This window comes from Nelusetta ayraudi, unplaced genomic scaffold (assembly GCF_046127955.1).
Source record: "Nelusetta ayraudi isolate G7.1 ecotype Tasmania unplaced genomic scaffold, CSIRO-AGI_Nayr_v1 ptg000089l, whole genome shotgun sequence".
NCBI classification, from domain to species: Eukaryota; Metazoa; Chordata; class Actinopteri; order Tetraodontiformes; family Monacanthidae; genus Nelusetta; species Nelusetta ayraudi.
The window spans coordinates 132,899-245,000 of record NW_027466139.1 but is presented as its reverse complement, the minus strand read 5'-3'; the positions used below and the strand labels follow the sequence as shown (position 1 = coordinate 245,000).

General features: G+C 45.5%; 7 protein-coding genes and 1 long non-coding RNA gene across 10 annotated transcripts; 3 read left to right on the top strand and 5 right to left on the bottom strand.

The window, feature by feature from the left end:
• Window positions 1-4,050: 4,050 nt before the first annotated feature.
• Window positions 4,051-10,229, bottom strand: kcnk18 (potassium channel, subfamily K, member 18). Its single transcript, XM_076046204.1, has 4 exons — window positions 9,988-10,229; window positions 9,610-9,613; window positions 8,821-8,961; window positions 4,051-4,877 (listed from the first exon to the last, which is right to left on the bottom strand). Exons 1-4 carry the CDS (start codon window positions 10,213-10,215, stop codon window positions 4,063-4,065), a joined length of 1,188 nt encoding a protein of 395 aa, XP_075902319.1. The 5' UTR covers window positions 10,216-10,229; the 3' UTR covers window positions 4,051-4,062.
• Window positions 10,230-13,418: 3,189 nt separating this feature from the next.
• Window positions 13,419-25,032, top strand: slc18a2 (solute carrier family 18 member 2). Its single transcript, XM_076046186.1, has 15 exons — window positions 13,419-13,672; window positions 17,883-18,201; window positions 18,331-18,389; window positions 18,476-18,559; window positions 18,835-18,927; window positions 19,344-19,433; window positions 19,546-19,589; window positions 20,019-20,079; window positions 20,290-20,385; window positions 20,880-20,958; window positions 21,868-21,919; window positions 22,203-22,266; window positions 22,348-22,467; window positions 23,053-23,186; window positions 24,707-25,032. The coding sequence occupies exons 1-15, from the start codon at window positions 13,540-13,542 to the stop codon at window positions 24,803-24,805; spliced, it is 1,527 nt and encodes a 508-aa protein (XP_075902301.1). The 5' UTR covers window positions 13,419-13,539; the 3' UTR covers window positions 24,806-25,032.
• A 3,135-nt stretch (window positions 25,033-28,167) lies between these two features.
• pdzd8 (PDZ domain containing 8) lies at window positions 28,168-43,524 on the bottom strand. Its single transcript, XM_076046070.1, has 5 exons — window positions 42,444-43,524; window positions 40,553-40,675; window positions 40,058-40,160; window positions 32,656-32,818; window positions 28,168-32,559 (listed from the first exon to the last, which is right to left on the bottom strand). Exons 1-5 carry the CDS (start codon window positions 43,337-43,339, stop codon window positions 30,239-30,241), a joined length of 3,606 nt encoding a protein of 1,201 aa, XP_075902185.1. The 5' UTR covers window positions 43,340-43,524; the 3' UTR covers window positions 28,168-30,238.
• Window positions 43,525-44,890: 1,366 nt separating this feature from the next.
• On the top strand, window positions 44,891-51,400 carry edaradd (EDAR-associated death domain). The gene is made up of 6 exons (XM_076046169.1): window positions 44,891-45,063; window positions 47,296-47,342; window positions 47,748-47,784; window positions 48,380-48,450; window positions 49,862-49,901; window positions 50,304-51,400. The coding sequence occupies exons 1-6, from the start codon at window positions 45,006-45,008 to the stop codon at window positions 50,690-50,692; spliced, it is 642 nt and encodes a 213-aa protein (XP_075902284.1). The 5' UTR covers window positions 44,891-45,005; the 3' UTR covers window positions 50,693-51,400.
• A 3,020-nt stretch (window positions 51,401-54,420) lies between these two features.
• On the bottom strand, window positions 54,421-60,621 carry LOC142901533 (uncharacterized). Its single transcript, XR_012928993.1, has 4 exons — window positions 60,466-60,621; window positions 58,604-58,724; window positions 58,197-58,372; window positions 54,421-57,769 (listed from the first exon to the last, which is right to left on the bottom strand). It is a non-coding gene; the product is annotated as an uncharacterized LOC142901533 (long non-coding RNA).
• Window positions 60,622-64,953: 4,332 nt separating this feature from the next.
• polr1c (RNA polymerase I and III subunit C) lies at window positions 64,954-71,011 on the bottom strand. Its single transcript, XM_076046145.1, has 9 exons — window positions 70,867-71,011; window positions 69,970-70,041; window positions 69,175-69,282; window positions 68,950-69,082; window positions 68,125-68,256; window positions 67,450-67,602; window positions 66,881-67,030; window positions 66,130-66,246; window positions 64,954-65,269 (listed from the first exon to the last, which is right to left on the bottom strand). Exons 1-9 carry the CDS (start codon window positions 70,936-70,938, stop codon window positions 65,151-65,153), a joined length of 1,056 nt encoding a protein of 351 aa, XP_075902260.1. The 5' UTR covers window positions 70,939-71,011; the 3' UTR covers window positions 64,954-65,150.
• Window positions 71,012-73,942: 2,931 nt separating this feature from the next.
• On the top strand, window positions 73,943-81,166 carry LOC142901667 (B-cadherin-like). Of its 2 annotated transcripts, XM_076046285.1 has the most exons (18): window positions 73,943-74,150; window positions 74,679-74,793; window positions 75,109-75,197; window positions 75,334-75,525; window positions 75,793-75,915; window positions 76,071-76,226; window positions 76,387-76,531; window positions 76,806-76,978; window positions 77,177-77,305; window positions 77,464-77,649; window positions 77,747-77,991; window positions 78,084-78,226; window positions 78,307-78,398; window positions 78,491-78,623; window positions 78,872-79,090; window positions 79,872-80,002; window positions 80,179-80,322; window positions 80,483-81,166. In XM_076046285.1, the coding sequence occupies exons 1-18, from the start codon at window positions 74,100-74,102 to the stop codon at window positions 80,693-80,695; spliced, it is 2,679 nt and encodes an 892-aa protein (XP_075902400.1). In that variant the 5' UTR covers window positions 73,943-74,099; the 3' UTR covers window positions 80,696-81,166. The 2 variants fall into 2 exon arrangements, with proteins under 2 accessions (XP_075902400.1, XP_075902401.1); XM_076046286.1 differs by lacking the exons at window positions 73,943-74,150; window positions 74,679-74,793 and adding an exon at window positions 74,842-74,983.
• A 492-nt stretch (window positions 81,167-81,658) lies between these two features.
• ltbp1 (latent transforming growth factor beta binding protein 1) lies at window positions 81,659-107,078 on the bottom strand. Of its 2 annotated transcripts, XM_076046283.1 has the most exons (26): window positions 106,145-107,078; window positions 103,608-103,678; window positions 101,531-101,852; window positions 100,735-100,877; window positions 97,836-98,003; window positions 93,983-94,201; window positions 93,385-93,692; window positions 92,793-92,895; window positions 92,502-92,561; window positions 91,958-92,080; window positions 91,218-91,385; window positions 89,204-89,353; window positions 88,983-89,069; window positions 88,443-88,568; window positions 88,243-88,365; window positions 87,904-88,032; window positions 87,190-87,318; window positions 86,772-86,906; window positions 86,321-86,482; window positions 85,933-86,022; window positions 85,673-85,801; window positions 84,737-84,877; window positions 84,386-84,562; window positions 83,844-83,996; window positions 83,261-83,410; window positions 81,659-82,741 (listed from the first exon to the last, which is right to left on the bottom strand). In XM_076046283.1, exons 1-26 carry the CDS (start codon window positions 106,459-106,461, stop codon window positions 82,569-82,571), a joined length of 4,056 nt encoding a protein of 1,351 aa, XP_075902398.1. In that variant the 5' UTR covers window positions 106,462-107,078; the 3' UTR covers window positions 81,659-82,568. The 2 variants fall into 2 exon arrangements, with proteins under 2 accessions (XP_075902398.1, XP_075902399.1); XM_076046284.1 differs by lacking the exon at window positions 91,218-91,385 and having other exon boundaries at window positions 106,145-107,077.
• Between the last annotated feature and the right edge of the window lie 5,024 nt (window positions 107,079-112,102).

Sequence of the window (112,102 nt, the reverse complement as noted above, 5' to 3'; positions counted from 1 at the left end):
CTTGGCACATAGCATCTAATTCAGGTCCTACTGTCTCTCCTCCTCAATCAGCCCAGGGGGGCGGGGACAGTGGCGCTGCTCTTGCACTTTCAGAATAAAAGCTCGCCGATTGAATATTTCAAAATCAAATCAATCTTTTTCTCCTCTGCAGCATTTTTTTGTTTGTTTGTTTGGGGGGTGGGGGGTGGGGGGGGTTGGGGGGGAGACACACACTTGCACCTGTTGCCTCTCTCTGGATTAAAGTGACAATGACGGCTCAATGGTCCCTTTGTACTCGTCAGGATTTGAATGGAATGTGTCCCAAACCGTGAGACCTGAAAAACAAATACAAACGCACAAAAACAAACAAACAAACAAAAATAAATAAATAAATAAATAAATAAATCACCAACCACAGTGATGTTAATAATCAAGTCTTAAAATGTGTACAAACCAACAGGCTAATCAAACACGCTTCATTATGCTCATTAGCATTGGCCTAGCTTAGCATCAGCATAGCTCCACTGTCATATCGAGCCTGATGAACGCGTTGAGCTCGAGACGGAGCAAAATACAAAATAAATCCTTATATGGGCAACACAAATGATGTGTGATCCGCCCCCCCCCCCCCCCCAAACTTTGATGACGTGCACGCGACGCTAAACTAAATTGTGTCTCATTTGTGTCATGAAACATGAAAACATGGAATGCCGAAGGAAGCGGTACGAAGTCCATACACAGTGCGTTGACACGGACGACTTGCCTTGCTTTAGAGACGGCATCCAGGGGACGTGACGCTGCTCCTCATGGCTCACCGCTGGGGCATGTTGCTGCCGCTGTTTACAGAAGAGGTCGGAGCGCTGTTACCTTCAGGCAGAGGTTTACTTTAACCAGGATAGCAGCCAAAATATTTAGAGCGCTGATGCACGAGGGACAAGAGCTGTTTGTGTGGCGCACTTACGCCGAGGGGCCAACATTCCAGGGTTCTCCGGCCGCCGCAGCTTCGCTTTCCCTCACCAGTTATGGACTTTTTTTTTTCCTCCTCCACCAGAATGAGAACATGAGGTCAGGGGACGCTGTCGCCGCTGCTGTTTGGTCAGTTTAACAGTTTTAGACACACTTCCAGTTTCATATTCAAGCAGCGCCCTTTAATGGGCATGGATCCATCCGTATACTCAGGCTGACATTATCCAAATACGATAATAACAATCAATATATCACTGTTTTCCCACTCATGGCACATCAAAACTTTGGAAACTTATTATTTCTCCAGTTTCTCCTTGTTTATAAGCAAATAAATGTCATCTTCTTATTGTCTTTACCTGAACATATTCAACCTGATGGTTGAGGAACTGACCTGACATGTAGCAGAACAGAAAAGAAGTATGACTCGTTGGGCATTCCCAAAAGATAAACACATTGCCACGATGCTAATGCTGCTTGGCGTGACCGTGGCGTGGAGAGGTTTGGGATCCCCTGTCTGTGACGTTGAACGTGATGTTGCGGATGTGACCTGACTGACCTTCCTCACAATGAGTGTGACCTTGAGACCCAGCCCCCATTTCCGCAAACGGGGGGGGGGGCAGCATTTTAAATGTTTTTGGCTGTTAGCATTGGTGTTTACGTTACATTGTTCCACTCCACTTTCTTTTTATTCTATTTTACTGTCACAGGGTACACATACGTAGACTCGTATATATTCTTTCATATTTAGGTATTTTTTAGGTATGTGTGCAAATTTAACGAATACTTGCATATATGTATGTATATATATATGTATATATATATATAAATATATATATATATATATTATTTATATATAATATGTAGACTTGTATATAGATCCTTATTTTACTCCACCAAGTTGCACGTTGTTGACTTGTTTACCCTTACTTTTTACTTTTTACTCATTCTGTAGTTTGTTTTTGTTTTTTAACCCAAGTAGTAGAATAGAGAGAAGAAAAAAAAAAAAAAACAGAGTCAAATTCCAAAAGTTTGGCCTGCACAAACTTGGTCAATAAAGCCGATTAAATCTGATTCTGATTCCGATTTGTGAGGAAGATGTAAAGCCAGGACTCACTTTTTCTTTCAGGTGCATCTTTAATCATGGTTGCAATTTCTGTCATGACTTCACACAAGCGCTGCAATTCATGGCCAAAAGAAAAAAAAAAAAAACATCACCCGTGACATAATTCCTGCGCTCGCAGTCATCACAGGGTCAGGTTGCAATTCTTATGATTCTCCTCGACAAATCAAAACGGTTTCTTTCTTCAACAGAATGCAGTCGAGCTGTTGGTGCTCGTACAGTTGCAGAACGAGTCACACCGATGGCTTTCGGTGCAAAACAGTGCCATGAGCAAAGCACAATGGTTTCTGACAGACCGCTTCCACCCAGATGCATGGTGCTTTGAAAAGGTTGCTCGCAAACAAAGCCCACAGCTGTTTTGCTTTGATTCCCATTTTTTTGGTTTCACTTTTTTTTTTTTTCACACCACTAGCTGTGAATGCAACAATAGCTTTGTATCTCAAGCGGTGCTAATGGCTTACAACGTCGGGCCGGACAAAGTTGATCAACAGCAGTTGCGTGCAATCAGACTAATTGCACGGCAGCAGAGATGTCGTTCTTTCAGTTTCGCAGTCTCAGTGCATTTATTCAAATGTGACTGTTGTTGCCACTCTCTCCCTAAAAGGGAAAAATCCAAGTCAGGAAACGTCTCTGTTGTGATGTTGTTGTTGTTTTTTTTTTTCTACCATCCTTGCCAATGGTACAGCTGCTTTTCACATCCACTGGTTGATGATCCAAGTCCAGTATAATAACAACATAGCTTCTTTTTTTTTTTGTCTTTTTTTTTTTTTTTTTTGTCTTTTGATGGACGAGCAAAATGAATCCGCTGAAGCAGTGTAACCAGATAAGGTTGGTCTCCAACACCCAGCTGTCCTTGTGGTTCCCAGTCAGTGCAGTCTTCATGCAGAAGCTCGCTGAGCGATTGATACTTGCTACTACAGCGGTTCAGTTCCTACAGCCAGCAGCCAATGTAAAGTGAGTTGATGGCAGCTTTAATAAATGCAGGTTTGTTCCCGTCCTGGCGTGGGCTGGGGGGGGGGGCGGGACTACTAATAACACAACAGTCTCCACCCTTGCCTCTCCACTCACAAGTGGAAAGTAATTGGGTTAATAAGCGAACGCTTTTAGCAGCGAGCCAAGCGTTAATATTTCATGAAGGATTTCGAAAGCATCGTCGCTACATCAACGCACGCTGGTAAATAATTTAAACACGGCGACAAACACATTTTATGGCCCCCGAGTCCGTCGCTCATAACTTGAACGGTGATGCATAATGAATGAGGCAATAATAGATGTGCTGACAAATCAAGTCTACGACAGACTGCAGTTATCAACTCTGAATTCTTTGACTTGGAAGGTCATTGGAAGGTCATTGGAAGGTCATCGGGACACCTGACTGAAATGACTCCACTGTCTGAAGTGGACGCTGCACAGCCGCAGTCTCCAACCTTTCTGGCTCCGAGAGCTCCTTCATGGGTCACAGGACACATGGGTGCGGGACACTTATCTAAGTTCATCAGTTCCCAGTAATTATCAACAGTGACTGAAGTTTCGGATCAAATGGACTTTTAGACGCAGCTCATCATGTGGTTGTTGGGGGCTCCCTGGTGCCCACCGGCACCACGTTAGCGACCCCTGCTGTATAGTTTATGAAAATCCCCCAATCACTTCTGTGTATACTCATGCGTTGACGTTGAGGAGCATCGGGTCTATCCAGGGAGTCATGGTTTCCAATACGTTTACACTCCTGTTAATGCATAACGACTGCGATAGTAACACAGTGCCGAGGATAAAGTGCTCACCGAGGTCATTGTAACGAGGACCGCTCTTCAATTTGGCACGTTCATAATACATTTTAAAAATAAAACAACAACAACAACAAAGAATGCAGTCGTACGGTTTTGACCCACCAAGGCTATAAACAGAAAAGATAAACAGCATAAAGATTTATTATTTTTTTTATATATATATATATATATATATATATATTTTTTGTTTTTGTTGGCCTTTCTTGGTTTTTAAGTCTTCACATTTCCTCTGCTGATAAACTTAATAAAATGACGATAGAAAAAAACGATTCGAGTCTGACTCAACTTGAAAGCCATGGACATGATGGCCATGCCGACGATGATAAAGAGCGAGGTCAGCATGAAATACTTGGGGTGGTTCGGAACGATGTCACCGAAGCCGATGGTGGTGAGCGTGATGAAGCAGAAGTAGTAAGAGTCGAAACCCTCGAACTCGGTCTCCCACAGTGGAAGAATGACGCCGACAAAGAAAATGTAGGCAAACACGATGAATATGATGACCACGAAAGGAACATCCAGCATTTCCATCCCGTCCCCCAAGCCCGAGAAGTCCCACATGCCACGTCCCCCAGGGGGCGCCGGCAGCCGCTCCAGTTCCGGACAGGACAGAGTCCGGAGCAGCGGACCTTTCCTCAGCAGCTTCTCCCTCGCCAGGATCTTGTCAAAGATCTCTTTGTTGTTTTGAAGCTGGATGGACTTTTGTCTGACGCCCGAGTGGTTGCGCACCACCTGTTGGATGTCCAGGAGATCACACGCCAGCGCGTCGCGGCTAAACACGACGGTACCGTCGTCCAGGGCCCGTTGGCTTGCGCTCCTCGACTTGCGGCCGGCCTTCCACGGCGGCCACTGCTGGGAGCACAGGCTTTTCCAAGAGGCGTGGATGCGAATGTAGGACCTTGACATCAACAGGGCGAGGAAGTCTCCGACATCCAGGATGACCAACAGCATGAGAGGAATGCCCACCATTGCATAGAAGACGCACACCACCTTGCCGAGCAGTGTGACTGGATAAATCTCACCGTAACCTGCAAGAGCAGAAGAGGACGTTGACTGCAGAACCGCAAGTTGTGTCATTGGGAGACACACAGTGCTGCTGGGAGACACACAGACACACAGTGCTGGGAGACACACAGTGCAGTGCTGGGAGACACACAGTGCTGCTGGGAGACACACAGACACACAGTGCTGGGAGACACACAGTGCAGTGCTGGGAGACACACAGTGCTGCTGGGAGACACACAGTGTTGGGAGACACACAGTGCTGTTGGGAGACACACAGTGCTGTTGGGAGACACACAGTGCTGCTGGGAGACACACAGTGCTGCTGGGAGACACACAGTGCTGGGAGACACACAGTGCTGCTGGGAGAGACACAGACACACAGTGCTGCTGGGAGACACACAGTGCTGCTGGGAGACACACAGTGCTGGGAGACACACAGTGCTGCTGGGAGAGACACAGACACACAGTGCTGCTGGGAGACACAGTGCAGTGCTGGGAGGCTCCCTCGTTGGAAACGCTGCTCAGATTCACTCATTCTTTGTAGGTCACAGCTTGGAGAAGACACCATTTAGAAAAACACACAGTGGTCAGTGGGCTGACGATGTGCTACTGATGCTCAACTTAATGCGATTCACATGGATTCCACTTGAAGGAAGTCGATTCTGCACTGATCACAAGGCACTGGGAGGGAAGTCAGAGTGCACAGAAGCACTGGGTTGAGAAGGATGGACTGAGGAGACGCAGCAGCAGACCCATTCACACGCACGCACAGATCGGATTATTGTGCGACTTCTGGTGTTGTTGTCGGACTTCTCCTGGACCAACATTGGATATCAAGACGCTGGCCTCCGTTGGTGTCGATTGCGCACTGAGATGCCTCTGGAAGTGATCCAGCACTTTCTAGAGAAAATGGATGGGCTGATTGAAGAAGCACACTTAACACACTGTGACTGCTGGTGGTGTCTGCAGCTGTGGAGACAGAAGGCCTCCCTCCAGTCCCATCCAGGCTAATATTAGCTTGCCTAAAATTAGCAAAGCTCGTTCACTCGGCGGTCACACACGCTTGTGGCGTGACTTGAAATGTAGAATTAAAAACTAGTATGTTGTGTCTCACTGAACCTGTTGAGATATTTTGTAAATTATTCATGTGACTTTGCAGTCAAAAAAAAAGAAGAAAAAAAAAAGCATACATCCAGTGTATGTCCGCCAGAAGAAGCTGGAAGATGTCAAGCAGGGTTTTATCCAACAACTGCACTTCCGAAGCGCACGTCACCACATCCAATCAGATTGTTAGTAATGCGCTTGCTCGCCGTTGTCAGACTGGAACGGCAACGCCGTTGGAGGTACAAAAGCAACGGTCAGTTCCTCTTTTATTTTGAAAGGGGATGTGTCCTCTGGTAATATCTCTCCGTTTCTTTCTGCATGGCGGTGTTTCACGGCCGCCGCTCACTGTCTTCACCCTGCGCAGCGCACGTACAGTGTCCTCCTCCTCTTTGTGCGCGCCACCGTCTTGCTGACTTTCTCCTCCTTTGTTCTCAGCCGTTGACAGCTCGAGCGAACCCTCGAGGTGCTCTTCCACCGCAGGGGGTATTCACCACAGCCGCAGACCATTACAGCTCTTTCCTCTCTCTCTCTCTCTCTCTCTCTCGCTCTCTCGCTCTCTCTTTTTGTTCAAGCAAAACCCTAAATTGAGTGGAAAGGCAGCGCTGCGAGATTGCTCGTCACTGAGTGCTTACAGTGTTTTGTTGCGCCGGCTGAGTTTATGTTGACAGCTGAAAGCCCAATTTGTATCGTAAAGCTCCCGAGTATTTACCTCTGGACAGCTTTTCAGCCCCCAGTGTGAAGGCGGGAACAGGAGGATATGATTGGTGGGGAAGCCACCGCGTGCGAGGTTCTTTGCAGCATTTGGTTCGGCGTCTTCGAGGATCGAACGCTGGCAGAAATGTGATGGTGCAGTCGGGGCGGTTGCACCCTGGAGATTGTTGACTGCTGGTAATATTAATATTCTCTGCTGGCTCATAATGCCTGAAGAGGGTGCTCCGCTTAGTTTTGCTGGGCAGAGTGTCGGCGCTTCATTCAATTCACTTGTGCCTGTTAAATGCTGCACGTTCATTGTTTTCATCCATTGATATTTTAATTGCTGCTTTTTATTGGCATTAATGTGTCAAATTGAGCCTCTCTTCCCAGTTTGCAGCCAAACGTTCCAACATAAAACCAAAGAGTTTGAAAAGAAGAACGGAGTTGAACTGAGTGTTTGCCTCCTTCTACATTTCAGCCTGACTGGTGGGAACAATCAGAAGCACCGCTCTTGTATTATCAGTGCTGAATGCTGCTCCAACCGGTCACACATTATTATACTGTATGACTGTTGCGTATGTTTATCTTAATGGTAAGCTGCTCCTTAAAAGTCAAAGTTGAACGAATAAAACACAAAGGCTGAACATGACGAAGGCGGGTGTGAATAAACGTCACTTTCTTAAACAATACAGGAAGAGGACCAGCAGAGCCGCCGGCCCATAAGAACACCAAACGAGCCTCTAACCCCTGAAAAACCTTTAATAATAAGTGCTCTGTGGTAATGTGAAAAGCTTTTTCCTCTGAGAGTGCTCAGTCGTTAGCGAGTTGAGGGTTTCCTGTTCCGACAAAGCAATTAGGCGTTTTACAACCGAGGAGCACTGAGCAGCATTCTTTGTGATGTGGCTTCACAGGACACACGAGTGTAAGCTACGTATTCCTGAGGCAAAAGCTACATGCTAACTTCAAGCATAAGATCACACGCTTCAGGTTATTAATATTTAAAGTCCTATCCCAGAGAGCTGTGCTGTCCAGCAGTTTATATCTTCCCGGGCTTGGGCATGCTTATTAAACCACAGCCCCACCTAGAAGATTGTTGGTGCAGGTGCAGTACTGAAGTCTCGCCGAGTTACAGGAATTGTCTGAGTGCAGCGATCGCTTCAAAAGGTTGCGCAACAAAACATTAAATCAAGGGCGCCATCATTTTTGTCCAGGTCAGTTTGATTATTTCCTTCTTTTTTTTTCTTTCAATGATGAGTTTGAACCACAACTCAAAAGCAATTTGATTGCCACGAGTTAATGTTCAGCAAATGTTGATTTATTACAACTTTAAAACACACATTGTAGATCTCAACTCGTTGCTTTGTCACTAGCGGCCGTTTGGAGTGGCAACCTTGTTGTGTGGTAAGAAAGGAGGAGGAGACCACAGGATGCCAGTAGCGTTACAGTTCAAGCCTTCCATTGGTTTACATGAGCATCACAACATAAAACGATTAGTTATGGAGTCCCTCAAGGGTCAGATCTTGGATCGGTTCTCTTCAATTTGTATGGCTATGCAGATGATACCCAGTTATATCTGCCGGTTTAATCTGACCAAAGCTGATCAACTGGTTCAAGGTATCATTGAGGTATCATTGAGGTCCAGGGGAGCTGAGAGACCTTCACACATCCAACCTTGGCCTGGTTTCATCTTTCATATGTGCAGAAAAAATATTTGTGCCTTTAAATGACTTCTAGATTACTGTAAGTCCATATATAGGTGTGTGTGTGTGTGTGTGTGTGTGTATAAACAGTAAAAAGTATAGATCACTGCATGTTTACATTACGCCCAGTGACTGTGGCTGGCCTGTCTGCACTCTGTCTCATTTGTAATTCCCCTTCACGCCAACTGGGGACAGTAGATGGCTGCTCTCCACCGCCCTGCACCAACATTCTGCCCACTGCAGAGCCATAGCTATTTACAGTGCATATCTCTTTGTGATGCTCATGTATGTTTCCCGGTCCTCATTATACAAAAGGTTAAAAATGTCAAAGATAAACAGCGCTGAAACACAAGGACGTACTTCATAGTTTGTGAGACAATTTAGCCAGGACAAACTGTATCTGGGTACCTCTGCTAGTTAGCCACGTTAGCGAGCCCTCCCGTCCCCACAGGCACACTTTCAAACTTACCGACAGTTGTGAAAACGGTGCAGCAAAAGAACATGGATCCAAAGAACGTCCATCTGTCAGGCCGCTGCAGCCATATGGACTTGAAGTGCAACATCCGTGTCTGCACTGCCAGCACAATGTCGTCATGATCAGAAGCATTCGCTGCAAGTGTGAAGGGAATGTTCAGGGTCCAGCACAATTCATTCGCTCACAGGAAATGAACAATGCAAATGTGAATGACTTTACCCTCAACTGCGCGCTGTTGCCTCAGGTGAGGAAACACTCTTTTTCTTTTCTTTTTTTTTTTCTTTTTTCAATGATTCAGCAACTCATACAAAGGTTGTTTTGCATTTTTGATTTTTGGTCTTGCTGAACAAGGAGTTGTTTAAATATGAGGCATCGTGTCAGAATGACTTGACTCTTAGTTTGTGTCGCAGTACAACGAGTGCTTATTGGTGAAAATAACTGAACTGAGGAATTGCAACGCTGTCACAGCTCGAATCGTCCGACATACGTTGGCATTTTCTTTTTGAAGAACTTGGAATGCAATCATGTTGATGTTTTTACTGTTCTGTTTTCAAAGCTGAGGGAAAAGTGCACGACGGCATATTTAATCGGTGGCGATTGCGTTGCTCGGTCTATTGGACCGCACGCAGCATCGCAGCACCAGGACGCTGTTGAAATGGCGCTGGGCACAGAACAGAACGAAAGGGCCGGCCGCCTCCTCAGAGCCACGCAGGCGTGTTTACCAACGGCCCTGGCACCGTGTTGTCTGCAGATCACTTGGATGAAGAGTCAATCATATCAAACTGGACTGGAGTTTAGAGCGGGCTGCTGAAAATGATGCCTTGCTCGAAGTAAAACACACTTTCACTCTAAAAAAAAAAACAAAAAAACAAAAACAACCTTTGGCTGTGATGTCACACTTTATAAATAAAAGTTGAAGTTGACGGATGGATGGATGGATGGACTGATGGATGTCAAACAATCATCACTTGAAGATGAAAGTAGCATGCTTTAAATGACTGACAAAATCCATCTCTCAATGTTAAAGCAAGAACAATAACACAACACAACAGCCATGACAACTATCCTGCACAAGTTCACCAACACACGGCAGAGTTCATCCAAAAGACCCCCCCACCCCCACCCCACCTCTCTCTCCGTCCTGTCAAATGACAATGAAACCAAATTACCGGTAGAATTCTGGACTTGGTCCACGATCTGGCCGAGGAAGCTGCGGTAGTCTGGCGGGCTGCTGGAGGAGGCGCTCCCTCCCTCGATGTGCATGAACAGGACGGCACCCAGAGCTGCGTAGGCCACCAGGGAGAGCGAGAGCAGCACGTGCGGGAAGAGTCTCCACAGTCGCTCCGTGCAACTTTGGGCCTGCGCTTTCAAAGCGGGCACCGGTGACATGTTGGTGCTTCTTGTCGCCGTTGTGCGCTGCTTGCTCGCCGGCTGCCTCCTCGGGCTTCGCACTCGACTAATGTGTGCGGGCGCAAACGGCGCAAAGTGCTGTGCGCGCTCCCAGGGGAGGTCCTCGCGGGCGGGCAGGGCGGTGGGTGAGGCTGAGCTCTGGACTGATTCGTGCCGGAGCGTCCGCTTGCTAAAGCAGCGGCAAGCTGGAAACACAAAGGGATTTATTTATTCATTTCAAACATGTCAAAAGGAAAGAGAAATTAAATAAATAAATAATAATAATAATAATAATAATAATAATAATAATAATAATAATAATAATAATAAAATAAATAAAACAGCAAGGTAAGAATAAATAAGCAAACACCAGAGAAAAATCCAAGAGAATAATATTGCTCATGTTCAAACAGGGGGAGGAGGAAGTATAAACTTATATACAGTACACCCACCCCTGAAACTGACGCTCATTCGTGTTGTGCTCGTTAGTTTGAGAGAGTTAAGAGGTGATTTTACTGTTAGTCAGCTATTATCATCATCATTATTATCATCATCATTATTGAGATGGACAACATTGTTGTTTTTTTTCTTACTTATTCATTAATGGTGATTTTGCAAAGTTTTTCTTTTTTTAAAAAAACCTTTTTGTAAAGTTGCATTAAAAACAATAAAAAAAAAATTAAAAAAAAACATGTCGTGAAGGATTTACAGCCTTTGCCATGACGCTCAAACTTGAGCTCCGATGCAGCCTGTTTCCAACTGAACACCGATGACTTCCTTGAAATGTTTCCTGGGCTGAATCAGACTCCATCCCTCCCTTCATCCCTCCCTCCCCCCATCCATCCATCCATCTTCTACCACTTTAGCTGGAGGAGGGTCACGGGGGCAACAGTCTCAGCAGAGATGTCCAGACTTCTCAGGAGTCCACCATGTCACCAATTCAGTTGATTGGACATCATTTGGAAATGCACTCACCGTCTCTCCAACGTCGCACAGTTGAAGGTCCATGTCAAAGGAACCGTCTGTAGAACTCTGACACATGACTGTCTTGGGGTACAAATCTGAAGAAGGGTGAATTCTGCTGCTTCGGTGGTGAAAAACCACCAGGCCTCCTCCTAGAGCCGGCCACCCATCTACAGTGAGCGATCGGGGGGTGGGGGCGGGGGGGGCCTCAATCCTGGAGGTGAGCATGCAGGAACCCGATGGTCAGTCTGCCAGCGCTCCAGAGCTTCTCTGCATTTAGTTCTGTTTATTTAACAGAACTAAATGAAGGGTGTCCACGCCACGGAGGGGAAAAACTCAAACAGGAGACTTCACAGAAAAAACAGACAAGCAAGCGAGACAGGGGGGGGGGGGGGGGGGGGGGGGGGGGGACACGACGAGAACCGAGAGAAAATATAAAAGTATCAAATCTGATTCCAGCAACACTCACAAACACCGTGAGCGAGCAGACAACGACCAGAACCATTCATCCAAGAGGCAACACAGCTGAGAACAATCAAGGGCAGGACTGACAACGAGACACAGGTGACAAAAATCAATAAAATAAAAAAAAAAAAAGGCAGGAAAACCAAAATAGGACGTCAAGCATGGAAAAACACGAGGGGGCGTCGAGACTTTCAAAATAAAAGAGGAAACACACAGAAGCAGATTGTGACATGCTGAGATCAGGCGTTGCGCTTGTTTAAAATGGCCATGGTGACTTAGAGAATGACTGTATTGATTGATGACAATTGAGCCACAGCAAGGTTTTTAAGGCGGGCGTCAAGCTGAGCGAGCTTCACTCCACTCCAGTGTACGGAAGCGTTCCAAACCATGAGAGGGAAGAGATTCATTTTTAGTTCGTTTCTGGGTCATTTCGAGAGAATGCATTACTTCACGGATTGAAGAGAGCAACTTTTCTTTCGTGTGGGCGACGGTGCACTCAGAGAAGAAGGCAGCTTGAGCCCACATCCAAAAATAGAATCCTAGTTAGTGACACACTTCACTGCTATGGTTTCTCAAATTGTGGAGGAAGACTTCAGTTTTGCTCGGTGTGATTGTGCTGCTTTCAGCCAGTAGATGGCAGTAGCACACTGGGTATGTGGATAAACTGTAATTCTATGGGGTTTTATCATATTTGTTTCAAGCTTATGTCACAAAGGTTGGAAGTTTACCTCAAATTCGATCTCCAAATTCCAACTTTTACCCTACATAATCACCGCAGTAACAGTAGCTCAGCGCACTTACATGCGAATGCATTGCATGATCACATGACCGCATCCAATTGCCATGACCGTACTCGTCCGCGTGAACTCAGAATTGATGCATTTATGTATTTCACTTCAAGGTTCATTTCAGTTTACATTATGGTTTTTCGAACTGCCTTACCACAAGTCAACCACCAGGTGGCAGAGTTGCAACGTATTATGATTTGAATGGTCTCGGTTTCCCCCTCGTTTTTTGTGCGACTCTATTGTTGTATTTGTCGATATTGACGATTTCAAAAAATAAAAATATGTACTATTGCAGTTTGCCACGCGCTGGAAACCCGCTGTCGATATCTCCATGCACGGCGGCAGAGGAGTCCAGCGTCAAGACTGCTGACTGCAAACACCTGTTGCGATGCAGGACACCGAGTCTCGTCTCCTGGTCGCAACAATAGCGGACATGGGCGGATCCAGGATTCTAGGAGATCAGGGCCCTAGCCCTGCGGGTGCAGCCCAAGTAGCCCCCCCCACCCCCACTCTAGATCCGCCACTGCCATCCGGGGCTTGAGCCCAAGTAGCCACCCCCCCTAGATCCGCCACTGACAGGGGACGATGGCGGTGTGAGTCTCCAACGATGGACGGCGAATTGACGTCATCAGCACACACACACACACACACACACACACACACACACACACACACACCTTTGACAAGAAAACAGTCACTGTCGTCTGATGTGAGGCTTTCACCTTGTTGCTCTTTACTGCTTCACACATTATTGACTTGGCCAACAGTTGTCCTTCCTCACCAAGAGAGAGAGAGAGAGAGAGAGAGAGAGAGAGAGAGAGAGAGAGAGAGAGAGAGCGTGTGTGTGTCTGTGTGAGTGAGTGAGAGAGAGAGAGAGAGAGAGCGTGTGTGTGTGTGTGTGTGTGTGTGTGTGTGTGTGTGTGTGTGTGAGTGAGTGAGAGAGAGAGAGAGAGAGAGAGAGAGAGCGTGTGTGTGTGTGTGTGTGAGTGAGTGAGAGAGAGAGAGAGAGAGAGAGAGAGAGCGAGAGAGCGAGCAAGCGCGCGACTGCCGTCGTCTTTTCCCTGGAAGCGTCCTTCATTGCCTGTCGGCTGGTCTGCAAGGAGCCACCATGGGGAAACTGGATGCGCTGTGGCAGTGCAATCTGTTGAAATGGCTGAGAGAGGAGAAGCAGTCAAGGAGACTGATACTTTTCATTGTTTTTGTCGCACTGCTTCTCGATAACATGCTGCTCACTGTTGTAGGTAAGATTCCCTCTCAGTGATTTATTTGTTCGTGTGTTTGTTTGGGTCATACATGTGACATACCAAGAAAGTTTTTTGTTTGTTTGTTTGTTTGTTTGTTTTTAAACCAAACATTTAGAAGCAATTCAAATTCTTTTTTTTTTTCCAAAGACATGTTCAATGAGCTGTTGTCTCAGTGTAGCAAGTCATTCTGTCTCCCTCGCTGCGCTCCGAGTGCTACATCTTCACTTGTGCTTCAATTGAAATCACATCTGTGACACTTTTATCCCTGCAATTGGAAAAAAATAAAATAAAATAAAGTGTACTGTATAAAGCCTGAGCAACACCGCATCTTCCTTCTGCATGGGCAGGATCCCTCCATCATGTTTCCAGTTGATACCCACTGGTCTGGAAAAACATCATGCTCATGCTCTTATCTTCATATCACTTCCACAATTCTGCTTTCCTTTCCAAAGTATCATTCAGCCGCGAGGTCCTCGCATCCCTTCATTACCAGCATGAGACCTGACTATTGGCCATCCCAGTCAGTTTTAACTGGACACGATTGATCAAACAATCGTTGCAATTACAAAAAGAATGTTATTATTATTATTATTATTATTATTATTATGTTCATAAAAATAGCTATACTGATTCAAATCTATTTACTTTATTTATCTATATACTGTTAGTATAGCGTCTTTACTTTACCTTCATCACCAAGTGCTTATTATTATTATTATTATTATTATTATTATTATTATTAATAATAATAATAATTATTATTATTATTATTATTATTATTATTATTATTTATTATTATTATTATTATTATTAATAATAACAATAATCTAAAAGGAATAAAAACTGCGGCTTCACTCTATTACATGAGTGAAAATATTAACTAAACTGCAGTGACAGAATTGCATAATCAGAGTTCTATTGAAAGGTTTTCTTCCTGTAATACAATACTCTTTTTATTTGACCTCATGCGTGTTTTTATTTCCCGTTGTTTACGGTGAATGCATTGCTGAATGCCCAGCTGGTGTACAAACCACAATTTCCTGTGAAGAATTATTAAAGGGTCTATCCATCCCATGGTCTGTGCAGCCATGTACACATAATTAACATAATTGAGCATGTTTGAGCAAAACATTTGTGTATTTTTTTTTTAGGTGTGGTTGATGAGCTCTTTTTGGCAGTGTCGCCACATCAAACAAACAGCCTGGAGCTAAAAACGTCTCTGTAGACACAAGTTCCATGATCGACGGAGTGGACAGTAATCCCATGAATAAGAAAATTAACTAAACTGTAATGAAGCTGAAACCGAGTCCTGTATTGAAATCCCTGTTATAATTAAAAAAAAAAATAAAAAAAATAAAAAAAAAGGCTTACAACTTTCAGTAATTTCCAAAAACTACCTGAACTACCTGTATTAGACTAAGTCCAAAACCCCTCTCCCAACCCAAACCTCAAGTTTCCATATGCATTGAAACATGAAAATCTTGCCTATAAAACTTTTAACATTAAAATGCATGCAGAAATGGAAGAAAAAAAAAAAACTGCCTAAATACAACAATGGAACAACGATTAAAGACAAAACTCTGTTTTCCTCAGGGGAAAATAACATGGTTCCAGACTTCTGGTAACAGAAGGTATCCTCTGAATTTGGGACAATATTTGTCGTATGCAGCATCCTTTTGGCTAAATGTTAGCATTCATGCAGTTGTGTTATCTGAAGTTGCTGCTTGTAACGGCAGAAGGGCAACTGTTGCAATGGGTGGGAGGAGTCTGAGACGAGTCGCTGTTGGCTGACAATGTGTCCAATGTCCATCACTAGTTTTGATGTTGTGTTCCATCAAGCCTCGTCTCCATCTTCTGTTGGATGTAAAGAAAAAGAGAAGATGGTGTCTTTGGTCTGCTCAACATATTCTCGGACAAAAGTGTGTTTTGCTTGTAGTTTCCTGCTCTGCAGCAATCCGGATTGGTCCATCGCCTCTCCTGACAACATTGACGCCGCTGGTCGACAGTCTTCTGACATTGCCTGACCTTTGCCTGGACTCATTGATGGTTATTGCTCTTCGTTCTTGGCCTGATCTTGGAGGCCCCAGGCTGTCACTTTCAGCTGTGGGCCCGCAGAGGTGGCGCTATACCTAACCTCCTTGTCTGCTGAGATGCACTACACCATTGTAAAGTAATAGTAGAGTAAACACAACAACAGCTACTATCCAAGATTGCGGATACAAGTGGCCGAAATGAGTTTCCTCCGCAGGGTGGCTGGGCTAGGGCACCCTTTGGGACAGGGTGAGGAGCTGGGTGAGGAGCTGGGTCATCCTCAGGGACAGGGTGAGGAGCTGGGTCATCCTCAGGGACTGGGTGAGGAACTGGGTCATCCTCAGGGACAGGGTGAGGAGCTGGGTCATCCTCAGGGACAGGGTGAGGAGCTGGGTCATCCTCAGGGACTGGGTGAGGAACTGGGTCATCCTCAGGGACAGGGTGAGGAGCTCAGTTACCTGGTAGGAGCTTGGAGTAGAGCTGCTGCTCCTCCACATGGAGAGGAGCCAGTTGAGGTGGCTCGGGCATCTGTTTGGGATGCCTCCTTGACCCCTCCCTGGAGAGGTGTTCCAGGCATGTCCCACTGGGAGGAGACCTTGAGGAAGACCCAGGACACGCTGGAGGGACCAGGTCTCTTGGCTGGCCTGGCAACGCTTTGGGGTCCAGCTGGATTAGCTTGGAGGAGGTGACTGGGTTCATGGAAGTCTGGACATCTCTGCTGAGACTGTTGCGCCCGCAACCGGACTCCGGATAAATGAATGAATGACTCCGGATGAACACAACTTCATGACTTGGGTTCAGACTTGGTTTCACCAGGTTGGTAGCAGACCATTGTCTGAACTCCTTCCTGCTGGCTGCAGCCCTCAGAACACCAGCACAGGTGGCACACAGGCCACAAGGCTGTCTTTATCTCTTGCTTCTAAAAGTTGCAGATGTTCAAATTACAAATGTCCTCTCCCATCATGGTTGCATTGTTCATTTCCTATATGAAGGACTTCATTTGTAATTCTGTTCTGTTGTGTTCCATGCTTGCCAACATTCTATTGTGCCCACTGATCCATCGAATTCCAGGTTAGTTTCTAAATTGACATTTATGTGCAGGTTTCTAGAGAACGTGGTTTTCACTGAGCTGCAATATTTATTGTTAGGTAACGACATTTCTGAGACGTGTGGTTGAAATTGAGTTGCGGTAGATCTGACAGCTTGGGTGAAATACTGATGCCCACATATCAGACGCCACCGGCTTGAAGCGCTGCTCGAAGGGCACGTTTGAAGTTGCAAGTGATACAGTAACACAGTAGAACTCACCCAAACAATAGAGTGAAGAACCATCAATGAGCGTGACAACTTTGTGGGGTGAGGATTGTGCATTCTGGGGAGAGAGCATTACGTCATCTGCATAGAGGACTGTTTTTTTACGATTGGATTTCAAAATCTATACTATACTTTGACATTCGTGCGTTGTCCAATGACAGCTGCCACTCTGTAACGATGGGGCCTAGTGGGCGGTCCTGTCTGGTGCCTCGCTGCGGGCTAAACCTCTGAGAAATCTGACGGTTGGTCCAAACTGAGGCGCAGAGTCGGCTGTACAACAATTATGTCCAGGGTATTAAAAATCATTTCCGAGTCCAAATTGTTGCCACGTCGTGAACAGGAATGTCCAATGGCCCCGTTGAAAGCTTCTTCTGCATCCAGCGAGACAAATTATGCTTGACAGATTGTGTGCAATCAGTGTTGTTGTCGTCTTCCTTTGATGAATCCTGTTGGGTCACAGTGAATTATACGCGCCGTAATGTTTTACAGACATCTAGCTCTGGCTTTCTAGAGCACTTTCACATCTGTGTTGATGAGTGATATTGGCCAATAGCTTGTCTTTATTTGGCACAAGGCCGGATGTCGTTATAGTTCACGTCTGAAGAAAGCAGACTGGCAATTTAGGATATATTTTTTGCCATCCTATTGTATACTATAGTCCACACACACACACACACACACACACACACACACACACACACACACACACACACACACATTTAAAGGCCTTGCTCCTTTTAACGGTAGTTTGCAGGCTGAAGCAGTGTCAGCCCTGTCTGAACATCACTGAGAGTGTCTGTAAACGATGAGCTTTCTCTCGTGTTGATTACAATAATCTCCTTCCGTCTCCCCTGCCTGCCAGTCCCCATCATTCCCAGCTACCTGTACAGCTTGGATGAGTCAGCAGCGTTGAAGAACAACACCCCGCACGAGCAAGGTCCTCAAGACAAAGTTCACAGCATCGTGTCCTTGTACGACAACAGCGTGAGGTCTTTCACCTCCAACACCACAGGAAGGTCGACCACAGCACCCAGTGCTGCACAGCTGCAGGCAAATTCCACCGACTGCCCCCAGTCGTCCAGTCTTCTTCTGAATGAGAACATCAAAGTGGGACTGCTGTTTGCCTCCAAGGCCACCGTCCAGCTCATTACCAACCCCTTTGTTGGCCCTCTCACCAACAGGTATGTGTTTTGTGCTTTCATTATCAAAGTCATTGCACTATTTGGCATCACCAAGGTAGGGAGTCAGCAGATCAAAGGTTGTCTATTGATTGTCTTTTCTCCCCCCCTGTACTCCCCCCCCCCCCCTAGAGTAGGATACCAACTTCCAATATTTGTTGGCTTCTGCATCATGTTTGCCTCCACTATCAGTAAGTTCCGCAAACACGCTCTATTTGAAAGTCAAATCGTGATTCAGTCATCCGTGATGACTGACTGATCTCTGACTCTCCCAAAGTGTTTGCCCTGTCATCGAGCTATGCACTGCTGTTTGTGGCCAGGGCTCTTCAAGGTGTGGGCTCTTCCTGCTCCTCCGTGGCTGGTAGGTCCCTCCCCCTCTCTTGGAGATCATTCTCACCATGTTGCATAGGAAGCCTTCAGTGATACTGCGTGTGAGTCACAATAAATGTAAAATAAATGCAGTCATCAATGGCTCACCCTCTCCTCACCTGCACAAGACATGCTGCGGTACATGAGGACGTTACTGATAAATGACGGATGCATCTCCAACACGGGGCTCTGAACTGTGACGGGGGGTAGCGGAGCAGCAGCAGGTGGATGGACGCTGGTATTATTTCATAAGGCCTTTGTCTTTAGGAATGGGATTGCTTGCCAGTGTGTACACGGATGATAAAGAGAGAGGTCATGCAATTGGAATCGCCTTGGGAGGTCTGGCGTTGGGGGTCTTGGGTAAGTGTACACACGGTGGAATCTTTTTTCTTTTTTTTTGACAGTGTTCTGTACATTTTAGTCACTTTGGTATAGATTCACTGTGTTATTGTAACTACTGTACCAGATAAGAATTTTCTTATTAATTATTTGGCTGTCATAACAGAAAACAAAAATCATCAATTCAAACTCTAATTCCAAACAATACACATAATAATCTACTGGGAAATCAGCTGCATGCTAATGCTAACACTAACAAAAAATTTTTTTTATAATTTCTAAACACATTTATACATGTTTAAATGGTATTTTAAGCAGGAAAATAATAATTCTATAACTTTTTCTGATATCGTCTTTTATCATTTTTCTATGATTATCTTCTTGTCATGTCATTTCTTTATACATGAGCCAATAAACAATTCCTTTGTCCTTTGCAGTTGGGCCCCCATTTGGTAGTGTGATGTATGAATATGTTGGGAAAACGGCTCCATTCCTGATCCTGGCTTTTCTAGCCTTGTTTGATGGAGGTACCGTCACAATCTCCCTGTTATCAATTATACTGCAATAACAATAATTCCATTACACAGTATGGCCTGCAAGTTGGTCCACCACAAGTTCATTACATGTTTGTCTTTACAGCATTGCAAATCTTAGTTCTCCAGCCCACAAAGGTGGAACCAGAGGTGAGTTTGGAGTCATTTCTTGCTTCTTCTTTTTTTATGATTATGGGGATAACATAGACACTTTGTCAGCTCTGAGGTTTGCTGCTGGATAAATGTGAAATTCAAATTCTACCTGGAGATAATCCATATCAGACTGGTCCATGATGGACGTGGAAAAATATTTCACAGTGTGAGATGTCAACAAATGCAGCAAATTGTATTGGAAATCTAAAATGATATCCAATTATTTTGACGATAGTGGTTCAAGATGGCTTCATTTTATTTTCAGGAGGTCTCTTGGCTTGGCTTTAAATGTGCTATGCGCCATGTCTTATCAAAAAGTGCTTTGTATTTTTTTTATTTTTTTTTTTTAGCAAAACTCCACCCCACCAACAGTCTTATTTTAATTGCAGAAATTAGAAGTCTTTTTTTTTTCTTGATCCATTTTAGAGTCAGAAGGGGACGCCTTTGTTGACGCTGATAAAGGATCCATACATCATAATTGCAGCTGGTAAGATTTAAAACAATAACAATAATAATAATAATAATAATAATAATAATAATAATAATAATATTAATAATATGAACTAAGAAAGTGAAACCATTCCTGAGGACGCGCGTGGTGAGACAGAGATGGAGAACTTGTTGCTCAGATTCAAGCCAGGCGTCACGTTTGGAGGGGGGAAAAGGCAACGTGTCTGCTCTGCATCTTCTTGCACAGGTGCCATTTGCTTTGGAAACATGGCCATAGCCATGATGGAGCCGACGCTGCCTATTTGGATGATGGAGACGATGTGCGCGGAGAAATGGCAGCTAGGTATTCACCCGCTCTTTCACCCAGTCCTTGCATGTCACGCACCTCATGCAGCGCCGAGCGAAGCCGTCGGTGTTCGTGCCCCAGTCTCACACTTTACTAACAGTAACTAACAAAACCAGGCCTTATTCCCTTGTGTGTGTGCATATACGTGCGCACAAATCACAGTGTTGTGATATGCACATCGCCTTCCTTCGTCTTTCATCATTTTTTTTTTTCATTACTCCAGACGGTGAAGGTAAGCCAGTAGCAATAAAGGGGGACAGGATATTAATGTGTCATAAAGTGCAAGTAAAATGACAAGTCTTCATTACAGACAGTGGAGGGTGTATTGTGATCATAGTGATAAGGAGTGATAGCAATCTCTTTATAATGAAAGACTGACCACACCTTCACTTGTCTTTTTATCTCTCTCCCGTGTGCGTGTGCGTGTGTGTGTGTGTGTGTGTGTGTGTGTGTGTGTGTGTGCGTGCGTACCCGTGTGCGTGCTTCTGCAGGCGTGGCCTTTTTACCAGCGTCTGTCTCTTATCTTATTGGAACCAACATCTTTGCTACACTGGCACACAGGATTGGACGGTAGGTCCAGGATTATTGTCCCGGTTCTTCTTCCCACACTGTGGATTTGTTGTTGTTGTTGTTGTCGTTGTTGTCGTTGTCGTTGTTGTTGTTTTTTGGCGCGAAATTAGATGTGATATTTTTCTCATTTCATTTGATTTATAAAACCCCAAAATATAACTGATAATAATAAAACACATAAACAAGCACAACAACAGCAACAGTGACATTTCTTGCAACATTTCCAAAAGGCATATATCCTATAGCGCATGATGAAAACTCAAAGCAGTGTGAACTCAGTGCATTTAAACACGGGCTTGGGTGCAGAGTGCAGCCTGTATACGCTCACTCATCTGGGAAAAGCAATTCCTGATAAAGACCATTAGTAGTTGTTGTTGTTGTTGTCGTCGTTGTTTTGAAGGTGTCTAGAAAAGCAGCAGACGTCCTGCGCCAAGTGACATTTGCTGACGTTATCAATACTTGAAAGGTCTTGCGTGTGTTATCTGCACATGATTGTTGTTCCTGGAAGCAACACTCTGGCTGCGCAGCAGGTGCTTCACGTTCATCTTCTGGAGTATTGGCACAATGTTGTGGGAGCCACAGTCACTTTGACAATGGAGAGGTTGTGTTTTTTGCTCTCGTCTCGAGGTGATTCTAAAATATGATAAACTGTATAACTCAGCAAACAAGGAGCGCCTGAATCCCATGATGATTAAACATCATTATCATTATTATTATTACTATTATAACATAGACTACACACATAAAACACGACGTGCATTTGATTTTTACAGCCCACATTTTTAACCGTAACATTGTTTTGAAATGATTATTGCAATAATAAATACAGGTCAATTTCAACCCCACCAATCAAACCTGTGTGTGAAGCGGTTGACCTGCAAGCACTCACGTCTCCTCTCTTCCTTGCAGGTGGCTTTGTGCCCTGATAGGAATCATGTTGGTCGGGGTCAGTGTGATTTGTGTAAGTATATAAACATGTGTTTCGTACAGCCCAATGAAACAGGCTGTCAGAACCTGGTCTTTTGGTTGTCATGTGTTGGAGTGCCATGTGATGGAGAGGTCATTAAGTGGAGAAATATGCGACGTTGATCGTTGTCATATATGAAGTAACAACCATGTTGTGGTGAGAAGCGACGGCGCTGTTGTTTCTCTCGGGGCCTGTTGATTTTCAACCTTCTCCAGCCTGTTGCTTCACAAAGGCTGACCTGCTTTGAACTTTACCAATCGTCTTTTTCCTGTCGTAGGTGCCATTTGCAACAAACATCTACGGTTTGATTCTTCCAAATTTCGGCATTGGATTTGCTATCGGTAGGTGTGCGAACTTGTATCTTCTCTGAAATAACCGCTGGGCGAACACCTGACGTCTCTCACTGTTGTGGTGCGTCGAAGGCATGGTGGACTCCTCAATGATGCCCATCATGGGCTACCTGGTGGACCTGCGCCACGTGTCTGTCTATGGAAGCGTGTATGCCATTGCTGATGTGGCTTTCTGCATGGGCTTTGCGTTGGGTAAGTCAAAGAATGTCATGAAGCAACACAATAAAAAACCAAAAAGTAAGACTGCACTACTTCAGGAAAAACAATGCAATAACACAATGTTGTTGCTTAATGTGTTTGACAACCGTCAGCCTTTCTCAGAAGGTCTCACGGCGGTGTCGTGTGCCAGTGGGCAGTGTTTTATCAGCGGCTGTCACAGAGCCCGACCGCTTGTTCTCCTCGCTGAGGACTCTGGTTTGATCCCAGTCCATGATACGGTTTCTGGCTTCTGCACTGATCTGTTACGGCTGCTTGTCTTCCGTCCTCGTCTACTGACCAGATCAATAAATAAAAAAAAACCCATCTTGCAACAAGAGACACGAGCAGAAATACAACAATCTGAGAGGAGAAACATGAGCGAGGCAGCACACAAAGAAGCTGCTGCTTGACAGATCAAGCAAGCAGAGTGCAAACAAGCTAACTGAAACTCAACTTAACATACACTTAACTTAACTTGACTTGGGACAAGGAAAATAAACACATCATTGTCATCACTGTGGCGTTCAAGCCAAACGCTACAAATGAAAGCAACGTGCACTCTGCTTCTGCCTGGTGTAGGGCCGTCGATAGGAGGATCCATCGCTGAAACCATCGGCTTCCCGTGGGTCATGACCATCATCGGAATTGTGGACATTTTATTTGCGCCCCTTTGTATTTTCCTGAGGAACCCCCCAGCACAAGAGGAGAAAATTGTAAGTTACAAAGATTGCAGCACGTAAAGTTAGTATATATAACTATCTATCCATCCATCCATCCATCCATCCGTCCATCCATCTATCCATCCATCCATCCATCCATCCGTCCATCCGTGCACCCACCCATCCATCCATCCGTCCATCCATCCATCCATCCGTCCATCCATCCATCCGTCTATCCATCCATCCATCCATCCGTCCGTACATCCATCCGTCTATCCATCCATCCATCCATCCGTCCATCCATCCATCCATCCACCCACCCATCCATCCATCCACCCACCCATCCATCCGTCCATCCATCCATCCATCCGTCTATCCACCCACCCATCCATCCATCCATCCATCCGTCCATCCATCCACCCACCCACCCATCCATCCATCCATCCACCCACCCATCCATCCATCCACCCACCCATCCATCCGTCTATCCACCCATCCATCCGTCCATCCATCCATCCATCCATCCATCCGTCCATCTATCCACCCACCCATCCATCCATCCATCCGTCCATCCATCTATCCACCCACCCATCCATCCATCCATCCGTCCATCCATCTATCCACCCACCCATCCATCCATCCATCCGTCCATCTATCCACCCACCCATCCATCCATCCATCCGTCCATCCATCTATCCACCCACCCATCCATCCATCCATCCGTCCATCCATCCATCCATCCGTCCATCCGTCCATTAATCCATCCGTCCATCCATCCATCCGTCCATCCATCCATCCATCCATCCATCCGTCCATCCATCCATCCATCCATCCATCCATTAATCCATCCATCCGTCCATCCGTCCATCCATCCATCCATCCATCCATCCATTAATCCATCCATCCGTCCATCCGTCCATCCATCCGTCCATCCATCCATCCATTAATCCATCCATCCGTCCATCTGTCCATCCATCCTCTACAGCCACTTCCTCCTGCACTCAGGGTTGCGGGGGTCTGCTGGAGCCTCTCCCAGCTGCCATAGACTGAAGGCTTTCTAAAACTAAGACTAAGACTAAGATGACAAGAATACAAGATGAGGAAACTAATAACCTTTCAGTATCATTAGGTTGACCGGCTTATTGAAGTTAGTCAACGTTATTTTAATGGTGAGTTTTGGACTGTTTAAATCTATATTTTTGTGGCCTTTACATTTTCCCCCAATCTTTGCACATGTTGATAATTTGCATCCTGCCACCCTGTCTCATCATAAGCTACGACAGGACGGTCCTTTTGGTGAGTTTCAGGCTGATTAAAGTATTTTCAGATTTTTAAAACAACAAACAACAAACAACAACAACAACAACAACAACACGATAATAAAAGCAATCACTGTCTCTGCTCAGACTTTAAGTGGCAACCCTGTTGTTCAAAGCCCGTGTGAGCCAATGGCCGCGGTTCTGAACTCACAAATGGAAGCGCCACGCTGGACTGGAATCCATCACGAAACGACCGCTCTTTGTTGTAGGAACTGAGAGAAATAATGGTGTTTGCTTTAATTTCCTGTCTTCCAGGCTATTTTAATGGACTCCAATTGCTCGAGGTCTTACTCCACACAGAGGACAAACAGCTTGTCTGAACACATGGATCAGATGCACGAGGAATACAACTAACGGATCGTCAGCCATTCAGGTCAAGCCCTCACGTCAACCATTTTGCCGTACAATAAAGGCAAAAATGAAAGCTAAACATTGTAACACAAAGATGTGGTTTGTCTATGTGAATGTCCCGCTTCAGTCTTGTGTCTCTCGGCAAATTTTTACTTGAGCAAAGCAAAGTTGTTCTCACTCTGTAGGTGCCAGTGCATTGTGTGAGAGCTATATTTTCAGTGGACAGCGTTATCCCATTGAAAGATGTGTCCTAGAATCTGGGTGGACGGTACGATGGTGCTGACACACGCGTGTGCGTCGGGGGATACTGGTCAGGTCCGGCGCTCTCCTCTTCTCTACATTTATTTTTTTAAAGGTTAAAGGGGCCTCACTTCCATCTGCTGTATCTTTCCACGTGATGATATTGCTGGATCTCAGTGTGCAAGTTGGTAATGTCCTGAACTAAGGCATCAAAAAAAAAAAAAAAACTTATTGCTGGTTACAATTTGTGTTCCATATCGTGTTTGCGATACAAACGTCTGGGATTTCCAGTGTGGGAACTCAGCCTTTAACAGGCGGTGGGACTGCTTTCAGGCATTTTCAGATTATTTGTTACTATTATTATCATTATTATTATTATTATTGTTATTTTTATTTGTTTTGAAAGATAATTGATGATAAATATTTCATGTGTACTCTTGGCAAGACGTGTAATTCCCCTGCACGGATGCTTCTTTGGACCAAATTCCACATTTTATTTTGTTAATATTTGGGAGCCGTCTAGCTGTGTTAATGAAAGGCTGATGAAAAAAAGATAAAATGCTATTGCATTTTAATTGGTTTAAGGCTGTGTGTGTGCGTGTGTGTGTGTATGTGTGTGTGTGTGTGCGTGTGTGCGTGCGTGTCTTCAAAACAGATCTCACACGCCTGATTGTCTTTGTCGAGATCTTTTTCAGCACCTCTCAAATCACGTTGGGTGGGAATGTGTGTGTGTGTGGGGTGGGGGGGGGATAAAAACAGACTGAGGTTGTCTCTTTTTAATCACTGCCATATAGAAACATTGACTGCTGCTCAGCTCACCGGTGTTCAAACTTGTTTATCGTCCAAACTGTGTTTCCCCTCCTTCAGTTTCTATCTCAGTGCTCACGCTGTCACTTCTCTGTGTCGGGGGGGCCGATGACCTCAGACCTTCTGTTAGTTTTGTAAAATATGTTTTCTGTATCAAGAGAATGTACAAGAAATGATAAAAAAAATAAATAAATAAAAAAAACATGGTAGCCAAACCCAGAGGGGCGGGCCGTGCGTGATGGCGATGGATGAATGTTGTGTTGAAACGCCGGCCGTGTGGCTCGAGCGGGTCAAGAGATCCACTCCACGGCTGCTGGACTGGGAGAGACGTCGCTGTTTCTTAGCAACCCCCCCCCCCCCCCCTCCTCTCTCGTCCCATATATTTGTGTATTGCCCTAAGCCGTCATTATGTTGTTACTCACACCTGTGATTTCCAGTCTGAAACACATCAAGATGCTGTTTGTGGAAGAGCTCTGTCGGATGATACCGCAGCCTCGGTGGCGTCGTTCTTTTTGTCCCTTCACAATAAATTCTTCAGATGTGACAGATTATCTTGTATGGATGACAGAATTGTGAGATTTTTTTTCTTTTTAATGGTGTCTTTTCCGTACGCTGTGTACCAATTTTAGGTTTTTAGAAATCAGCACAAATAATTAAAAAAAAACAAAAAAAACAACACCAACAGAAAAGAGATATTAAGATGAGAATAAATAAGTATTTCTAATCATTTGACCACAAATCAAAAATCATCAATACAATTTTTAAACATTTTGCATCTTTTCTCAATCTCTCTAAAGAAACTGGCCAACATAAGTGCTTTTTATTAAAAAAAAATATATATATATACATATATATATATATATATATATATATATATATATATATATATATATATATGGCCCCTTTATAATAAAATATTTTATCTTTATAATTTTACTTTATGTGGATGCCATCAGCTTATGACTGGGCATTATGTCAAACACAATGATAAAGTCCATCGTAGGATTTTCTAAATCTCAGCCAATTCATCTTCTACACAACACATCCTGGTGGCCTGGGTCCAGTGCAGAGGCCCACCCAGCGCTGCGAGCTACGCAGGGCTGCGTGCTGGAGACCAACTGCGTTTGCACTGAAATACTGACGGTGTCTTGCTGGTCTGCTCATACAGATATAGATGATATAGATCATTAAAAAAAAAAAAAAAAGGATATTTAATCCTCTTCTTTTAATTGCAGAAAAAAGAAGCAAAATGTACTCGATGATCATCGGCATCATTTATTATTATTAATGTGGAGATGTCTGTGTTGGAGGAGAGACGATATCACATTGCTGCCTGTACATCGGACTAGAAAAATGATGTTGCAATGAGAATCACCGTGTTAACAGTTCAACATCTTTTTTTTTTATTTATTTTATTTTTTTTTAGAACTTTTCCTATTAAACGGAGGCAAACTCAGCGTTCATTGGGGGTTGGTTTTGATTGGTTTTGGCAAATTTGGTAAGAAGATCCAACAGTCGATCGTCGACTCTCCAAAGGCCAGTCACACAATTCACGAGTCACCCACACACAAACACCTGCCGCTCGCAGCTCGCAGCCGTCACCAGTGCACCCAACTGGTAGTGAGGTCATCTGATTGGACGGCTTTGAACGTGAGGGGCCGCTGCCTTTTTGTTCCGAAATGTCCTCCTCCTCCTCCTCCTCCTCCTCCTCCTCCTCCTCAGCTGTGACCAGGCGGGTCTTTCCTACATGAACATGTGAAATGAATCCAACACAGAAGCGGCAGCCGGAGCGGCGGTGGAGCGGAGCCGCGGGGCTTGGTGAAGGACAACAAAATGAGTTGCCAGTCGAGGAAACGTGGGAGAGAACACGCTATAATCTACGTGTCCATCTTCAAGCCGGGCTCGCACGACTCCTCTCCTCCTCTGGTGATGCACCAGGCTCACTGAGCCAAAAGGGAGATTGCAACAATTTCATTCCGTCCAATGCAGCCCGACTTCTTGAAATGAGTGAATCCACTGATGGGTCCGCTGATTGTGTGTGCCACCACCTTTTGCACTTACGGTGATGATTGATTGTGTTTATGTTGTCAGTTGAATTCTTCTATTTGGATGCCGGCTCATTATCCTGGGCACTGCTGATCGCCGGGTGCAATGTGTGTTTCCAAGGGAAGTGTGGAAGGAGCGCTCGTTTAGCCAGGAGATAATCCTTGAAATTACAAAGAAAAAAAAAAAAAAAAGGCGTCGTCATCACTTCAGAAAGTATTCAGCCAGAAAACTAAAACACGTTGCTTTTTTTTTTTTTTAAAGCATGTTTATTTGATTCTCAATAATGACGGTTTACAAACAAAGAGCCATGTACAATATCCATCATTGTCTATTATGAGTGGTCGTGGTGAATGAAGCGCTGGAAGCGGTCCGACTGTGGAACAGCGAGATGACGGGAGGACTCTGGCAGGGAACCGCTGGGTTGATGTGGAGGTGAAGTGCTTTCCCTGACGGGCCAAACTGAAGGAGTTCTCGAGGACCACTGATGGAGGACAGAGACGCAACCACGCGCAGCAGCTCCAGCGAACCGTGTGCTGCGCAGGCGCTGAGCAACTTCAACACGTTATCATGTTAAATTAGCCCACAGCTCAACACACAGCACTGGTGAACGACGACCGCTAGCCACACAACAGGCGTGAGCTTCCCGGACCTGCAGTCTGGTGCTCGAATGAAATGAATGAGTAACAACACACACAACCACATTAAGGAAAATACAAATTTGTTGTATTAAACTTGGATTATGCCCATTGCCTGCGTAACGCCAGTGCCCTGACTGATTCCAGGGTAGCTTATTGGAATCCCCATGGTTCAGTGAATATGGACTATTTCTGAAGTTACATTCAGTAATATTGTGGATTAATATTGTGGATGGTTTATCAGAACCGATTGTTCTCAGTGGTCAAACTGTGGGGAGTTCTGAACTGAAATAGGAAGCAGTGTTAACTAAAAGAGTTGTGAAATAAAGAGCTGCATGACAGAGTTGACTGCTTTATGAAGTCACCAAGACGCCGAGATACATTTATGAATGTTTACGCCTCTTATTACCAGCTGAGCACAAAGGTTTGGGGTGAAGCCCACTAGGACAGCCATCTGTCCCATACCTCCAGGACCCGACTGACTGACTGACTGACTGACTGACTGACACGGTGCACACTCAGCAGTCAGTGAAAGGTCAAAGGTTCACCATGTCCTGCTTGTACTTTGCAACAGTAGAAATAAAATAAATAAATAATCAAAGCAAAGGGTGAAGAAACGACAAAAGTGACATCGCAGTAAATCTGCAAGTCATATAAAAACACACAGCAACACAAGTGGGCGGACCTTCACCTGGACAGCACACATTAAAAGCAATATTACACAAACATACATTCGACTTTACAAATTGAAAAATCACTACATTTCTTTGATGGGGCAGTGGAGGGGGGGGGGGGACACAACATGTGACTTCTCTAATTGCCTTCATGGTAAACACACTTGGCAACGTAGTGACTGTGATAAAGTGTGCGACAGCGCCTTCTGACTGGACCGCAGCGCCAGTGTCTCACTGTTGTACCCACATCCAAAAGTAGGGGGCGCTAAGCTGCTTGCACGTGCTGACAGAGAGGCATGTGTCTTGTTGGCTTGCGTGATCTACCAAGACTGCGTGCGTAATTGCCAAACTCCGCACACGCACTCACGGACAAATTACGAGTAATGACGTCCGTGTCCGTTTTTCCACGCGCAAACTCTTAGTCGATCAGGCCGTTAATGTTTATTGTTTGCAAGATCATTTCAGCCAAAACGTGGTGACCTTAAGAACATTCTCAAAGACGCTGTGTGGGTCGGTGGAAACAAAGAGTAAATGGACAATAATTTAAATAAATAAAAATAAAAAACAGACAGTAAAATTAAGCGTCACAAACCTTAAAACAAGAACAAAATGTTTAATTTGACGATAAACAAATCTCTGAACAAAGGACCTACGATCACATTCAACGTAATTATTGCACACATACCCAGGACAAGAAACTCCTCCCATCTGCATATGAAACCAGAAAGTTGGGGATGACGGAGGGGAAGGAATGAAGCCTGCGTGTTGATATGTCATCACCCATGTGGACGTGCATCCCCGTCAAGGAAAACGGCTCTCTAGTGTTTTTTAGACAAAACATTTTCACAGACAGATTTCATCAATTCATCGACGAGTCTCTCTCGCTTACCATGAAAAGCAAAAGACAAAACAAGCACTCCACACACCCAGCATTTAAAATATAATGTTTCGAGTTTAATTTCAAAAACAATCAGAGAAAAGAGGCCTAAACCCGAGAGACGCGTCCCCCGTCCCCGTGGTTCTACCGATGATCTTCAGTGGAGTGCCTCCACGCAGATTTGCTCCTCTGTGATGTCATCCGGCAGTTGCCCCTCAACGGGGCTACAAATGTCACTGTCATACACCTCTGTCTCCATCAGCGTCTCCTCCTCCTGGATCTCCCCTTTGCCCTTGAAGCCTGGATGTTCTGAGGGAGACGTGCTCTCCACGGACTCGAGGTCCTCGATGCCCGCTCGGTAATGGATCATCAACAAAGTGAGAGCCTGGAGCCTCTCCCCAGACTTGACCAGGGCAGAACTGATGAGACCCTTTCGCCGGGCGTCTGTGGAACTCCTCTCTTCCAGCAACAGGGCGTTGTTGTGCTCCAGCTCGAGGTCAATTTCCTGCTGGAGTTTGTCCAGCATCAACTCCAGCTTCTGGGAGCGCTCGTCGGTGGGCAGTCCTCGGTACAGGTCGCGGCCGATTTCCTTCACAGCGATGAACACGCTGTCGTCCAGTCCGCCTTCTTTCCGTACCAGTTTCGTGCTGCCGCCGCCGCCAGCGGCTTGCTTTGAAGGGCTTGTGCCACTTGGGTATGTTTCTGTATCACTGCTTTCGTTGTCTGAAGTGTTGGGAGTGTGCTTGGGCGAGGGCTCCACAGCTCCGGGCAGCCCGTCCACTACCTGTTCCACCAACCGAGTCTTGGGCACCTGGCGTAGGTTTAGCAGTCGGGAACTCGTGTTGATGATGTGGCGGGTGATGCCACTGGTGGCCCGGTTGATGGTCGTTTTGGCTTCCAGGTCCACTCCGCGACGCTCAGTCGCTGCCACACAAAAGGGGTTTTCAGCCAGACACTTGTCCTGGCACTTCTTGTGGCAAACGTAAGCGCATACCATACACTGAGAGGCTGCCTTGGTCCAAACCTTCTTCTTGCAGTATTCGCACCAGATGGGATTCTGGAACTGAGTGTCCTGAAAGTTGTGACGCATCTCCACCAAATGCATGGCGCCGTAGGCTAAATCATCACGCGGTGCCGTCAGAATCTGCTCCCGCTCTCGGAGGTCGTCGTCTGGGAGACTTAGGTCCCGCTCCCTTTCTGGCACTCCGCCGGTATATTCCGTGTCACCCTCGGCCAAGTAACAGAAGTTTAAAGTGACATCACCGTAGCACAGCTTTTCGTTGAACCCTTTGTGCGTGCTTAGGTTCCGCAATGCAGTGCGGCTGACATTGGCTCTGGGCTCGGGAGGCCCCAACCTGAAGGTGCTCTGGTACTCTGCTGAAGATGTGGCCATACATTCCAGGGCTAAATGCTCCAGGTTCAGGCTCACGTGGCCGAGACACAACAAGCCACCGAGCTTGAAAGGATCTTTGCACCAAAGGGCCACATTGAGAAACTTGTGAACGCCTTCCACCTCCAACACGACGGACGCATTGAGCCAGGATGCCGTCTGGTTCCGGAACATACTTTCTGTCGATTCCCACAGAGAAAGGTCATCGAGGCTCTCCCGTGTGCTGCAATCCGTCTCTGAAGTTTTGTCCTTCACTGGTTCTGCTCTGCTACTGTTGGACCCAGTGCTCGTCAGGTCACTGTTAGATTCTACTGATCTGGTAAACTGCTTCACTTCAGCCTGTTTGGTGCACATCTTTTCTGTGCCAGCCTTGTCCTCAGCAGCTCCAGTCAGAAGAGCCTTCTCTCCAGATTTGTCCAAAGCACTGACAACCGGACTCATGGCAGGAGAAACATTTACACTACAACTTGAAACTGAATCAGAACTTTCCACAAGATTGGCTTCGAAGGAAGCGGGCGTCAACCTTATCTGAGGTCTCGGTGGCACCGGTGGCTTCGACTGCGAAGGTGGGAAAGGAACTGTGGGACAGTGAAGACTCTCACCAGCATCACCGACGCTCTTATGAGGCACTGGCTTTGGTGACTCCTTCAGCAGGGGCTTCAATGGTGACTGAACACCAACAAGGTTTAATTTGCGGGTCAGGATCGGGGATATCGTTCCCAAGGGCTTGGAGGCCAGGTTTGTCACAGTCCTTTTTGGACTTTGGTTCACTGAAAGTAAGGAATCGTCCTTACTTTCATTAGTAACTGCGGTACTGGGTTCGACGATCAACTCCTCAAACTCTGAGTCCATGTCTCTACTGTCAGAGATATCGGAGAGGGTGGTAATAGGTGCCGGGTCTTCCTCGTACCCTCCAGGATGGGAAACAAAACCCGTTTCCACCTGCTGCCCGTACGCCTCCGGAAGAGGTCCAAGACTTCCAAAAGGGGGCATTTGATGTCGAACCGGTCGCTCGAAAAGTACCACCACTCGATCTCCAGCCTGCTTCAAAAGTTTGGGAACTTGAACCGAAGACGTCACTCTGACACCTGCCAACAAGCAAAACGGGTCAGAATGTACGCGGGCAAAACAAACAAACAAACAAACAAACACACAAAAAAGAATAGAAGCAATTCATCACAGACCTCCGATGGCAATGAGGCGATCGCCTTTCTGTAGGTCTGCCATGGCTGCAGGGGAGTTGGGCACGACCGTTTCAATGCTGACGTGCACTGTATCTCCATCACTGGCAGGAACGTGGCGAAATGTCATCCCGACGCTGCCACATTGTCCCTTAATGACTTCTGTCTAATGTAGACATGAAGGGAAGAGGAAGAGAGAAGTTCAGGATCAACTTGGAGTCCTCGGTTACAGCAATGACGGACGTGTGGTCGGAAAAGGCTCTCGTCAGTCTTTACAATACGACGGCATTTCTTACTCGTTTGTGTAAAATACTTGTGAACAGCAAAGAGTTCCCATAATAATCACACACACACACACGCACACACACTGATTTGCTTTTTAATATAAATGTTGGCCATGAGATACGGTGTTCTTCAGAGAGCCTATTTCACTCAGGGCTTCTTTCCAGAGGACTGTGTTTTTCACCTAAGCCAAACTTAATTCCTAAGCCTAACTCAATAAGATGGAGGAAGGGGGTGGGGCTCTTGGTTGCAGTAAGACAAAAGAAAGAGGAAAAACAAACTAATGCTGATGAGAGACCTCATAGATCAGCCTACCTTCACAATGAGATTCGCTCTGACTGCACATCTTCTCCATTTGTCCCCTCTCTGACATGTTCATATTGTTTTCATTTATTGACTAATACATCAACTCTAGAATTTTGTTATCATCTTCATCAACATAGCCGACTTTCTATTCAGCTTTGGCCATTTTTATTTTAAAAATCATACTATTTTTAATGTATTTTGTCAACATTCTCCAGGTTTAAACAAATTCCCACAAGTTCAATTTACAAGAATGTCTGAAACACTAAAACTGACACATTTGTCTGGATAAATACACTTATTGTTTTGTCTGTAAAAACTGAGAATGTCATTTCCATTGAGTCATTTCACAACCAAATTATCTGTACACTTACACGTGTTTTAGTTATCTAAACCATTTGCACATTTTAATATTTGTTAATTGCATCACTGACACCTCAACCAAACTGCTTTCATTCTCCATGAGAAAACAATCCAGACCTTTTAACTTGGCCAGACAAAGCAAACGCTGTCTTAGATCTTGGGCTCGCGTCAGAGCAAGTGAAAAAAAAAAAAAAAAAACAGCTTCACGATTCAGTGATGGATAAGCAACTGTTGCTTGACTGAGCAGCATCCTGATGTGGATGTGGATGTAGAGGGGGAGGGGCACACTAGGGTGGAGGAGGGGTAATTCCTCCTGCATCACTGCCCAGCTTGGTAAATCAGTCTAATACAACATGTCAGATTGATCTTTGTGCATTTATAGGGTACAAGTCGCCGCCAGGCTCGTACGTCGCAAGTTGCTGTCACTTCCATTAGCAACTCGGCGGGTGATGCTGATGGCGGAGATTAAGAGATGGGCATCGTCAGGAGCTGCTCAGGTGTCTCCCATCCACGTCAATACGGCCCGTTAACACAAACACATTCTAGCACACGCGCTCGCAAAGTCTACATCACTCGTCAATCTGACGCACAAAGTCACCACTCAAGTATTCAGTATTTTAGATATTCTCTGTGTCAGCATTGGTACATCTTCCACTATTATATGGTGACAGCCATTGTGGTTGAATAAATAAAAACATGCATCAATGGGATTTTTTTTCCCTCTTGTAAAATATTGTTTAATCGAACGAGGGCAAGAAACATTCATTGTTGTTTAATAAATAAAATACACCAGTGACTTTATCAGGATCGCCTGTAGTATCATTTCAATAAGAGTTTCTATTATTACTATCATTATAGCAAAATGTTATTGAGAAAAAAGACTTCATGAAAAGCTTACAAACTGGAGATTGCATGATTTTGCAAGAACTCAACCGACTGATCTCAAGCGCACTCATTCAAGTCACAGAAAGACAACAAGGTGCCACTGGAACGTTTGCACCCCCTCAGGTGACTCACAAGTCTAATATTAATATTTGCTCGTTTGTCTACGTCTGAATTTTCAAATTGTTCATTGATTACCAAAGGTGGGTTTCAAAAGCAATCATAACAAAGGAGTTGTTATGGAGACTCGCCCACACACCCTGCCTCATTTGCATTTGTATGGGCAGATCATTCATCGAGTTGCCCACCGTGCTTTGTACCGTACACACGGCTTGAGCAATAAAAAGAAAAGCAGGTTACCGGGACTGCCAAATGATATTTTAAATCTCATAATCATAGTCTCAAAGACGGCACTTTCTGAAAAATAAAAAAACGCGTCAACGTAACCTGATTGATGATTTATAATAATAATAATGACAATAATAAAAATAATGAACCTACTTCAAATCTGTGCCAAAAATGTATTTGTGCAAAAAAAAAACTTTTTCGTGCAAGCTAAAAAAAAAAAAAAATGGTATAGCCATTTTTCATATAAACAATTACGCTGCCTTGCCACAGTGCACTTTCTTATTTTAACTTAACATTGAGCATAAACGGATTTCAAACTCGGCAACACTGAGGCTCTGCTGGCAGCTATTTTAAGCGAGACAACGCCGGTCACATCCATCCACGTCTGTCTGAGGGGAGGCCACACAGGGAAAAAAATAAAAGCTTTGCTTTATTTGATTCTTCTGACAATACGTCCTGTGTAACATAATTTTTACTGAGAAGCAGATACACTCGGGCTACAATTACTCTAAATAACAACGATACCACAGAGGAAAACAGATAAGCCGACGTCACTGTGGTCCAGCGATGGTTTCAGATGCAAAGAAACAGAAATGGGGTAATTTGATACAAATTCCGCCTGTGCTTTGTTCAAAGCTCAATGTGATTAAGATGTCCCGATATAGCGTCAGATTAACCAACGCGTACCTGAAACTACAATTTTGTTAATACGTTGGCCGCGCTAACGCTATCCCACGCTAACGCTATCCCACGCTAACCACAGTCTTTTAATAATACAGCAAAAACGACAGGAGAGCGAGACACGCTGCCGTATGGCAAAAGTAATATACTTCCTGATGAGATAGCGCACCAGAAGGATCTCATTCCAGATAGAAATAGCAAGGAAACTGTAATATGACAGTGTCTGTCTCTGTCATGCACAGTGCCGCAGGTCTATTGAGTTTCTCCGAAGGCCGAATTGATCCGCGAACGACGCCAAGGAAGAAAGAAATCAGCTTGCGGGACAATCCTCTCACGCTGTTTATCTACAATCTTTTTGCTGCAGAGAGCCACCGCTGGACAGATTGGAACAACGCAGTCTAATTCACACCATGTGACGTTATTGAATAATCAATGTGTCATTTGCAACAGGTCTGGATTGCAGAAGGCTTCATTTTGATTGGACATTTTCTCAAATCACCGTCAGACGAGTGCATATTTTCTTCTTAAACTCATTTTCAGATTGAGATTTTCTTTGTCAAATACGTAAACGACGCAGTGAAGCGTCAACAGTGGCCTCCGAGAAAAACACGCAGGGAAAACTCACACAGAACGTCTAAACAGCAACGGACCGACAAGCTGCTTTCAAGACCTCAGTGTTTTTTCAGTTAAGGTATAAATATGAGTTCTGACTGAGGTCATCAATAAATATGCTGTTGCTCACACGTTGGCCAATCAGCACAAAGACAGCTTGGGCGAAGAGACTCCTGCAGAGTCTCCCAGTTCCAGTGCACTGGAATTGATTCTCTGAGCAGAGCAGAGGGACCGGTCCATGGTCTGGCTGGCTGGGGGTCTGTAAGGACTCTAGATACACTGTGTGATGTACGATAAGTCAAACTGTAAGTACACAGAGTGCTACTGGGTGTGGGAAGCAGAAAATGTCCTCCTGGTGTTCATCAGCGTGAGGATCAAAGAGTTTGGAAAAACATCTCGGGAAGACCGAGGCGCTCCAGGAGATTCTGACCAACGTGTCTGCAGGCCTTCTTCACGTCAGATAACAGAGACAAAGAGCTCCTCAAACAGAGGTTGGTGACCGAGCCAAACGTGTTGGCGTGACAGCTCTGCCCAGGACGGACAGCCACTGAAAGCTGTGTTGTTGGGTTCTGTATCTCAGTGCAGGTTTGCGAAGGTGAAGGTCCAACATTGGTATTCATTTTGGGCCATTATTCTGGGGTGAACATTTACGCCATCACCATCACAATATGGCTTTGTTGACAAAAATAAAATCGAATTATTATGACTGTGTGTTATCCGTGTGTGTGTGTGGACGTATGTGTGTGTGTGTTTGTGTGGAGGGGCGGGTCCATTTGAGGGGGTGGGGGAAGAGCTTTTATTGGTTCATTTTGCCGCATGTTTCCACATTTTACTTTTGTTTTAATCTTTATTTATTAAAATCTGCTTTATAAATAAAGTTTGATTGATTGATTGATTGATTGATTGATTCTACCCGAGCGTTGTGTTACACATAACCACTACATTGCTTTAACTAACTGCATATTCACCTTGCGGCATATATGAAAATATGAGAAAGTGTATCTTTTCACAGTGAAGCCGTTTATCGGTCAACCACCAGCGGAGTGGGAGGAGCCGCTCAGCTGACCTTTTCTGCTTGACACGGGTTCACATCCTGAGAAAATCTCCCACTGGGACAGGCGCGCTGGACACGCCTGATAAAACCCACTCAAATGCCAGCGTTAATGTGGATTTCTATGCAAGTATTGACAAAAAGGCATAAAAGAGCTTTGAAGACTGGAGGACGGCTGGGCTGACGTCTGTTCAATGGAGGGCTGGAGGTGGCAGTGGGTGGAGGTGGTGGTGGTGGTGGTGGTGTCCAGCTCACACGCTCACCACTGAGCCAGAGAATTTTGGTTTGGGTTTTTTTTTGGAGTTTTGTGTTGTTCTGGATCCAGCCGTTGGAAATAACAGCTCTGCATTCGTTATTATTAATCTGTTTCTTTTAGACGGGAGTGTGGGAGCTAATCAGTGATTAGCCTCAGCTGCAGGAAATCCCCACACAAAGACAGGAAGTGCCATTTGACACATTGAGAAAACAAACAACTGCCTCTTAGCAGCAACTCTGTCTCCTTCTTCACACCAAAGGGTGCAGACACACGCAGTCATTCAGCAACATTTTCATTTACTTTGGTCGGTTATTTCAACATAAGGGCACCAACTATTTTGTCCACAGCTGTGGGTCTACACTAGAAACCCAATGTGTCAGCCTTCCAAAGCGCTTTACAATCACAGTGAAAAGACTTTAAAGCGGCTCTAGGCAACTTTTGGACCATAGCAGTATGATTCTAAACTCAGTAAAGCGTTTGATAAAGGATCAATAGGATGAATGGTGCCACCTCCGCAGTGAGGGAGAGTAATAATAAAAGTGCTGAACGTTCGTAGCAAAGTCAAGTTCTACTTTAATACAATTACAACAAACTAATTCCTTCACTATATTATAACTGGAGTTGTCTTTGGTTGTTCTGTTTTAGGGGTGGGTACGTATAAGTGTATACTTCCTCCTACCCCTTTACGGACATGAATAACTTTATTCTAATGTATATTTCACTGGGGTTTGCTAACTTATCCTTTTTTTTTTCTTCTTTTTTTTTACTTTTCTTTCGTATGTTTTGGTTTTTGTATCCCTTTTATTTTATAATTTTCCTTCATGTTTGAAATAAATCAAATCAAATCAAATCAAATCAAATCAAATCAAATCAAAGTCACGTTACCTCGAGCTGCTTTAAGGGCTTGTTGATTATTTTATAAGACACACGTTTGGCAACCCAGAGGGATGCACGCAGGTGCAAATGGTTGCTGGCAACTGGCAACTCCTCCAGTGCGTCCACTGCTTTGCCCCTCACACCACTGGGATGCTCTGCACCACCCCAGTGCAGGATTCAGTGTGTAGATCGATGGATGGATGACCACATTTTGGTAAGCATGACAAGAAACATTCGCGGCTCATTTCAATGTTGGCAGCAGACGCCCGACGGCCTTGTTGTTATTTTAAACCTCTTGGGTTAACACTCATTGTGAAAATCAATGGCAGTCTTGTTGCACAGCTGCTGTCTTTTTTTTTTTTTTTCCTTTGCAACAATGCAAGTTTCTGTCAACACACTCCTCATAAGCTGCCATGAACGACTGTGTTTGTTCAGGTGTTGCACAAAAGAGACACATTTAATGAAGAAGCAAACAGCGACAAAAACAAAGATCCTGAAGCCGCCGAGAAAAAAGAAAAAAAAACTGGAAATTAACTGCAAAATTACCAAGATTTTAAAATGTATCTCTCAGTTAAAGACATCCACACAGCCTCAACTGAACTGAACAGGGACTGGGCATGTGTGTGTATATATATACAAATATATATATATGTGTGTGTGTGTGTGTGTGTGTGTGTGTGTATGTACATTGTTAATACAATTCCTTAGTTGACATGATTATTTGACAAACACCGTTTGAAAATTGCCTAGAGAGTCCTGATATTTCACTGCCCCCTGCTGGACAAGGACTCAATGAGCCTCAGACAGGCAATTCTTCAGCCGCAGAGAATGCAATGCGGTGGAGCTGACAGCGTCAGGCTGGGATGGAGCCACTTATTACAGCTTATTACAGCTGACAGTTCACCATCACATGATCATCAGTCACCAACAAGCGAGCCTCACCCTCACGTGATGTCTGTAATACAGCTGGCCATTAGAAAATGACTCTGGATGGAAACATAATGAGGACCATCGTCAGTTGAGCGTAGATGAAAGTTCAATTGTATTAAAGTGTGATTACACCTCAGGTGTGACTGGCGACAAATCTCCTCTCTCTTGATAAGGTTGGATTCTTGTCAGAGCTCATTGGCCCGGCGACTGTGGAAAAGTTCACGTCCCGTCCTTTGTTTAGTTTGAGCTCAACCAGCAGCCAAGACAGTGGCAGAATATATACAGTACTAGCCAGACAATGAGAACCTCCTGAACAGGTTGCTGTGCCTTCCCCCATGTGTGAACTCTTCTGAGCCGACCCAAGACTCAGCAGCCTTTTGCAGGGGTTTTGGATTCTTTGGACTCTTTGAAGCTACACAACTGAAGCTTTTCACACTGTTCTCATTTCCTCAGTTTGTGGCTTTGTGCTTTTAATAAGCTGAAAATCTTAGTCAGCAAAGTTACAACACGGAACTGCTTGAGATGTCAGTGTGCGTGGGATGGCTCGATAAAAATGCGTTGCTTTCATCTTTTATGTTAAACTGCCAAAATAAAACAACTTTGACTGGATATTCTCATTTTTCAGGTGGTCCCTGCACATGCAATTACTACTCACCAGTCACCTAAACGAAGTGAATGTTTCCATAGGCAACTTTCTGCAGAGCCATGCATAAACCCAGTGAGAGGGATCAAAGCCGTCTCAACGACGCACCATGAGGTCAGACATCAGTCGAGTGGAGGCGAGGAAGAAAGAAAGCGCAGCAGGGAGAGGACAAACAAACCTTTTTGATGGAGCTGCGAGTCTTTTCCTTCCACCTGTGGCTGCTCAGCTCCAGCGTGCAGTGGACGTAGGTTTCTCGGTCATAGGAGCCCAGAATCATTAGTCTGTAAAAACCCACAATGCAACAAACACCTGAAACTATCTTCATTTATTCCATAGGCATCGGTAACCCTGTTAACGCTTTGTCAAAATAAAGCTTCAGAGACTGTCGAGACTAAACCAGACTTAAACTGGGTTTGCCAGAAGTTAGGTCTCAGTTAGCACTGAACCAGAACCGTTTCAATTCCAACTGGCTGGATTGGATTCATCATTTAAACAAAGCCTGTCACCCGAAACAAGAGGATTCAATGTTGCACTTGAACATTCTCAACAGTGCTAGACAGCCAGTGGAAACAATGTTACCCACTCCACAAAATCCTTTCTCATGCCAGACCATGGGTGTAAGTGTGTGTGTTGATAACGCAGCCAGAGGACTGGAGTGGAATGAAGCTCTCACCTGCTGCATTTGATGAGGGTGACCTTCAGTCGACCTTCCACCAGCCTGGTGTCCTGAATGAACAGGTCGGAATCACACTCTGGCCCGACGGCTTGAACTTGGAATGGGAAGAAGGGCTTGTATCTGTAAATGAACACAGGAAATATTTGCAACAGGTGATTCAGACTCCAGGCCGGAGCCAAAAAAGTCCATCATAAACTCTGCTACCAGTAAACATCTGCACCGACCAGCCTCCATTACCTCTGTGTTTTATTATCAATTCATCTTTATATGTGTGCATTGCTTTGACTCTTAATATTTAGTCTTTTCATCTATATATATATATATATATATATATATATATATATATATGTATATATATATATATATATATATATACATATATACATATATATATATATATATATACACATATATACATATATATATATATATATATACATATATACATATATATATATATATATATACATATATACATATATATATATATATATATATATATATATATATATATATATATATATATATATATATATATATATACATATATACATATATACATATATATATATATATATTTAACCTTTGCTGCTGTGCTGAGCAATTATCCCCAGCAGGACTGAGAGAGGTTTATTCCAGAGGAAGTGGCTGCAGGTGTAAACAGCAACACTGGCTCTGCTCTCCACTACATGGACACTGTATACACAGCCAGCGCTGCAGCAGAGCAGCACAGGGCACTCGGGGACAAACATCACACAGCACACACAGCCTTTTCAAGTGGTCCAATTGATGCTACAAGCAGAGACACCATGGTCCTGTGAGCATCAAAGGCAGCGGTGAAAATCTGATTGCGTTATTAAGGGTGGGATAATAAACAGCAGAAGCGCAGAGAATGAATGGTGGGGACGGGGAGGGCGAGAAATAATCTGTATCTGTTGTCGTGCCGTCGGGCACCCCGACTCCATTTCTCTCCCTCACTGAGCGGCAAATTGAAATTAAAAGTTAAAAAAAAAAAAAAAAAAAAACAATTAAGGCGAGCAGCCAGAAAAGCTGTAACATCCAGTCAACTACGAAATCCAGATTAGTTTAGATGACAGCACTGAAAGCTGTGGCTGCACACACACACACACACATTAACTATTTTACACACACCAAAAGAAACAACTCCAATCAGGACAATCACAGTATCAGCCATATAAGCAGACTGTCTGGATAGACTACTATCATCGACATAGACATAGACAGACTTTATTGATCCCCTTGGTTTGACTCCCTCAAGGAAATCAAAACTTCCAGCAGCAGTGAATTGAAGCAGCACACCGATGGAAGAGATTGAAGCACACAGGTAGAAAAATAGTAAATAATTGCCAATATACAGTAAAAGAAGAACTGAATAATATAAATAGATATAAAAAATACTGGATATGGCTTTGTTGTTGGGTGAGCATCAGGTCTGTGCGGCATAGGAAGAGGGTCCATTTCTAGGTGCACACCTCCCTTCCCTACTCCCCCCAGCGCTCTGCACCCCCACCCCAAGCGAGGAGTTGTACAGTGTGATGGCATGATGGACAAAGGAGTTCTTGAGCCTGTTGGTCCGACACTTGGGAAGGAGCAGTCTGGAATGTTTTTAACTTTATGCTTTTCATGAAAGGTATTTTGAAGAATTTAAATATAAAACGTGTTTGAGTTTGTTTTTTGTTGTTGTTGTTTTTACACTTTAGTTTTTCCTCCATAATTCCACGTGTGTGTTCATACGTAGTTTTGATGCCTTCAGTGACAAACTGCAATGTCAACAGTCACGAGAGTGAAAGAAAAGACATTCAATTCATCGGCTGCGTCCAAGCCTTTGACTGCCGCTGTGTATTCGTCTCTTCCCATGCCAACTGACCTGATCTTGTAGTTGGGCAGCGTGTGTTTCTTCTTGATGACCCGTTTGAGCTGGTTGACGATGATGGAGGTGAGCTGGGGAAGCGGCCTCCCTTCGAACTGCGAGCGGGCCTCGAAGTCGACCAATGGGTCGTCGAGGAAGGCGAAGGACCAATGGGAGAAGGGCGTGCGGGTGAACTGGAGTCTGAGGCGGCCAACCACGCGCCTCATCTTGACAAACAGGTAGGCCGACTTGCCAAACACCAGCTCCACGTCGATGGCCAGGTGGAAGCCGCCGTTGTACTCGATGTCCACCTCGAAGTTGAGCTCCTCGGGCATGCCGTCGTCATTGGCCAGCACCGGCTTCATGAGCCGGGCGCTCTTGAAGAGCGGCAGCGCGTTCCCCAGGTAGATGTCGCGGAGGCTGAGTCCCTCCAGCAGGCGGCCCGCCGTCTTGGTCAGCAGCAGCTCCTCGAACTCCACCTTGATCTTCTTGGTGAGCCAGTGCCGGACCAGCGGGGTGTCTCTCAGCTCCCTGAACAGGAACAGAAATATGGCGTTCAAAAAGTGGCACGTCTCGGATTTTTGGGCCTCGCCGGGTTCCGTAGGTGAATGTTCTTTGGGGCTTCCTCCGCTGCTGCTGCTTCCTCCGCCAGCAGCAGCCTCCTGCTGCCGGGCCGAGGCCGCCGCCGCCGCCGCCGCCGCCGCCTCCTGCTGCGGCGGCTGCTGCTGCGGTCGACCCGGTTCGGTTTGGTGGCTGCTGAAGTAGTAATCCCTCAGCGCGTCTTCGGGTGTCACTTTGACGTCGTGCACCGTCTTGCTGATGGGCTCGGGGTTTCTCCAGTAGATTAGCAGGAACTGCGCCAGCAGCGTCGCTACCGCCCCGGAGAAGGCAGAAATCAAGATCAGATAAATCATGTCGACCAGCAACTGCCAAACAGCGATGAGATTAAACGTTAAGCCTCGACAAAAATGGCTTTGCTCGCTCACAAAGCTGCCGCATTTGTCTCTCTCTCTCTCCAGTTCTCAGCGTCTGTCGGCGGCTGGAGAGACGAGTAGCGTCGCCATGTCAGTACGGACTTCGGTGTTTGAGGCTCAGTCCGCCCACTTCCTGGTTTTCTACGATCTACGGAATGCGAGTTGGGACAAATCATAAACTGTTTCCAGTTGTATTAAATCAAGGTGTATTATATTGCGCCTCTCATGCGTGAAATTTAATCCAAGGTTCTTGACAAAAATAAAATGCAGATAATAAAAACAACACTAACTTGAAGAGCTGCAGTCAATGACCCCCCCACCCCCTCTCCCCGCCTCCTCCTAGTCGTAGCACTCGAGATTGGTCTTGGTCAACGCTGGTCTCGTCTCTGAGTCGGAGGCATGTTTACTGGGTCTGGTCAACACTACAATGACAGATAAAAAACAGAAAAGAATCCAGCTGCTCCCGTTATACTAGTTTATTCTTTCTTTCTTTTTTAATCTCATGAAGCAAAGTTGTTTTTTGAAAATGGTTCAAAATAGTTGGCAAAGCAGCAAAATGTCAAAGAAAATGATTAAAAGACACTTTTCTGAAAAAAGATGTTCCATTTAGAAGTAAGTTGGATTTTAAAAAAATATATACTGGCCATTTTTTTCTGCTTTGTTGTTATTTTTCTTTGATGTGTGAAGTCTTGGTTTGGTCTCAATGCTCTCTAGTCTTGATGAGGTCTTGTCTCGGTTGGTGCCGTCTTGACTACCAGATGCGTCACAGATTATCACCTCCACCACCACAGCGCAGAAACAGTCAGTCATAAAAAAAAATGTTAAAAAAAAAAGTTAAAAAAAAAGTCAGGACACTGAGGAGCCATAGGAGGAAACAGCCAGCAGGGGGAATCACCCACACAGAGGGGTTGCTGGTACATCAGGGTGGCTTGACCCAATTTACCAGAGCATAGTAGTGGCTGGTGGTTACACACCATGCTGGCTCTGATGAGGAAAAATAAATAAAAAAGATGGTGATGATTTTCAATCCAAAAACCTGGTAAAATGCACCAGATGGTGTGAAATTGCATGTACCTCTTCCAAAATGTTCTGGGTGTCCCCCTCCCACCAAAATATGTCACACACTTTCCACGAGCTGATGATCACTTTCGCTATGGAAGGTTTCGTGGAACTATGACAAATAAAAAAAGCTGAATTGTCTTAACAAATAATTATTATTTTTTTAAATATTTTTTTTGTTCTTGCTTTCTTTCTCAACAAAAGTTAAATAAAATAAATATCGGGTATATCAGCAGTTGTCTGTCTGCGTTGCACATCTCCAATTTGCTTTGCGTCTAATCGCTATGACGAGGACGGATTGGATTTCCGGGGAGACCGTGAACGCATCATAAACTCTCCGACATGCCCAGCAGTCAACTTGTCTCCAGTCTGCGGCCGCGCTGGCTTCCCACTCGCACCTCTGTTATTCACGACAGACGCATGGTCCGCTTTTAGCGTGTTTGTTTGTTTGTTTGTTTGTTTGTTTGTTTTCCTGGTTGTTGTCAAATCAACACCAGTCGCCGCGTGAAAGAATCCACCCGTCCATCTTTGTGGCGCTCATCTACAAATGGAACGAAACACAGTAGCGAGGATGAGCAGCTTGAGGACGTGTAAAGAAGCGTTTGGTGAGTCAAGCAGAAGCCCGCAGGTCGCTTCGAGACGCACATTTTGTCATCAAATATCCATAGAACTCTGTCTTCTTTTTAAACTATCATGTACATGACACCACACCACGTGGTACTTGATCATAGTTTGTTTTAGAGAGATTTTGACGGATTTATTAGTTTATGACTAAATCATTATTATTATTATTATTATTATTATTATTATTATTATTATTATTATTATTATTACTATGTCATTATTGTAAACAGTTCATTGAACATACACAACAATGTCTCACTGCTCGATTCAAAACGTGTGTAAGAGAGAGAAGTGAGAGAAATGACCTACAATGCGTCCATGTGACTTTTTAGAGGAAAGTGACTGGACAGACTTTACCTTTGGCCTTTTCTCTGGCAGCTTTTGCGTTGGACTAACTTATTCCATGACTGTCAGAGATGGTGGAGGCCAAGCCCCCTCAAACACTCAAATGTCGTGAGCTGAGTTACCGCAGCATGTATTTGATCGTGGAGCTTCGTTACTTTGCAGTAATCCACAAAGAAGTGAAGTCAACTCAGTTGAATAGAAATGGTAAAAAGCGATTTGCTTTTTGCCGCGATGCCTCATTTCAAATCAACGTTTTCAGTTAAAAAAAAAACAACAACAAAAAAACAAGACAAACTTGGAACATAAGAGGGTTTTAGTCCAAAATGACAATTATGTGAACATGCTTAAATGTCAGTTAATCAAAAGCAGAAATCTGACTTTTTAAAAGAAAAGATATTTTTCAAGCCATGATGAAAAAAAACCCAAAGCTCTTTAATAAAAAGAAGAAGAAGAAGAATCGGGCTTTCTAGGACAGGTGACTTACAGTGGCTTACTATATTTGTTGTCAATGGGGCAAACAAGCTAATCTAATGTGGCCAAATGGAAAAGTACACTACTTAAAGAGCAAGCGGCTCCGTGCGCGCTCCTCACCCTGCAATCTGTCCTTTTATGACACACATGGGTGGTCGTAATGGAGGAAAGTTAAGTTTACCTGTGGAATTATGGCTCCTGGCAGTTATTATGATGTGGGTTAAGTTTCATTTCTGAAGTCGACGCACAGCGTGCATTTACATGCCCTCGGTTCTCCAGAGGAGGGGGAACCAAACCCGGGCCGCGTCCCTTAATGGGATCGTTTGCTTGCTTTTCTCTACTTACTCCTAATGCACTACGTTAAAAGGTCAAAATAGGGCGCTCGCTGCTCATCCACACTGAACCGCATTGTTTGCTTGACTTTTGTCAAAGCGAGCCGATCTCTTTGCATCTTGACACGCCGTCGCACTCTTGTCCTTCCAGGCGCTCCAGCTTATATGTTATAAGTAATTACCGTGGAGACAAACTGTTGTTTTGCCGTGATTAAAGTGTGACCGCGGCAGACTTAATTTCACATAAGTCTCCAGTCTTTATATCTCATCCAGCCTATTCTTACTCACATAATGCGTGTTTATTGTCGCACATTTGATCACAGTGCACATGTCAATACAGAACACAAGCTTCTCTCCGCGGGTATGACCGCGCCATCGTGCCAATTACAGTAATGCTGCATTTCACGTCGGCGCTGTTAGCTGCTAATAGCCCCGGTAGCCTCGGCCGTGCCCGGGTTTTTCGGCCACGGACGCCTTCAAAGTGCTGGGATTCCACACAGCTTTGAGACGTGTAAATCAATCCATATGTTGACGCTGCTTTGGAAGGAGCTCCCCTTGCATTGAATCATACACACAAATGGAACAATCGTCATTGGCGACCAACACAACACCGAGTTATCACACACTGGACTTGCAAAAGCGGTTGAAAGTGAGTTTGATTGGATAGTTAAAATAATAAATAGACAACGTAAACAAAATGCCAAGGAAGAAGAATGCAAAGACGCCAAGTGCAACATTTGCCATTGTTCGTGTCCAGGCAAGTCTAAAGCTGCAGTGTAGTGAGGGGTGTCTACGAGTCTCTCCCTCCTCTCCTTGAATTCACCGTGACATGCGGCTCCTTCCCTACCGGAGAAGACTCAAGTTTAATTCCATGCGATGATGAGTTGTGGGTATCTGGCTCATCAAATGTCAGTTTGCATTCATCCGGTGGCAAAAGGGAAGTGCCCTTTCCTTCCATGTCAACGGCAAATCATCGGTGATTCAAAGATGGTTGGAAATATTGTGTGGGGGTCGGGGGGGGGGGTAATATTTCACACGAGTGAAGCTTCTTCCTTCTCACCACAGACAGAAGCAGCGCTGAGCCTGTGGAGGACACAGAAACCACAGAATTGGTGAGCATGTCTCTCTCTCTCTCTCTCTCTCTCTCTCTCTCTCTCTCTCTCTCTTTGTATTCCTCTGCTGGCGTCCACTCGTTTGTCTCGTCCTCCTCTTTTGCTTCGGTGCACTTTGTCTTTGGTGTGTAGGCGTCATCCTGTTCACTGAGAAAAGTAGCTGCAATCTGCCCCAAAAAAAAAAAAATGTTCCCAAAAGCAAAGACTCGGTGCAGTGAGGATTGGTGCCCAGCGGCTGACTGAGCAGCGTGTCTTGACAGGCTCGCTGTCTCTGTGCAAATAAAATAGAGCAAACTTGAGGCTGACGAGCCAGCGGTCGACGCTGCAGACGCCATCGACTGAGGTCGGCTTGTTTCGGTTTTTCATCGTGAAAATGCTAACTTGTTTGTTTTTCCTCTCCCGCAGTCAGACGCCCCGCCTGTACAGGTGACAGATTCTCATGGTAAATAAGCAATAGAATGTTTGTATCCTCTTTATACCGGCCAAAGGTTTGGACACACCTGTTCCTTCTTTGTGTCGAGCACTTTCTACGGCAGCTCCGCGGCGGAGACGTCGAGTGTGTGGTGTAACATATGTGGATTAATGCGACCAATGAAGCATGTTTAACGTCGCGCCAACACGTTGAAACATGACGTCCGATACCTCAATATGTTCATTTTATATGAAGGGTGGCTATTGTAGATCATCTGACATAAACAGGCATATTATTTCACACTTTTCTTGTTTCATCCATATGCCACATGTGTTCATTCATAGCGTCGATGCCTTGAGTGACGACCTGCGATGTCAAAGGTCATGAAAATGAAAGAAAAACCCATTAAAATCCCAAGTGTGTGTCCAAACCTTGGACTGCGAGTGCCAGTGAGCTTGTGACTCATCGCCGACCTGCTCCAGTCGCTCTGGTGCCTTTCAGAATCAAACACACTCGTCAACAGTGCTCACTGCTCTACATCATTAGCTTGACCTTGGCTGAGTGATTGATTCGTCAATTCACACGCAAATCAGTGTGACTGTCAAATATTGTTGTTCATCACCAGGTGCTGTAACCCTCCACTGTAACTCAATGCCGTCTGAATACCTGAGCCCGGCCTTCTACAGAATAAGACAGGTCAGTGTTGACACTTTTGTGAAGCATGAAGAAATGCCACTTCCAGTTTTGACTTGTTAAGCAACATCAAGGGTTTGTGTTATTGCGTCATTATTTTTCAAGTTAATATTAAAAAAAATGTCTTATAACAGGTTGAATTTTGTCTCAACAATTTCCAGCCCTTTATTATGACAAAGAATGATGAGAGTTTTATACAAACTAGGCAGTACCCGGGACAACGAAGCAATCCACCACAGCTTCTTTTGGGAAAAAATAAACTAAAATCATATGTTACATTTTGCATTCTCTATTTTTGCACGCTAATGTGCACCTTTTTTCCTTCAAAAAAAAAAACCCGATGCATCAGTTGAGGAACTAGATGACATGTACGTGCAACTGTACCAGAAGAACCCATTAACAAGGAGCTCAAGTCGCCGTGCAGAATAATCAAGAGGTTGCTAAGGAATCTGACTCGGATCTGACCACTCTGAATATTCACATGAAGAGGATCGGCGTCGCGTCACTGCTGACGTGCGCTGGCACTTTCTAATTTTGACTGTGAGCGCACGGGATGTGGTTTAACTTCCTTTAATGGTGCGGCTATGAGTGCAAAGAGAGAAAAAAAAAAGCAGGTCACTAAGATGAGCACAGAATATACACTCGTATGGAAAACCTTCTGAGAAGTAGTGCTGATGAACATTTAATGAATAAATCCATCCATCCATCCGTCCATCCATCCGTCCATCCATCCATACCTGTTTCCTCCTGCACTCAGGGTGTCGGGGCTCTGCTGGGGCCTCTGCCAGCTGTCATTGGGTGAAGGCAGGGCCAGTTCATCACAGGGCCTCATACAAAGACACACAAAACACACAGTTTTCCCAATTGACCTCACACGCCTGTCTTTGGACTGCGGGAGGAAGCTGGGGAACCCAGAGGGAACCCAGAGGGAACCCACGCTGACACAGAGAACATGCAAACTCCTCACAGAGAGGCCCCACGCCCAGGATTGAACCCGCAACCTTCTTGCTGTGAGGCGACAGTGCCAACCACTGCACTTTATAGAGACATAAAGACATCTTTGTCCCTTCAGGGTGATGCAGATCTTCAGTGTAGACTTACAGCACCATGTACAATTGTGTGCAATGCAGCTCTTGTTGGGACATGTGCAACTTGTGGAAGACAGATGAAAGGTCCAATAGTGTGGTGGGGGGGTGGTGGGGGGGGGTTGTTATAAGTCATGTGTGCAAAAGAAGCGTTTTAGATCATGAATTTGCTGTTCATTCATTTACTAATACATATATGTCACAGTAATACTTGGAAATATTTCATCCTTTGTTTATTCAGTGCGCGTGCGCAGTACTTAGAATGCTGCTCGCGCCAAACGCAAAGACGGACTAGCTCGCTGAAATGAGTTGTGTTGTGTGTGTTTCAGCCGGTGGAAGATGACGAGAAGTGCACCTGCCATTCATCGGGTATATCTCTTCATAAGCACTTGTCAACACTTCAACTTTGCCTTTGCTCTGTCGCGTGACGCGTGCTCAAACCTAACAGCAACATTAACTCAAGACATGTTGGCGTTGCAAAAGCCAGGAAATGATGTCAGCTGTGTCAGGAGACTCAGAAGCAACAGTGATGAATTAGTTCCTACTTTTGTCTCAAAAAGCTAAAACTTTTTTTTTTTTTTTTTTTTTAAAGTCATTAATTCATTAGTATGTGTATTAAAACACAAGAACATGTTGAAGCCTAATAAGGCCATGCATGGCATCTGATGGTCACCGGTCATCAACATTACAACATTACGAATGACACGAGATTAAAATGCGACGGCATTGAAATGAAATTTATTTTCCCCTGTTTTTCATGTTTGAGCTCAGACTGTCCGAAAGAACTGCAGCTACCCAAGGACTCCTGTGACAAGTGGTGTTGCACGGCGCCCGCTCCCAAGATCAGCGACCTCATGAACGACAAAGATCTCCTGGACAAACTGCGGCTGAAGCTGGACCCCAACCACTGCACCGTCAAGAACTGGAAGAACTTTGCCAGTCGCTGGGGGATGAGCTACGATGAACTGAGCATGCTGGAGCACCAGACGCAGGGCTCCCTGTCCCTCAGCCCCACGCTGGAGTTCCTGTTTCGCTACAGCCAGAAGACGGTGACCGAGCTCACGGAACTTTGTCGCGTCTATCAGCGCATAGACGTGCTGTGCCTGCTGCAGAAGTGGGTGGAGAAGGATTGGCCCTTGCGGTGGCAACAAACGTCATGACCATTGGACTTTATGAATTTTCATTCATCAGTTTAACTCCCGACACGGCCGTGGATTTCATTGGTTCAGGGTTTGTTTTGTTTTTTACATTACTGTTAGGGCTGTCGGCGTCTGCGCATTCATTGCGATGAATTAAATGCAAACCATAATGCGTTCATTTCTTTTTTTTTTTTTTTATTGCATTTCAAACTTGAGCCTTTTTGTCCGTTTTACTAAGCCGTAGTCGACCCGTCTGGCCGGGTTCTGGTCAGAAATACTTGACATTCTGGGCTTAAATCTGCCTTGAAATGCAAAAAATAATTTTACACATGCAATTGAAAGCGCGATTAATCGCAGTTAACAATGAAGATTCTGCAATTAATCACGATTAAAAAAAAAAGAAAAAAGTATTGTTTGACAGCCCTGATTTGCAATACAATACATTTTCCCTATGCAATTTTTATATGTTTAACAAAATTCTTTAAAGTTATTAAAAGTCTTGAACGTTTTTATTTTTGAATAATTACTATTTTAGCTTGCCACATTAGACCTCCAAATCCAAAGTTAGGTCCAAGTGCCCATCGAGTGTGGATACATTTCTTTCTCTTGATCAAACATAATGAATGCATTTATCCACTGAGTACCTTTAGAATGTTACTTCTGTTGGTTTTTGAATTAAAAGGGTTTGTTTTGGGTTTTTTTTTGCAAACCAATCCCTATAATTACTGAACTGTTCACAAGTTCATTGTGTGTGTGTGTGTGTGTGTGTGTGTGTGTGTGTGTGAGAGAAAAGTGACGACACGCCTCTTCCACAAAAAGCATTTGTCAGCGAGGAAGGTGGAGCAGCGGCAGCGGTGGTCCCAGTAACGGTGCAGCTACGAGCCCGCTGGGATGCTTTGACTTCACTTCTTCTTCAGTGCCCAGGTGGCGCTCTAACTTCCCTGGCCTGCCACTCACAGTTAGACATGTCTGCACCAGTCCCCTGCTCCTTTCTTGCTTCTCCAACCCCCCCCCCCCCCCCCCCCCCCCCTCTGCTAAGGAGAAAGTAAGGACGCGTGAGGGATAATGCATCGTGCAGGTATGGGCAAAGTATGGCCCGGGGGGCCCATATGCGGCCCCTTAGGCTTTTAAAATCAGGCCCACCGAACTTGAAGAAATTATATTAATAGTCAGTGAGTCGTGAAATAGCAATAGTTCATCCATTTTTCAGTGTTTTCAGAGTCATCTCAATAAAGAGCTAAATACTGTGGGGCTTCAAAGACACTGATTCTGTTGCAACTTTGCTTTGCTTCATTTTCAATTGGTATTCAAGCAACATGATGCGTCCTCTTACATATCCCTCATACATGTTTGTCGGCCCCTCTGTCAGATTTTAGAAGCCGTTGCGGCCCACCAGTCCCGGTCCGGTGAGTCGGTAATTGTTGGAAAAAAAAGACTCCTGACTGGGAGTGGATGTCCCCCTTCAATAAAGTCTTTGAATCGTTTGATATGAAATAGTGACTGATAATAATAATTAAAAAAAAAAAAAAAAAAAAGAAGCAAAACCTCTTCTAAGATGAACCCTCCAGAAAACAGACTCTTATTTTTTCAACCAGTCTGCGTTATGGCGTGTGGTCACAGCGCCTGCGGTGCTCCGCCACACTGCGGGTCTGTGGCTGAGCTGGGCGGCTGGTGCTGACTCACATCTTGCCCTAATGACAGATGTGAGCACTGCGGTGCTGGAGGTGAAGGAGGTGAAGGAGGCGAAGGAGGAACCTCTCACGATGTCAGACATGCGAAAGTGGCGGTGGAGGTACAGAATTAGTCCGCGTGCAGAATCGCTCCGGGCGGAAGTGACTGCCGATACGGCAACTCCATTGGGACACACCTCGACATCGCGGTCGAACGTGACGTATGAATAGACCGCGGTACACTTACGTCCTAATAGAGTTGCCGCATGTGACGTAATTGGTAGTCGCCTCTGTCCGGTGGGCGAATGCCAACGACGTCACATACGGCAACTCTATTAGGACAAACTGCATCGGTTGATTAAGCTTTTTTTTTGTGTGTCAATCCCTGGTGTATTTACGGTACTTGGTTATATAATGTTGTATACACAAAATCTCTCTCTCTCTCTCTCTCTCTCTCTCTCTCTCTCTCCCTCTCTCTCTCTATGTATAGCTATACATACAAGGTAAATCAAAATACAGTTACAAATGTATTATTCAACACACACTAATTATCTATCCATCTATCTATCTATCTATCTAAATATGTCCCAATGGAGTTGCCGTATCGGGCAGTCACTCCGCCCGGAACGATTCTGCACCCGGACTAATTCTGGACCCACACCGGGATGTCCTACGTTGGTTTCCTGCTTCTTCTTTGTTTCCGAAGAAGAATGGAGAACGAGGTTTGTTCTTCCCAAATATGTTCCATGAACAAAATAGCACATTGTTGCCGCCCACACTCACAATATGACATCACGGCTCGAGAACCCACACAGTGTCACACTTACACCTTCCATCACCTTCAGGTGACCTCGTCGAGCAACACTTAGTTTCCGCAGCGTTTGAAACCACATTTAAGAGTATAGGAACAAAGGCCACGTTTCAGTAAGGCCACCCAAAGAACACTGTGAGCTTCAACTCTTGTCCAAGCTGCCTCAACCAACAAAACTATTGACTATTAAATGATCAAACAGTTCGCCATGTTGGTGCAGCTGCTGCATCAAGGCGCCACGGTCCTTACATTTTAAACTGCAGATGATTCTTTAGATTCTCCTTCAGCCGTGGTGGGTTCATTGTGGCGGCAACTGGATCTCCAGGTGGAGTTCAGTCTTAGAGGTTCTCAGGACTTCTGGTCCAATCAGAGGACACGTACCAGCTAGCGGCCCCTTCGCATCGCATATTTGAGATCGGATTGGCTGTCGCAACTGACGGTGGTGCGTTCACTGACAGCGGACAGGAGCCTGCTACGTTGACTCAGGCCTCAGGCAGATTTTATACACGCTGAGTGAAATATGGTTGGATTAAAAACTCTACCGTAAAATACAACAATGGTGGCAGCGCGAGTGGATGACATGGATGAAAAGAACAGAGCATGCAGATGAACTTTATTGTTGTATTTCCTCAATAGCTGCAGATCAGCAATGGGCAGGAAATGTACTGTCTGCTTAATATTTTCCATGTTGACGATACCAAACCTGATGAGGTGAAGGCCTGGCCGGTGCTCGCGCTTCCATGCTGCGACATAATATAATAAAATATAACATTTCTCTCAGATGTCTTCCTTGCGCCTGCTGTACAAGTGCAGTACCACATCACTGTGTTTGCTTGTGTTTTATCTCCTTGCCACTGTTGTCCATTCTCATTGGCTTCATTTAGAGCTCATCGCGCCGCTTTTTCATGCTTCAGCTTTGCTTGTTTTGGTTTGGTTTTTCTGAGGGACTTTGTAAATTGAGTTTTTAATAATGTCATTCTTAAAACAATTCCATAGTCTCTATTTTTAGCAGTGTGTTCCTGGGTTCCTAGAGTTTTGTGTGTACAGATATACATGTGTGTGTGTAAATGTAGATTTTTCTTTTTTATATTTGATCTGATTGTAGAAGTAAAAAAAAAGAAAAAAAAAAGTCGCAATTGATTCATATGAAAGCCATTTATTTAATAAAAAGAGAAAAGGTTTCTAATTTCTTTCTTTCAGTACCATGTAATCACAAAAAAACACTGGTTATTTCAAAAGTAACTTCCAAATATTTTTTTTTTATGTAGCTTATATAAATAATGATCAATAATATACAAAATATTATATATAGGATTCTCCACTCTTCATCACTGAGGGACAACAGAAGAACGAGATCCCAGCTGGCATCGACTGCATTGGGCGAGGCTCAAACACTTTTGCCTGAATCATTTCAGTAAATGTTCCGCATTTACACATTTTAGCTCATTTCCTTGTTCAAGACTTGGAAAAATATCAAGCGTTATTTGAACCCTTGGTATTGAGACCAAGCATGTTTGAGAGGCTCAGTGACAACTTGTCCCGCTCATCAGGGTCTGGAGCAGAGCCTGACTTCTCCACCTTGAAGGTGTCTCCTCTCGCCAGAGGCAGATTTGTGGGGGCTTCACTTGGGGAACTACCTGTGGGTAGTTTTTCTTTGGCCAGTCTCAGTCTTTCCACAATGTCAATTTTTTCACTTGTTTTTGTTGCTGCGTTTACTTTTGGCAAGCGTATCCCTTTGCACATCACATAATCCTGTACCCCCAAGTCTGGTTTGGAAAGGCTGAAGAAGTCACAGCCTGTGTTTTTGCCATCAACGTTTGACTTTGGCAGTTTGTGGAATTTGAATTCTGGGATATCGTCCCCCTCGTTGGGCACGTCTGTCTCAGAGTCACCGCCTCCCTCTTCATCAGTGTGTGCATTAGACTTAAATCCCCATTTGAACGGCAGCCTTAGCTTACTTTTTGTGGAATCTTTCGCCTCCACCTCTGGTGCAGGTGAGACCTCCGGTTCTGGCGGGCTGGGCTTTGTCTCAATAGTGACATCGCTACGTGGGAGGGAAATTGCTTCGTCAACACCTGGAGACTTGACACTCACATCAGGTACACCGTTAGAATTTGCCGTTGTGTTGAGCCCTGATGTTTGCACACTAGTTGGAGAAAAGTTAATCGTTGGCAGGTTAAAATGTTGCAACGTGGGTTTTTCAGAACCGACCTCTATTTGCGGAGGGTTTATATCAATTGTAGGTCCCTTTTCCTCCACGTCCACTCCTTTGGGTGGGGTTAAGTCTAAGTTAGGAAGAGAAATAACGTCTTTCAAGGGATGGCTGTCAACGCTGACCTTTGGCCCCTCGATCCCAGTTTCAACGGACGGATCGAAACTGGGTGCTTCAGGTTTCAATTTGCTGAACTGAAGAGGGTTCTGTGGTGATTTAAATTCACCCAAATGGGAATCAAAATTCACATCTGCTGTTGGTGCTAAATCAGATATGTTGAAGTCTGGCATGTCAATGTCCATGTCTGAAGCTCTCAGTTCCACGTCAGGTGCTTCGAGAACGTCTGTTGAAATTTTGGCACTTGGAGGTGACAGGATTTCCCCTGTTTTTGGTGCAGACAAGTTGAGACCAGATTCCGTCTCTAAGTTGACGTCCGGTACTTCTATTTCTGTCTTTGGTAATTCCAAACTATTACCCTTGACATCAAGGGAAGGCAAATTAGGTTCGGACACTGGCACATCAATCTCTGATGTCGTAAGATTCAATTTTGGGAGATGGTCCCCGAGGTTCAAATCCAATTTTGGATCAGGTCTATCTAGATTACCTGCAATTGTGGGGGCAGGAAGACCTGAGTGTGAAACCTCAATGTCTTGTGCATCACCAATGTTCCCAACGTTGGGCAGAGACAAGGACATATCTGGGTCAACATTACAACTAGCATCAATATCTGGTGCTGTAACATTTCCCACTTCTGGTGTCTTGAGATTCAGCCCTTTGAAATAAGGTAGTTTCAGTTTTGGTATTTTTATCTTGCTACCAAGGTCTGCATCGACGTCTGTTTTTGGAGCCGTGATATTGAGCTCTGGCGTGTCAATCGTACCGTCAACCTTGGGTCCAGAAAGTTCTGGCACATCCAAAGCCAACTCAGGCTTCGCCAGGTGTGCATCGTCAAGGTCTGCCTTCGGGGTTTTCAGTGTTCCAAATATGTTTTTTTTGAAGAATTTAAATTTCCCAGGGGGACCTTCCACGTCTTCAGCGTTCACCTCCAACTTGGGGCTGTCAAAATCCACTGTTGGTAAGTTAATATTTCCATCTGTTGCATTTATTCCACCATCTATCCCTGGAGCTGAGACGCTGACACCGCTCATGTCTAAATCAGCGTCGAGATCTTTAATCTTTGGCCCTGTGATTGACCGCTTCCGTTTTTTGAAAGTGGGCCACTTCATCTTTGCAGATCGCGGTTCAATGTCTTTGACATGAACGCCCGCATGTGGCAGATCGAGGTTCCCGTCTGGTGCATTCAGCTCAAGTTCACTGGCTTGAACAGAGAAATTTCCCTCTGGTTTGCTTACACCAGCATTGAGATCCATATCAGCATCGATATCCATGTTAGCTTTGGGGCCATTAATTACCGGCTTCTTCCATTTATAATGGGGCCAGGGGAAATTCCCCGACGGAGCATCGAGATCAGCGCTCACAGTCGGAAGATCTGCGTCAACGTTTGGTAAGTTTGGCTCCTCCAGTTGGAGATTTAAATTTGGCACGTCTGCTTTGGGACCTTTTCGTTTCCTCCACTGGAGGTGAGGCCAGTTAATCTTTCCAGACGGACCCTCAACACCGGCATTCAAATTTGCCGTGTCCAGATCAGGAAAATCAGTTTCAACCTTTGGCAAATCTGCGTCAATGTCCGGGGCGTTTATGTCCCCGTCTATTTTCAGCGCGGGAGCACTCGGGGTGTTAAGGCTTGCATCTAAATCTCCGTCAACCTTCCTCCATTTCAAATGAGGCCACTTAATTTGGCCAAACCGGGCGTTGATGCCATGGTTTGGTGCCTTGGCGTCTACAGCAGGGCCTTTAATATCGGCGCTGGGAAGATTAAGGTCAACACCTGGTGCGTCGAGGGAACCCTGAGCGTTCGGCACGGAAACATCGGCGTCTATGGCAGGAACGTCAGCATCCACGCCGGCCTCTGGTACCTTGGGATGTTTCCATTTGAGATGGGGCCACTTAAATTTCTCTGATGGTTCATCAATGCCAATGTGAATGGGTTCTGTATTCACATCGGGGCTACCGAGGCTAAGGTTTGGCCCGTTGATGTTCAGATTTGGCTCTTGGTGGTCTAACGTGGGCAGATTGAAGTCTGTTGTGTTCAGGTTTGCGTTGGCAGCGGGGACCTCGACATCGGCGGAGAGGTCCGTGTCTGGCTTTGCTTTTTTGAATTGAGGCAAGTGAAAATTTGGCATTGTGAATTTTGGAAACTTTTTCTGTGGGAGTGAACCGTGACCGTCGGGCAGCTTCAAGTCGCCCTGCAGATCGTCGTTTATCTCCGGTCCCGTCAGCCCCACGGAGGGCATCTTCAACGTGGCGCCGGCGTCGCTCGAAGCCGCGGCTTGGCCGTTAACGTCCTGAGAAAGAAAGCACAGAAACGCAGACAATGAGCGTTCAGCGCTCCAGCGTGGCCAGCCGTGGAAGCAAACGATGCATCCACCTCGGCTCAAAATAGAAGATGTTCAGTAGAGTTTAGTCTATAATGTTTAGTATAAAAACCAACCTGGAAATCTTTTAAAAAGAAATTAAGAAAGACAGCAGAAGTAACAATAACCTGGAAATTCTGGCACCTTTTATAAGGCCAAGGATGACTGCAAACAATTCAAATTGCGTCACACACGTTTAAAATGTGCACAGTGCGCAGGGATGAATGCAGATATGAATTTGGTTGGGGATTATCAGAGATCAGTGGAATTACAAACTGTCCTTATGGCTTCAAAGACATTTTGGTTCTAAAAAGAAAATACGATACCCTAACCCAATTAAAAAATATGTTTTTTTTACCACAAGATGACTCTGAAGTCCGGATGTTAAGGAACCAAGATCCGCACTCGCTTGCAGGTTCTTCTTGGTTACAATTTTCATGTTGTCATCGTACGGTTCCAGGACCTTTAGGATCTGTAGTACTTCATTTCTCTTGAGGTGGTCGAGGTGGATAGTGGCAGCAACAATCTCATCGCCTGGGAATGAATGACAAATTATACAAATTATTATTATTATTATTATTATTATTATTATTATTATTATTATTATTATTACCAATCCATGACAATTTTATCTTTGACACAAACTTCTTTTCAAAGGGGCGAAGGCAGGGTTCCCCCTTGAACAAGTTGCACGTTTGTCCAAACCACACACACACACACACACACACACACACACACACACACACACACACACACACACATCACCTGGTTGCAGGCCACTCTTTGCAGCAATGGCATCGTCTGTTATCCCCGTGATGACGACGCCCCTGGCAGAGTCGTCCAGGAGGAGGTTCTCTGAAAAACCTCGGGTTTTCGTCTCTTCACTCTGCAACACAAAGTCACAGGCAGTACGCAAATTAGAGAGGAGGCTAGAGACATTTTGTCAACCTCAAAATCGCAAAGTCTGTACAACAATAATGATAATAATAATAATAATAATTATAATAATAATAATAATAATAATAATGATAAGGAGAAAAAGTAAAACATGTTTCAATGTATTCTATTTATTTGTTACAGTAGTTTCTCAGACTTGCTGTCTTGCCTTGTGATTGCTTTTGTTGATATATTGAGTTTAAAGGCAGGAAAATACAAAAAAGTGATCATTCCGCAAGAATCTCTCAAAAGCAAAGAAACGCATTGTTTACAAATTGCAGTCATTTAAAATCAGCAAACTGATTGAGGGTCGTTGAAGATGAAGGTGATACATTTTGACACACACTTCTAATATACTATTTTACACAGGTTACATGATTCAAAATGAAAGATGAAGACACGTGTAATGTTAAAGAAGCAAAACATTTGTTCGAAATGGGAAACGTTGACTGATTTTACGCGAGGTGTGACGTCAGTGTTTGGAGTCGCTACGCTTTGGGTGAGTGACTTGCAGCGGCATTTTTTTTTTTTTGGTTCTCCTCGAAAGCTTCGACAAAAGGCTCGTTAACGTCGTGACACATCAAATAAGCTCACACCTCAGGAATTCCAAAACCTCTGCCAGTCCAGAGGGAATGCAAGCATCCCGACCAGTTTGTCCGGATGCATTCTGCCTCCCACCGTGTCACTCTGAGACACTGCGCCTTCTACACCGCAACCCAGCCTCCTTGTTAGCTCGCAGAAATACAGTCTTGTGCGTGTATTCACCGCAACAAAGTCAAAAGAACAACGTCAAGAGAGAAACCGCTGACTCGTCTGCAGTCGTGAAACAGACGCTCCCCTGAAAGGCTGAAGTGTATCTCGCAGATTTTGCACAGGACGCACACAGCAAAGCGACGCGTTGTGAACACACAGGTGTGTGTGACGAGCCACCGTGTCGTTGAGAGGGTGCGGATCGGGAGATTTGAATTTCAATCGAGAAATAACATCGCAGTGCCGCTGGGCAGAGTCGATACGTTCTCCAACGCAAGTTGTGTTGTTTTATGAAGAAAACACAAAACAGAGTGCACGGCAAACAGCACAAGCGCGCAGCCCTCGCAGGACTCCTCCCTCGCCTGAGGGACACAGCTGCTCGTAAAAAAAAAAAAAAAAAATCAAACTCACGGTGTTATGATTTAAAGGCGTCGCCTCCGCATGAGTCACATCAGCATCACACTTATTACACAAAGCAACACTTATTGATACCACAACGGGAATGTGATTTAACGTTTGAGTGGATGATAGAGTAATAATTATCCGCACTTGAGACCTCAATGTCGATACATCATGAACATTTTCAGGCGCTGATTTAATATTTTTGCAACTGCAAATGAACATTTTATAGGATCATTTCATTTAAAATTGGATTTGGCCGCCCTCTCACCTCCCCTTCACCCCCCCACCCCCCCCCACCCACCCAACAAAAAATTATTACAAACATTTGTGGCTTGTAAAATATAGACGATAACTGACTGATTCAAATATATACAGTATACAATACAAAGTCTTTATCAAATGTTTGCGTCCAACACCACGGATTCGAACGAGTCCAAATGAGAGGATTCAGGATTCTGATCGTCAGCCAGTCAACAGCAACCCCCCTTCCAACAGAACCCTGCTCTGATTTAACAAACGGCAAACTCGATTGGACTCACCATCCAGCTTGCAGTGCCTTCCCGTGTGAAATGAGAAAAGATGTTCCCTCCTCAGAGTGGAAGTGCAGCTCTCTTGTGCAAGAACGGAGCAACGGCCGGTTAAAAGCTTAACGCCAGCGAGAACAGGTTGGACTTCACCAGCACCGCCTCCCAGAATTACTCCCGTCCTCCTCCTCCTCCTCCTCCTCCTCCTCCTCCTCCACCTCTCACATGCTCGCTAACTCACTACATGTGGCAAACAAACACACACACACACACACACACACACACACACACACACACACACACACCCATTTCAACTATGTTACAGAAAGCTTTGGCAACTGAAACTCAAGGTGCAGGTAAGATAGATACCGCGACAAACAGGCCGGACCAGGTTGACACAGAAACACGCACCGAGCACTGCTATCACCTGGCACTGCTCTCTGCTCTCTCTGTCCTTCTGTCTTTTCATGAATGCCAAAATCACAGTGGTTTATTTTTACACCTTACACTGAATAATCAAATAGTTACTCACCTCTATATTTTTCCAGCCAGATCCAAATTTAGCCGAATCCCTCTGAAGATGAACAACTGCAGGAGGGTCATCGTCATCGAGGGCTTTCACAACTGCGTTGTTTCATAGATTAGTGGCAGAGTTTCGTCCGTGTTCTGAAATTGACAGACTTGCGCTTGTGGGTCGCATCCACTGAATAATTTTATTTATTTTATTTTTTTTCAAACAATTAAAAGATGAAATAAAATAAGTAGTCAGCAAATATTGTGATTTGTGTAGCTGTTACTGTATTATACCTAAATCCATGCTTGCACAATCACACTTGGTCTGACTTGGTTTCATAATAAATATTAGTTATGAGTATGAATTTCTATATATATATATAGAGGGAGGTTCCACCCTGGACCAGTTGCCAGCTCACTGCAGGGCCGGTGCAGACCGGTGCTACGCTGTGCCGCCCCGATCCTTTGCTCACTATGTTTCAAATTTTGAAATGCAAATGGAGGCACCGACACTCTGAACAATGGACAACCAGTTTGACCACAAAGCCAGTGGAGTTTGTGCTGCTCTCAGCTGTTTTGGTCCAAATCAAATTGATCTCGCAAAAAAAAAAAAAAAAAAAAAGCAGCATCATTTCCTCGGCAGCGTTTTTTCATGCTCAGTTCCAGATCCGTAACAATTCAAGGGCCCGGCATGTAAACCTTCTACCATTATGCGTCCGCTTCAATGACCGAAATTCAAAGGAAATTGAAAATGAAACAAGTCCAGCTGGCAAAAAGAACACTTGAGAGACAGACACACTGTATGTCTGTCAATGATATCACATTCGTGGCTTTGACTTGAGTTTCAGTTCTCCTTCATGAATATTTGTGACAGCGTGAAGGAGGCCAGAGGAAGACCTGAATACTCACAGACACCCTCACACATTCCTCTGCAAATATTTTTACATCTGTCAACTTCGCCAGTGTGTCATCATCGTCGTCGTCGTCGTCGTCGCTCACATTTCTTTCTTTCTGCCAATCAAATGCATTCCATTCAGTCACACTTCCTCTTAGTATAAAGCAAGGTTGTTCATTAGGAGATGGGGGATTCGGGGGTGGGGGGGTATTTCTGAACACCTGCCTCTCTCTGGTAGAGGAGAAACTAAACACCGCCATTCCGGTTTAGCGTTAAAGTACTTAAGTGGTACCCATGGATAGGAATGGCATTTGGGGCATGTTTGGAAGCTTCTCATAGTTGCAATGCAAAGAGCAGAAAGCAACACAGACACCCGCTGTGCCATTCAAGGCATGACGTGTGCCAAGACTGCGAGACACAGCGGCAAAAAGCAAAGATCCAGCCGAGATTCTCATCGTCCTTGGAAGGAGCACCAACGATGCCAAGACAAGACGATCCTATATCATATAGGTATGTCCTTATCAGTGTAATAACTCCACACAGTGTTTACAATACCATATCCAACAATCAATCAAGTACATACAATAACAAAACGAGAAACTAATGACTTTCCTTGGAAAAATTCTCATATCTTTTTTTTTTCTCTCGGCCTTGAAAGTTTAACCCCGTTTGGATTCCTTTGTTTTTGCAAGCGTACAATATTGCAAAGCACCCGGGTTAACATACTTTTATTTTGAATACAAGTTTAGAAAAGCGAGTCAACACGTTTGATAAAAACCCTGCACTGCAAATATATCTGAACAGGAATGCAGCGAAACAAGAAGGCTGAGCACAGTGAAGGCACACGACTTATGGAATAAGTTGCAACATTCTTGCAGCATTTTGATCACGGCCTTACAAGATAGAGATGACTTACTTTCATTCATGGTACCACCTCTTAATTTAGTACAGTAAGCATTTGAAAATGGGTGTTAGTGCTTTAGTCATAGTTCTGTGGATTTGCCTTCAGTGACCCACTAAATGAGCCATAATGAAATAAAATAAAATAAAATAAAAATAAAATAGTGGTCATTGCAATGATCTGTTTGTCCTTATTTTTGTGACATGAGCGACCTAGAACACAGAAACAATGCATGCCTAATTTGTGGAATGGCTGAGCGCTACTCTGCTTCATACACCAGCAGTCAACAGGTTGGACACACCTGTTTCTTCTTTATCTTGACTGCTTTCTACACTGTAGATACACACTGAACACATCAAACACATGACCGAGAGATGTGGATTAATGTGGCACAAGAAAGAAAACTTATATGCCTAAATATGATATGTTTTATATATATATATATATATATATATATATATATATATATATATATATATATATATATATATATATATAATTATATATAATTATATATAATTTCACACTTTTTTTGTTGAATGCATATTCCATATATATAGTTTTGATGCCCTGAGTGACGATCTGCAATGTCAATAGTCGTGAAAATAAAATAAAAACCATCCAATCAGAAGTAAGTGGCCAAATAGCACTTTTATTTATTTATTTGTTCATTTATTTATTTATTTACTTACTCCACCAACGAATCAGCAGCATCAGTGACTGAGCTGGTTTTGAGTGTGACTGTGCTGAGCATTGTAAAATACTGGCACTGGCAGTGATGAGAGATCATGTAGCTATGATTTGTCTCCGGTCTCCAGTGAGGGTGTGGCGCGTGAACCACTGACGAGCTTCACTGCCACAGTTGCGGTGGTTGTGGCGAAGTCCAGCTGCGATGTGTCACAGCAGCACGCACATGAATAAAAAAACAACACCGGAACTCCTCCCTGAACACAATGCATCAAACCACACCAAATTCAAATCGAGTGGCGGAGGCTAATTTGACCAAGCGCCGCCGCGTGGTGCACGACATTAATTCCACCCCCAAGCAACCAAGCGCTGTTTCCGCACGGACACATTTCACTGCGACACAACAACAACAACAACAACAAACCTTACGGCAGGAAGGGCGCGTCAGGTCAGAGCTGCCTCGTGTCAACCATCTAATCATGGATGGAGATGTGTTTGAAGCCGCGTCTCATTTAAACTGTAAGCGGGAGGTGAGTTTCCAATGATTAGTTTGGTCACTTCCGGTCAAGTTTTCTTACTTTGTTGACTTAAAGTCCGGGTCCGGGGCGTTTCAGACTTCTGAGTCTCCGCCCTCACACACACACACACACACACATACACACACACACACACACACACACACACGGAGGAGAGAGAGAGGGGGGCGGGGGGGGTAAAGGTGTTGTAGGTTAAAGATGATGAAAGTCGCGACACCTTCTGGTATTGTTGGAATGTGTGTCTGTGTTTTGACCATCTTGTTTAGTTACTGTGTGTGTGTGTGTGTGTGTGTGACAGAGAGAGAGAGAGAGAGAGAGAGAGAGAGAGAGAGAGAGAGAGAGTGTACCAACACCTATTGTTTATCTCCAATGCAAAGAACCCAAAGCATCTGCCTTGTTTCCGCTTGTGCTTCTTCTTCCTGCCAGTCTGGAATGTCACTTTGTGTTTGTATGTTGTTCATTCTCCTAATCCCCTAGCAGCTACACTACATGAGGAATAGTAACACTGGATCATATATAAAGGTTTAAAAATATCATCAAAAAAAAATTTTATATATATATTTATATATTAATATATTTATTTATTTATTTAAATGAGTATATTCATAATTTACGTTCATAAAGGCAAATCTTTCGATTCGGTTTATTTCAATTAAAATGTTAAAGAGGGAGGCTTTTATTTTGAAAGGTGATCCTTGGTTGTTTGGGGTTTTTTTGTTACTCGTTTGCTTCCTCCACTTCCTTGTTTCAAACTTTAAAATAAACAAAATCACTCGCTTGATGAAGCGAGACTGGATTGGACGGATCGACATTGAAGCGACGCACGCGAGTGTCGAGGTGTCGGGCACCGACTAGTGTTAGCATGATGGAACTCCACCTCCTAAAGGATCTCCAGGGTTTCCACCCTGTGGCTTCCAACGGGACAGCAGAGAGGATCGTTGAAGTTGTTGAAGCAGCAAAGTAGCGGGAAGCAAACTTGGAAAGCAGTTTATTGAGCCCAAATGAGAGTTCCTTTAACAGTGTACAACACATTCAGACTCTGGTACACACTCATTCATTGTTATGAAAATATTTATAACACTGCTATCATGACGTTGACAACTTGGAAGCAACTTTCAATATATTTTAAAACACTATGTACAAGTGGAGCTTGAGTGGAGTCATCCTGTTACTTAATTTCACCAGAGTCTATTTCGTTGAGGAACCTCTGACACTTGGCCATGAGGATTTTGATGGCTTCAGTGACGAGGACATCAGGGGCCAGGATGCCGGTGGACTCCACAGAAACTGGAGGGGAGGAAGACACGGTGGAAGGCTCAGTGTGGGACAAAGGAAACCAGAACCAGGGACCTTCAGCAGCCACATTTCACAACTCAGTTCACTCACACAGACAAACACATGCGTTAGGCACCGACTAGGCAAAGAAAAGTGTGATGCATTAAGAAGACTAATGTCACTTGACTGATGTCAAACTGCGTGTTAAGCTGCATGAGACAACAATGTGAGTGAAGGTTATTTCATTACTATTTTTTATTTTATTATTATTTTTTATTTTATTATTATTTTTTATTGAGCACGGCAATGAAACGCAGATCAAGGGCGTTGGGAACAGAGGTAGGTTTGAATAAGTCCAGTACTTCTTCCGCCTCCTTCCCAGCATATTTAAGTTGTGGACATTTGCTTTTGTTGTTGTTGTTGTTGGTGGTGGTGGTTTTTTTTTTTTCCATTGAGTATTAGGCTTACATATTTTTATCATTGTATCTCTTTATTTCCTTTTTCCTTCTTTTTAAGCTCGAATAAAAAAAATAATAAATTAAAAAAAAAAAAAAGTTTCTTACAGTAGAAGGGTTAAGTGAGGGCAACTGGACTGAGGTCAAAAGGTCAAGTCCAGTTTCCTGAACTTGAGACAACGACGTCATGTTGAAAGACTTTGATTTGTGGTTGGTCTGTGCAGCTGCCACCAAGCACGCAGACACATGCACCTCTCTGTTTGTCCACGGGACCATTTTACAAGCACCTGACTAATGATGATGTTTGTTGGAGGGCAGAGGCCGGCCGTCTAAACCCCGCCCCCAACATCACTACTTTGACGTTTCCCCAGGGACTTGAATTGTTAGTGAATAAATGCCATGGGCATGTGGACTTACAGATGAAATGGTCCCGCAGTCTCTTGATCCTCACGCTGTTCTTCAGGTCTTCGTGTCGCAGGACTTCTCTGCTGCAGGTGTCCAGACGACTGTTGACCACCTTGGCAACTTTTCTCCCTGCAAAAGACAAAAGAGGACAAAATCATTCGGCTGCGCCAGAGAAGCCGACTGCGTGCATTCACAGTCATCATCATCATCATCATCATCATCATCAAATTCCTCAGGTTCTGCTGAGGTGCTTCTGCACCCCCGCCGCCCCCCAGTGAGGCTTTGGGCTTCTGGACTCCTCCAGCGGTGTTCTTCATTGTATGCACTGCTCATCACTGTGTTGATGTTGCAATCTACTGTGTGTGACACCCACTGCATGTCTACCACCCCAGAGAGAGAGAAGGATCCTCCTCTCAGGCTTCTTCTTTTTCCCTGGGAAGTTTTTTTTTTTATGATATTTTTTTTTTTATCTCCTTTGGTTCCACGCTCCGAGGACAGAAGGTGTGACACCACTGGAGAATGGTTTGGGGAATCTGGGTGGCACAAATATGTTAATCAGAGAACTTGGCGATGGTTGTCTACTGCTGCGACGCACTCTATACATCCATGCTGTGAGCACCACTGCACAAACGGCCTTTTTCTGCCTGTGTGATCTGCATGAAGATTCCATGAAGATTCATTTTCACCCAAGTCACAGGCGAGGTTGTTGGCGTACCTGCACAAATAAAAGCCGAGCGCTGCAAACGAGATGGAAGAATCTTACCGTCAACGTCTTGGAGCTCGATGACTCCTCGCGAAAAGCAGTTCTTCAGTCGTTCAGCCTTCTCTCCTTCCACCGACTCCAGTAAGGAGATCTCGGGGAGGAGTCGGTAGCTGGCTGTGGCCACCGGGGAGAACTTGGCGTGATCCTTACCTGGACACGGAACACAATGCATTCATGGAGGACTGATGGGAGACAGCATGAAGAATACATGGTAGACTTAAAGAAGAGCAAGGCAAGCGGCAGCATGAGTGTGTCTTTCAGTGTGTGTGTGTGTGTGTGTGTGTGTATATCAATTTAAATCCAATTTGTTATTTGTCATTGTCAAAATAAAATAGTTATAAATAACAACGAGATGTCGTTTGTAAGCCTTCAATACGACACAAAGTGCAGCCGGTGCAAAAAGTGTGTAGTTGCATCAATGTCCAATGACAATGATGGCCAGGGAGGCGGTGTGTGAGGTGGGTGTGGGCCAGTCTGCTGGTTCTGGCGTGGATGGACCTGCACCTCCTCCCAGAGGGCAGCAGCTGGAAGAGGAGACGTGCAGGACGTTGTGTGTACTCGTCGCTCACCGATGCCCTTCACACAGTGCATGATGATGTCCAGCTCCTGGCCCGGCCGTAACTTAGCGATGAGGATGTCACTGTGAACCGGTCCGATGCTGGCGTCTGCAAACACGTCTGCTTGGTTCCCGATAGGGACCCACTTGATGTCTCTGGAATAAACTTATTGAGACGGCGCCGGGGAGAAGAGGAGCAGATTGACCTGATGAGACGGCAGCAGTGAGTCGAGCGGTGACATCACCACCGTGTGCTGTTCATATTCACAGCTACTACCCAGAATTATAGAATATCCTGAAGAGGTTGCTGTATTTATGTATGTATGCAATTCAACTTCAAAGGTTAATGTGACATATTATATAAAGGAATAATATGCAAATCAATATATTTCAAGTTTTTATTTCTTTGCATTTTGCTGATCAGGTCTTGAAGCTTTAAAAAAAAAAAACTCAAATTTTATAATAATTTCCTGAGTTTGTGGGTTTGTGGTTTTAATAAGCTGAAAATCTTAATGAGCAAAGTTACAACAAGGAACTGCTTGAGATGTCAGATTGCGTGGAATGGCTCAATAAAATGTGTTGCTTTCATCTTTGAAACAACTTTGACTGGATATTCTCATTTCCCGGGTGGTGCCTGCAGTGATGAGTGTGTGTCGGTCTCTCATGACTCGTCTCCGCTAAGACTCACCCATGTGGTTGACATAAAGCTCCTGAGGGTCCGAGGAGTCCTTGCTGGCCTTTGGGTTCCTGTAACAGTTTATCTTCAGCTGCAGTTGAATGGTGTCGATTTCTGAACCTTCTCCGTCTGCATCGTCTTCGCCTGGATTCAATCACAAATGACAAAGTTGGGAAAACATTAAGTCACCGGGAGTTTAGTGGCAAAACTGCAAACCTGTGCTGGGAAAAATAATGAATTCTTCACAAATGAAAAGAAAAGAGTTGCAGGTGCAGATGTCGCCGGTCACATTACTGGCACTGCTCTTCTCTTTTCTTTGTTCTTCAACGTGTGAGAGGTCGCAGGTGGGTGTGCGAGTAAAACCAACACTTTGAGTGAGAGAGTGTCAATGAATTGCACTCAACCTCGTGCACCAGCAGCAGCTGGGTGCGTGCACCAGCAGGCCGTGTTTTTATCGGCTCTGTTTTTTCGCGCTCTCACCTTTGGTCAGAAAGTCTGAGCCAATCAGTGCCCTGCTCGTCGCTACGTCACCACTGAACTACCAAAACAGCGCCCCCTACAACCGCATAGCGGCCAGTGCAAACGCCCAAACTGCCTCCCAGGTTCCGTCCTCCTGCTCGCTTGCACAAATGTTGACATTTCAGTCTCCGAGACTGAAGCACGATGCAAGGCATCGTGTGATGTCACAACCACAACGTGCTGGATTCATTTATTTCAACTGCATTCTTCCAACGTCTCGCCTGTCAACAGCAGGATTCCAACAGTATTGAGAAAACATCATGTGCAGACGCAACAAGCTGAACAGCGATTGCCGGTGATGATGAGAGACACGCCCACCTGTGTTCCTGTACTCAAAGAGCCGAGGGTCGGCTTTGATGGGGATGAGGCCCAACCTGTGAGCCAACACTTCATCCTGGACAATAGATGTATTATTGTAAATGAAGACCTTCTCTATAGCCATGGTTGGCACCTGGAAGACAAACGAGAGAAGTTCAGAGGTGTGAAAACCCGAGCAAAGCCAACAGAATGTCCCCACTGATCCCTTCCCAAGTGTGCACTGACCTCTGCTAGCAAGATCCTCCTGAAGGCATTGGCCATGGCTGCGTCGATCCCAACCATGTCAAACTCAATGCTGTCATCACCGGTGTTCACGACATCGATTCGGAAATTCTGAAAAGCAAAGCGCACGATTAGTTCTCCTCTCTCTGGACGCAGAGACGTTTTCCAGACAGCAGGAGGGCCAGCAAGAAAAGCAGAGTTGCAGAAGAGAGTGCAGTCCAGTTGGTCACGGTCTGAGACCCTTCATCAAGCTGCAGATTGATTGGATGGATCATTGCAGTATCAGCAAACTTCACCAACAGCTCAGTTGTGAATTCCTCACAGTAGCTTCTTGGTCTGTCACACAGGTTCGCCTCCAACTCCAGCTAGATTTGTCTTGTCTGTCGTGTCATCAGTGTTTTAGTACAGAGTTTTGTGTTTGTGTTTATTTTGTTAATTAATGAGTCGCTAAAGCTGTGGCAATTGCCTGAGCAATCACCAACAGAAACAGACTTTGTGCTTTAGGTTCACTCTGAAGTTGTCATCAAATAGTTGAGCTGGCTTTTCTTTTTATTACCCACTTGATATTTTTTGTTGATTGGTGCACCTGTTTGTTTTCCTTGGCTGTTGTTGGAAAATGTGAACTTTCTTGGTGTTAAAGGGGCAGAGAGCATAAGATTATTCTTTTTTTTTTTTTTTGCTCCTTTTGCTTCAAAAACTGAACTTTTTTTTGTTTTTACTAGATCTGGTCATTTCTTTGTCACTAAAATAAAATAAAAATACAAATTCAACCTTTAGTGAACAAAAGCAGAAACTTACCTCTTGAAAGTTTCGCATATCCCAAGCATCGTCATAGCCAGGGTAGTTTCCAGGGAAGTTTGTTGTGTGGACCTTAAAATCAGTGGAACAATAATGAGCCAATTCAACTGATACAATACAAGTCACAGTTTTTCCCCTCGTGCAGCAGCTCCTGCGACTCACAGTTGCTTTTAAACGTTCATTCATACCGACTGACAGGAGTTAACATTACCGCCTATATCCGCAAGGGGGCGCTGCCAGTGGGCTGCTTGCTGGGCTCACTGGCCTGTTGTGTTCATTTTTTAGTCCTTGCAGCCTCAACGGCGTGCTCTTCAAGCGATTGTGTAGCTGAACAGTTAATGTGTAATATATGAAATACAGCTATTTTACCACTTCCTGACTATTAATATTATTTCTTCAAGTTCGGCGGGGCGGATTAAAAAAGCTTCACGGACCGCATATGGCCCCCGGGGCCATAGTTTGCCCATGGCTGGCTTAGGCTCTCGTGTTGATGAGACAGTTTCCCTCCCAGTGCTTAAAACCAATATTACATATATGTAAATATAAAGGAATACTGGAGAAGGAATCTAAACTCACTCATTGGGACTGTGGCGCCAAGAGCTTTGGCGAAAAACAACTGGCAGAAAGTCAGACTGACACGGAGAGATTTGAACAACGCACGCGAATGCATCAAAATAATAATTAATGTTGTGCTGATGTTTTAAGTGCTGATGTAATCAAAAGGTTGACGGGAAAGTGTTTGTAGAGTATGTACGCACACACACAAACACTTTCTACGCACGCTCCCTATTTCGCTTGTGTATTTCTCGCTCAAACATTTCACACCATCAAAATTGAAAGAGAGAGAGAGAGAGGGAGAGGGAGAGAGAGAGAGAGAAGTTGGAAGCGCTGACTTACATTATTGACGCCAAATTCGCCCAGTACGACACGATTTCGTATTTCCTCCACGTTACTCATGGGCGACGCCATTTTGCCAGGGAAAACGCCGTCCTCCTCAAAGGAAGTGACGTCAGCTATCTCGGCGTGAGCCGGAGGTGACGCAATTCCAGGTCTCGTCAATTTAAAGACGCTTCCTAGCTTCCCCTGCATCTAATTCACACATGACCAAGAAAGTGTCATTCAGACGAGACTTGGTGTGTAAAATCACACTTTACCATAAAAACAAAACCAAACTTCATTGAAGTGACGAGTGACGAATTTATTGGCCAGTGCATTTGCAATGCCAATGAATGACGAAGGTTTCAAAGTTGTTGTTGTTGTTTTAGCAATCAGTGAACCATTATGTGAGAGCTCTCCCCCACCCCCTCCACCTCCACCCCAACCCCCATCACCCATCCCTCTGTCCGCCTGATTGGCTCCCGCTGAAACCACAGAGTCACATTTCCAGAAAAACGGGATCATGACTGGGCCTGTTTGCTTCTGCTCTTCTTGCTGCTCTTCTCACACTTCTCAATGCGAAAAATCTTGTCCATCATAAAAGATGCAGTTGTTTGAATCATTTGAAAAACAAAAGGTTAAAGTGTTTGTTTGTTTTTTCTCACTGGTAGGCAACTAAAAAGATGTTTGACTGACTAAAAAGTATTAAGAGGATTATGGCTTGTTAAACAATTGAAATGACACTTATAATAAAAGAAGACAAAGAAAACTTAGGCATTCAAATTGTAAATTGAAATAACCTCAGCATTTGCTTTCTAATTATTTCTAATAATTAATGTCAGAGGCTTGAACAGCGGCTGAGATTGCTGTGATACGATCAGCTGTTCTGGATGAATTAGAAAGACATCAGCTCCAGCAGTGGCAAACTGATAGTTAAGTAATTAAGTCTGAAGAAATCACAAGCCAGGGAGGAGGAAATGGATTTTGAGAGAAATGTTGCACAAGAGCAAAACGAACAAGAAAAAACGTGACTGGCAGATTGATGCAGTGAGTCAGGCATCAGACTCATGGGATGAACGGTGACCGTGGAATCAAACATCTCAGATGTCAGATGACATTGTGACTTTCTTTCTTTCTTTCTCTTTTATGCTACTCTGCATCACATCAGTGCTCACACCAGCATGTCAGGTAAAAAGTATGGAAAACAATTTGGAGATTGTGATCATGCTCACGGATGCTTGCAATGCTCGGAACTGGAGACATTCAGATCATTACCTGTGTGTGTGTGTGTGGGAGAGAAAGAGAGAGACAGAGAGAGGGGGAGAGACACAGAGAGAGAGAGATTTAAGCGAAGGTTTAAGTTCAAATAAGAGGCAAGATATGGATTGAAGTTGTGATTGTGATCCTTGTCATTCTTTAGTTTTCAGGGTGGATAGAATTTGTGACTGTCAGCCCTTTGGGAGGTCACAGTGAACACTGGCACCTTCGCCCTTCCGCTCCCGTCGAACATCCGAGAGGAAACAAGTTTCCAGGAGGTGAAACAAGTTTTTACATGACAACAATCCAAGCATGGGCAAACTACGGCCCGAGGGGGCCATATGTGGCCCGTTGAGCTTTTTAATCCGGCCCGACAAACTTGAAGAAATTATATTAATAAAAAGCAAGTCAGGAAATAGCTACATTTTATAAACTTTTTAAGTGTTTTCAGAGTCATTTCAATAAAGAGCGCTCTGGGGCTTCAAAGACTCTGATTGACTTTATTGCAGCTTTGCTTTGCCTCATTTTCAGTTGACATTGAAGCAACATGTTTTCTACATATCTCAGGATAGATTGTTTCCTCCTATGAGGTGGCTCACCAAAACACTCCATCCATCTGCTGCTGCTGCAGCCCCTCTTTCAAATCTTACCACCCAGTGTGGCCCCAGCAGTCAACAAGTTTGCCATCTGTTTCAGTTCCTCCAGATCTCGGTGCTGCGTTTGATACGGTTGATCACCACGTTCTTCTGAGCAGACTGGAGGATGTTATTGGCACTAAAGATCGAGCCTTAAATGGGCTCAGGTCAGATTTGTCCGACCGACGTCAAAGAGTTAGGTATGGAGTCCCTCAAGGGTTAGTCCTTGGACCAATTAACCTTAACATTTTCATGCTATCTCTAGGTAGTGTTATTGGAAAGCATAACAATAATTTCATTTGTTTCTGTACAGTAATTTGTGTTTGCCACACCTGGAGTTTTGTCTCTGTGGGTTCCGCCAAGCACTCCCACCTCCCGTGACAATTAGTTTCGATATTACTTTTGCCTCCAATACTGATGTCTTGTTTTTAATCAGACTCTTCAATTCCAATAATAAGAATGTTTTCCAGGACAGCTTTTTTCAATTTCAGAATAATTGATAATTTTTGATAATTTCCTTATGTCTATTAAAGAAACAGACAACACGATTGATGCCTTAGTGACCATTTGATTAGATTACTGTTCTTCCATAGTGTCTGGATGTCCAAATTCTTCTCTTCGGACTCCACAATTAACTCAAAACACCGCTGCATGTCTACTAACTCCACATGAGCACATTGCTCATGTCCGAGCATTTTTACACTGAAGTGAAGATCCTCCTGATTGCTTCTAAAGCTCTTCACTCTCAGGCTCCACCCAGTGTTGAGGAAAAGCCCCCTTCCTTCATCATCTTTCAATCTGAAGCTGTGAGAGGGTCACACTGAACACTGAAGCAGAGGGACAAATAACATGAACGAAGAAAAATGTATCTTTTCTTGTTTTATTGTTTTTAGAAATGAAATCCTTTTTCTAGTTAAATGTTACAGTTACTTCTGTGGCGATGAAAATATTCTGACCTTCTGTGTTAAAATGGGTTGAGAAATTTGGGTTTTCCCCAAGGTGAACTGCAAGCTATGCAGGCTTTCGTAATCTCTTCATTCCCAGACGTCATTCTGTGAGTCACAGTTCAATATTCTGCTCAGGCAGCAGGTGGTGTTCGTGTCTGCCAGGGAGGGGGGAGGGGGGAGGGCAGCCAAATAGGTGTATTGTGCTCGTCAATGACGAGAAGTGAACAAAAGGGTTCTGTGCCATCAACCTGCATGACCATATCAGGAAAACAGAACGTGCACACCTTCAAGCTGACTCAATAAATCTCACCTTAACATTCAAGACAAGACAAAACACGGCAGCCAGGAGGAGAAGTGAAGGAACACGGAAGATTTGGACTTTATTGTCAGGATTATTGGGGGATTTTACAGTCAAATGGGGACGACTTCGCTGGGAGTTCTGAGACTTTTAATTGTGTTTTTTCAGGTGAGACTCCTCGCTCTGTTTCTAACGGCCATAAGGGCTGGCAGTCGTTTTTTTTTTTTTTAAAAAACGATTAAAAGTTAAACATGATTAATCATGTTTTGATTTGCGTGTTCAAAATTCTGCTGTTTTTCCTTTTTAAGTCCATGTTGATGTAAAGCTGTTCTTCTTGGTTAGTATTTTGTTCGAAACAGTGCATGAACAACACCGTTCACCACTGTGCCGCGGCACACTAGTGTACTGTGAGATGATGTCAGGTGTGCCGTGAAAAACTGTCCAATGTCATCTAACTGGTCAAAGAAATGAACCATCGGTGTGGTTTCCATTGTGGAGTGACTGTGCTTTAAATCCTCCCCGGATATCAGCTTTGCATCTAATAGTAGCAGAATTAGTTATACTAGTATCAATAGATTAAAACACTTTTTTTCTTTTCAATGTAAAAATTGTGTTGTGGCTCAAAGGTTGAAAAGGTTTTCTCCTGTCCTCTCTTTCTATAAGATGTATCCCATGATCCTTCTTCTCCTCTTCCAGGCTGCAGCTCTACAGGCCACCGATGGGCCTGCATGTGTACCTGGATTCCAGCCTGATGAGTTGATTTTGAATGTGACCACAGAGCAACTGAGGCCTCACAGCAGGCTGGGCAAAGGTAAGAGTGCTCTCCTTGGTGAATGGACCCCAAACACGTCCATTGGGGGCAACTAAGGGTTCAGTGTCTTGCCCAAGGACACAACGACAGACGAGGATGGAGCGGGATTTGAACCACCTACCTTTCGGTCAACCCGTGGGACAACCCGCTCTACCTCCTGAGCCACAGTCGCCTCCGACAGTCAAACACTGTTGGTATTTTTGGCAGAATGTTCATGACTCTGACTTCTGATCTCAACTGCAGTCCGATCATTGAGGAACGGCAAGTCCATCTGTTTGTTTGTATTCATTATTTGCTCCTTTTCATGATGTCCAGTGACCTTCACTGACTGCACAGACCGGACCAACTTCTCTTTCACCAGTTCCAACAATCAAGTCAAGGTTCAACATGACGGCACTTTGATGGTCAGTAAAGTGTTTCTGCTTTTTGTTTTTTAAATAAATGTTTCCCTATTTCCCTTTTTAGTTCCTCGTGCACCTGCACTATTTTGTTGAGGTTCAGGAACCTAATAACCATGCATGCATGTCTATTTTTTAACAGGTTAAGAGAGAGATTGCTCTCCATGACGGCCACCTGAAGTTCAAGGTTCAGAACTTGGGTGCACAGGGCCACAAATTTACCCTTCCTGTCAAAGTGGTGAACCTTGAGCACAGGTGTCACAATGTTGACCAGCAACAACCTCCTCACCATCACCTACACCGACGTGCTGCTGAGGACTCGGTCGCTTATAAGGTAAATTTGAATTAAAATAAATAAAATAAAGTAGCCAGGAAGAAAACACACAACAACACAAATGTCAAATGTTTCAAGGTCTTTGGGAATAAAAATAACTAGTTGCTGGATGAGATACATGATAAAATACACAAACTAAGATGTGTAAAATTTCAGGGGTCATTGCAGAATACACTAAACATATACACTACAGAATACACTAGAATTCCACTGTTCTCTGCCATCCTGTTGAATACCAGTGTTTAACCAGAGTGTCTCAATCTCCAGGCGCCTGTCATATATTTCCCAAAGCCTACGAAAGGGCTGAGAAGAAAGAAGAGAGACTGGGTTATTCCTGACATTAATGTTTCAGAGAACAACAGAGGACCGTATCCCCTCAAAGTGTCCCAGGTAGGAGACACTTTCACCTTCAGCATGTGGAGGTTTCAGTTCTCTGCTCAAGCATGACTTTACTTTCCTTGTATGTCTTCACTTTCTCCTGACCTGTTTCACATCCTGTTTTTATTGTTGCTGATGTGGTTGTTGTCAATATTTTTTTTTGACAGATTCGTTCGAGTGAAGATAAAGTGAAGACGATTTATTACAGCATTACTGGACCAGGAGCTAATGAGAGCCCTGTTGGTCTCTTCTACATGGACAGAGCCAGTGGAAACCTGTTTCTCACACAACCGCTGGACCGAGAGGAGAGAGACCGCTACATGGTGAGCAGCTTTTCAACATGAACACTTGGTCACCGCCTCAGCGGTCACACAGAATTTATTTTTACCACAATGCTTATTCATTATATATATATATATATATATATAGGAAATAACATTATAAACATGTATTCTAACTTCATATTTGTGTGTCCTTTCGCAGTTTCAAGCGTTTGCCCTGGCAGAGGGCTCTGGAGATGCTGAGTCTCCCATGGAAATTGTTGTGAATGTGATTGACCAGAATGACAACAGTCCCAATTTTGAGAAAGACACCTACATGGGAGAAGTCGCAGAGGCCTCGCCAACAAGTACAGTTTGGGATTCTGTTTCATGCCTTAAAATGTGTACTTCATTGAGATGGCACATAATGAAAGTCACAGCTAAGAAAAAAAGCCTTTCCATATGCTATATTTTCCTTTGCTAATTCCTTTAATATATACATGTGTATGTATGTATGTATATATATATATGCTGCATGCCATCATTTGATCTTTTTATTCCTGAAAAGTACCTTTTTAATGAAGTCTCTGAAAGCCGTTGAAAGATAATTTATGCAATCCTTCTGTTACTTCCTACCTGCAGATTTTGATGTGATACAAGTGGTGGCCATCGATCTGGATCAGGCAGACACTGACAACTCAGATATTCGTTACTCAATTTTAAGCCAGGATCCTCAGTTTCCCAAGGAGAACATGTTTGTGATTAATCCAATTACTGGTGGCATCAGAGTGAATGCAGATGGACTGGACAGAGAGGTGAGACTGAGAAAATATCTCTTGCATGTGTTTCCAATGGCTGAAGCAGGAAGGAAATTTAGTTGAACCAAATACAATTCCAAATGCTCCAAATTGCTTCATCCTGCACCTCCCCAACCCCTAAAAGAGTTATGTAGGCACCACTTACTGTGAAAAGTCAGTGGAAGGATGTCACTCACTCTGCATCTCTTTTACTAGAAATACCGCGAGTACACGCTGGTGGTCCAAGCAGCAGACATGATAGGAAAAGGGTTGACTGGGCAAGCCAAAGTCATCCTGACTGTGACTGACAGCAATGACAACGCTCCAGCCTTTGCTCAGTCCAGTGTAAGTACCACACTGTTTTCCTGCCTTAAAACGTGTTTTAGGTGTCAATGAGTCTGTCGTCGACATCGGTGTCGCAGGACAAGTCACGTCGGAGGCGCTCTTTGAACGGTGCAGTGGCTTCATAAGTGACATCACTAACGAGCGTGTCCCTCTGCCAGTATGAAACTGCAGTTGATGAGAACAAAGCGGGCATTCAGATCCTGACCATGACGGTGTCTGATGGTGATGAGCCACATTCCCCTGCTTGGAACGCCAAGTTCAAGATTGTTGGTGGAGACCCAGGTGGATATTTCACTGTCAAAACAGGAACTAACAAACAGGAAGGCATCATTTCTACTGCCAAGGTAGGAATTACACCTGGTGTTCACACTGCAGGGATTTTTCCCTCAGAAAACTCGTATTTTGTTCCAATTGCTTTGCTGCTGTTTCCTCATGAACCAGGGTCTTGACTTTGAGAAGAGTGGCAAGCACACTCTGCTGGTTGCCGTGGAGAACGAGGTTCCTTTCGCAACTGCACTGCTCACTGCGACAGCCACGGTGGTGGTGACCGTGCAGGATGTGAACGAGCCGCCAGTCTTCGATCCCGTAGAGAAGCTGGTGTCCAAACCAGAGGACCTGGCTGTTGACTCTGTCGTGGTGCAGTATGCTGCTTCTGATCCAGACACTGCACTCAAGCAGAAAGTCTCGTAAGTCGTCCAGCTTTGGGTTTGATGTTGAAAGCAGGTGGTACTGGCTGGAACTCAATAGAAACTAACAGGTGCTCTCTTGTTTGGAACAGATACAAGATTGTTCGAGACCCTGCAGGCTGGCTGTTTGTGGAACCAGACAGTGGTATCATAAAGGTCAAGTCAAAGATGGACAGAGAGTCCGCCTTTGTCAGGGAGGACAAGTATACCGCACTCATTGGTGCATATGATGATGGTAGGTCTAGAGGCGGCCTGGGACTTTGTGCACCTCTCACTGCTTTAAAGAGAACTGATTTTACTCTGTCACTCCACCAGATGAATACCCAGCCACAGGGACCGGTACTCTGATAATCCATCTTGAAGACGTCAATGACAACGCACCTACCATTGAAGAAGACGCAATTACGGTGTGTCTGCTTTTTACTGCTTTACCTTCTAATATAGTTTGCGTGCATGTGTGTGGTACAACAAGCTCTGACCTTGCGTGGACTCTCCCCAGGTCTGCAACAAGAAACCAGCTCCTCAGCTTCTGTCAGTGACGGATAAAGACGGACCAGGCTTTACATCTCCATACAGAGTCTTCCTGCAGGGCAGTTCAAGGACCGACTGGACGGCCAGAATGAACGACACCAGTATGTGTGACACAGAGTGACGTCTTTTCTCTGGATTTCTGTGGATGCATTGGATTAGGATGAATTAGACTGAGAACGCCCAGTATAATTCATATCCTTCATATTCCTGTGACCAAGTCAATGCAAGATCCTCAACATCGCAACGCTTTCAATGGAAAACCTTCATTTGAAGCGAGCTCAAAGCATGAAGACGGACTATTGACGTTGTGGCATATTTTTTTTGTTCTTCTCTTCTTCGTGTCCTGCAGAAACGGGCATCATTCTCAACCTGAAGACCCAGCTTGAAAGCGGTGTGTACACGGTGGTCCTGAGGGTTGCAGACAACCTGGGGTTGGAGCGGAACAGCACCGTCGAGGCGACAGTGTGCGACTGCACTGGCGAGGAGTTGGACTGCATCGTCCGGGCTCCTGCTCGAGCTGGGCTCCCTCTCATCCTGGGAGTCCTGGCTGGACTTCTGCTGCTGTTCAGTAAGGACTCCACTGACTCAAAGTTTGCAAAGGAGGAAAAAAAAAACCCGACAGAAACCTTCATTCCACGATTCTGATGAAACTGTTCACGACTTAGCTGACCTACTCAGGGAGCGCAATGATTGTAGCGACTGTCAGGTTGGGGAAAAATGAACCCAGGGAGTCTCTTCAGCTCTTTTGGCTGAGTGAATATTCAGCCAGATACGGGCGTTTCTGACAAAAAGTGCAAAAATATCAGGCGGCGGAGAGGACGCAGATAAATCTGTGGGCTCACTGCGATTTAGAGAGATGAGAGTGACTGTAGCCGTTAGTTTGAAGAGGAAGACACGAGGCAGCACAATCAAAGTCATTTGGTTTTCCTACCTATGGTTCTTATACATATGAGAATCTCCATAGATCAAACAGGGTCCCAGTGCTCCCAGTTAGCTTCCATCTGGCACCAGCATATCTAAGGAAGCCTGGTGTGGACAATCCAGCGAGTGTTTGGTATTTAGGCTGAACACTAGGGGGCGCCCTCAAATAATCCAACCAAGAAGAGGAAGAAGAAGTTGGAGGAGGTTTTGTCTGTGAATTAACAAAAACACAATAACTTTAGCCTTTAATTGGCTCGCTAGCAGCTGGTAACTGCTCTTCTTATCAGTACACTTTATCTTCTCATTGTAAAACTCCAATCTGGCCCAACCTTTGTGTGTGTGTCACTGCTGCTAATGCGCCTTGCAGGCAACCCTGTTTGTTTTTCTGTCGGGTTCTTCTGATTTTTTGCGTGCGTTTGCATCCTCAGTGCTGGTGCTGCTGCTGCTGATGTTTGCGAGACGGCGAAGAGGAGAGAAGAAGGAGCCGCTGCTGCAGGACAACGACATCAGAGACAACATCTATTACTACGACGAGGAGGGAGGTGGCGAGGACGATCAGGTACGGAGATCTTCACACTTTTAAAACACCGAGAAGGTGAAGCAGAAAAGGAGCTCCATGTGGAGTTGATGGGCTGTGTGGCAGAGGACCACTGTCATCTCTCCCTCTCACCCAACGCACTGCACGGCTCCGCTCTGCTTTTGTCTGTGTGTAACGCGTCCCGTGTGACCCACCAGGACTATGATCTGAGTGTTCTCCACCGTGGCCTGGACAACCGGCCCGAGGTCTTCAGGAATGATGTGGTGCCCGTCTTGATGCCTGCTCCTCAGTACCGTCCTCGCCCTGCCAACCCAGATGAAATTGGCAATTTTATCGATCACGTGAGTCAAGACGTTCAAGATCCCTTCAGTATAACAATATTAACTGAGGCATTTTCCAGAAAAGCTTGGCATCAAGCTTGGCATAAAATATATATATTTTATTTTGTGTATTGCTCATGGCTTTTCTAAATGTTTAAACTTTCTACTTCACCCTTTCTAGAACCTGAAAGCAGCTGACGGCGACCCAACGGCGCCCCCTTACGACTCCCTGCTGGTGTTTGACTACGAAGGAGGCGCTTCTGACTCGGGGAGCCTCTCCTCTCTCAACTCGTCCAGCAGTGGCGATCAGGACTATGACTGCCTCAACCAGTGGGGTCCACGTTTCAAGAAGCTGGCTGACATGTACGGAGGAGGAGAGGACGACATGCTGTAAATGCAAAGTTGGATGCACCTCGCCGTGTGAATGATGGATTCATGTTTGCAAAGATCAAGTGATGTGAATGAATGAATGAATGCATCAGACAGAAAGCCCCCTGTGGAAATCGTCCACACATCAGTGGGCCACAGTAGTTTGATTTTCTACATGTTCTCCTTCATCTTTCTGTTTTGTCCCACAAGCTACTCAGTAGCTCCTCACAAACACAAGGTTTTGTTTGTTTCGCTGTTCATTAGAAAGAAAACTCGCTTGGTTTTTACAATCACTTCATGTTGCTTTGAGGAATTGGTGCAGATATTTTAGCTTGTGTCACTGCGTTTTTAGAGGCACACAGAAATACAGTTGCACTGATATAGTTTATGTCATTTTGTAATTGTATGAGTCTGCATTTTACCTATTCACTTTTTAATTCTTGTTTGTTGTTTAATTTGTACTACCTCTGAAATTAAAGTGCTTTGCTTTTTTCAATTCCCTGGTGAAAAATATTGGTGAAATTTACATTGATAGTCACTGTCAAATCCAAAGAGTCAACAATTATTCATACATGCTGGATTGAAATGCATTTTTTAATGTGCAGAAAAGTTTTTTTTTTTTTAAATGCTGTGATGACCTTTTTGTGAAATTTGGTTTTTCACTTGAAAATACTGAATTTCTATGAGATGAAAATGCAGCAGTTGTGGTAAAAGATGTGTGGAACACTTGCAGATTAATGTTGCCAAAATATGCAAGTGGAGACATTTCAAGGTTCGTCATTGTTAGATAGATGGACAGACAGACAGACAGACAGACAGATAGATAGATACAGACAGATAGATAGATGGACAGACAGACAGACAGATAGATAGATGGACAGACAGATAGACAGATAGATGGATACAGACAGATAGATAGATGGACAGATAGACAGACAGACAGACAGACAGAGTGGTGGGAGGTGGATCTAAACAGAAGGAAACGGCATCAAATTCTAGCAGCTTTATTTTACACCTCAAAAACCACATAAACACAAAACAGGAAGCTGCATTGTCGCGATATGGGACCTTTAAATGAGTCCTGAACAGGACGATTTGGTAAAATCCCCACAAAAATAATTGTAATAATAATATTTAGCAATAACCATGCTGGAGGCAAAGCTGGGAGGATGCAGGTGTCTTTTTAAATTTCAAAATGTTGGTACAATAAGTTCTGTTGTGACAAACATGCTTGCAGTAATGATTCATAATAATAATATTTAATAACATACAACAGTGACAAAACAATACAAATATGTAAATATGTGCCAGTAAAAAAAACAAAAAAACATATAAAATGTTTTATTTCAGCAAATTTTGCATGAATATTGCGTGTAATTGACAATAATCTTAAAAGTGATTTTGTTTTAAAAACAACTGAACAAATATATTACAACAGGAGTACTGCGATTTAAAAAAAAAAACAAAAACAAATCCATAGTGTAGTAAAGACGGAGTACAAAAAGTACAACTGCAAGCAGCCGTGCTGCGCATCTCTTTCAGACTATAGGTGTAGAATAAGAAATATGTAGGTGGAAAATTCAAAGTTGACATTCAGAGGTTGGATCAGAAACAGTTTGTATTGTTATCGTAAAGGTACTGCAGATGTTTCCTGTTGTTTTTTTTTTCCTTACAGTTGCGGTGACCCACCATCCGTCTCTTATGATCCGATCTCCGTCCTCTGCTTCGGGTCGCCGCTGGCCTGGACGGGTTCGGCACCTTCGGGACCAGTCTCGGAGGCTCCGACAGAATCAGACAAGTCAAGCAGGAAGTGCTGAAGACTGACAGCGGACGCGAAGTCGTCCAAAGTCTGTGCGGCGGCCGCTGCGCCCCCTGGTGGCTGCGGTGCAGCCGCAGGCTCAGTGCGGCCGGGCTGAGCTCTGCTCCGTCGTCGACGCCTCCACGCAGTAGTTGTCTCGCGCAGAGGTGAAGCCCGGCAGGCAGACGCAGCGGTAGGAGCCCAGCGTGTTGATGCACTCTGCGTTCTTGCACAGCACCATGCGATTGTTGAGCTCCGAGCATTCGTTCACATCTGCAGGGGGAGACGAAGACGGAGGAGGATGAGGGCCACAAGAAGAGAGAGAGAAAAAAAAAATTAAGATAGAATTTTTTTTTTTTCCCCCCCAAGTTTCCAATTCAAGACTGAAGTTGAAATTTGGAGATTAAAGTCGAACTTTCGAGAACAAAGTTGACGTAAAAAAAAGACAAAATTTCGTGAGTAAAATCGACATTTTGCAATGAATGTCAGCGTGAACTGAGAGGTCAAAGTGTTGAGAACGAAGTGGAAAGGCTCTGCGTGCAAGACACACCTGTTTCCACCTGGTTCCACTTTATTTGCCTCGACTTTATTCACGAAATTTCGTCTTTTTTTTTACATCAATCAATTTTTCACCCAAAAACTGGACTTTATTTCAACACAAATTTCAACTTCAAAAAAAAAAACTCCAAGTGAAAACTCTCATATCATTTTTCTCTCCTCGTGGCCCTGATCCTCTTTCATAGCCACGAAAGCCCCTCTCTTTATGTCTTCCCACGGGTGGCGCTGTCGTACCGACGCAGGCCATGCGGGCCAGGTCCAGGGTGAAGCCGTCGAAGCAGTCGCAGGTGTAGCCCTCCTGCACGCGCACGCAGCGGCCGTTCTCGCAGCCGTTGAGGATGCCGCACTCCTCGGCCTGCAGGCCCTCGAAGGCCTCGTGTCCGTCTGACGCGGCAAACACAGAGAGCGCAGTCACAACGCGTGAAATAATAATAAATACTCTGCTCATCGCTGCCATTGCACATCTTGCTGTCGTTTGTAAATGTGCTGTACATATTGGAGATTCACTCCACTCCTTCTTGTCATTACTGCACAGTTTATTTATTTTTTTGTATTGTTTTTGCTGTTGCAACGGAGTCGTTTCCCAGTGTGGGATCAATAAAGTACATGTGTTCTATTCTCGTGCTTCTACTGCTCAACGTTCCAGAAGGTGGCTGAACAAACACTTGACACAAACTCACTTTTGACTGAAACACTCCAACCACACCTCAAAATCTTCAATAACATGAACGAGCAATCGGTCAATCAGGATGAAACCCTGAAGGCCGACTTCCGTTACTCCGCGATATAAATTATACAAAGAGAGAATGCGACTCACGTTGCCTGGTGTCATAAATGTCCACCCTGCCCTGATGCTCACTGGGCTGGGAGTCCACCTGGTGGCGGTGAGTCGGCGAGGCGTTCAGGGCGTCGCGGCCGTACGGCCGCCTGCTGTCGCCAACACTCAAGTTGCACATCTCTGCAAAATACGCTGAGGCAGAGACCAAGAGAGCACTTTACACATATGCAACACAGTTATGACCAAAGAGTCACTGAGGCAAACCGTTGAATACAACTGCTCAGGCATCAACTCCAACAGGTTTGGAGCTTTTGTTTTCCAAAGAACATGAGAGAAAATAAAACATTTTGCGACGTGTGTGTGTGTGTGTGTGTGTGTGTGTGTGTGTGTGTGTGTGTGTACGTCAGTACCAGGAAAACAACGGTTATGACCGCTGACTCATAGAATATAAAACATATTGACTGGTGTGGTGGAACCAGGCACTGCAGCTGCTGGTCTGTGACGGCAGAGACTGGTGTGTGTGTGTGTGTGTGTGTGTGTGTGTGTGTGTGTGTGTGTGTGTGTGTGCGTGTGTGAAGTACCAGAGTTTCTGGGGGGACACATGGCGCACTTCATCCCCCAGGCCTCTCCATACAAGCAGCAGCACTCGGTGAAGGTGAACTTCCTGTCCAGGACCAGAGGTCGGGTGCACATCATCTCCTCTCCCACAGACTGCCAGCAGATGCCCTGGTAGTCGGAGGCATCGTCCTCATCTTCTTCTGCACATGCAGAGAGGAGCACAGAGACGTTACAGAGGAAGGAGGAGGAGGAGGAGGAGGAGGAGGATCTGGGCTCCCCATAGAACCAGCGGAGGAAAGCCATTGGATAACAACAGCTTGACTGTACGTTTGGCTGCAGATGTTGAAGACCTGCGTGTTGGTTGCCGCTCTTACCGAGCACCTCTGGGAAGAAGACACAGTGGTTACTGCTGGGGTCCAGCACCATGGGATGTGTGCAGAAGCACACGTAGGAGCCGTCGGTGTTCACGCACTGTCCGCCGACACACAGCGACTCATCCACACACTCGTCGGTGTCTGCCAGGAAACAACAGAGTTGCCACAATTCAGTCACGTTGACTTCTGGTGCCGTCGGGTCAAAGCAGCACGGGCATGGATTCTGGAGCACACGCAAGGAAACTCTTGACGCGGTCTTCACAGAGGTCCTCCGAATGCAGCCAAACTCCAACCAAGAGCTGTTGTTACTAACCAGTGAGACACACAGTTGGACTCTGTGCGCTACATAAAGACCACCAATACTCCCCTGTCGCACATCTTCCAGATGACAAAGTCTCCCACCCGCCAAAATGCCCCCCCCCCTTTTTTTTCTCTCTCTCTCTCTCTCTCTCTCTCTGCTCTGTCTTTTCTCTCTTCCTCGCCTCTATATCTTTACCCCCTCCCCCCTTTCTTCTTCCTCCCAACTTCCTGCCTTGGCCCTGAAACGTCATCACCTCCTACCACTGTCCCGCCCCTCCGACCCCTCTCTCCGCCCACCACCAAGCTCCACCAACGATGGATAGAAAAGGGCAGAAGCCCTGAGCTGTCCCTCCAGGCTCACAAATTCAGTTCAGTTCCACTACGTGAAGACCTCCACGCATGGAGCAGCTGTTGTGTTACCATCCTAGTTTTGTATTAAAGGAAAAAAATCAAATATGGAAAAGATGACATGAACAAAGATTTGTTCTCTTCCCTTTTTTCAGCAAAGAGTGTCGATGGCATAAATATAAATAAATGAATAAATGTATAAATATATATATATATATTTATACACACATACATACATGTATGCCTCTGTCGCGAGAAAGAGACAGGAGCAGGTGTGCTGTGACTGACCTGTGCACTCCAGTTTGGCCAGGTCATAAATGTGTCCATCCTGACAGTAGCACTCGTAGCTGCCCGCAGTGTTGCGACAGAAGCCTCCCTTGCACACCTCGTCACCAAACAGAGTGCACTCATCTGCATCTGAGGGGAGGAGGAGACGTCACGAGAGCTTCATCAGCCAATCAGAGCTTCGGCTTTGCCGCAGAGCGAGCGTCCAGCTGGGTTAGGGTTGGGGTTGGGGTTGGGGTGCATGCAGCAGGAAGGCCTCCTACCTCTGTAGCTCTCAGCTGTCAGCTCCTCATAGGTGGCATCTCCACTGAGGACATAGCCCTTCCCAGAGGGACACATCTGCTTGAACTGGTCTGAGAGAGGACAGAGGTGGAGATGTGCAGGTTAAACATCACCGAGGGACCTCCGAGCAGACCAGAATTCAAACGGAGGCATTGATGTTGATATCTGAAGGACAAGACAAGGTCACACTCCCATCGCTGAGGGACAGAGCAAAGAAAGAAAAAGGTTCTGCATGTCGTTGACCTCTGACCCTGGAAGCACATGTATGTGATAGAGTGAAGACCCCCAGTGACCTGCAGCGAGGTGTGTGAGTGGCTGACAGGTCAGTGTTCAGACCCACTCAGAACTCAGTGACTGGGCTCCACCCACCTGTACCATTGACGGGGCAGGGATGAACCTCACAGTTGTCACCCCAGCCAGCTCCCAGTGTGCAGCAGCACTCCTGCAGGGTGACATGGCTGGTGAGCACACTCTCGCACAGGTTCTCATCGTTCAGATTATAGTAGCACTCCTTACGCTCCACCGGCGGCGCTGAAAGGACCAAGAGAGGAATATTAAAAACAAGAAACGCACAGCACAGCAGGGGCTTCGGGTCAAGAAGCACAACAATTACATCCCAAATATTTTGCTTCTCATCTCAAAATGTCCTTTAGGTGAACAAACAAACCTTCAATAAATCAGGGTTACGTTGCTACAGAACTTCAAGAGCAACACCACAGAAAAATCCTGCTTTTGAAAAGTGCTTATAAGTGCTGTTATTAATTATAATATTAGTAGTTGTATTGAGCGGGAGGGTGGGGGGGGGTGGGGGGGGGGTCACCTGTGGGGGTGGGCTCACACTTTTCTGCCTGAACATTGTAGTTCTGGCCGCTTGGACACGTGCAGAAGAAGGAGCCGCCCACGTTCACACACTGGGCCTCCCCACACACACTGCTCAGCTCACACTCATTCACATCTGTGCAGAAGAAAGAGCACACAATAATCAATCATAATAATAATAACAATAATGATAATAATAATAATGATCATGATGATAATGATAATAATAACAACAATAATGATAATAATGATAACAATAATGATGATGATGATGATAATAATTCTAATCATAATATATAAGTGTAATAATGTGATAAAACCTGCACACACATCTACAGCCATCTCCCCTAGCAGTCAACAGCTCAGCGTCCTGAAGCTCTTAGCGCTCCAGAACTATGGTCAGAGGTTGCAGTACTTGCCCACACAGTGCTGGCTGTCCTGGGCCTCCTGGTAGCCCGGGTCACAGAGGCATCGGAAGGAGCCCAGCCTGTTCTCACAGTAACCGTGAGCGCCACACAGTGTCTCATTGAGGCCACACTCGTCAATATCTGGTTGAAAACACAGAGATGGACATTAGAGAGAGAGGGCATTCTATCAACTCAGAGATGTGTGGACATTTTTGGTGTATTTCCCCTTCAAGGTTCTTTTTTGATTCTGCTCCAAGTCTCCGTCCTGACAGTTCTGACCTCAGTGACCTCTTCCACCGATGCACTCGTCGCTCCTCCGGACACGCCCACACCATCTCAGTCTGGCGTCTCTGCATTTCTCTGTGTCTCTGACATCTTAATTCCTGATCTTCTACCTCCCACAGAGCAGCTCAGCATTTAACCTGAGCGAGCTGCACCTCTGGCTCCTGTCTTCTCCTCACAGCCTCTGTCTCTAAAGCAGTGCTCCTCAACCTGTGGGCTCCCAGGACCCTCCTGCTGCTGCTTTAAACCCTCAAGCATCGCTGCTCTCACTGCTGCTTTGTGCACCTCACTGACGCTCAATGATTTCAATCAAAATCATTGATTGATTGATTGATTGATTCTTTTCCTTTTCCTCTACGTCTCCTAACCTGCATGTCCAGACGTCAGTAAAATGTATATCTGGAAAAACTCTGGAGGTGTTTTTTCTCTGGAACGTTGTCTCACCATCGCAGGTGGGAGTGTCCAGGTTGGCAGTGAAGCCGCTGTCGCACACGCACTGGTAGGATCCCTCCGTGTTGGAACACTGGCCATGGGGCGAGCACAGGTTCGCCTCATCTGAACATTCATCCACATCTGGGAGAAAACACACAGTCAGTGAGCGGTGGAGGTGTCTTGCACGTTTTCAGTGTGCAGGTTAGGAGATCATCTCATGGCCACGGAGAGAGAAACACTCGCAGTCGCACCACCGGGAGCTGACGTTGAGTCAAGTGTGATTGTCTTTGGTTTGTAGGAGGAAGCGAGCGGAGAGGCAGTGTTGAAATAAGAAAGCAAAGCACATCTGACCTTCACATTGGTCTCCAGACGAAGACACTCTGAATCCTGCTGCACACTGACAGCTGAACGAGCCTTCGGTGTTGTGACAGTGGCCTCTGCTGCAGAGCTGCGCGTCCTGGCATTCATCCGCATCTGCATCACACAAGCACTCGTTTAGGCCGTTTAGGGTTTGACTGCAGACGAGCTCCATTCTGTGGACTGGTTCTGACCTATGCAGGTGCTCTGGGCTTCATCCAGTCGGTATCCTTCATCACAGTGGCAGGTGTAGCCCTCGGCTGTGTTGTAACACACTCCCTGGCCACAGATGTAAGGGCTGATCTGGCACTCGTCCACCTCTGAGCAGGAAACACAGAGACAAGTCAGGAGAAAGACAGAAGAGGGAGCATAATAACCTGGTTCATGTGTGTAACAACATGTGGGTGCACTGAGGAAAAGACAGGAGGCAGAGCTGGAGGTGGCGGAGAGAGGAGGCTGAGCTTCTCTCTGGCCAGAGAGGACAGACTGAGACGGTTTGAGCAGCTGAAAATATCCAAGCTGTCAAGAAGGAGGTGTGGAGGAGGTTCATGACTAGAGTGAGAGAGTTGTGTGGTGAGAGAGAAGAGGAGGCAGAAGGAAGGTGAAGGACTCTCTGTGGTGAGTAGAGAAAGGAACAAAGAAGAAGAAGAAAGAAGGAAAGATTATTGGTGGAAGTTAAAAGTTTGACTCCATTTCTTATCTTTCATTTCAAACACTGAGTGATTGGCTTTTACCAGCTGCCTGAGTGGGGCCGATGTCCTGGCCTGCGTTGGATGGGAAGACCTCCACTGGTGCAGGCGGAGAGCTTCTCTCAACGACCTCTAGCAAAAGCAAACACACACACACAGCAGACATTCAGTCGGAGTCTTCATCATTCCTCCACACCTTCCTGAGTGGCTGAGGTCAGGTGTTTCCACAGCGGTGGTGCGACCAGCTGTGGTGCCTGCAGCTTTACCAAAAGCCTCCACTGGTCGAGCTGCTGTGGGCAGCAGGCGGGGGGGCTGCAGGTCCACGGGCTCCTGGGAGGTGGCGGCCGGCCTGTTGGCAGGAGGGTTGGGCAGGACGGTGTAGCCCATCCCACCTGGGCAGATCTCCTTGAACAGAGCTGGAGAGCAGGGGGGGGGGGTTGTGTTACACAGTTAGATGCTACCAAAGACCCTCAGCTCCCAGTCTGGGATGTGTTCAGCACTTCAGTCCCTGGTTGCTCTGCATCAGCAGCTCCTCCTACCTGGAGCTGCTGACCCTGGATCAGTGGCTGCAGCCACTTGCATCAGCTGCCCAACACCTGCCGTCACAATGACTACTGACATAGTAATGACACCATGTGTAATAGCATCTTCTAGCACGAGCGACTATTGTTCTGTCCTGTTCTTGTTGCTGTTGCTCAGTATTGTGTTGATGTTTATTCACCGCCATCTTCATTATTATTCTTTGCCTCCCAGCTCGGCTCTACAAATCTGTGACGACCAAATGAAGCTGAATTGAATTGAATTGAATTGAATGTGCCAGTGGCTGGTTGGCTGGTGTAGTATTTCTCATGTAGATTGCAATAGAAACCACTTAGCAGAGTATGTAGCACAAACGTTGAAGATGTAAATATCCTGCTTTTTATCTTGCTTTTTTTTCTGTACATACTTACAAATATTTTATTTTTCTCTCTATATTCAGTTCATATAATTCTTGACCTTTTGCACTGCAGCCAATTTCTTTTTTCTCTTTTGTTGTTGCTGTAATTATGCAAATTTCCCCATCGTGGGATCAATAAAGGTTCTTCTTCTTCTTCTTCTTCTTCTTCTTCTTAAACTAAGCACCCTGCTTCAGTGGTGAACTCAGATGTGAAAAGTGTCTCTATGTTATCATGAAGCCATCACACCTCGACCTTACAGACCCAGCAGAGAGGTACAGCTGGTTAAAATGCAAAGCATGACTCAGTGCAGTTTCAAAAAAAAAAAACACAACAAAACAGGAGAGTAAAATGTGTTTTGTTGTCTTTGTGTCCAAGCAGAGGTTTTCAACCCTCAGTCATTCAGTCAGTGTGTCAGTTGGACAGTGAGTGGTGGAAGGAAAGACTGTGGAGACAACAACTCAGAGAGACACAGAGGGGGGAAAAACATGACGACACACTTCACAACACCTCAGGTAACTGCACAGTTCAAGACCCTTTCAAAACAAAGTGCACCACAACATAAAGGCCCTCCAGTCAGTGGTGTTAGTCATCCCTCCCCTCCCCTCCCCTCCCCTCCCCTCCTGTGCTTCTGACGCTCCATGCTACGCAGATGCAGGTTGGCAGAGTTCATGCACAGGTACAGAGGCTTGCGGGAAATCATTCGTAATAAATAGAAAGGGGCAGCATACAAACTGCACGAGAGAGATTTCAGGGCAATGCAATCAGATGAGGAGCAGGAGAAACATGCAGCAGAGGTCAAAGCAAAGGTCAGTAAGAATCAGGATTTATACTTTGGCCATTCAACCTGTTGACAACATATTCTGATTGTCTAAAGACAAAAGGAATCATTTCAATCATTGTCTTCAAACATGCACAGAGTGACCTGCAGCTCGGAGTCAGCAGTCAGCAGTTGTGAGTGACAAATGCTATATTGTGTGTATAACATGTGATGGACGGTAATGCAGAAATCAATTTACAATATGCAAATCATTTCTCAAAGTGTGCGACTGACACCATGGGCGCATTAGATCCAGACGTAATTCTACTGCTGCTGACTGTGCTGAGGTTTGCAGAAGCTGAAGCGGAGCCTTGGTTTCTGCTACAGACACCGGCGACTTTTCACTTCACAGCAGATTCATTGTCACTTTATTCATTCCACTCTATATTTTCTCTATATTTTCTCTTCTTTTACAGCTGATTTCCACAGCCGAGCTAAACTGAACACCACTGAGGAGCATTCTTTTTGACACTGTGAGCTAACGTATCATAATGATCAAACATCTGACCAGGCTGAGGGGCTTACCTGTTCCTTGAGGGGGGCATTTGTCACAGTGAGGACCCCAGGCTTTGCCAACACTGCAGCAACAAAGCTGCTTGCTTAGCTGGGCAGACACTGGGTGCAAACACTGCCTCCCTGAGCCCACCAAGCGGAAGCAAGCGCCCTTCTCCTCTGGGATGGCACGAGAGCCGGCTGAGGTGGACGAGGCGCAGGACGAGGACAGAGACGAGGAGCAGGGAGGCAGAGGAGGAGGAGGCGGAGGAGGAGGAGGAGGAGGAGCGCCGCAGTGGAGGAGGAGGAGGAGGAGGAGGAGACAAAAAGAGAGGGCAGAGAGAGGAAATAAAGAGGTCCCCTTCACCAAAAGCAACTTCCTTTACCCAGTCAATGGAATACATGGTCAGACAGGTGAGATAAACCACTGGTTCAAACACTGACGGCTACGTGGGAACACACTGACATGTACAACAATAAACAGAGAACGCGACACATGAAAAATCCATTTTCATGCTGACTTCATGCACTACGGTGATGCTGTGGAGACGGCATGCAGAACACTTCTGACCGGCTGGCTCAGGGACTCTCATCCTCACGCTCAACAATCCAAACCAATCCTAACAGATCATGGAATCAAACATGAAGAGCTGCACAACCAGAGATGATAACACCGACGTCACACTGACTACAACGACTGCTTCCGAGAGATGCTCGGTGCAGCTTGGCTGTTGGCTGGAGGTCAAAGGTCAGGGGCTGACTGTGTGACTCACAGATGCAGGAGGTGAGGCTGGGGTCGGGCATGAAGCCCGAGTTGCACAAACATCTGAAGCTGCCGATGGTGTTGAGACACCTTCCATTCAGACACACACCGTGGATCTGGCACTCATCCACATCTGCAGGGCGACAAAACACACAAACACAACAAACACAACAAACACACACATTGAATTTAACATAACTGCACTGCAGAGAAACAGATGGATCGTTTTATGCAACTCCACACAACAAAATGAAAAGTAATATGTATGACTTGTGCTGATATCCTCACAGATCATCATTGCTATGAGCCAATACCCAAGCCTGAACACATCTGAACTCAGCAGAGGGCGCTGTTACCAAACTGCTGCTACTGCGAGGGATTCTTTCAAACCTCCCTGTTGAACTGGGAGTCATCCCAAGGGGATCAATAAAGTCTATCTATCCATCTATCTATCTATCTATCTATCTATCTATCTATCTATCTATCTATCTATCAATGGTTGTTGCTCAGATGTTGCCGCAAGCTTGGCAGGAGACCGAAGCAGAAGATCTCACCTTGGCAGTGGGAAGCGTTGACTCTTTTGTAACCCTGAGGACAGTCGACCAATGGGATGGCTGGACACGGGGACACGGTCGCATGGAAAAAACACAACAGGAAATACAGTCAAAGACAATACGACCAAATGAAATGCAACCCAGTGTGAGTCACCGCAGCAGACACCGGTCAAATTGTATGTAGTTACTGTACAGGCACCTATCACACCACCATCATTTCAGAAATCTATCCAAGGCTTCAGGCCAGAACAGCTTTCTATCTGTTCATTTATTGTAAGCAGCCACACTTACATGGTTTATTGGGACATTTCTGGCACTTGTGGAAACCCCACGACGTCCCAATGGAGCCGCAGCACTGTTCCTGCTTGGTGAGGCCCGGCAGAGCCTTGCCACACTGGAACACAACGCAGGTCAGCAGTGACAAAGAATGAAAAGGTAGCTGGCAAACATAAATATATATATATATATACACACATATACAGGGTACTACCCGAACAATTAGAATATCAAGTAAAAGTTGTTTTATTTTGGCAATTTAACATCAAAGATGAAAGCAACACATGTTATTGAGCCATTCCACATAAACTGACATCTCAAGCAGTTCCTTGTTGTCACTTTGCTGATGAAGGTTTTCATCTTATTAAAACCACAAACCCACAAACTCAGAACATTATTATAAAATTTGAGGGTTTTTTTTAAGCTGCCAGACCTGATCAGCAAAATCCAAAGAAATAAAAACCTGAAATATATTGATTTGCATATTGTTCCTTTATATAATATGTCACATTCACCTTTGAAGTTGAATTGCAGAAATATAACAGCCTGTTCAGGAGATTCTAATGTTCTGGGCAGTACCTGTATGTATCTGTGTGACTTCAGGTACCTGAACTCCTGCGGTCTCCTGGAAGCAGCGGCCCAGTCTGTCTTTGGAGCTGACTGGCTGCTGGTACTGGGCGGTGTGGTAGCCGTTCTGGCCGGGGAAGACGATGTTGTAGCTGTGCTGGATCTTCTGGCTGCTCTCCGTGTGGTGGTAGCTGTAGCTGTTGGACGAGGACGAGCTCATCTGCTGGGAGCCTCCTGCCTGCTGCTGGCCGTTGCCGCGGTAGTTGTCCAGCTGAGACACCTGGTGGACCTGGACCGAGGCCTCCGGAGGATGATTGACGTGGACGTTGACGATGTTGGGGCTGAACGCTGGGGAAAACACGGAGACGGCTTTGACCGGGCCTGGTGTGATGTCACATTTTGACACGGTTGCTTTTACTTGCTGATTTTTCTACACATTTCTAGCCGTCTGGACCTGAAGGATGGTTACTGAAATATTACAGTGAAGAGGCAAAATTTCCAGTCAAGCAGAATTTACAAAGACAACTTGAATCCATTGTTACGACACCAACTTGGAATGAGGAAGTAAAAGCAAACGTGGACATTCCAGATGGAGTCCTGACAGTTTGGCTGCGTCTGCCTGGGTCGGACCGACTCACCGGGGTTCTGGCTGTGGCTGTAGGTGAGGGGCAGCGTGTGTTTGGAGTGGACCTGAGTCTGAGTGTAGCCACCAGACTGCTGCTGCTGCTGCTGCTGCTGCTGCTGCTGGCCGCTGTGAACTGGCATCTGGCAGAACTTGCCGGTGAAGCTGGGTGGACAGTGGCACTTGTCCCTTGAACTGCACTTGCCACCATTCACACACGGCAGGTGGCAAACAACTGCGGGGGGGGGGAGAAGAAGGTCTCCACATCAACTTGCCAGTAAAAAAATAAATAAAGAAATTTCGCAATGTAGCGAAAACATTTTGGGGGTGTTGGACTTTATTGTGTGTATTTTGGAAGTGTTGTCTGCTCCCATGATTTATTGCTACTTTATGTCCGTCTCTTTTGAACTTTTTTTTATTATTATTCAAGTATTTTTGATATGCACACACACACACACACACACACACACACACTGGTACTCAACATCCCAGATAAGAGGGGAAGAAAAACAAAACCAAAGGTGAAATCAATCACGATGGAAGCAACTCATAAGTCACGCAGTGTAAACAAAGCAGTTCAACGACCTCTTCTGAACTTGTTGGACTTGTTGATTGTGTTGTGGATGTATGAGTGGCAGTGGGATCCATCGGCTAGCAGGCACCCTGCTCAAGTTACCAGTTTGAGTTCATTGTGTGTGTGTTGGTTGTGTTGGTTGTGTTCGATGTATTTTGACGATACCTTCATCAAAATACAAAAAAAAAAAAAGAAGAAAAGCCCAACACACTTTCTCCTGCTGAGCAGAGCCAGGAGCAGGCAGAGCCGGCCAACAGAACAGACTGGAGCAGCGGAATCTTTCATCAGTCTGGCACAACAACAGCATTCAAAGAGTTCCGGTAAGAAGTGACTGCAGCCTGTAGGAGGGGGGGGGGCAGCATGCGCAGTCCTCAGAGAATGCGAGTGGGTGTCAGTGAAGTGGGACTAATTCTGCTCAGCTGAGTAAGAGAGGAATTCACCGTCTTCTCTGCTTCTGGCTGGCTGGCTATCTGACTGACTGGCTGGCTGGTTGACTGACTGACTGACTGACTGGCTGGCTGGTTGACTGACTGACTGACTGACTGGCTGGCTGGCTATCTGACTGACTGGCTGGCTGGTTGACTGACTGACTGACTGACTGACTGACTGGCTGGCTGGTTGACTGACTGACTGACTGACTGACTGGCTGGCTGGCTATCTGACTGACTGGCTGGCTGGTTGACTGACTGACTGACTGACTGGCTGGCTGGTTGACTGACTGACTGGTTAACTGACTGACTGACTGACTGGCTGGCTGGTTGACTGACTGACTGGTTAACTGACTGACTGACTGGCTGGCTGGTTGACTGACTGACTGACTGACTGGCTGGCTGGTTGACTGACTGACTGGCTGGCTGGCTGGCTGGCTGGTTGACTGACTGAGTGGCTGGCTGGTTAACTGACTGGTTGACTGACTGACTGACTGACTGACTGACTGGCTGGTTAACTGATTGACTGACTGACTGACTGGCTGGTTAACTGACTGACTGAGTGGCTGGCTGGTTGACTGACTGACTGACTGACTGACTGACTGGCTGGCTGACTGACTGGCTGGTTGACTGGCTGACTGACTGACTGACTGGCTGGCTGGTTGACTGACTGACTGACTGACTGGCTGGCTGACTGACTGGCTGGTTGACTGACTGACTGACTGACTGGCTGGCTGACTGACTGGCTGGTTGACTGGCTGACTGACTGACTGAGTGGCTGGCTGGTTGACTGACTGACTGACTGACTGGCTGGCTGACTGACTGGCTGGTTGACTGACTGACTGACTGACTGGCTGGCTGACTGACTGGCTGGTTGACTGGCTGACTGACTGACTGAGTGGCTGGCTGGTTGACTGACTGACTGACTGACTGGCTGGCTGACTGACTGGCTGGTTGACTGGCTGACTGACTGACTGACTGGCTGGCTGGTTGACTGGCTGACTGGCTGGCTGGCTGGTTAACTGACTGACTGAGTGGCTGGCTGGTTGACTGACTGACTGACTGACTGGTTGACTGGCTGACTGACTGGCTGGCTGACTGACTGGCTGGTTGAGTGGCTGACTGACTGGCTGACTGACTGACTGACTGGCTGACTGACTGGCTGACTGACTGGCTGGTTGAGTGGCTGACTGACTGACTGACTGACTGAGTGGCTGACTGACTGACTGACTGACTGACTGACAGACTGGCTGGTTAACTGACTGACTGAGTGGCTGGCTGGTTGACTGACTGACTGACTGACTGGTTGACTGGCTGACTGACTGGCTGGCTGACTGACTGGCTGGTTGAGTGGCTGACTGACTGGCTGACTGGTTGACTGGCTTGCTGGTTGACTGGTTGACTGGCTGGCTGGTTGACTGGTTGACTGGCTGGCTGGTTGACTGACTGACTGACTGGCTGGTTGACTGGCTGACTGGCTGACTGACTGGCTGGTTGACTGGCTGGTTGACTGACTGACTGACTGGCTGGCTGGCTGGCTGATTGACTGGCTGATTGACTGGCTGATTGACTGGCTGACTGACTGACTGACTGACTGACTGACTGGCTGGCTGGCTGGCTGGTTGACTGGCTGGTTGACTGACTGACTGACTGGCTGGCTGACTGACTGGCTGACTGGTTGAAGGACTGACTGACTGACTGGCTGGCTGACTGACTGACTGACTGACTGGCTGGTTGACTGGTTGACTGGCTGGTTGACTGACTGGCTGGCTGGCTGGCTGGCTGACTGACTGGCTGACTGGCTGAATGACTGGTTGACTGACTGACTGACTGACTGACTGACTGACTGGTTGACTGACTGACTGACTGGCTGACTGACTGACTGACTGGCTGGCTGGCTGGCTGGCTGGCTGGCTGGCTGGCTGGCCACAGTGTGGGAGCCAGAGGCGACTCTGCTTCTTGTAGGGGCTTAGGCAGGTTCAGACACAGCCTTCCTGCTCTGGGCAACACATGAAGGAACACCCACCACGACACGCCTTCCATCTCATAAATGCTATTTTGTTCCCTCCTCTGGCGAGAGCTTCATTTTAGGGAACTTGTTTTCAGACATAAGTCCACGCAAGTGGCACTTTGCTGGTGCACGAGCAGGCAGTGCAGCACCTTCATGTGGAGGCCACCTCCAACCAGCCGTGTCTAGGCTGCAATCTCAACAATGCATAAACACCGCCTGGTCGTACCAGGTGTACTGGCTCTGTGTACATGTGACATTATACACACTGAGTCTTTTCACCAGCCGACCTCTCGTGACCCCAAAAACCCAGAGTCCCGTCTGGAACCCTCAGGTTGACCATTGACCAGCACACACAGAGGTTCCTCTCATGTTTGAATGAGTTTACATTGAACTAAAGCAGAAGAAAAAAACTCCCCACAGGCCACTCGGAGATCCTCAGATGTAAAAGTGAATTCCAAATGAAATCACTGAAGACAAAACTGTCTAGAAATGCTTTCTACCAAGGTTTTACAACATTTCAATGTTGGTTTCAGCGCATTAAAACTGATTTGCTGTCATTTGCCAACAAAACAGCAGCCACCAGACAGATGTTCACGATGTCCATGATGTCTATGGTGTCCATTATGTGCATGTGGATGTGTGAAGTGCGGAGGATGACAGGAAGATCAGGGGCTGCTGGGAGTTGAGCCTCCACAATAGACAAAGACAGAGCGGAGGAACCAGGGCATGTTTGGACACATGGCTCTCCTCCTCCTCCTCCTCTCCTCCTCCGCCTTCCTCTGTAATTTGCAGCAGAGGGATCAGGAGGAGCCGAGCGGGACGAGCGAGAGAGAGAGAGAGCGAGAGAGCGACTCACCGACTCTGAAGTTTGGAGCCGTGAGGGTGTCGCTGGCGCGGCCGTTCTCGCTGATGATGGTGGTGGTGTTGCCCTGCTTGCAGTTGTTGTGGCATCTGCCTCCCATGCAGGTCAGCTTGCAGATGGTGGGCGTGAAGACCACCTTGATCCGTCCCGTGTGGTTGCCAACTGCGCTCCAAAACATGACACAAGCCAACAGCAGAGCAGTGAGGAGCGGCTCGGCGGCTTTTCTTCTTCTCCTCCGATCCATCGTTCAAAAGACAAAACAGCAAGAAGAAAAAAAAAAAAAACCCTCAGACCGCGACGGCTCGTCAAAGCCGTGGCTAAAAAAAAAAAAAAACGACTTTTAAACTGATTTAGAACTTTAAAAAACGATCACGCGTCGTCTCTCTGTGCGCGGCTATCACACTGTTTGTGCCGCTCTCCTCAATCCACCGACGTCTGTAAACCAGCAGCAGCAGCAGAGAGAGAGAGAGAGAGAGAGAAAAAACTAGGACACAGAAAAAAGTCATTAAACAAAGTCTAGGAACAAAGTCTCGGATGTCTTCCAGCTCTTCATTACCACTCTGTGAGAGGTGGATGTTGGCAAAGGAGTGAAGCCAGCTTCAAGTCCAAAAGAGACAAATAGTAAGAACGGCACCTTCAGCCCGGCTGCCTGCTCTGCCTGCTCCGCTCCCCGCTCCTCTCATTCCCTCCTGGACGCTTTACACTTGAGGTTACAAAACTATGCTGAGAAGCTTAAATACTTGAAATAAATAACAAAAAAAAAAAAAAAAGGGAAAAAAAAAAAAAAACTCCAGCAATCCTTTGCTATGACTTCACAGCAGAGCAGAGCAGGAGGAGGTAGTGTCCCGGTGTCCCGTGGAGGTGTCGGAGGAGAAAGGCTTATCTTGCCGTCTCCCCACCCGCTGAATTCTTTCCACACCTTCATAAAAGCCAGACTGACAGGAAGACGGGATGACGGAGGAGGACAAACTCACAGCACTGCAATAGCATCACGCTGGCTGACAGGAGCTGACGCGTTTCTCTCTGACCTCCCACTACTTTTCAATAAACATCCATGCCCTGACACACTGGCACCTCAAGCAGAGACAGAGGGAATCATGGAGAGCACTGAGAACAGAGTGGAACTCTGCTGCCACCGGCACCGCAGCAAAACCAGATCAACGGTCACCTGACTATTGCATTACATTCAATGGCCTGGGACTCCTATTTAGTGGGAGTCAGGCCAACAGCCACCACCCGTGTGGCTGCAGGAAGTCAATGGGCTCAAAAATAAATTGCTGTAAAAAAAAAAAAAAAACTGAATTTAAATCAAGACTATTTTAATTGTCACTACACAGCTTGAAAGATTGCATGAAAAACTTTCGAGCTCTTAATTCTACTGTAAGTCTGTTTTCTCCTGATGCTTTTTAATATTTCATACACTACCATTCAAACGTTTGGACGCACCTTCGTTTTTGCTTTAATCTTCACAACTTCCTCCACTGCAGAGAGACACTGAAGAAACACACCTTCAATAAGCCTAAATATGCTTTTCATTGTTTCCTCCGTGTGTGTTCACACGCAGCGTCGATGCCCTCGGTGAGAAGCTGCAATGTCAACAGCCGTGAGAATGAAAGAAAAGGCATTCATTCACAGGCTGAGTCCACACAGTTGACCGCTGGTGTCAGTGGCTGGACTGGGAGGCCCGAGGACGTCCCCACCTCAAAGACTGCGCTGTGTTCTATGTATTGCTCATTTTCAAACGACATGTTTTCAGTTATTTTTGGAGTGGGGACCATGTATGAGCTAATGAACGAAAACAAGAGTTCAGTGCTGAGGAATGCACTCTGGGAGATGAGTCATTAGGATGAGTTGCAGTCTAGGTAATGCGTCATGAGTCATCAGGCTGAATGCTGCTGGATTGGACTCCAGACCCACTGAGCTCACTGAGGGCTTCTTCTCCGCGGGCTCCTCGCTAGCCTGCTTTAGCTGTCTCAGGGTTTGTTGACGGCCTGTTTTTGCATTTTGTGTGGTGTGATGGAGACAAACCAGTGACATTGTTTCACATTTAAACTGTCCTACTTTTAAACTAAAGAGGATTTTCATTGTTAGAAACATTGGTAATATGGTGTGTTAGGGTCAAAGTTACCTTCACTTTGATCCAATATTTATGAAATATGAATAAAGAAAATCAATTAAAAAAAAGAATAAATGTGCACACAAATAAAGTTTAAAAAAAAAAGAAGATGTGACTGTGTCAATTACACATTAGTGTGTATTAATGTAGGAACAATGCTTTAGAAATGTCTAATAAAATATTTACAAACACTTTACTTGACTATGAAAGTGTGTATTTATCATAAAACCTGACTGAAAATCCAGCAGGAAGCTGCGAAATCATAGAAAGAAAAAACTCAAGAGACCACAAAAAGTGGTTGAAACAGTTCCAGCCGAAGGCCGAAGAACGTTTGAAAAGTTATGAAAAGTATACAAGTATTTAGTGAGTGCACTGTGGAGCCTCCACAGGTGCTTGGAAAGCAGCAGTCAGTCCAGGGGACAGCGAGTGAATTCCTGTCAGATGAGCCAAAAGCCTGACTGGGTGAGTCAGAATGGAGGCGGCCAGCAATGTACAGCTGTGTATGACCATGTAAGGCCTTCAACCGGAGGCTTTTTTCTAATGAATGCAGAGATTGATGGGCAGCCAGTGCAGGGAGTCTGGAGGAGCGTCGTGTCTGATCCACCGTCACTGTTACAGCCCCACAGTCACAGTGAATGTAACCTCCAGCTGCTTCTAGTCAGCGGAAGAGCAGCGGCGTCTCTGCACAGTGTGGAGACGCTCCAGAGAAGTTCAAGAGGAGCAGAGGAGCAGAGGAGCAGAGCTGAGAGCATTCACACAGGAGCCGAGCACCCTCACCTTGGATGGGGCTGAATCCTGCCGTCAGTGGGAGGGGCCTGTCAGGCTGCACCTGGGTCTGCCGCTGTGTGCTGTGTGTGTGGTAGTACTTGGGATGCTTGATGTAGTACTGCTGCGTCTGACCTGGTTGAATGGCCTGGATCCTGGGGGGAAGAAATATGTCTTATATAGAATTATAAAACTTCTCCAGTGTTCTGACAGTTGAATTCCAGCACTACTTTATAACTGGAGCTGTCTTTGGTTTAGATTTGTCTTTCTTGTTTTCAGTTTTCTGTCATCTAGTTGTATAAACTTAAGTTTGTATATTTATTTGAGTTTAGGGGTCGGTACATGAGTTTATACTTCCTCCTACCCCTTTTCAGACATGAATAACTTTATTTTAATGTATATTTCACTGCTGTTTGTTTACTTATCCTACTTTATTTTTTTCCCCTTTCGTATGTTTTGGTTTTTGTATCCCTTTTATTTTCTCATTTTCTTTCATGTTCAAAATAAATAAATAAATTAAATTAAATAAAAATAAAATCAATTTTGCTTTCTCTCTCTGAACATGTGAGAGTATCCTGCTGGCACGGCAGTGGATACTTTATCCCACATCATCTTATCTTTCTGACACTGATGACTCCAGAACCTCTCGCCTGTGCAAATTTGAATCTGAGCAGTGATGTCAGCCAAATAATATGTTATGTTTGTCTGTTTTATCTCTTGAAAATTTAATAAAAAGATTTTTTTTTTTAAATGATTAATCCAAACAATGCTTGGTGAAGGGAAATGCAGCTTTCTTGGCAGTACTTACTGCTGCTGGATGTGCTGCTGGATGTAGTGTGGATGGCTGAGCTGGGGGCTGGACCTGACGGTGAGCTTCATCTGGGCGACACTCCTGGAGGAGTGGCTGGGGGCAAAGGCGTCTGAGGGCATCTGCTGAGGGATGGGCCGCTGGGCCGCCGTGTGCTGCCCGCCGCCGCCGCCGCCGCTGGGTCCACTCCCAGCCAGGGCAGGAAATGGGGGTGTATGCACAGACTTTTCCTCACATGCCTTCCCAGTGGAGCCAGACTTGCAGACACACAGCTGAGGCCTGAGGCACATTCCTCCATTCTGGCACTGAGGTATGCAATTGGCTAAAAGATAAACTCACAAGGAGCATAAAGAAAGAGAAGAAAGGGAGGAGAGTGAGGGCGAGACAGATGGGGAAACAAATTAGCCTGCATGGTCAATAAACTCCCGGGTGGCTTGATGTCATGTTGCACAGTGCAAAAATGGGAACCAGAGAAGAACACAGTTGAACAAACTCGCGTGTGTTCAACTGAGATGAATGGAAACGTTTCCCGGTGTCATTTTCACACCTGGAGCAGAAGTTTGGACCAGAAGAGGAGCGAGAACTGAGACGGAGTCAGGCTGCGGTTTCTCAAAGTGAATGAACATGGAGCAAGGATCAGCTGAGCCCCTGTCAGCTGGGTGGTCCATCACTCAGAACAAAAGAAACTGCTACCTGTGTCCGTCCTGCTTTGTCGTCCAACCGGAGGTCTCGTAAAGTCGACTGTGATGTCACACTTCCAGGTGAACGGAACACAGAAGATCTGCTTCTCACTGCCACCGGAATGAACTCAAACTTTTTAACAATGCATTTCTATTCTTAAAAAAAAAACTGTTCAAAAAGGCTTATGACCGTGGTACATCCAGTAGAAGAAGGTAGGCGTAGTTTTGAAGACATATTTCATACAATAAGAACATTTCTCACAATGTTTTATCAAAAGGACTTTTTCCCAACATCTCACTCTGTCTAAAAAAGACCGTTGAGAAAGGCAGAGGCCAGTGATCAGGACCTGGCAACCCAGAAACAGCCAGGAAGTCCAGAAATGAAGACCACAAATCAGAGAGAGTAAACAGTAGAAGCCCCCTGGGTTTAAATATTGTCAATTAGATTATAAATAGTGGATTTTATAGGACGTTGCATAATGACCAGCGGCATTCTGACTAACCAATGTGGAATGAGGAGCCAGTTCTCAGCACCGCACCATCAGACTGACTGACAGAAACACATGTGGATGAGCTGCAAGTCATGCTAACGTTTATGTTGGCTCATATTAAAGCAAATACCGTTGTTATTAGTGCATTTGTGAAGATCAATCAGCCATTTTCAATGTAAACTGGCTATAAAACTATTGGGTTTCTTTTCAATCTGTGCTCTGGCTGTTGTAAGAGAGGCAAACAGCAGAGAGCTGTGAACACTTTACTGATAAGGAATGCTACTTTATGGTATTTATGTATGCACTATATGAAGGCATGTACTGGTTTGTTTATCACTTGCTATTTAAAACAACAGAAAGCACAACGGTAACAGAGGCAAAAAGCATCTGTGATGTGTGCCTGCAGACGGTGGAGCAGCGATGACAGCAAGCCTCCACGCTGAGGAATGTCTCCCATTGTGTCCGGGGTTTACATTGTATTTCCTGTGCACGCGTACACATGGTCTCCAGTGCTGATTGGTTCAGTGTTGGGCTAATTGGTGAAATGTGGAATTACTCTGAAAACACTGAAAAAAAAAAACAGTTGAAATACAGCTGTTTTATGACTTACTTCCTATTAACGTGATTTTTTTGTTTTTTTTACAAATAAGACTTGACTGATGTGAAGGTTGGATGGATTATTGCAGCACCTGTTACACTGCGCAGACTCGCTGATGTGACGCTAATAGAACAGAGCAAGCTAACACCCTAAACCTTGAATATCATTATCATCTACAGTGCTGTATGTAGTGGTGCTGGGGTGCTTGGCAGCTGTCAGTGCCTTGCCTCCCCTCAGCCAAACGGCATACAGGGTTTAATAACTTGTTAATTGTTTGGTCTCCCTGGGCGTTGCAACACTTGACTTACGTTTGGTGCAGCGCTGCGATCCCTGAGCTTGGCTCCATCCGTGGCAGCACTGCCCTCCGCACACATTCACTCTGAAAGTCAAGATGCGACAGACACAAAGGTGAGTTCAGATTTGCACATCGTCGAGGTGTTCCTCTGTCTGGAGCGAAATGAACAGTTAAAAAGAATTTTGTTGGAATTATTCGCCTCTTCGTGCTTTGTCCTGATATTTCTCGTTGTGCATGGATCTCATTGTATGTCGATGTGCTTGCGTTTCAAGAAACGCTGTGTCCCTATTGGACTACGGCAGCGTCACACACCCTAACCCTCAAAACAACGAATTCTTCCCTCATCAAACGCCTTCAACTTCTTCCTTTGCTCCCCAGATGCTGAGATCTGGGAGTGTTTGGTCACTGAGAAGGAGGTGAAGACCGGCTCAGCTCCTTCTTACAGCCTTCTCAGTGAAAGAGCTGCTCACTGCTAAGAACAGATCTGGGAGGGGAAGGCTTTTTTCTTCCACAGGCTTCTTCAGAAAGAGGCTCTGAGCTCCAAACAGATCTGGGAAATGCAGTCAAAGTGCGATGAGAAGATAATAAAAACATCCAACAAACTGTCTGCCTAAAAACTTCCAAATCTTTTTTTGTCTCATAGAATAGATCAGATGACACTGCAGGTGTATCTCAGGTGTATCTCAGCGGCTCCTCCCACTTCCTCCCACAGTCCCACAAACAAGATGTGAACTGAAGTGAAATCTGAATTATTTGCGGGTGTGAGTGCCATCGGCACCGAAACCAACTGGCAACCGATGGCAAGCGGAGCCCCGCCCCTTCACCTGATGACAGCTGGGATAGGCTCCACCAACCTGGCAACCCTGACTGCAAGGCGGCTGAATGGATGGATGGATGTTAAAATAGCTCCCCCCTCAGGCTGGACACCAGATTTACGATACTGGATATTTCCAACGGGAAGGAATCCTGGATGTGTTGCGACTCAGTGACAGCCGAGCCACCTGCCGTCTTTCGCTCCTGCCACCTACGTGCACCTGGTGTTTGGAGACCAGGAACCGCAGCTCGCGGTGCGAACGTCTGCGTTTTTGGGTGAATCCCTGTGACGACGCAGAGCTGCTTCGCAAGGTGATGGTCGTGGCTGACGACAGGTTGGTTACAGAAACAAGCGCATTGCAGCTGATCAACGTCGGTACGACGTGATTTTGAAGGACAGTCAGCAAAGTTGCTCCTGTGATGACTGAACCGGCACGGAACTTCTGCTCACAACTCTAAACATTCCACTTCTTCCCACTGATTCTCCTCTCATTATCATCTTAGTTCAATACTGCACGTGTGAATAATTCCTGTCTGCACTGATGTCACTGGCAGGTTCCAGTTAAGCTTGATTTGACACGGACGTCCATGCACACAACAGCAGCTTGGTGATACAAATTAAAGACGGCAGTGCAAAGCAGGAGGAGAGAAGGAGATCACAGCGTTCTGTGGCGCGGTCGCTTCTCTGCCAGTGGACCTGCTAAGTGCTTCTTATTCAGCAGAAGTTATTTATTTCAGCTTTTCTGTTTATTTTAAGAGACTGAATCATAATAATAAAAAAATTAAAAAAAAACAACTCTACGCATTTCCCTTCTCTAATTCCATCTGGAGTCAAACGATCAGTTTAAACACCACACAGCTGGGCCTCTCAATGGCTCACTGACAGCACAACTACACACCGACATGGCAGTGGTAAGAACTGGGTCAGCCAGGGAGAGATTCTTCTCCGAGGACCACTGCTCACCAAAACCAGAGCGTTCAGATCCAAGGTTTTTTCTTTCATTATTAGACGGCTCGGTATCGCAGGGTCAAGCAGTTTAAACCAACCCAGCGAGAGGCCACACAAACTGTCAGGAGCCCACTGTCGACTCCTCTTAGCATCAGCAGCAGCTCACTGGGGACTCACAACTGCTTGAGTGCTACTGTCGTTGTCATTATTATTAACATTAACCATTGTTTTATCTCTTATGTGCGATTCTTCAGATGGAGATTCCACATCGCTTTCTTGAAATTGGACTCATGTCCCGAGCTTGCATGGTGGGGTTGTGATTTAATACACACCACCAGTCAAATGTCTGGACACACCTGTTTCTTCTTTATCTTGACTGCTTTCTACACTGTAGATACACACTGAACACATCAAACAACATGACCGAGACATGTGGTTCAATGCGGCGAAAGAAAGAAATGTTCAATACCTCAATATGTTGACTTCGATGTATTTTACATGAAGGGTGGCTATTCTAGATCATCTAAAATATACCGCTTATTTGAGTTATTTCACACTTTGTTGTTTAATAAATATTCCATATGTGTTCGTTCACAGTTTTGCTGCACTGAGGGACGATCTGCAACGCTCACAGTAGTCATGAAAATGACAGAAAAAGCATGAAATCAGAAGCATGTGGACAAACTTTTGACTGCTAGTGTGTCCTTATAACACACACACACACACACACACACACACACACGGGCGCATGCATTCCTCCATCATGACACTTCTTCGGGATTCTTTACCCGGACGGCTTGGTGGTGGCGGTTCGCTGCTGCTGCTGCTGCTGCTGCTGCTGCCCCATCCTGCGGGTCCGGACCTGGCCTCCTCCATAGCTGGCATTCAGCTCCAGGTTGTAAGTGCTCGGCCGACCCGCGGCGCCGCGCCGCGTCGAGATGGAGCTGATCCTGAGGCCACCGTCCGCTGCCCCTGGACCGGGCTGCAGCAGCAGCAGCTTCCGAAAGTTCTGGAGCTGGAGCTGCTGCTGCTGGAGCTGCTGCTGCTGCTGCTGCGCTGTCACAAGCCACCCGAACAAAAATAAGCTAAGTTTCAACCAAAACATGTCTGCACTGTACAAGAAAATAAACTGGGGGTGGGGGGGAGAATTATAATAATGAAAATAATAATTTAAAAAGTGCTAATTTCCCACGTAGGGAGGAGTCTGCGTTACTTTCGGCAAAGCGAAGAAAAAAAAGTTTCTTCTTCTTCTTCGTCTTCTTTTTCTTTTTCTTCTTCTTCGTCTTCTTCTTTTTCTTCTTCTTCTTCTTCGTCTTCTTTTTCTTTTTCTTCTTCTTCTTCTTCTTCGTCTTCTTCTTTTTCTTCTTCTGCGACTTTCTCGGCAATAATCCCCGTTATGGACGATGCACTCGGCGAAAGTGAGCTAACGTTCCGCCAAAGCAAGAAAAGCTGGCTTCAATTTCAGTGTCTGGAAGGAAACGGCACATGTAGCCCCCCCCTCCAAAAAAAAAAAGAAAAAAAAATTAAAATAAAACATAAAATAAAATAAATTCCTCGGTGGTCGCTGTGAGGAAGGAAAATAACGGTTTCACCGCTGTGTTCCTGGGCTAAGGAGGCTGCTGCTGCTGCTGTTGCTGTGGCTTCCTCCGGGAAGAATCCCTCTTGATCCCGCAGCGACAACTCCTCAAGTTCCCCCTGTTGTAGGTGAACGGTGTCAGCAGCGGCAGCGGCAGCGGCAGCAGCAGCAGCCGGCCTCCAGACATGACGTCATGAGGGGTGAACGGGAGGGGAGGGGGGGCTCAGAAGAGAACGTTAGCTGAGAACTTTCTTGGGGCCCGAGTGTATCGTCAGGGGACCCGATGCTAAGCCACACACACACACACACACACACACACACACCCGCAGACACACGCACACGCACACGCACACGCACACACACGTCCCTGGACTGACCCACCACCACCAACACCCACATGCAACTCACGCATTTTTCCACACGGGGCTCTGAAATTTGAGACGGAGGTCCGCTTCAAATGAGTGGCTACACAACACAGCCAGAGTCGGTGCACACAAACACGGTCACTATTTTTATTATTATTTTTATTTTTTTTTGCGTTAAAAAAAAGAAAAGAAAAAGGAGAGAAGTGAGTTGTTGAATCTCTGTTTTTATAGAATCTACTTTGAAAGAAAAAAATAAATCTTTGCAGCCTACGGAAGCTGCTAACGTAATAGGTTGTGAAAAAAAAAATGTAACAAAATACGTTTTTAGAAAAATTCAATAGCATTAAAACAACAAAATAACAGCAACCAGAAACTGTATGTGAACATTCGGGGAGTCGCAATAATATGAGTCTGTGATAAAGTTCTGGATTGGGATTCCCCCCCGCCCCCTCTAAACTTGTCAGTGTGTGCAGCACTGCAGAGGGTTGGCTATCTGTCTGTTGTGCTGAGGTGTGGCTGGAAACTGGGGGTGATGGGGAGTTCCTGTGCCAAGAAGGCCCGGACAAAACCAGGTCAGCACAAACAGCCGACGGAGCAAGTCAATAAAAAGAGAGAAAGAAAAAAAAAGTCATCGCACATCATTCATTTTTTTCAGACTGGCTGTGATATAACAGCGAACCCACACTGTGTGTCAGTGTGAATGTGGCCGCTGCCTGACGTCACCACAACACAGGAAACGGCACTACCGCCACGTCACACTGGAGCTTTTGATTGTTGCAAATCGCCTGTGAGGCAAAAACCTGTCGGCATTCACCTCATAAATCAAAGTCAATGCAGTTTAGTACAAGCAATATCATAGCCGCAGTAGCATTATTATAGCCGCAGTAGCATTATTATAGCCACAGCAGCAATATTATAGCCGCAGCAGCAATATCATAGCCGCAGTAGCATTATTCTAGCCGCAGCAGCAATATCATAGCCGCAGTAGCATTATTATAGCCGCAGTAGCAATATCATAGCCGCAGTAGCATTATTCTAGCCGGAGTAGCAATATCATAGCCGCAGTAGCATTATTATAGCCGCAGTAGCAATATCATAGCCGCAGTAGCATTATTATAGCCGCAGTAGCAATATCATAGCCGCAGTAGCATTATTATAGCCGCAGTAGCAATATCATAGCCGCAGTAGCATTATTATAGCCGCAGTAGCATTATCATAGCCGCAGTAGCAATATCATAGCCGCAGTAGCATTATTATAGCCGCAGTAGCAATATCATAGCCGCAGTAGCATTATCATAGCCGCAGTAGCATTATCATAGCCGCAGTAGCATTATTATAGCCGCAGTAGCAATATCATAGCCGCAGTAGCATTATTCTAGCCGGAGTAGCAATATCATAGCCGCAGTAGCATTATTATAGCCGCAGTAGCAATATCATAGCCGCAGTAGCATTATTATAGCCGCAGTAGCAATATCATAGCCGCAGTAGCATTATTATAGCCGCAGTAGCAATATCATAGCCGCAGTAGCATTATTATAGCCGCAGTAGCATTATTATAGCCGCAGCAGCAATATCATAGCCGCAGTAGCATTATTATAGCCGCAGTAGCATTATTATAGCCGCAGTAGCAATTAGGAGCCACAGTTTGGGTCAGGGGTGGGCAAACCGTTTGACTGGTGGGCCACAATGGGTTCTCCTAAGCTTTTACAGCTGGGCCAGTTGGTCATAGGAAAAACAAACTCTATCGCGGGGTACGTGGAGAACATGTTGCTTTAATGTCAATTCAATGGCAAATACACAGGGCAAAGGTCAATGTGCCCTGTATATTTGCTGTAAATATGCACATGTCCCCCGCTGTGAGATCAACAAAGGCTGCGCTGTAATATTTGTGGTCTGCGTTAATGTTACACAACAATTTTCAATCCATCAAATCTATCAGGCTTCACATTTTTTTTTATCTCTCACAAGTGTTGGGACTTGGGTTCGCGGGGCGACGTGGGGCCTGCAGTTGGGTCAACGGGGTAAAGGGGTGGACTGTGCTACTAATTAGCCCCTCCTCTGTATTAGCAGTAGATTGCTGGGGTTTGACACAAAGACACTCACAGGTACAGCACAATGGAGAAGCTGTTTGGGACATGGAGTCCAAAACCATGCTCCATGGCACAACAAGAGTGCACACAGCTCAGTTTAGGCTCTCCTTCCTGCAGCAGTGACCATGTTTGAGTGCACAGGATGCTGTGATTTAGCTTTACTAGCCTCCTCTCAGCTGTAATATCGCTGATGCTTCACCTTTTTCCCCTCACCAAGACAAGCAAATCCTACCAAAAGAGCTTAGCTTAGCGACGCTAGCCTGCGACGCACTCGAATGCCGTGTGGTCTGGAAAGAATGTGAGTGCTGGTGGCCGACTCTCCCTTAAACACAGCCAATAAAAGTGTCTTAAAGTGGTCGCAGGATAACAACATCATTGGGAGACCGTAGCGTTTTGTTTTTTTTTAGTCAAGGTGGATAAAGTTTCTGCACACAAACAACAAAGCTAGCAGAGCATTTCTGCGCATAATTACAGCGAGTCCCACACACTGCACATCTCCGTGTGATTACAGCTCTCTGTGGACGTAACTTTGTTCCGATTCAACGGCTCCTCACATGACAATGACGCCCATACTCTTTACTACCAGACCCTAACTGGCTGGAATATTGGAATTTGCTGTGTTTGTTAACACTGCATCAAGAACCAAAGGTTTACCAGTGACTTGCTTGGCCCACTTCATGCTTGGAGGCCAACTGGGACCGCTATGGTTTGGGCCCAGCACTCCACAATGAGGACGCTGTGTGCATGATTTGTATTTGAGGTTTTTGACAGACTTGATAGACCAATGACACGGGAGAAGGTGAGAAAAGAGTTAAATGTGTAAAGCAACTTTCAGTTAATAATACCCGGGCCAAAGTGTACCTTTGTGAGAAAGCACCGGCTTTAACAGCGACTTCAGTGTCGGATAAATGACCGTCCATTGCAGCAGGGACTGGGAGACTCTCGGCAGATGATGTGAACAGTCCAGTGGGATAAACACCGATTAGACCCACTGAGGCCCACATTTTCTTTCACTGAATCAACAAAATAACAAGGTGCGACACACACACACACACACACACACACACACACACACACACACACACACACACACACACACCTCAGAGGCCTGCTGTGTGCAACCAAAGCTTTCAATGTTCTGACTGGACAATATGGCAGTACAGTGCCATAAAACACACCATCATAGGCTGGCAAGCATCAAGGAACAACAACAAAAAAGGAAGGCATAACAACACACACACACACACACACACACACAAACAAACACACACAATATTTGTTCTAAGTAGCCAAAGAAGCAGAAATCGCAGTGAAGCTTGACAGCAGAGTGACTAAAGTTCCTTTTTTAAAGTCAGTCATCAAACAGCTGCATTTCCTCCATGTTTGCAGTGTTTCCAGAGTCATTTTGATAAAGAGCTGAACACCCTGGTAGTTCTGGGTGGTTCTGGATGGTTCTAAGAGCGGAACACCCTGGTGGATCTAGAAGGTTCGAAGAGCTAAACACCCTGGTGGATCTAGAAGGTTCTAAGAGCTGAACCTCCTGGTGGATCTAGAAGGTTCTAAGAGCTAAACACCCTGGCAGTTCTAGAAGGTTCTAAGAGCTAAACACCCCGGTGGTTCTAGAAGGTGCTAAGAGCTAAACACCCCGGTGGGGGCTTCAAAGACGCTGATTTGGTTGCCACTCTGCTTCATTTTTCATTGACACTACAGCAAGAGGTCTCAGTGCAACAGTTTGTCCTCCCTGGCAATGGATCAAACCCACTGAATGGTTTCCTGGTCATAGTTCCAGCTGTGACTTGACTTTGTGTTCACCCTCTACGAACACAAAGTCAGAGGGTGGGACAAAGAGTTGCAGAATCAGTGGGTGGCGTAAAGAAGATGCGGTGGGAGGGGTTGGAGGGAGAATTATTGAGATAAAAAAAAAGAAGACATTTGCAGAAAACAGTGAGCTGGCTGCTGGCAGCGTCACTCTGCCAGCTTCCCCCCTGCAGTCAACTGCAGTCTCCAGTGTGTTGGTGTTGTATTGTTGAGTGAGTGGTGCAACAACACCAAGGCTGCAGTGCAGAAGCAGCGAGCAGTGAGTGGTGGTGTGAGTGGGCTTACTGTAAGCCGAGGAGCGGCCACACAAAGGCCTCTTTCACAATCGAGACAGACTTTAGACCGGTTAAGATTTCTTTTCTTTTTTTAAAAAAAAAAATATGAATTGAAAATCAATGCATATTTCAAACAGTTGCTAAAACGATTGCAGCCTCCAGCGCCACATTCAAACACGCGAGGGTGGTTTCCAGTGGAAAGCGCGGCCGTCTTCTCCGCGTCAATCCCCAGTTTGAAGGCAGAACACGAGAACTTGTTCGATCCGACTTCCCAAAGTTAACTCAACGTGACGTAATGCGAGTTTTTCAGCGTTGACGTCAGCCTGCTGAGAGTTAGCAGGAATTCTGGGAGAGCAGCGGCTCAAGCAAACTTGCGTGTGTTGAAGCGTCTCCCGCCAGCGACGGGCGAGCCGAGCGGGGGTTTTCTTTTTTTGGGGGGGGGCAAATTCCGTCTTCAACCATTCAGACCGCCGACGCCGACGTCTCACAGTGTTTATCGTGATAAACAGGAGGCAGGGAGTGCGAGAGGAAGGATTGTTTCTGACTGGCCTTACGTAACCCAGTCCCAGGTTGGATAAGAGGATTTACTCCGTCCCAGCCATGTGCCGCTCGCCCTGCAAAC

What these genes read in the sequence shown, in the direction of transcription:
- slc18a2 (XM_076046186.1), top strand. Translation starts at nt 13,540, where the DNA reads ATGGGGAAACTGGATGCGCTGTGGCAGTGCAATCTGTTGAAATGGCTG. An exon ending in CATGCTGCTCACTGTTGTAG is followed by an intron (nt 13,673 to 17,882) that starts GTAAGATTCCCT and finishes CCTGCCTGCCAG; the next exon opens with TCCCCATCATTCCCAGCTAC. An exon ending in CCACAAAGGTGGAACCAGAG is followed by an intron (nt 19,590 to 20,018) that starts GTGAGTTTGGAG and finishes GATCCATTTTAG; the next exon opens with AGTCAGAAGGGGACGCCTTT.
- kcnk18 (XM_076046204.1), bottom strand. Translation starts at nt 10,215, where the DNA reads ATGTCACCGGTGCCCGCTTTGAAAGCGCAGGCCCAAAGTTGCACGGAG. An exon ending in CACCGTTTTCACAACTGTCG is followed by an intron (nt 4,878 to 8,820) that starts GTAAGTTTGAAA and finishes CTGCTCTTGCAG; the next exon opens with GTTACGGTGAGATTTATCCA.
- ltbp1 (XM_076046283.1), bottom strand. Translation starts at nt 106,461, where the DNA reads ATGTTTTGGTTGAAACTTAGCTTATTTTTGTTCGGGTGGCTTGTGACA. An exon ending in AGGATTCAGCCCCATCCAAG is followed by an intron (nt 98,004 to 100,734) that starts GTGAGGGTGCTC and finishes TTTGGAGCGCAG; the next exon opens with TTGGCAACCACACGGGACGG. An exon ending in GACAGCTGAGAGCTACAGAG is followed by an intron (nt 85,802 to 85,932) that starts GTAGGAGGCCTT and finishes TCCTCCCCTCAG; the next exon opens with ATGCAGATGAGTGCACTCTG.
- polr1c (XM_076046145.1), bottom strand. Translation starts at nt 70,938, where the DNA reads ATGGCGTCGCCCATGAGTAACGTGGAGGAAATACGAAATCGTGTCGTA. An exon ending in CTTTGAGTACAGGAACACAG is followed by an intron (nt 68,257 to 68,949) that starts GTGGGCGTGTCT and finishes GATTGAATCCAG; the next exon opens with GCGAAGACGATGCAGACGGA. An exon ending in GCTTTATGTCAACCACATGG is followed by an intron (nt 67,603 to 68,124) that starts GTGAGTCTTAGC and finishes CGTCTCAATAAG; the next exon opens with TTTATTCCAGAGACATCAAG.
- LOC142901667 (XM_076046285.1), top strand. Translation starts at nt 74,100, where the DNA reads ATGGGGACGACTTCGCTGGGAGTTCTGAGACTTTTAATTGTGTTTTTT. An exon ending in CAGCCTTTGCTCAGTCCAGT is followed by an intron (nt 77,306 to 77,463) that starts GTAAGTACCACA and finishes TCCCTCTGCCAG; the next exon opens with TATGAAACTGCAGTTGATGA. An exon ending in GAGGTGGCGAGGACGATCAG is followed by an intron (nt 80,003 to 80,178) that starts GTACGGAGATCT and finishes GTGACCCACCAG; the next exon opens with GACTATGATCTGAGTGTTCT.
- edaradd (XM_076046169.1), top strand. Translation starts at nt 45,006, where the DNA reads ATGGAACGAAACACAGTAGCGAGGATGAGCAGCTTGAGGACGTGTAAA. An exon ending in ACACAGAAACCACAGAATTG is followed by an intron (nt 47,343 to 47,747) that starts GTGAGCATGTCT and finishes CCTCTCCCGCAG; the next exon opens with TCAGACGCCCCGCCTGTACA. An exon ending in CCTTCTACAGAATAAGACAG is followed by an intron (nt 48,451 to 49,861) that starts GTCAGTGTTGAC and finishes TGTGTGTTTCAG; the next exon opens with CCGGTGGAAGATGACGAGAA.
- pdzd8 (XM_076046070.1), bottom strand. Translation starts at nt 43,339, where the DNA reads ATGATTTATCTGATCTTGATTTCTGCCTTCTCCGGGGCGGTAGCGACG. An exon ending in ACCCTCATCAAATGCAGCAG is followed by an intron (nt 40,161 to 40,552) that starts GTGAGAGCTTCA and finishes GGGTTTTTACAG; the next exon opens with ACTAATGATTCTGGGCTCCT. An exon ending in TCGCCTCATTGCCATCGGAG is followed by an intron (nt 32,560 to 32,655) that starts GTCTGTGATGAA and finishes GCTTGTTGGCAG; the next exon opens with GTGTCAGAGTGACGTCTTCG.